This window comes from Syngnathoides biaculeatus, chromosome 11 (genome assembly GCF_019802595.1).
Source record: "Syngnathoides biaculeatus isolate LvHL_M chromosome 11, ASM1980259v1, whole genome shotgun sequence".
In the NCBI taxonomy this organism is placed as follows: Eukaryota; Metazoa; Chordata; class Actinopteri; order Syngnathiformes; family Syngnathidae; genus Syngnathoides; species Syngnathoides biaculeatus.
This window is the reverse complement of record NC_084650.1, coordinates 2,097,175-2,241,353: the sequence shown is the minus strand read 5'-3', so window position 1 is coordinate 2,241,353 and position 144,179 is coordinate 2,097,175. Positions and strand designations below refer to the sequence as shown.

General features: G+C 41.6%; 2 protein-coding genes and 1 long non-coding RNA gene across 8 annotated transcripts; 1 reads left to right on the top strand and 2 right to left on the bottom strand.

The window, feature by feature from the left end:
* Positions 1-63,500: 63,500 nt before the first annotated feature.
* LOC133508980 (uncharacterized) lies at positions 63,501-69,100 on the bottom strand. Of its 5 annotated transcripts, none has more exons than XR_009797203.1 (4): positions 68,961-69,100; positions 68,637-68,861; positions 63,720-64,160; positions 63,501-63,638 (listed from the first exon to the last, which is right to left on the bottom strand). It is a non-coding gene; the product is annotated as an uncharacterized LOC133508980 (long non-coding RNA). The 5 variants fall into 5 exon arrangements; XR_009797206.1 differs by lacking the exon at positions 68,961-69,100 and adding an exon at positions 67,025-67,312 and having other exon boundaries at positions 67,376-68,954; XR_009797204.1 differs by lacking the exon at positions 68,961-69,100 and having other exon boundaries at positions 67,025-68,954.
* Positions 63,737-67,018, bottom strand: LOC133508979 (uncharacterized). Its single transcript, XM_061835584.1, has 2 exons — positions 63,953-67,018; positions 63,737-63,820 (listed from the first exon to the last, which is right to left on the bottom strand). The coding sequence occupies exon 1, from the start codon at positions 65,441-65,443 to the stop codon at positions 64,367-64,369; it is 1,077 nt and encodes a 358-aa protein (XP_061691568.1). The 5' UTR covers positions 65,444-67,018; the 3' UTR covers positions 63,737-63,820; positions 63,953-64,366.
* Positions 69,101-74,808: 5,708 nt separating the features above from the next.
* Positions 74,809-112,923, top strand: tsc22d3 (TSC22 domain family, member 3). Of its 2 annotated transcripts, XM_061834806.1 has the most exons (4): positions 74,809-75,078; positions 75,203-75,546; positions 110,926-110,977; positions 111,294-112,923. In XM_061834806.1, the coding sequence occupies exons 2-4, from the start codon at positions 75,227-75,229 to the stop codon at positions 111,549-111,551; spliced, it is 630 nt and encodes a 209-aa protein (XP_061690790.1). In that variant the 5' UTR covers positions 74,809-75,078; positions 75,203-75,226; the 3' UTR covers positions 111,552-112,923. The 2 variants fall into 2 exon arrangements, with proteins under 2 accessions (XP_061690790.1, XP_061690789.1); XM_061834805.1 differs by lacking the exons at positions 74,809-75,078; positions 75,203-75,546 and adding an exon at positions 110,203-110,567.
* The last annotated feature ends 31,256 nt before the right edge of the window (positions 112,924-144,179 follow it).

The window sequence follows — 144,179 nt, the reverse complement described above, 5'->3', positions numbered from 1 at the left end:
CAAAACATCCAGCTTTGGCTTACCCTCTAATGAGCTCATTTCTAATCCTATCCAACCTGGTCACTCCGAGCGAGAAACTCAACATCTTCATTTCTGCCACCTCCAGTTCAGATTCCTGTTGTTTCTTCAGTGCCACCGTCTCTAATCCGTACATCATGGCCGGCCTCACCACTGTTTTGTAAACTTTGCCCTTCATCCTAGCAGACACTCTTCTGTCACATAACACACCAGACACCTTTCGCCAGCTGTTCCAACCTGCTTGGACCCGTTTCTTCACTTCCTGACCACACTCTCCATTGCTCTGTATTGTTGACCCCAAGTATTTGAAGTCGTCGACCCTCGCTATCTCTTCTCCCTGTAGCCTCACTCTTCCCCCTCCACTTTTCTCATTCACGCACATATATTCTGTTTTACTTCGGCTAATCTTCATTCTTCTCCTTTCCAGTGCATGTCTCCATCTTTCCAATTGTTCCTCTGCATGCTCCCTGCTTTCACTGCATATGACAATATCATCTGCGAACATCATGGTCCAAGGGGATTCCAGTCTAACCTCATCTGTCAGCCTATCCATTACCACTGCAAACAGGAAGGGGCTCAGAGCTGATCCCTGATGCAGTCCCACCTCCACCTTAAATTCCTCTGTCACACCTAAGGCACATCTCACCATTGTTCTGCTGCCATCATACATGTCCTGTACTATTTTAACATACTTCTCTGCCACACCAGACTTACGCATGCAGTACCACAGTTCCTCTCTTGGTACTCTGTCATAGGCTTTCTCTAGATCCACAAAGACGCAATGTAGCTCCTTCTGACCTTCTCTGTACTTTTCCACGAGCATCCTCAAGGCAAATAATGCATCTGTGGTACTCTTTCTAGGCATGAAACCATACTGTTGCTCGCAGATACTTACTTCTGTCCTGAGTCTAGCCTCCACTACTCTTTCCCATAACTTCATTGTGTGGCTCATCAACTTTATTCCTCTATAGTTCCCACAGCTCTGAACATCCCCTTTGTTCTTAAAAATGGGAACTAGAACACTTTTCCTCCATTCTTCAGGCATCTTTTCGCCCGCTAGTATTCTGTTGAATAAGTTGGTCAAAAACTCCACAGCCATCTCTCCAAATTGCTTCCATACCTCTACCGGTATGTCATCAGGACCAACTGCCTTTCCAGTTTTCATCCTTTGTAGTGCCTTTCTGACTTCCCCCTTAGTAATCATTTCCACTTCCTGGTCCTTCACTCTTGCCTCTTCAACTCTTCCTTCTCTCTCATTTTCTTCATTCATCAACTTCTCAAAGTATTCTTTCCATCTATTTAGTACACTACCGGCACCAGTGAACACATTTCCATCTCTATCCTTAATCACCCTGACCTGCTGCACATCCTTCCCATCTCTATCCCTCTGTCTGGCCAACCTGTAGAGATCCTTTTTCTCCTTCTTTCGTGTCCAACCTGGTGTACATGTCTTCATATGCCTCTTGTTTAGCCTTTGCCACCTCTACCTTTGTCCTACTTTGCATCTTGATGTACTTCTTTCGCCTCTCCTCAGTCTTCTCAGTGTCCCACTTCTTCTTTGCCAATGTCTTTCCTTGTATGACTCCCTGTATTTTGGGGTTCCACCACCAAGTCTCCTTCTCCCCTTTCCTACCAGATGACACACCAAGTACTCTCCTGCCTGTCTCTCTGATCACCTTGGCTGTCGTCGTCCAGTCTTCCGGGAGCTTCGGTTGTCCATCGAGAGCCTGTCTCACCTCTTTCCGGAAGGCTGCACAACATTCTTCCTTTTTCAGCTTCCACCACATGGTTCTCTGCTCTACCTTTGTCTTCTTAATCTTCCTACCCACCACCAGAATCATCCTACATACTACCATCCTATGCTGTCGAGCTACACTCTCCCCTACCACTACTTTACAGTCAGTAACCTCCTTCAGATTACATCGTCTGCACAAAATATAATCTACCTGCGTGGTTCTACCTCCGCTCTTGTAGGTCACTATATGTTCCTCCCTCTTCTGGAAATAAGTGTTCACTACAGCCATCTCCATCCTTTTTGCAAAGTCCACCACCATCTGTCCTTCAAAGTTCCTTTCCTGGATGCCGTACTTACCCATCACTTCTTCATCGCCCCTGTTTCCTTTACCAATATGTCCATTACAATCTGCACCAATCACAACTCTCTCGCTGTCTGGGATGCTCAGAACTACTTCATCTAGTTCCTTCCAGAATTTCTCTTTCAACTCTAGGTCACATCCTCCCTGTGGTGCATAGCCGCTAACCACATTATACATAACACCCTCAATTTCAAATTTTAGTCTCATCACTCGATCTGATACTCTTTTCACCTCCAAGACATTCTTAGCCAGCTCTTCCTTTAAAATAACCCCTACTCCATTTCTCTTCCCATCTACTCCGTGGTAGAATAATTTAAACCCTGCTCCCAAACTTCTAGCCTTATTACCTTTCCACCTGCTCTCTTGGATGCACAGAATATCAACCTTTCTCCTAATCATCATGTCAACCAACTCCTGTGCTTTTCCTGTCATAGTCCCAACATTCAAAGTCCCTACACTCAGTTGTAGGCTCTGTGCATTCCTCTTTTTCTTCTGACGCTGGATCCGGTTTCCTCCTCTTCTTTGTCTTCGACCCACAGTAGCTGAATTTCCACCGACGCCCTGCAGGTTAGCAGTGCCGGGGGCGGGTGTTGTTAACCCGGGCCACGACCGATCCGGTATGGGATTCTTTAGATGAACGCTCATATTTGTTTGGCAGTTTTTACGCCGGATGCCCTTCCTGACGCAACCCTCTGCATTTATCCGGGCTTGGGATCGGCCTACAGATTGCACTGGTTTGTGCCCCCAAAGGGCTGCATTAATGCTATTAATTGATAACGAATGCAAAAATAAAAAAAAGTTGAGGGATTCTGTGTATCCATTAACTTTTTTTGAAAACAAAAAAGCAATGTTTTCTAATGGCGTGTCACTAGGAAATTTCACATGTATCAATTTTATAGTACTAGAAACAAATTGGGAATTTTATCAGCGTTGATGTGTAAAGCCATTTTTGTGCCATTGTCACGGTGGTGCGGCAGTAACTGTCTTTTTGATTTTTTTACGCCGGATGCCTTTCCTGATGCAACCCTTCCTCATTTATTCGGGGAGAGAGCTGGAGCCAATCCTAGCTAACTTCGGGCAGTGGCAGACTACACCCCGAACTGGTCGCCAGCCAGTCGCAGTGCAGATGTTGACACCATCACTGAGCAGGAATTGATCCCATGCTGTCTTCACTCAAAATGTCCCTCTGAGGGAAACCCGAACTACAACGTGGCCCGCAAGAGAAATTAGTTCGACATCCCTGCACTACACCATCAGGAAAATTTTTTTTAACAAGTTATTGTGCTTTAATAACTTTATTACTGCCATTTGTCTATTCATCCCATGTCTGTTTATGAATTAAGATCTACTGTACATGCAGTTTTACCCGAACACTGGCATAGACTGAGCAAGAGCTGAATGACATGGACAAAATAGCAGAAAGAAACACGTGGATACACCTTACACACTCTAAAAGGTCAACTCAGCTGAGTCACCCAAGGGGAAAGAGCAAAGTCCAGCATACGGTGGGTGCAGATTTTTGTATCTGAAAATACCTGAAGGCTGGTGAAGATTTAAAAGACTCTTGACTCATTTAGGGATGACTTGGTTGACATGACTTCAAAATGGCTAAATAATATGATAGCATGTTGGGCTGCAACATTGACAGCCGTAATGATATTTTTGTTCATATGCTACTTTTGGACACCTGTAAAGCTGACAAAAATACATAACAACAGAACCAATAATTATACTCAGTCAACTATGCCTACCACACATAAGATAAAGAGGCACAACCTCATTTCAAATAACATTGGTAAACAACTATGTGGGAGTCACCGAGGCATGAGAGAAGGACTCCATGTGTGCCTCCCAGTGAATCAGTTCAGTACTTTTTCAATTCCTTGGCAGAGTCTAATTGCTGGGGATTCCATCTTTGGGCTTATGCTAAATGAAACCCCCACTTTCTTCTCACCATTTGCCAATTTAATGCTACCTTAAACCCGAATGCCATACAAAAGAGTACGTATACTATGGAGGGAGTATTTTAACTGAAAAAGCCTGAGGAACATTTTTTCATTATTATGATTATCTTTTTTACAAATAGGAAACAAAACTGGTTGTTATTAATGTAGAATGCAGCTAACAAGGTAAACTATAGTTACATCACATGCATGGGCCCTGGGCCACTAATGCATGTCATTCCAACAGAAATCCGAACACAATGTAACCTGGAGGTAATGACTAAAAGAACTCTTAACACCACTTATAAGAAATGGAAAAGTGTTTATCCAACAACTAAGGCAGTAAATGATAAACACATTTTATACTAATGCTGCATTGGCTAATTTCTCCTGTGTTACCTTTACAGGGGCAGATTTTAAGGTGGGAAGTCTGAACAAAACATGGTGTCACGATATCCATCTGCAAACTGCTCCACTGCTCCCAAGCAGCGATTTGTTGTGGTGGTGTGTTGGTCAAAAGTTGTATGACACACTGATAAATGCAGCAGGAATGTGTACACTGGTATCACTGCTCTTATCTGTGACTGTGTTTCCATCCAAAGCAGAAGATATACAATTGGCCGCTTCCATCTTTGGACCTCCCCTTGGGTTCTCCCGAAGGCGAAGGTCCTCTTGGAAAGATGGAGATCTGACATACATTGATGCAAATGGCATCCCAATGGCATACCAGATGAGTATAAGTTGGTTAACGAGATTGCTGCAGGATGGGAATCCATCTTGTTATGGATAACTCTGAATAAAAACGTTGACAGAATCAGGGGTATTTCAATGGTATTTACATGCATATCGACGGAGAAACCATTGATATTAGCGCGAGATCTTTCCGGAGTCAGAGGAAGACCGAGAAGACACATAATATAATATATTAAAACCCAAAGACGAATTCGTCATTGACAGTTTCCTATTTTCGTGTTACATATCAAACTTGTGTGCAGAATCTGTATGTGTATCTGTATACCTGTTTGTGAACCGCCGTATGAAGGAAAAGAAGGCGAGGCTTGATTTACGAGTTGTTTCTCTCGTTTTCTTTGTGTAACGTCACGCGCTCCCCTCAATAATTATTCTTGAATTAGTGCTGAACCTACATAAGTCCCGACCGAGTACGACAATCACTACTTTATAGTGTCCTCAAACATCTTTCCTTCAGTCTTGGTGTCTCGGTGCACTTCGAAGGCTTTTAGGACTCGCTAGTCCGGTTTAGCTTAGCTCGGGAGCCGCCGAACAAAGACACGTTTGTACAGTCAGATCATCGCAAAATATCGCTCAACACAGATCAAGTGTGTCAATCATTCACACGTAGCTATGTTATGCAAGCGAAAAACTGCTAATTCATTTATATGAGACATGTATTGAAAACAAATATAGGGCATACCTTCGTGCAAACAAAGTCCGGTTTATCTTAGCTCGGGAGCCCCCGAACAGAGACACGTTTGTGCAGTCAGATCATCGCTAAATATCACTCAACACAGTTCAAGTCTGTCAATCATTCACACGTAGCTATGTTATGCAAGCGAAGAACTGCTAATTCATTTATATGAGACATGGATTGAAAATTCAGTTGATCATACGATCTTCCAAAAAGTTTGATCCATCGAAGACATTTTTTGTACTTGGTCTTCTGTTCCGGTTGATATTAGATGGATTCAGTTGATGATGCGGTCTTCAACAAAGTTTGATCCATCAAAGACATTTTTCGTACTGGGTCTTCGGTTTTGGAAAGGGTACGAATTGAACTCCACCAACTAGCCTTTCAGGATACCTGTCGTCACTATTACAAAGTCCGTGACTACACCTCTTAACCATATCTATTGTTAAAGAACCCAAATACGCGATAAAACGCTAACAAAAGCTATACTGGACTATGCAATGTTGTCTGAGGGAACGGCGGGTGCAAAAAAAGGGGCGTGGTTTATGCAGATCTCTGGCCTCTGATTGGCCAGCGACGCGGATGACGCAATTTCTACAGAGACAATTAATAAATGCTTTGCTCTGCTCCAATTCAGTTACTGCTCTGCCTGCAATGAAGAATGCTTTGCTCTGCCTGCAATCAAGAATGCTTTGCTCTAACTGCAATGAAGAATGATTTGCTCTGCTCTAGAAAATGTGGTAGCAAATGTAGGATAAACAGGGGGAAAATGTAGGAATAATTGTGATCATAATTATCATACATCTGCTTCAAATAAAGAAATGCTTTGCTCTGCTCTAGATAACGTGGCAGCCTCCTAGCAGGAGATAGCAAGAACAAAAACATCTAATCATCAGAACTGTTAGAACTGTTGCCTGTTAAAGAAATGATGACCACACATGTATTCAGCAATCTTCCACACATGCACACGCACATGAACAAACATGTACACCTTGTTTCAAACTGTTTTGCTTGTCGTCTCCATTTTGTAACATCCATGTAAATAAGGGGCGTCTTAAAACTAAATAAATAGAGGTGCTGAGGAGAGGATAATCTGAGAGTGCAGTGGTGAATTGGACGAGACAGTTCCTCTCCTCTCTCCTCGCGAGATTTGAACTGGTGTCTTTGCTTCCTTTTTTGTCCTGTTTAATGAATGTCTGATTGGTGAACCTGACAGCGATTATGACTGTGAAACCATAAAAATCTTTAACCGCCTCATCATATTTACACATAAAATTTATGAACTAGTTTTGGAATCAGAAATCAAGGGAAATGGGTTTTTCAACTACATTGATATTTGTTAACACAAAACTGCATGCAATATCTCAACGTTCTCATTTATGACATGACAATTTGGCAATCATGGCACATATTTCAGCAAAAATCATAGAAGTTGATGCACATGATTTGCCTTCGCGAGCCACATAAAATTATGCGCCGGGCCAGATCTGGCCCCCAGGACTTGAGTTTGACACCTGTGGCTTAGAGGGTCTGCTGAGGACAGGGTTCAAATCAGGCCCTTGCCAGTATGGGCTTGCTCTGTGTACTCCGGTTTCGTCCAACATGCCAAAAACATTAATTGACCTAATACCTCTAAATTGCACATAAGATTTCAATGTGAGTGCGAATGGTTATTTCTATGTTCTCTGCAATTGGCTGGCAACTAGTTCAGGTTGTACCCTGCCCCCTCCCCCAACATAACTGGGATAGGATCCAACACACCCATGACCCTTGTGAGGATAAGTGGCTCAGATAATGGATGGATGGATTACAGTAGATTGATCTTTCTATGGTACTGGGAGATGTGGCTTTCTGTGAGTGTTTTTTAGAAAACAGAAAAAAGTGACCCAGCTCAGTTAATATACAATCCATTATGCAATACATGTTGAATTTGGGCAAAGAGTCAGAATTTCATCCACAGATATGAAGTTCTGTAGAATTTGTGGAAGGTGCAAGATGCTGTCAAATGAGACCTCAGCTTGACTTGGTACATCAAATGATGTGGCCTTTCAGAGTCTGTTTCAAGACACCTAGTAGCTTCTAATATGGATGTATAAAGTTGAAAGAAAAAGGAGGCATAAGCAAACTCTTTGGTCACTGAGAGAGCACACCCAGAGCAAGACAATGAAGACAATTCTGCAGTCTGTCATCACTGTTATTCTTTTCTCTTTGTCCTTCATTATCTACGTTATGTCACCCCATGTCATCACTGGCCTCCACTCATTCTCTCCTCTCCATCTGGCCTGCAGTGCCTGGAACGATCAGCTCAGGTATAGCAGAAGTTACTTTTAAACAAGCCTTTCATCTCCTTCTGTACGTGGCCAAAGGAGGCTGCAGGCGACCTTAGCTGTCAGGAGCAATGCACCACAATCAGGAGAGGGAGGAGACAGCAGGACACAAGGAAAGCAAAAGGAATGGAGTCCAATAAGTGTGACTGAGATTTTTCTTGGTCGTCAAAATGTTGATGAATACATCCCATCCTCTGACTTTGGCTGACTTTGGATCTGTGTGTATTTTTAATTCATTTATTATTTTTTTTCCTACGGGAAAATTTGGATTTTCTCCTATCTTCGTCCTTCTGGCTGTCTATTAAGTTTGAATAACATAAAGTCAGTGAGGAATAGTAAATACAAAGTAGTAGTGGATGTTTGACGTTTCCTTTGAAACTTCACTGACAGATACTGTAAGTACAATAATGGTGTTGATATGTAAACCCAGCTCCCTTAACTACGACTAATGACATATCTTTTAAAACGAATGTTTTTGTTTTTTTTAGGAAACAATGCTACTTTGTCTGTGTAGATGTTCAGTCATCCAGTTTATGTCACATAAGTAGAATTGAACCAACTAGAATTTGGATGGTTAGTTCACCCAAAAAGCGTCTCCAGAATTTTTGAAGTGGCTGCCGAAGCAGGATCTTGTCAAAATCAGACCTTGAATACATCTACAGATTTAGCACAGATTAGCATTCCCTAACACTGTAAATAGTAGTTCAGGCTTTGAAACTTAAGAGGCCTCTTGGGTTAAAGTTCAAAATGTTCGCATTTCATCCATCCATCCATCCATCCATCCATCCATCCATCCATCCAACCATCCTTCTTCTTACCCGCTTATCCTCACAAGGGTCGCGGGGAATGCTGGAGCCTATCCCAGCTGTCAACGGGCAGGAGGCGGGGTACACCCTGAACTGGTTGCCAGCCAATTACAGGGCACATTGAGACAAACAGCCGCACTCCCAATCACACCTAGGAGCAATTTAGTGTGTTCAATTAATGTTACATATATTTGGGATGTGAGAGGAAACCGGAGTGCCCGGAGAAAACCCACGCAGGGACGGGGAGAACATGCAAATTCCACACAGGCGGGTTGAACCCGGGACATAAAATCTGTGAGGCCAACACTTTCCATTTGAACCACCGTGCCATGTTCGCATTCAATTTTAGGATTTAAAAGTGTTCAATTGCCTTTATTCAGATTTGCAGAATTTTGGGTTTCTGTTACTTTTCATCAATAAAGTGACAAAAATATGAATAAATTTGACCATTGTCCCCTATTGCCCTGGGCGGTACCGGCTCCGACAGCTGTCCCACAGCTGGTCTGTATTGGACACTAATTAGACCAGGCATTTAAGCCTTATACGTGTCATCGGCTTTTGCCACTTCGTTGTGCTACTGTGTGATGGACGCTGTTTTATAGTGTGTGAGTCTAGGTTTTGTAGTCCTTCCCTTTGTTACAGCGTGTCTGTGTCATCATAGCCAAGTCTTGTTTTTGTTCTTGTTTTCAAGTTTTCCCTCATAGTCATCGGACCTCGTTTCATCTTTTTGGACCTTGCCTCTAGCCTCGTGTTTGTGTGCCTCTGCCTACTTTGGACTACTTACGTGTGTATTACCTTAGCCTGGAATTAAACCACCCTCAACACCATGTCTTTGCCTGGGAGTCCTGGATTTGGGTCCAGCCCCGTGCCTCGTGCCCATGGCACAACTTCCCTGTGGCAAATCTCATTTAGAATCAATAGAGAACATACCAATCAAATTTAAAATTGGATAAATAAAATATAAAGAGGAAGTGCTTATAGAGTACATGTGAGCAGGGGTGTCAAAGTGTGTGTCTGTGTGTCTAAGGGAGTGATAATTAAGAGAAAATGTAGTTCACTGTGAAAGTTCATTGATAAGGTTACTTTAATTAAATTAAGAGCATGTGAGACTACCTACTAGCTAACATAAGGCTCTACAAATTGTTATGCTCCTGTTTAATCTGTGTCTGTTTAATTCTGGTATGCTACAGCTTTATTTCTCTTCAATGTCATGTTGAATCAAGTCAATGACAATTTATTTACTGATCGTTTCACAGTGGTTACCTTCAACAGCACAAATAAAGTTCCCCACACACCTCAGGCGCAACTCAACCCAGCTGTTCCACCAGAAGCCTCTGAATATAAAACACTGGTGCTCCATTTAAAATACATCAGCAACATGTCTGGAAACCTTATGTTCACTGGTTTCAAAAACTGTATGTCACACAGAAAATGTGAACCAAGGGGCAGCTGCACTACTGGTGTTATTCGACATGCAATAAAATGTACTTGTATGAATAGTCTTTTAAAAAGCACGTACATCCTGGACATACATATAATCCATACCCTTCATCCATTTTCTGAGGCACTTATTCTCACAAGGGTTGCGTGAGTGTCTGTCTATCCTCGGGCAGGAGGCAGGGTACACCCCGAACTCGTTGCCAACCAATCGCCGGGCACATAGAAACAAACAAGCAGTCGCACTCACAATCGCACTTAGGGGCAATTTAGTTTGTTCAATTAATGCATGTTTTGGGGATGTGTTGAACCCTGGTCCTCCTCAGGCCAATGCTCTAAACCAGTTGTGACATCATGGCTATATTATATATATATATATCTATACTGTGTATAGATATATATATACTCCATGAAATGTCTGTAAGTGCATGAGGTCATCATTCAGTTTGATATTTACAGTGGGGAAAATAAGTATGTATTTGAACACCATGCGATTTTGCACGTTCTTCCACTTTAAAACCATTGAGTGGTCTGAAATGTTCATTTTCGATGCATGTCCACAGATGATCTAAAAAAATAAAAAATGAAAAAATCCAGAAATCGCAATGAATGATTTTTTAAAAAATTGGTATGTAAACCAATGTTAATATTTGATACAGCAGCCTTTGTTTACAATTACTGAGGTCAAATGTTTCCTGTAGTTTTTCCCCTGGTTTGCACAGACCGCAGTAGGGATTTTGGCCCATTCCCTCACACAGATTTTCTCTAGATGTAGAAAGGTTTCTATAAAACCTTGATGAGTTGTGCCCGCGCTGTGCTGCAGCTTTGAACTTGGTACTTTGGGTGGGGGATCGCGGTGGCACGCCGCTCCTGCAGCGGTCCCATAACCCCGCTGCCGGACAAGCACACCTGAGCGCAATGCAGTTTGCTGAAGTTCATTGGCCATGGTTATCAAGCGTTACTGTGTCCTTCTTCTCTTTCTCATCACTTGTGTCCACGTCTTCTTCAGCACAAAAGAGCTTATAGTCATGGATATCATACCATCGAGATCATCCCACTAGCAGTCAGTGTCTATTGCCATAAAGTTCTGCAAGTTTGACAAATGATCCGCCTCTCTCTCTTTCCCTATCCTACCTGTGTAAATGGTGCATGGGGGATTCATGGAGGAATGCTGCAAAGCAGGTCTGTCCTTAGTCGAAATCCCACTGCCGGCAACAGTATTGTGTCACACGTGTTGAAAGCTGGATAAAATGTTTTGTTTCCAGACAGGCATTTCAACAAGTTATAAAAATACAAACTGCACCTGAACCTACATTAAAATATTTTCGCTCACAAATTTTAAACAAACACAATCATGATTAACCTTGATTTCAAATAGGTGAAGTATTCCTTTGAAAGACCCACTTGATTTATACAAGAGCACTTTTTAAAATGATGATGGTAGCGATTCAAACCATCTGTGCCAATAATTCTGTTTTTACAAGTAATAAAGGCACAATCAGTTTTAAGGGGGATATATTTCTTATTTTCTGACCTGCTTATCCTCACGAGGGTCACGGGAGTGCTGGAGCCAATCCCAGCTGACATCGGGCAGGAGAAGGGGTACACCTTGAACTGGTTGCCAGCCAATCGCAGGGCACATGGAGACACATAACAGTCACACTCACAATCACACCTAGTGGCAATTTAAGGTGTCCAATTAATGTTGCATGTTTTGGGGATGTGGGAGGAAACCAGAGTGCCCAGAGAAAACCCAGGCAGGCACGGGGAAAAAATGCAAACGCCACACAGGTGGGGCATGGATTTGTACCCCAGTCCTCAGAACTGTGAGGCCAATGCTCTCGAGCTGCTGCACCATGCCACCGAAGGGGAATACAGTATTGACATCTTAATTTTCAATGGGTTGTATATAAAGTAAATATTTAATCAATTGTGAAGTTACATAAGTAAATCTCTTGCTTGGTTAAATTTGTCAGCGATTGATTTGGCACCCAAGCTGGGTGAGTTTGCAGAATGAAGGAACCAATATGAGGCAATACATCACGTTCAAGCCAAAAGGGAAGCAGAGCAGTCTTTACCAGTCAATCTACGTTCCTACCCTCAACTATGGGCACGAGCTGTGGGTTGTGACCAAAAGAAAAAGATCCCGGATACAAGCGCCGAAATGACTTTCCTCTACAGGGTGTCCGGGCTCTTCCTTAGAGATAGGATGAGAAACTCGGTCATCCAGGAGGGGCTCAGTGTCGAGCCGCTACTCCTCCGCATTGAGAGAAGCCAGATGAGGTGGCTGGGGCATCTGATTCAGATGCCCAATGGACGCCTCCCTGGTGAGGTGATCCGGGCCCAGGACAAGCTGGAGAGACTATGTCTGTTGGCTGGCTTGGGAACGCCTCGGGATCCCTCCGGAAGAGCTGGAAGAAATGGCTGGGGAAAGGGAAGTCTGGGTATCCCTGGTGAAGCTACATCCCCCGCGACCCGACACGGAAAAGCGGTAGAAAATGGATGGATGGGTGGATGGAGCATGATCTCTAAGAGGAGTTGGAGCTGCTTCTAACTGGAATCAAACACAAGTATGGTCTAATTATAAATATGCACTCCCCACACTGACTCTGCAAAGCATATGCAACACTGCTCACTCAGGAGGAAGCATTGGCATACATGATCAAACAGGTGCTGTTGTGAGTGCTAGGCAGTGACAGACTATGCGATAGAGACAGAAAGAGAAAATCTCGGGTAAAAAAAACATGGCAGTGTTGCTAAAAATAGAACATGAAGTGGATGGAGAAGAGAGAGGGGCCGTACATTACCTGTGGGCTTGGAGGCAGCCTAGTTCGCAATGAGCAATAGCAATGTAGACACAAAACACCTGAGCCTTATTATTAGGAATCAAGAACATCACAAATTTCTCATCTTCCATATTGTTGGACCTCCGATGTTAATATAATTTTATTGGAAAGATGTGGATTTAAATGGTGTTTCTGAATATCCCTATCGACCCACATTTATTGCCTTGTGAAAAGACAAAAATTGTACATGTAAAAAAGGCAAATAGGTTTATCCACCTCAAAAGAATTTAACCGTGACGATGATGAATATTTTTGGTTGAAAAATACACACATTTCAGGTAATGTATTGAAATATTAGCATGGTTAACCACTGGTTAGCCATGCTGCCAAACAATTCTGAGGACCGCAGGTTAAATCCCAGCCACCCCCAGTGTGGATTTTGCATGTTCTCCCCGTGCCTGCGTGGGTTTTCTCTGGGTACTCCGGTTTCTTCCTATACACATACATGGTAGGATGATTAAGGACTCTAAAGTGCCCCTAGGTGTGTGTGTGTGTGAGTGCAAACGTTTGTTTTGCATGTGCCTTGCGATTGTCTAGCGACCATTTCAGGGTGTATCTCGCCTAAGTGCCACAGAAAATGGATGAATTGAATATTATAGCAATGGTCCTGATTTCATAGATGTGCTTCTGAACAACTTAATGTATCCAAAGCAAAATACATATGAATTTACACTTAAAGAGATACTAAACAGGCACAAAAAATGTCATTGAAATTCAACACATTACAGAGAAGAGCAGTGTTAATAAGCCTGCCAAATTTGAATGAAAAAAAAAAATCACTAAGTATAGAAAATCAGGCTTCCAGACTTTAATAATAAGGGCCACATTTCAGCTCTCAGATGCTCTGGGCGTGTCAAATGGATGTGCCGAAAGGGAATTAACCATACTCAGGGCTGTGAAGTTTACACAATGTAAAATCATATGAGGAGGCTCAATTTCAAAATTGTATGGTTATTGTGGACTCTAATAATAAAAATAAGCACACGTCAAATTATGCTCGTTGTTTGTGACATAAATGTCAGACCTGAACACGACACCTGTCGAGAGCGGGTAGGTAAGAGAAAGCCCAGGGAGTTTGACAGTCTTCCCTGCCCCATTCACTAGTATCAAGTTGCCCATGAAGACATGTTGTCTCTGGCAAAAGTTTACATCACTATCTGTCGAAAAATGTGTACTGTGGTGTCGTCTGATGGTGTTGATGTTCAGCTTTCATCTGCATGTCCTCAAAAAGTGGCTTTTCTTAGTTCCTCAGTTTTCGGGAGCTTAAATAACGTCACCAAGCTCTTCTGTAAATTGAGGCATCCAGCGAAGACACGTTTTCAGGGTGTAGTCATTGCTAGCTTGCTAACTGCATGGTGGAGTGGTAATTAGGCCTTGTTATGGAAGCTAAGCACTGTTAACCTACAACTGAGAAGCAAAGTCAAATGAAGCGTTTGACCAAGTCATGCAGTTCAAAGGAAATGCTATCTGAGACTATGGAAATGTATGTAGAGTTTTAACCTTGAAGAATAAAATATCAAATTCTCTATGAAATTCTCTCATTATTGTGGGATTTAACAAAATTAAATAATTTTGGTGATACTGACTGACCTGAAACAGGAGAGGTTTGGTTTGATTTGACTTCAGACAATGAGACATACAGTAAAATTAAATGCGTTTTTACACAGTGTATGTAAACTTCAGGGTTCAACTGTATGAAAAACAAAACCGTTTATGGGTATTGGTTGTGTTTAATCATTAAATGAAGATAAACAAGAGGAGAGTTGGATTCATGAGATGCTGAAAACTACAGTAGTGTTCCATATAATAGCAGCCCAATGTGACTAACCAGATTGATCCACGTTTTTGGTATATTTTTTATTGCTACATGTCAAACAAGTTACCAGCAGGTTCAGTAGATTCTCAGAAAACCAACAAGACACAGCATTCATGATACTGTATACACACTCTTAAGGCTGTGCAATTGGGAGATTTGTTGAAAGGGGTGTGTTAAAAAAATACGTCTGCTGTTGAGTTTACAGAGTCAAAACTATTTTGCAAAAACGTTTTTATTTCTAGGATTTACCTGTGTGAAAAGAACAACAGTCTACCATTGACTTTACAAACTCAAAACTACTCGCTACACATTTTTTTGTTTCTCGGTTTCAATCGAAATCAATATTTAGTTGTATGGCCAAAGTTCTTTATAACTGCTTCACATCTGTGTAGCATGGAATCAACCAACTTGTGGCAGCTTTCAGCTGTTATTCCACTCCAAGATTCCTTAACCACATTCCACAATTCATTTACATTTCTTGCTTTTGTTTCAGAAATAGCATTTTCACCCCACAAGTTCTCGATTGGATTAAGGTCTGGGGATTGGGCAGGCCACTCCATGACATTAACTTTGTTGGTTAGGAATCAAGACTTAGCATCTTTACTAGTATATTTGGGGTCATTGTCTTGTTGAAACACTTTTCAATAGCATGTTGTCTTCAGCATAAGGCAACATGACCTCTTCAAGTACTTTGACATGACCACCATGCTTCACTGTCTTCACTGTGTACTGTGGCGTGAATTCAGAGTTTGGGGGTCATCTCACAAACTGTCTGCGGTCCCTGGACCCAACAAGTACAATTTTACTCTCATCTGTCCGCAAAATGTTCCTCCATTCTCTTTAGGCCCGATGATGTGTTCTTTGGCAAATTGTTAAGCCTCTTCTGCACATGCCTTTTTTTAACAGAGAAACTTAGTGGGGCATTCTTGTAAATAGATTAACTTTACACAGATGTCTTCTCATTGTCACAGTACTAACAGGTAACTCCAATCTGTCTTTAATCATCCTGGAGCTGATCATTAGCTGTGGCTTTGCCCTTCTGGTTATTCTGCGATCCATTTTGATGATTGTCTTCCATATGTTCTGTCACGTGTCTCTGGTTTTGTTCTTCATTTTAAGGCATCCGAGATCATTTTAGCTGAACAGACTATATATATATTTTTTTTTTTATCAGGTTTTCCCTGCCCAATCAAACTTTTAATCAAAGTACGCTGTTCTTCTGAACAAAGTGTTGAATGACCCATTTTCCTCAGGCTTTCAAGGAGAAATGCACATTCTAGAGGTCTTGGCTTCATCCTTAAATAGGGGCCACCTGATTCACACCTGTTTTTCACAAAAGTGATGACCTCACTGACTGAACGACACAATGCAATTTTTTTTTTTTTTTAACAAATAAAGAAATTGGCCAATTGCACAGCCTTAAGAGTGTGTATACAGTATCATGAATGCTTGCTCTTGTTGTTTTTTTTTAAGAATCTATTCCACCTACTAATTTGTATGACATATAGCAATAAAAATTATACTGAAAATGTGGATTAATCTGGTTAGTCACATATGACTGCTATTATTTTGAACACGATTGTACTGTTTGTGTCTTTTAGCTACAAACGGTAACTCAAGTCTTTTTTGGCTCCATGGCTCTATTGTGTTTTTTTAAAATGAATATATAAAATACGGCTCGACACCGCATTTGTTACATGACTAAGAGAATCGGAAGGTAAAGGCCAAAGCACAGTCTTATTAGTATGAAAAAAATGTGCAACCATGGCACATAACAATGAGAGTTATCCAGGCTTGTCCAATATGTCCAATATCATTATATACCATAAAAAGTGATTTATGGGCACAATAGTAAAAGAAAATCTGTTTTCCTTGTCATAAGCCAGTGTCAAGCTACATGATCTAATTTTGTGGCTGTTGTACAAAATAATATATCTATAATTGGTGTGATAAGTATTTTTTTTCACATTAAGTGCAAGTGAAGGGGGAAAAGAAGCCAGTGTTAACATATGTGGACAACTAACAAGCCATGGAAATGGATAAAAAGCCTCTTTGACCACAAACCAGCTTTTCGGCCCCTTTGTGATCAAGGTTCAAGACTGCTGGGAAATTCTTTGGCCCTGATCTGTGCAGCGTGTACCTTTATGTTTTTACCAATTTATATAAAGAGTACAACATGGAAGCTAATACTACTCAAAGGACTACACCCATAAATACCATCCAGGTTTTGGAGGACTAAATCCTAAATAAGCATGCCAAACAACTACATGACTCAGCCTACCCTTTATATTGTTTGACTGCCTATTTATAGTTCCAGCTTTATTTATCCATGAAAAATTAGTTGCATGCTCTCTTTACAGAACTCTAAACCACAGATTTCCTGACTGAAGCATCAGAAGTACGCCGAATACAACCACTACCTTTTATTAGCTTAATGAATCACAGTACAGTACAAATTGCCCCATGACAGTGGACACTCACTTAGCCAAACCACAGTCTTCTAGAAAACCCCATCTTAAGGAGATCATGACCACTATCTGTGCACTAATCTGTTTAACACTAAGTAACAATAATTATGGTTGCTTCCGACACCGCTTCCACCTTGACCGAATTGGAAAGCAGCCCATCAAAAACTATATACAGTACATGTCGGAATGAGATGATGTTGGCAGTGCAGTATACACAAGCTAATGAGTTTGGAACACAAAGGACAAGAGTTCAGACCGCTTTAACATATTTAATTATCTTCCTTGATCAGAGGTAACACTGAGGTTTGTCTGAGTTGAAATAAACTGTCAAAGCAAATCAGTCTCCATATAACTCAAGATACATCTTTATTTGCTTAGACAAAATAAGTCCAAGTCTTGACAGATTCAGTTTATGCTCACAGGATGTGGTCAGGTGAAAGCAAAGACCAGTTGTCAGGCCCAAATGAAAGAATGCATCTAACTTCAAAACAAGACAATTTTAGTGGAACGTCAATGTTTTGAATGGCATTCTCATCCTTCTATTCCCTTGTACACTTGTAATGCTGTAGGAACGTTGATTTAATTTTTGTTTTTAGTGTGACTTTTAAACATCTTTGTACCTGCAAAGGTAAAATTTGGTGAAAGAATATAGGTTCAATGTTTGCAAACAGTGTAGTAGAGTGGCTCTATTTCGTGATTGGGTGTTGGCTCGCTGTTCCAGAATTATCTCAGCATACACTTAACTACGCATATTATCAACAACACCACAACACAAAGGAGTGACTTTTGTATCACCAGGAAAGCTACCACACATCCCTTCTGCGCTTCCTGTTCTGGTGGGACCTCACATATGTCAGTTGTTCAAGTTTTTCCCACAATAATGCAGGATTCCAAAGGCCTTTCTCAAACACTGCATGAGAATCGTTTGTCCGATTTTAATTAAAGTTGGAGAAATGGACCAATATTTATTTGTTATGTTCACAAGAGCATTTTGAAGCTGGTGGGATAATTTAGTGGCAATATTTCCTTCATCAAATTAGATTTTAAGTGAAGAGGATACACACGCTGGACCAATTTGAACATAAAAGGCTTCAGTGCAATTTGATACAAATACAATCCAATTTTACAGAGTTAGCTAAAATCCGTCCTTGTAAAATGCAATTTTAATATTGAATAAATTTTCTGTTCTAATCTTTATTCTGAAAGTATAAGGCTGTTTTCGCTCCTGGTTTGACGGTTAGTGAGCTCAGCTGCCAACCATCCTTATTCGCCCACGTCCATCCAGCTCGGCTCTCGCCAGCCGGCGTGACTTTTCTGCATTCCAGTACACAGAATTGCTGACAGCAGCATTTGACACCCGGGCTTCCTGCTCACTCACCTGACTGTTATATTCATCTGATTAGTGGAAAGTATCTGAGCCTTTAGAAATGCAATATGTTTAATGTATTATTATTACGAAAAAAGGCTTTAATAATTGCTTTAGAGACACAGAGGGAATGATATGAGTACATGTATGAATTTATGATTAATTTACATTTATTTTCTAATGAGTAGGCTCACTGCGTAGTCTGTCGTCCCTCTGGCAAATGAATAATTCATTTTCAGAGTATATCGAGCCTGAGGAGATCACTCTTCAGTTCTTCAGTACACCAGTCCACTGAACAAATCACTCAGTTCACTTAAATCCTTTCTCTGCCTGCACGGCGCTGCCTAACTCTGGCTGCTCATTGGTCATTTACCGAAGCGAGCGAAATGGCTGGCAAGTTGCAAATCAGTCCCACGCCTGCCTGTAGGCTGGCTGTTCATTGGTCATTCAGCAAATATTCAGAAATGAGTGACAGAACACTTCAACAGTTCTGTTTCCACTCCGAGCTGACTCGCTCGGCTCACGGCGACGGACGGCATCCAAGCAAAAAGAAAAAATAATCTCATAAACAGATTTATTTCTGTTCGTTCACTAAAAAGAGTCATTCCCGTGAAGGACTGGTTCGCAAATAGGTCTGATCCATGATTCATCACCCACTACATTTCCATCCCTTCCAATCTTCCAATCCAATGTAGCTGTTCTAACCTGATGATTAAAATCGGCCGTAAACTGAGCGGCCACTTCCCTCTGAGAACATCGCTTGAAGCTGAGCGATGGAGTTGTGCTGTTGATCTCTAAGGTGTCTTTTAAGTTTTATGATGTCAAAATGTGATCTGCACAAGGAAGAGAATGGTTTTAATATTTGTAACTAAACAAGGAAATGTTCAAGACTACATCTGTTGGTCGCGTTCAGCTCTGTCCTGATGAACAGTAAGCTTTGCAAAAACTATGAAAACATTGAACAGGAAGCCACTGGCACAGAAGAAACATTTGCATTGGATTACCAAAAATTCAACACAGCGAAAATATTTTCAAGGAAATCTTTTTTAAAATGAGCAAAAAAGATGAGTGAGCATATGATGGAAATAGGCAAGACAAGACTTTAAGATGGAAAAAAAAATGTACTACATTAAATTGGTATTGAGATGGCAGTTGGTGAGTGGAAGTCTTCCAAGTCCTCAGCCTTCCTGCAACATTTCCTCAAGCTTTGCTCTGTTCTCATAGTACCGTATTCCTCTGCACCAACTAAATATTTCATATGATGCCTGATGTTGTTTTAGGGATTTGTCCCACTCTTTGATCACATTGGCTGTCAAGAATGTGTTGCTGGTGGAAAGTCAGTCATTGACAGGGGAAGAGGCAAAGAAGAAGACAGATTTCCCTGACTAAATGGCAAGTCATTAAACAATGAACAGCCAGCCTATTTTACTAAAAGCCAACAGCAAGTTTTACAATACAACAATTGGTGTTATGCACATTAGTACATGAAAGTTGCCTTTTGGTCACTGACCTCTAGCAGTGGGTGTTCCTTCTTCGCTGTGTCGTAGAAATCTGTTCATAATTGGCACATTAATCCACTAGTTTGGTTCTCTTGGTTGAAGTTTTTGATACTGAAACAATTTGATAGTCAAGGAATGATTAAGTATTCACAATTCACATCAGTAAAAATACATTACTGCATTCATTTGTTGTAATCAATGGCTTAAAATGTTATATTTTAATTTGGAAATCTTTGCTTGAAAATGTATTTTGATGCTCAAACTATTGTGCTGCTCGATCATAAAAAAATAAAATAAAAATAAAAATGTGGTCCTAAAAATCCGGGATTTTAGAGGAAGCCTTGCTGCCATAATCCTTGGGGTGATTGTTTACATTTGAAAACCATGCACGAATATAAATGCAGTTCGACATGTCCTTGAAACGTCCCCAGTCTTGCAGTTGTTTGTGCAGTGTAGAGGGACTGGCAGCTCATCTTCAAAGGAATTCGATGGCAACCAAACGTCAAATGATGTGGGGAGGAAGTAACGCACACGTAGCTCATGTTTGAGTTTTCACTCTGTGCTAGCAAAAAAAAAAAAAAAAAAAATGAAGAGGAAAATTACACGCCACTACTGTACAGAACAATGACAAGTAAAAAAATGACAGATTGTTTTCTCAGTGGGGATAGAAAAATCCTTTTTTCCTTTTTATTTGGGAGCACACTGGTGAAGATGATTGTGTTAGGAGAAAGGCTGAAGATGAAAAAGAATGAAAACGGCATCAAGCAGGTCAACTAACATTTGGAACAGAAAGAAATAGTTTATGTGTCATGTATATTTGACATTTTTCTTGATATTTTATGCATCTGGCAACATACTTTTGGAACTGGTCTGTATTCATCCATCTATTTTCTACCACTTATCCGAGGTCGGGTCGCGAGGGGAAGTAGATTTAGCAGGAACGCCCAAACTTCCCTCTCTACAGCCACTTTATCTAGCTCTTCCAGAGGGCTCCTGAGCCGAGAGACAAAGTCCCTCCAGCGTGGGCTGGATTGTCTCCTTCCAGTGAGACATGCCTGGAACATGTCACCAGGGAGGCGTCTGGGAGGAATCCAAATCACATGCCCCAGCCACCTCATCTGGCTCCCCTCAATGCAGAGGAGCGGTGGATCTATTCTGAGACCTCCCAAATGACTGAGTTCATCACCTTCTCTCTCAGGAAGAGCCTGGACACTCTGTGGAGGAAGCTCATTTCGGCCACTTGTATCCGGGATCTTGTTCTTTTGGTCATGACCCGAAGCTCGTGACCATAAGTGAGGGTAGGAAGGCCCATGGGTGCAGGCGCGGCCACCTACAGGCCTGGCTCCAGAGGGGGGCCCCGGTAACCCACATCGGGCAAAGGAAACCTTGATCCATTTTTGGTTTTCATTATAGGAGTCTTAGAGCCGTTCTTGGTCTGGTCCCTTACCAAGGACTTGTTTGTCATGGGTGACCCTAAGAGGGGGTGTGAAGCCCCTGACAACTTAGCCTCTAGGTCCCTTGGGACTCACAAAACCCTCCACCACAACAGGATGACTGCTTCCAGGAGGGAAACTGTGAAACACAATCTACAAATAGGATCTGCTTCACTGAAAATACTAGTAATTTACAATTAAGATAATGTAATTATTTTTCTCAATTCCAAAACAATTGGGGCCACATCCAACACATCGCCGGCAAATCCAATGTGGTCGCGGACTGCCTCTCAAGGGCGATCGTCGGCACTGTGCATCTGGGTCTCGACTACTCCCGCATGAGCGCAGACCAGGCCTCGGACCACGGGGTGCAGGCCCTCAAGACTTCTGACACGGGTTTGCGCCTGGAGGAAGTCGCGGTTGGTGATTCGGGCGTCAGGTTGCTGTGCGACCTCTCGGCTGACCAGCCTCGGCCGCTGGTCCCTGCAAACTGGCGAAGAGCTGTTTTCGAGGCGGTCCACAACCTCTCCCACCCCGGAAGGAAACCGTCCGTGAGGCTGGTGGCCCAGAAGTTCGTGTGGCGCGGTCTCAAGAAAGATGTGCAGGCCTGGGTCGACTCGTGCGTGGCCTGTCAGCGGGCTAAGGTGCATCGCCACACAAAAGCCCCCTTGGAGCCCTTTGCTGTCCCCGAGAGGAGGTTTGGCCACGTCAACGTTGACTTGGTAGGTCCACTTCCTCCCTCGCACGGATTCACCTACTTGCTCACCATGGTGGACAGGACGACCCACTGGCCCGAAGCCGTTCCCCTCTCCTCGACAACGTCGTCAGACGTGGCCCGGGCGTTCATCGGCACGTGGGTTGCACGCTTCGGGACACCGTGCGACCTTTCTTCAGATCGTGGCCCTCAGTTTACCTCTGAACTCTGGAACGCAGTCGCTGAGAGTTTGGGGGTCAAGCTGCACCGCACTACCGCCTATCACCCCCAGGCGAACGGTCTTTGCGAGCGGTTCCACCGCTCCATGAAAGCAGCCCTGCGTGCCGGCTTGACGGACGGCAACTGGTTGGATAATCTCCCGTGGGTCATGCTCGGCCTCAGGTGCGCCCCCAAGGAGGACCTGTTGTCCTCATCCGCCGAACTCGTCTACGGCCAGCCACTGCGGGTCCCCGGCGAATTCATCCCGGATGCCACAGCGCCCTGGTCCGCAGCCAGGCAACGGTCCTCCCTGCTGGAGGCCGCAAAAGGGTTTGCGCCGGTTCCCACGTCGCAACATGGCACCCCAGCTGCCCGGCTGCCCCGTCACCTCCGCTCTGCGGATTTTGTGTTTGTTCGTCATGACGCCCACCGTGGACCTCTCCGCCCCCCATACGACGGGCCGTTCAGGGTCCTGGAGCACGGGGATAAGAGCCTGCTCGTGGACATTGGCGGCAGACCCGAGACTGTTTCCGTGGACAGGGTCAAACCCGCGCACCTGGACATTGCCCAGCCTTTGGGGTTGGCCCTCCCCCCGCGCCGGGGTCGTCCCCCTTTGCCCTGTGCCCCTGCGCCCGCCGGGGTACCCTTGACCCCGCCTGAGCCCTTGTCCCGTGACTCAATGGACAGTGCGGCCCCGCCCCCATCGGCCCCTACAGTGCACACTCGCCGGGGTCGGGTCATCATCCCTCCACGGCACAAGGATTTTGACTATGGGTGAATTCTGGGGGGGCTTGTGTGGTGTTTACATAATTCACCCGCGGGACTTCGAGTTGGGGTGCGGGGTTCCGCACGGACTGTTTTTGTTGTTGCGCTTCCGGAGGAAAGGTTAACAGAGTTCCCGCCGTTATGCGAGTAGTTTGGTGATGTCGAACAATAAAGCAAGTTCTGTTTCTGTGTCCGACACTCCGCCTCCGACTCCTTTTCTCCGGCGCTACAGCGTCACTGTGTCGCCTTCAATGACTTAACTCATACCGTGTCAGTCATAATATGGGAAATTTACACTACGAAACAACAGAGAGCTAAAAGATGAACCTCACAAGGCCAAATTCTCATGAGTCAAACCAAAAATACAGACCCGACACCAATTGCTCACAATAAAGCCCATTACCCACACAGACCAGATGTGATCTACATGCTTCTAAACAGTTGAGCATCAAACAGAGCCTTTGTGGTTAAGTCTTACAGAGAACAGTGGCACAATACCACATTGGTATTTGTGCATTTTGCGTGTCAGATGCACATATGTGCAAAGACGGATCCAAAAAGACAAATAAGTGAATGAATTAATGCAGAGACTTTCTGCAGTGCCAAGTCCAAAGAACACAGACCCACTTTGACTTCTCATAATAGAAGACACCCTTCGAGTTCTTTTGGTTTGCTGAGTTCCGCAGATGGAAATGAACAACTGACGTCTTTTACTCCACAATGAGGCGAGCGGCTTAGTACCCGAAGAAGACCATCCAAGCATTAGTATGAAGGGGTCATTTAAAGAGACAAATTTCAGACATACAAAGAGGGATTTTCCCATTACCTTGATTTAAACAAAAGCCTAGATCTTGTAGCAAAGTAGTGACTCAAACCTGTCTTTTAAACTCAATATGACGTGTTGCTGACTATCACTACATATACATATAGTGATGTGATTATATGTGATTATGCGCTTTGAAAGACCCGAAAGTCATTTTCATGATTCGTTTCTAAATACATAAAATATGTTTGAGGATAAGTAAGCTAGAGTAAAGAAAATTCTCACCATGTCAGGTCGGGTTTTTTATTTCAGGGATAAAAAGCCCAAGTACACAATACAAGCTCACCCTCCCCCATCGTATCAATACTAAGTGCCTTCATTCCATCTGTGGTTATTTGGCACGATTGCCACATCTTTTGTAATAGTAACTTGACCCATGTCCATCAGTATAGAGAGGAGTTAACCATCAACCTATGCCTACAACGTGAAGAAAATAGATCTTCCTTTAAGTATCATGTATTTTGATTTATTTGGGCAAACAATGTGTCTGACATTTGCACCTGAACATGGCGCACAAAGTGAGGCAGCGGTGAAACAAACGACCCCAACATCCCGGCGGGTTGTTGGGAATGGGGCCTCAGAGTGCTTGCTGACCAGCCACAAAAAAAGAAAAATAACATCCAGGGGGACTAGTGGGTCCCCACCTCTGAGTGCACAACGTACGGCCACAATTCCGCCAATGGCCAACTGAATTTCAACAGTGGAAAAGGAGGGGGACATTGTCGACGCATGACATGTTGGTCATTTGTCAGAGGCTACTTGGCTACCATCAAGTGACTCTCTATGGCCTGTGGGAGCTTGCACAGCTCTTGAAAGGAGCCAGAAGAGTTCTAGATTTCTGGCATGGAGCCTCCTTATCAAAATTAGAATCAGAATCAGATTTAGCTTTATTGGCCAAGTATGTTCCTGGACATTCAAGGAATTTGTTTCTGGTAGTGGAAGCCTCTCTAGTATGGCAGCAAACAGCGACTTTGATGACATATATAGAACATTTAGGATATAAAAAACCCTCAGTGTGGAGCGTCATTGAGCAATAAAAGTGTACCACCAGTGTGGTGACACTGACATCATGGGAGTTGTGCAAATGAAGCAAAGCCCTCAAGCAAGTTAGAGCAGTTTAAAAAGATTCAAGACTCAATTCTGTTGCAACAATGAAATATGCAAATGCAATTGAAATTAAACAATAGGGTACATGTATACCTCAATCAATGACAATATGGTACAAAACTGCATTTATTTCAGGACTCATACATTATATAGATTAATTCAACAATTTGGTATATACTTTTTGAAGATGAGGAAACCGGATCCACCGTCAGAAGAAAAAGAGGAATGCACAGAGCCTACAACTGAGTGTAGGGACTTTGAATGTTGGGACTATGACAGGAAAAGCTCAGGAGTTGGTTGACATGATGATTAGGAGAAAGGTTGATATTCTGTGCATCCAAGAGAGCAGATGAAAAGGTCGTAAGGCTAGAAGTTTAGGAGCGGGGTTGAAATTATTCTACCACGGAGTAGATGGGAAGAGAAATGCAATAGGGGTTATTTTAAAGGAAGAGCTAGCTAAGAATGTCTTGGAGGTGAAAAGAGCATCAGATCGAGTGATGAGACTAAAATTTGAAAGTGATGGTGTTATGTATAATGTGGTTAGCGGCGATGCCCCACAGGTAGGATGTGACCGAGTGTTGAAAGAGAAATTCTGGAAGGAACTAGATGAAGTAGTTCTGATCATCCCAGACAGCGAGAGAGTTGTGATTGGTGCAGATTGTAATGGACATATTGGTAAAGGAAACAGGGGCGATGAAGAAGTGATGGAAAAGTACGACATCCAGGAAAGGAGAGGACTTGGTGTGTCTTTTGGTCAGAAAGGGGAGGAGACTTGGTGGTGGAACTGCACCAGGGATCCGCGCTGAGCCCCTTGCTGTTTGCGGTGGTAATGGATAGGCTGACAGATGAGGTTAGACTGGAATCCCCTTGGACCATGATGTTCGCAGATGATATTTTGATATGGAGTGAAAGCAGGGAGCATGCAGAGGAACAATTAGAAAGATGGAGACATGCACTGGAAAGGAGAGGAATGAAGATTAGCCGAAGTAAAACAGAATATATGTGCGTGAATGAGAAAAGTGGAGGGGGAAGAGTGAGGCTACAGGGAGAAGAGATAGCGAGGGTGGAGGACTTCAAATACTTGGGGTCAACAATACAGAGCAATGGAGAGTGTGGTCAGGAAGTGAAGAAACGGGTCCAAGCAGGTTGGAACAGCTGGCGAAAGGTGTCTGGTGTGTTATGTGACAGAAGAGTCTCTGCTAGGATGAAGGGCAAAGTTTACAAAACAGTGGTGAGGCCGGCCTTGATGTACGGATTAGAGACGGTGGCACTGAAGAAACAACACAAAGCAGAACTCAAGGTAGCAAAAATGAAGATGTTGAGGTTCTCACTCGGAGTGAGCAGGTTGGATAGGATTAGAAATGAGCTCATGATAGGGACAGCCAAAGTTGGATGTTTTGGTGACAAGATTCGAGAGAGCAGACTTCGATGGTTTGGACATGTTCAGAGGCGAGAGAGTGAGTATATTGGTGGAAAGGTGCTGAGGATGGAGCTGCCAGGCAAAAAGAGCGAGAGGAAGACCAAAGAGAAGGTTTATGGATGTGGTGAGGGAAGATATGAGGGCAGTTAGGGTTAGAGAAGAAGATGCAGAAGATATGCTAAGATGGCAAAAGATGACACGCTGTGGCGACCCCAAACGGGACAAGCTGAAAGGAAAAGAAAAAGAAGACTTTTTTGATTACAAATTCCTGCCAAAGTTCTCCAATAAAATCTTTTTCATTTTTTCTTGATTGTTATATAAAAATGATGTAGAGATGATGAATTTGGGGTTTTCATTTGATGCTAACTATAATCATAAATATTATACATATCCTTTATGTTATTATTATGAAATATTTCACTCAGACTGTGTGTAGTGCATAAATTGAACTGGGTAACTAAAGATATACTCGCAGTTTACGTCAATCATATAGAACAAGCCATCCCACCTGAACTCTTGCCAGAAACAATCCAAATGAGGTTTTACTGTTCTCTGAGAACCTTACAGAACTGGTGAATTGAACTGAACTAATGCGTGGGCCATAACATGGATCTCGGACTTTGGCAGCTTTTATGTAGTATGTTGCCACAACTGGCCACCACAGCAATTACTAGATTATCCATCCATTTTCCAAGCCGCTTATCCTCACGAGGGTCGCGGGAGTGCTGGCGCCTATCCCAGCTGTCATCGGGCAGGAGGTCAGGTTACACCCTGAACTAGTTGCCAGCCAATCGCAGCAATTACTAGATTATCCAATGGGAAAAAAAAAATTCACAGGTTTCATACAGTATGTTCCATGTGAAAGTGCTGCCATTGTAATTTTGCCGATGAGTATATTGTCCAATCTCAAAAACAACCTGTTCATCCTCCAAAGCCAGGATTTGTTCATTATCACACCTACAAGACCATCGAATTATGAAAGTGAAGTGACGTAGTTCCACTTGGTATTTAGCTTCCTGTATGTTTGAATTGAAGTTTTCAAGCACTTCATAGCTCATTCTTTATCCCTAAGAGAATGCCAAAGTGCTTCCATTGATCTCATTAAAGCTCAAGTTTTACAAGTGGGTGTATTGGCCAAGCCATTGCATTACTAATCAGTGTCAATTTAAGTGTTAATACTTACAAGAAAAGAGAAAGTGTCTTGTTATAGTTTTCCTTTACAGCCTTTTGAGGATAAAATATTGCTGCGCTCGCAAATATACACTTAAATGAAGTGTGCAGATACTTCCAACTCACTGATGATAGCCTTTTAAATTACATTATAGGAAACTATAAATCACTTAACCAACATACATTGCTTTTACTAATCCTGGTATGTAAAAGCTGCTTTAGTAAGCAATAGTTGCAGCAAAATAAAAATCAATTACTGATGTTTCCTTATTGAAGGGTTAGTGAAGCAGCTTTTCTTGTGTTGTCACATTAGTTTTAATAGGCTTAGTGTGGCCTTGCTGAGTAAGTCTCACTCTCTCATGCACATACACAAACACACATGGGCACACACAAACACACACAACTTCCTAGACAGCTCTCTTGACAATGAAGTGCCCTAATTAGTGTGGATAAATATTGGAGAGCACTTGTTTAAAGCAAAGAGAGCATCCTCTGTGATTGATTTGTTGGTTCTGTTGAAGTAAGGGTCACAGGGGGATGGGGATACACAACTGCTTTTGGTGAGTGTGTGTGGAGGGCCCATCTAATGAGATATAACTCATTCATTTATATACTGTCTGAAATATAAACTCCTGGAATGGAACGCAAAGTGCAGACGATTAAAGTGGTGGAAATGTAACACAGAAAGGAAAATGAAAAGGGAGGACTGGAAGAGGAGGATAAGTAAACCTGAGGAGAGAGCGTAGGGAAATAACCAGGATGGGAAAGAAATGGATGATAATGAAGCAAATCCCACACTCAGATAAAAAAAAACTCTGCAGTTTAAGACACAGCTGATCACAGAGAAATAATTTTTTAAATCTCTGTCTCTCTCTCTCTCTCTCTCTCACACACACACACACACACACACACACACACACACACACACACACACACACACCACACACACACACACACACATACAGATCATGCTGGCTGATGTGATGAGCACCAGATAAGTACAAAACATGACTTATGTCACCATTATTCTTCAGTGCATGCAATAAATTATTCAAAATGAAAATGTATGATCACTCAGACACACAATTAAAAACTCACAAATTCCACTTTGTCCACTTTGCTCATGAGCCTTCGAAATCTGACTTGAGACTGAAGGAGAGGAAATAACATGGATCTGTGTACGAACATATCCAGAGTGCCATCTAGTGTCTCTCAGTAAAACAGATACTCTAAATGTTCAGCTAAGTGGTTGGAGAAGATGTCCTTGGTTTTACAGATTTATATGATACTGACTCCATCATCTAAAAAGGTCATCGTTGTTTTGCCCACTCACTATTAAAGGTCTACACTGAAAAACATTTAATTATACCAAGGATAACATTTTCATACTACACTAGAAATCCATCCGTTTTTAACACTTATGTTACTTATATAGGATCACAGAGCACTGGAGCCTATCCCAGCAGACTTTGCATGAAGAGCGAACTACAGCCTGAACCGGTCATGAGTCATTTGCGGGGCACAGATACATAGACATGGATAACCACTCCTAATCATATTCACACTGTCACTCAGTGAACTAGGATTTCACGAGAAATATTTTTTTAATATCTTTTTTTTCTCACCCAAAATCATTTTACACATGAATTTGGGACAATGATATCCTTTGAAGTAGGAGTTCAATTTTGTGGGAAAACCAATTTTGTTTCAGTATGACTGTGCTCCTGAAGGCCTATAAATACAGTTGCTTGCTTGGATGAGAGTGGTGTGGGGGAATCTCATCTGCGTGAACACTTTTCGGATGAAGAAGAACTGAGATGGCAGCATAGTACCCTAGTGGTTATTATGTCTGCCTCACACTCCAGAGGTTGTGGGTTCAAATTACGGCTCAGGCCATTCTCTCTCTCTGCAATTGCATGTTCTCTCTGTGTTTTTGTGTGGGTTTTCAGTGAGTACTCCATACTACTTCCTCTGACAGTCCAAAAAACATACATGTTAGATTACAAAGCCCTATTCGAATGATTTTGGATGTTGTGTAAAATGTGGGAAAAAAACAGTGTATAATGATTTGCAAATCTTTATCAACCAATGTTGAAATGATTACACTACAGAGAAGACATACTGTTCAAACTGATAAACTGCACTTTTTTGTTCGCCGGGGGATGTCTACCACTCTATTACGTCACACTCCCTTGTAACAGCATTCAATAAATTTGAAAACGGGACACAAATTGTTGAAGATTTGTAAGTGGAATCCTTTTTTTTAATGCACAATTTCAGTTGCTTAACGGTCTGGGGTCTCCATTGTCGTATTTTGTACTTCATAATGCGCCGCACGTGGGGGACACGTCTGGACTGCTGGCACGCCAGTCTCGTACTTGCACTCTTTGACTACGAAGCCAGACTGTTGTAACCTGTCCTGATTATGGCTTGGCATTGTCTTGCAGAAATAAGAAGGGGTGTCCATGACTAAGATATTGCTTGGATGACAGCACATGTTGTCACAAAACCTACATATACGTTTCAGCATTAATGGTGCCTTCACAGATGAGGAAATTACCCATGCTTTGGGCAGTAACACATCCCAAACCCATCTGGTGGCTTCGAACTTTGTGCTGATAACAATCCTTTTTTCTCTCGGGCCCAGAGGACATGCTGTCCATTCATTCATTCTCCATACCGCTTATCCTCAACAAGGTCGTGAGCATGCTGTAGCCCAGGGTTCACCAACGCAGTGTCTGCGGGTGCATGGTTGCCCGTGGGCACATGCTTGCCTGCGAGAACCACTTGAGGCGCCCTCGAGGGATGTTTTAAAAATAGCACAGGTCACAAATTATTATTTGTGATTATATTTGTGTAACTTTTTATCTGACCTGCTTACATTAATGAAAATGTTAAACTAATGCATAGTATAAAGTATTTATATATTTGTAAAGTACAAGGAGTTTTATTATTTTGGACGTTTGCCACAAACAGTCATGTAGGCCTTCATACAATTGGTGCTCACAAAGTACTCCTCAGCCTCAAAAAGGTTGGTGACCCCTGCTGTAGCCTATCTTAGCTGTCTTTGGCCGAGAGGTGAAGTGGTCGCAAGCTCATCGCAGGACATACAATCATCAGCAAAACAAAACTAGCAGGCATTTTTTCCCTCTAGCAATGATGTAATTAAATTGTTCATCAGCAAAATACTATTTTCTGCCTTGCGCTGTTGTTGGGACACACCCTCATATCCTGCAGGTGAATCAGTATGAGTGTTCGTATTATATTTTGTGTATTTTGACTATCGCAGGAGTAGTCACTTTAAAGTGCTCCCTCTGCAAAATTGTCAATACAGTGGTCTATAACGGGAACTGCGAACGGTTAAGGGCACTCTGGATAAGCTTAACATTATGTGGGGTGTTGATGCACTCTTAGCTCTTCTAAATGAAGAAGACTGCATCTTGCACATCTGTAACTGAATGTCTCTTGTACTTATTCTTATGATTCTGATAAGCACTCACATTCACACCTACAGCCAATTCTTCAATCAACCTACTATGCATGTGGGAGGAAACTGGAGTACCCAGAGAAAACCCATGAAGACATGGTTAGAACATGCAAACGCCACACAGCCGAGGATGGATTTGAACCTGGGTCCTCAGAACTTTAAGGTGAATTTGCTAAACAGTCATTCACCGTGCCACCACACGCTGTCAATGATTTCTAAAACCAATTTGAAATGTGGAGCCATTAGAGCACAACATGCTTTTTTTCCTCTTTGCATCAGTCCAGAGGAGCTCAGGCCCAGAAATGTTGAGACTACTGTATAGCAGTAGACCAGTCCAAAGTGTACCTCACCTATCAGCCAAAGTTAGTTATATGGTAAAGGGACTACGCAGATATCGCGCAATGGCTACACCATCACAGAGCTCAAAGCACTTTACTAAGTCTCACATTGACCCACATATTCATATTCCAATGGTCGATTGCTCTCATGCTTGCGCTGACGCTGCCTGGTCCACTGGAGGCAAATTATTGTTCAGTGTCTTGCCCAAGGACACTTTGACATGTGGACAGTCTTTTGAACCAATGACCCTTCGGTCAACCAGTTCACCTACCCCAGTTGGGATATGTTCCAACAATTCACAACCCTATAGAGGACAAGGGCCATAGAAAGAAGATTTGGAAATAAGCGTGAGCCAGACCCTCCCTCAGATCAAACATCAGTGACCTGCAACCGCATAAATGTTGGACACCAAGCAATTCTTACAGACACACTCAAGTGATTGTATTGGCCAGGTGTAACAATATTTGTGCATATATTGTATCAGACATAAGAGAGCGCATAAACAAAGAAGAAGCAAGAGACATCTAATTGGTTGTGTTTAGTCTGCTGAAGTATTGAATGGCAGAGTCATGTGAGCTTTTGTTGCTCCTGAAATTCAATACAATGCAACTGGTGGGAGTCATCTGCTGTGAAATGGATAATGAAACAGGTAGAACGGTCAGGAAGACCACAGGTTTAAATGCCTGTGGGAGTGTGTTTCAAATAATTGCTCCTGGTGACTTGTGTACACGGCCCAGTTCTAGGTATGACTACATTAGGGCAGTGGTTTTCAAACTGAGGGGTGGGGTGGGGAATGGCATTATGACATTAACTACCCATTCTGTGTAGTTATTTGTTATATGTGTTTTGAGTTTCAGGGCCACTGTAAAATGGGCTTACAATGCTCAGTATCAGCTATTAATTTTCAATCAAGCGCAGCAAACAGCAATCCTTATTTTTTTCTGATCCCGTTTATGGCCCCTTAAGTTCATTTTGCCTTACACAGGCTATGGCAGCTGTGTCCCTAAAGGGCCACTTCCTCTATCAAGCCTGCCAGAAGGTGGAGTGATACCAGTGGCTGCTGATAACCCAAAGGGATTCGGGTCTCCTCCGCAAAGTCACGCAAAGGGTTGCCCTACTTGTGCACTTTTAAGGAGAAAATATTGAATCTCAGGAAGCAAGCAGGAGCAAACCACGCAAGGGACAGAATGGTTCGGAAATATATTGGATTTGGACGTTTGATGCCTTATCATTAGAAATGCAAGAAACTCATGGGGCAATGGAAGTAATATAAATGTTGCTTAAGAGTATAATGTACGATAGTTTTTTAAAAAGTAACAGAGATACAGCAACTTCATGCTCTGCTTCAGTATATCCATCAATCCTTTTTTTTAGCTGCTTATTCTCACATGTGTTGCGGGAGTGGTGGAGCCTGTCCTAGCTGTCAATGGGCAGGAGGCAAGGTATACCCTGAACTGGTTGCCACCCAATCGCATGGCACATAGAGACAGACAACCGGCACACTCACAATCACACCTTGGGGCAATTTAGAGTGTCCAATTACTGTTGCATGTTTTTGGGATGTGGGACGAAACTGGAGAAAACCCATGCAGGCATGGGGAGAACATGCAAACTCCACACAGGGAGGGCTGGGCTTGAACCCAGGTCCTCAGAACTGTGAGGCCAATGCTTTCCAGCTTTCCCACCGTACCGTCTCAATTTATTCTAATAAAAATTATAATTAACATTATGAGCTATACAAAGAATGCTGCGGACTTATTTTGTAGTAATTAGCAATTTTGCTATGGCCTTTGTCATTGGTAATGTTGCCCATTGGATTGTCTAACATCATCCATTTCTGTAGCTGCTCTACATAGTGGGGAATTTAGTAAGTTAGTTTCATCAACACTTAAAGCAGTGGTTCTGAACCTTAATTGAGCCAAGGCAACAGTTTTACATTACAAAAATATCTGATAGCATAGCAAATGTAAAAAAAAAAAAAAAAAGCATCAATACCCAAAGAATGATGAGATTGTCGCAATTTCCTCAATGTGAACTCGGGGCCTGTTTAATTGATCACAAAGCGTATGTAGATGCAGGAACCCATAGCTTATTTTGTTGTACAAAGGGCTTTGAGTGGATCCACTGATTTATTGTACCTTGTTCCAGAGTTGAAGTGAGTCAGACTCGAGTCACAAATTTGATTACTTCAGACTCGAGTTGACAAAATGTTACAAGACTCCCAAATCGACTTGGACTTCAACAGCAGTGACTTGTGATTTCACTTGGACTTGAATTTTATTGCAAAAAAATACATACATACATACATTGCATTGTGGAACTCGCATGGCTCGAACGTCACGCAGGCCAGTTTTTGTTACCATTAGCAGCTAGCTTTGTGAGCAATCACGCAAATTGTTACACAGTGGGCCAGCTGTGCGTTATCTGGGCTACAAGTTCATTATAAGTTTAACCAGTGTAGTGTTCTAAAGAATCAGCCTTGTATTTCTTTTTTGTATTTAAATCACTTTATTTACTGATCAGCACACACCTAGCATCTCATCCATCCATTTTCTTTTGCTGCTTATCCTCACGAGGGTAGCGGGGAGTGCTGGAGCCTATCCCAGCTGTTAACGGGCAGGAGGCGGGGTACATGGACTGGTTGCTAGCCAACCACAGGGCACATGGAGACAGACAACAGTCGCACTTACTTTAGAGTGCCCAATTAATGTTGCATGTTTTTGGAATGTGGGAGGAAACCGGAGAACCCAGAGAAAACGCATGCAGGCACGGGGAGAACATGCAAACACCACACAGGCAGGGCCGGGATTGAACCTGTGTCCTCAGAACTGCGAGGCCAACGCTTTACTAGCTGAGCTACCGTGCCGCCCACCTAGCATCTATTCAACATTATTCTTTGGGTCCTTTTTTTCTTATTCACCTCTTTTTAAAGGAATATTTTTTCAGTGACCCCTTGTGTTCTAACTATGATAAGTATTATGAATTTGTGTTCGAAACTGCTTCACTCAAAATGTTGCAAGACAAGAAATTGCAGTTTCCTGTTATATGCACAATGTGAGTTGAAGAAAAAATTGATTATCTCAAAGAGGAAACCAATTGGCCGTTCATTGTTAGTATGGAGTATTTAATTTATTTCTCACTTTAAGTCACTGGTGTAGATAGATGAACAAAAATGTAATTGTAATTATTAATTATTGAGTGAAATTGGATAACGTTTTGCAAGCACCACTGATGATCTCCCACTATAGCACCGAGGGTGGAAAACACTACACCAAAGCACTGGACAAAAAACATCCATAAGGTACCATGTTTGATTCTTGTTGCAATAGTACGGAAACAGATATATAATACAGTTGTTCTGTTCTAAACACACAGACAAATAAAGGTAGCATTTTGATTAAAAAAATACCAAATAATATGCCAAATATTTTTTGCATTATCGTTCATTCCGCTATCAAATTATCCACACTCTGTTGGAATCCTGTTTAACTGAATGGCCTCGCAGAATGGTGGATCTGTATGTCTTGTGTTGGAACAATTTTGCTATGCAACAGGGGAGTTTGAAACAGTCCCTCTGCTTATTTTTCATTTATTTTGTATTATTCTGGTGTTTATTGAAAATGCACCCAGACATAAAAGGGATTTAGGGAGAGACAGAGGGATAGAGTGGGCAAGGGAGACTTGGGGTGAGAATCACAGCAGAACAATAGTGAGAAAGTTTAGATTTTTGTACACAAGTAACATTAAAACATTTGTAGATTTTTTTTTTTTTTTCGAGGTGGGGGGGTCTGAACATGTAATCACTAATGCAGAAACATAAAAGAGGACAGAAAAGGGTGGGACAGGATGTGGGAAAATGAGGAAAGCATTGCTACAGATGTGTGGTGTGGTGGGATTCTTTTTTTTAGTGTCTAAATACGCACAAGAGTCTGTTAATTGAGTTGTTAGTGTAACCAGCGTTGTTGATAGTCATCACAGTACATGAAATTAAACCCTGGAGTGTGTCAATTGAATTGATTAGTGAATGAACCGCATATCACATGCGTGCTAGTCAGCTGGTGTACGGAGTTGTTGAGCTCGCACATCGAGGAAAGGTGAGCCGAGTCAGAGAGCACGTTCAGCAGGGAACCCAATCAGTGGGACGGCACCGACCCTCCCAGGTTCCCGAGAGTTCCTGTGGCCAACCAGAGCATCACGACGTGTCCCAAAGGAAGGGGCACAGGTACTGAACGACCACAATCCTGAGGAACCCCCTTCTAACGCCATCGCTCCCTACTACCTCATAGAGAATATGCACCCCCTACCAATAGGGCCAAGCGCAGGAGCCAGGAGCAACCCAAAAATGGTCATAGGCCAAAAAAGCAAGCCCCATGTTAAACATCCATCATGAGCAAGGACGAAAGAGCCAGTTAAGAGATGAGAGAGGAAGGCAAAGGAGGTAGTGGGGCGTGGTGGGGGGGTTGACCCCCACCCCTCTGCAGCCTGACAATTGGAGGAGGGGCAGGTCCCAGGAGTCACGCTAAAAGGAAAGTGAAAACCCACATCCCACCCAATTACGATGGTTACCAGGTACCCGGCTGGCAACGATTATCCCTGTGCTGTGATTGTGTGCAATGCGGTGCAGTGCATTAAAATTGGGGAAACTGGTGGGAGTGAGGCGAGATGGTCACAGGGCAATACTGCTCTGTAACCATCACCCCCAACCAGGCCAGCCAGCACCCCTAGGATGTGTGAATGTATATAGTGCCTTAAAACTCCGGAGGAGAAAGATATGGCGTGCCAGAGAGCAGGCCAGAGTGCTGGGACACCGATTTGAGACTGAAAAAATGATCTTGTCTCAATTTAATCACACATATACTTTACTCAATGTGAAATGTAGGTTTCTTTCATTGAACAAAAAGATTACATATTTACAGGAAGCCATGAAAAAATATCAAAGACAAAAAAGTGCAGCACCCTGACAAGAACCCTGTCAATGGCATCTACCTGGTATCATGAAAACATTTTTTTCTCAAATGTTTCATCTTTTTAACACAGCTGCAAGAATGAAGAGAATGTGGGATTTTTTTTTCATTTCTTATTCAAACAAATTTTCCCAGCATGGTAATGATGCGGCATGTGAGTATGCTTTTACAGTTTTTTTTGTGGTGGGAGAGTGAAATTGAAGTGGGAAAGAAGAACAGGAACACGGTGATACAGTGCAAGCTTTTATTTTGAGTGTGAAAAGTCCAGCGGTGGAAGAGAACGCATGCAAATGTTCACACGCGATGCTGCAGTATACTGTAATGTATCATAATACAAAAAAGAGGCTAAATTTAAATTAAATGATTTTTTTTTTGTTTTTTCCAGGAATGGAATTTTTTTTTTTATAGTGGATGACCATGGTTGTGGAGGACTTTCTATTTACAATATCCATCCATCCATCCATCCATCCATCCATCCATCCATCCATCCATCCATCCATCCATCCATCCATCCATCCATCCATTTTTTTAACTGCTTATCCTCACAAGGGTCACAGAAGTGGTGGAGTCTATCCTAGCTGTCAACAGGCAGGACACAGGGTACACCCTGAACAGGTTGCCAGCCAATCGCAGGGCACATGGAGACAGACAACAGTCGGACTCACAATCACACCTTGGGGCAATTTAGAGTGTCCAATTAATGTTGCACGTTTTTGGGATGTGGGAGGAAACCAGAGTGCCCGGAGAAAGCCCACGCAGGCACGGGGAGAACATGCAAACTCCACAGAGGGAGGGCTGTGATTGAACCCAGGTCCTCAGCACTGTGAGGCCAACGCTTTCCAGCTGAACGACTGTGCCGCTAATTTAAATGTATTTATTTATTCATTTTAAAGAAAAAATCTGCATTTTACTTTTGGCTGTCCCTTGAATTATGAAAGGACATACATGTATGTTCGTGGATGCAAGAGGATTTCTCAAAAATAAAAATGGATGTTATGAAGTCATTTGGCATTCATTTGTGATGTCTAAAAATCAGTTAATCTTTTTAGTTGATATTTTGTGACATCATGAAAGTAGGGAGGCTCTTTGTTGGATTATAACCCGAAAGAGATTGAGAGACTTCCTGGCTTCTTGACAACATAAATAGTTTCCAGATTGCGGCTTGGAATTGTTCGACATGTGGCAGCATGAGAGGGGAGTTAATCACAGTATTCACAAGAATCCACCAAAAAGCTGCACATACATTGGCTCACTCGTAACCGTGATTTGTAAGACGACTTGATGCTTCTGCCAAAGATACAGTAAAGCCTCAGTTAAGGGTCCTTCGAATTGTTGATGGAAGATTTTATGACTCTCCGTGATTCTCATAATTAACATTCCAATCAAGTCACTAAAGGACATGAGTGAAGTAATCCGGATAGTAAGTAGCAGGCCAGAACCTCGTTTCCCTCACAGATATGAGGACTGTATGGAATTAGAATGAGTATTGCACATCATATGCTCAGATACTGTATAAGTAGGACGTCATATCACATGATGTTTCCGTGTTAATATGCTAATCACCTTGTACCGTTCATCAAATGAGGAATTTAATGGAGCCAAGCCTCCACTGACCCAATTTGATCTTTCAATCTTTGGTAGGGCTTTCACATGAATGTCTTGATTTGTGTGCATGCTCAGTATGTGAGGATTTGTAACTTCTTCTGGCGGCCTTTCCCGGCGTATACAACAGTCATCCCACCGTTGGCTCCAGCTCTAATCTGACCGACAGCTTTGTTGCGCGTTCAGCCAAGAAAAAGCCCACTAGTAAGACTGAAAAATGCCCGACAGCTGAAGAATTGTATCCACTACGAGGTGGCAGGGAGGGGAGGTGGTTTTGGCACCTAGGCAAATCCAGAACCACCTGTCTCACTCTTTGCCTCTTTATCTGGCTACTGACTGTTTGTCAACATGACACAGTGATAAAGGTCTCCAAGATCCCAGGGATGTGACAGTTTGATAGACTGTCAATGCCATATTGAGGTTCTGCAGGCCTTAGGATAAAAACACCGTTTAGCTTCAACCCGACTGTCGTGTTTTCTTTGACAAACAGGTCATGCATTTCTAGTCAAACTTGAACAGAGTGTAATTGTGGGCACCTATGATGGGACAAATTTAAAACGGAACTCCTGCCACATCAGCGCACCACCTCCATAATTCGTGTGGCTTTCTGCCGAAATAAACTACAACCTAAGATGCCCACTTATCAGTCAGGACTTGAGGATCCTCATAATTGAAGCATAAACAGCTGATGAGTAAGTGAGGCACACCAGTGCTTTACAGATGACAAGTGGTACTGCTGAAAGCAGCAGTTAGCGTGTCACATTGTGCCTCCCCTGAGGTTGTTTTCATGTCTGTCTTACTGATAGTAAGCAATGCTGCACACAAACAGGGGGCCAAAAAAAGCAAGCAAATCTGCTACACTCATAAACCAAGAAAGACTAGTTGTAGACAAGCACAATATATCTCAACAAACAGTTTCTCGAGTTTCTCATGCATGATTAATGCAAAACAATTATTGTGAGTGTGTGGATTGATGAATTGTGCATGGCAACCAGCAGAGCCAACAATGATTCTGTCTTGACTATGTTGCTTTCTCAAGAAGAAAATATTAAATCAGCTTTGGGAATATGAGTTATGTCCATGCAAACCTCTTGTATAGTAAGTAAATACTCTTGTAACGCTTCTGTTCTGCGTCAATACAACATGAGCAAATAAAAGATGAAAAAAATTCAGATGATGGACAGTAACAAACTATTTCTTTTCCCGCTGGATAATTTCATAAAATGAGAGCACTATTAACTTTGGAAAATCCCATATACAGTGTCCTGAATAAATTAAGTGATGATATACAGAATTTGCACATTACAGCACAAGTGGGCTTTATATTTACAAGGTGACACAACAGGAAGGATGCAGAAAGATTTCAGTTTAATTAATAGAAAAAAGGTTTTGGATCTACCAGTTTAGCAATGCCTCCACAACATGAAAAGGATGATAACAGAGGAAAACTGAGGATAATATTCATTTCTCATGGACCAAAGGACTTGCCACAAGAAGACACAGAAAACAATGATGAAAGAATGCACCAAGTATTGGATTGGATGCAAAGGGTTTGCCAGTTGTAGTAGGAAACATTGTGGTGTAGTAGGAGACATGGTCGCTGAAAACATATCAGTTGAGCCCTTCAGCTGAAGAACCAGTCCCAAAATGATCCGTCACAGTTGTTTAAGGATTTCACAGAACTGCACACTGAAACATTAGCTATGCTCTAATTATAACCCAGCGCAGTCCAAATACATTACATAATATAATCCTGCAGATGATAAGTGTCATCACATGTGTTTCTCTCCACAAGAAGTTGGACTTTCGATTCATCGGAAGAAGACCTGCTTTTTAAAGAAGTTGTGTGTGAAAGCACAACAGAAGATGTTGTCATGATCCTGCCGGTCCAGCCCTGGCTGTGCGTGTGCCCACACGGCTGCGCTGATTGGGAGGTGCACACCTGCGCCTCATGCTGGCTGATTGGTCCCGGTGTATATAGGAGCCCGGGGACGACTGGTCCTTCTCCAGATCGTTGGAACTCATGCCCCGTTCCTGCACTCCCGTATCCCTGATCGTCAACCCGTGTGTACCGACTCCTGCCTGCCTGCGGACCTGCTCTCCACGCCCGACGTCCTGACTACCGCTGCTGCACCTGACTGCCTGCCCGATCCCCGACCTTGGAACAATAAACATTTTTCCCGAATTACCTCTGCATCTCCCGACTCCTGCATTGGGGTCCTACCTCCGTATTGATGGGTCGTGACAGATGAAACACTTGAATAGCCCATTGATACACAAAGTAAAATCAGCTATGATGATTGACCCACATTTGAAAATATAAGAACAAGTATTACGCTATTTCCTGTTTCATCTGAGAGGGAATTGTTAAAGAGGAAGTATCACAATATGATAAAATACCGGTACATACTGTACATTATAATATACAGTATAGAAATAATAATATAAAGGTCATTTGTCAAAGTGCTGACAAGAAGAATGAACAGAATTAGAACTGTGAAAGGAGATACTTTGTAACCATTGGAATTGCTCAATCTCAACGAATGGTAAAGACCTATGGGGTCCCTCTAGGGTCAATTCTTTGACCCCTCCGGTTCAGCCTGTATATGCTACCATTGGGTCAAATTTTTCAGAACTTTACCTTGGACTATCATAGCTATGTAGATGATACATTATACTGCATGTAGCAGTGTCTCCAAATGACTACAGTTTAATTGAGGTGTTGTGCCACTGTCTAGAGCAGATAAATATCTGGATGAGCCAAAATGTTCTTCAACTAAACCCTGACAAAACTGAGACAATTCTTTTTGGCAATAAAGAAAAGAGAATTGGTTTTAGTAAATACCTGTCATGATCCTGCCGCTCCAGCACGAGTTGTGCGGGTGGGCTGATTGGGAGGTGCACACCTGCGCCTCATGCAGCCTGATTATGCTGTGGATTTATATGACCGCGATGACAACTGGCCGGCGCCAGTTCGTTGATCTTCATGTACCGTTCGTGTGCTCCGGTATCCCTGATCGAACCTGTGTGTACCGACCTTCGCCCGTTCTCCGACCAACCTTGTAAGCCTGACTCCTTCGTTACTTCTGCCTGCTTTGGTTTTTGGAACGATCTACTAAGAAAACCCAAGTCCCCTCTCGCGGGCAGCGTCCCATTTTTGGGACGAGATTATAAATTAGTAACGTTATCATATAACTTAACCATAAACCAAAAAGAAGTGTTATTTACTTGATCAATAAGGCAAAAAAAATTGCCACCCTGCCCATGAATGGGTTAAGCAGTGTCAGCTCATTCAGAAAGCTGCAGCTCGGGTTCTGACCAGAACAAAGAGCTCAGACCATATAACTCCAATTCTAAAGTCTTTACACTGGCTTCCAGTCAGCTTTAGAATAGAATTTAAAGTTCTGCAACTGGTCTATAACTCACAAAATAGCTTAGGTCCTGAATACATGAAATAAATGCTACAGAATACAAACCTAGTAGAGCTCTGACATTGACTGAGTCAGGTCTAATAACGGAGTGTGTTCGTATTTATTTGTATTTGAATGCTTTTAATCATGTAAAGCACATTGTGTATGAAATACGCTATACAATTAAATTGGCTTTGCGTTAAAGAAATTTGTTCGGGGACGTTAACATCTGATTTATTCCCATGGGAAAAAAGTATGCCGTCATGCATCCCAGGGTCAAAACTGTGACCATAATTATGTACAGGCAGTGTTTTAAGTGACATTTTAACATTCTCAAAATGTTATAATTAGATAACACGATGATGCTGGAGTATTACTAAATTCTATATTACAATGCACACAAGTTCTTCTCAACCCATATTCACATAATATGCCACACAAATCCAAAGAAGGGGAAAAGCCTTTTAAGCTCACTGAACTCAAGTCTTGTGACATACTTGCACTATATGCTGATCTATGGCATGATGTCAAACACAGATGTTAAAAGTTTGGGGGGTTTTATGCTCAAATTGAAATTGAAAATTTCATCTCCAAAAAAGTGAACCACTGCCCTATAGCAAAGTCCAATTAGACAGCGAACTGTGTGAGAAGATGCATGAAACTGTAAATATTAAGTGTTCGTTACAGTAGATGCATCTAACATGAGTCAAATAGGAAGAAGGGGGAGGGATGGGTGTCTTTTCGGTTTGACTAACATTTGCAAATACTTGACCATGCGCCCCAATGTGTGGGTACCATTCATTAATCATGTAGTGATGACATTTCACACACTAGTGCCTCAACTCTCCTCCATTACCAGAACCTACAGCATCCAAGCAGTGGCGTCAAACTCATCCATCACTAGCCACAATGCCATTCTAACTGTGAAATTGAGAGAGAGAGAGAGAGAGAGAGAATGCTGCGCTGGGCAACAGCCCATTTTGCTCAGAAACTGCCCCTGATGATTCCCTCCCACCCCCTAAAGATACAGTATGGTGGGCCTGATCTTGTCCCTGAGTCATGACTTTGACATATAGGTGGTTCGATCATGAGTCTACTTTGTGGGGTACAATGGCTTCAGGTTATTTGTGACTTGAGAAGGTGCAGTTCTGAATCCTTACAACTTGTGATTGTGCTCTCATAATGGACAGGATGAGAACAACAACAAGTAGCCATGTGGTGTTCAGAAGTGCTTTGATGCGCCACCAGTGTGTTGCAGCACAAGAGGGCAGGCAATACAATTTGAGCTGTGCTGTGGGAAGTTAGACAATTGCACTTAAGTGGTCCAAAAATCATCTATTTAACAAATCGTATATTATTTTTCATCTGTCTGTGCTAGCGACATATAATGGTAGGTTTAAAAATTAAATGCTGTTTTAGTCGATGGCAGAAGGTATATAATTGTTTTGTGGATCCAATTTTTGTGACATACAGTATTTGTTTGGTTGTGAGCCTGGAGATTTTTATGTTTTTTGGTAACATAAAAATGTAGCTTGGGTCAATAAAAGATGGGGAATAAACAAAGATTACTGTCCATTGCGTTGTGTAAAACTTTAAAGACAAAAATGGATTTGTGATGCAGCACAGTTCTACTCAAGCTTAGTTCTAAATATATTTTAGAACTAATACTTAAAGGGTGATAAAGGTATTGTGCTTGTTTCCTCTAATTTTTACGTAGCTCTACTTAATGATATGATGAGAGAGTGCCCCTATTTAAAATAATAGTTTTAAGTTTTACTTTTAATACATGAGTAATATCTCATGACTGGCAACAGACAACTCTTTCTTGGAAAATTACATATGCAATTTCTCATCAACCCATCATAATGCAGTGCTACACCAAAGAGTCATTGAACATGCATAAAGCACATATTGATACAAATTGTAGTGGATACACAGCACTATAATTGTTAAAACGCTAATATTGCAACGTCACTCGGACCACATACGTTGCTTTCGTTTTTTTCAACGTCGTCAGCTCTAAAGTCAAAAAGCAAGTCATTCGCACATGCACAACAATATGGCGTGTACTCACCGTGTTCTTGTAATAAAATAAAATAAAAAAAAACAAGCACGGCGAAGCTTCGCTGTGACAGCTGCAGTCTTGTTCTGTGACACTTGACAGGAGGATCAATGCTGTTTAAGATGACAGAAGTTTGGAGCGGGTGGAATGACGGAGCACATGGTCCATGTGGGCTGTGTGGACGTCGCCGCCCCCCAAAAACCAGAGTTCATTAGGACTAGATCTGGTGCGTTTTCCTTCCTCATACAACGCGATGCGGTCAACGAACTGCAACTGAACGCTCCCTCTGCGCGGTCACGTGACCAGCCCACTGGGGAACCCCACTTCCTTGCGCCAGCATCAGCCCAGCCGCACTTCGTCTCCGTTTTTGGAAATGTCACTCGATTCCTCCATCTTAATTATAGTTTTAACAAACACCTTCACAGTATATGTTTTTTTTTTTTCATTTTATTTTTGATAGTTTTTTTTTTTTCAAACGAAAACATTTAGAGGCTATCAAGTGCATGCTTAGGCAATAGGTGACGCTCTAACTACTAACAAGGTCATTTTTATTAAGCGCTCAAAAGTATTATGAAATTAGAGGCCATTTCATGTCTGTGAACAATAGGCGCCAGCAGTGCCAATCTGAGCTCACCAATGATAGCCTGTTGGATGGATGGATGGATGGATGGATGGATAGATGGGTGGATGGATGGATGGATGGATGGAAATCATGAGGAAATTTGTTTTTTATGTCTATGCTCTGCTAATTTTGGGTTTAACCTAACTAGTGATCTTCAATCGAGACATAAAATGGACCAAGCCTCAAAATGAAAATTGGAGTCTGTGTTTCTCTTCCACCTGTACAAGGGGAGCTGTCGATCCACCTATTAACTTGGAAAACATACCTTCTGAATACCATAATTTGTGCTTGGTATTTAGTAAATATCGTGCTCAGTCTCTTCCTCCTCACCTGCCGTATGATTGTGCGATTGATCTATTTTTTAACGCGCCAATACGAAATGTTGAATGGTCTCAGATTTTGAAGCTGGAGAACCAATGGACTATATCTTGACATCTTTCACAGCAGTCTCATGTGTCCTATGGGCTATTTTGAATATCTACTGTAGTCACACAGTTTGGTCTTTCTAGCACAACCACAACATTTCAAAATTTGCTAAACAATATTCTGCAAGACATGATAAATCAATTTTATTTCGTGTATCTTGAGAATATTCGGATTTTCTCTAGAAATCTTCAAGAACACTATGTCCCGCTTATGTTATGCCATCTTTATATGAACGCAGACAATGTGAATTTCACTCCACTTCTGTAAAATTCTTGGGGTTCATCTTAGAGGAGGGTCAACAGAGAGCTTATTCAGTTAGAATACAGGCCAGGGTCTGAATTTCCATCACATTTATCTGTCAAATTATGTAACTTTCCACCATGTCTGATTCCTTTTTGAACATTAAACATTTTAAGTGAATAAAATGCATCGCATATGACATCACGGTCTTGTTCTATTGGTTAACAACAGGTGGACAAAATGTAACCCGGAAGAAAGTTTGCTCTATGGACCGTGGGCTGGCAACTAGTTCAGGGTGAACCCTACCTTTCGCGCAGAGTCACCGACGATAGACTCCATCACCCCTGCGGCCCAAGTGAAGTGAGGATAGGCGGTCTGGAAAATGTAAAATTACACCTCTGGCTTTTTTAATTCTTTTTACTTTCATTTAAATATTGAACTGTCTACGGTTGACTGCTCACTGCCTCACAATGTATATGCATGGATTCCAAATATTAACATGACAGTATTAATATACCGAGGTTTTCTGGGTGAAAGGAGACCAGGCAGTAATGTTGCATGTCCCAGGAGTCTTATTAGTTTTGTCCCACAGGGAAAAAAAAAAAAAAAGAAAAAAAGCGTAGCTGGCTGGCGTGAGTGTGCTTCTGATAAATAGGCTGCTTGCTCAGGTGCAAACAGAAATTATACTATGTTTCCACGAATGGGATCAGATATAAAAACTGTATTACTGTATCATTTTCAAAATTCTATCCGCTGACGGAGTGAGAAACACTCTTATTTTGAATGAATGGATTAATCTATTTCAGGATCAGTCAAGCACCCGGAGGCTAAGGTCATAGGATTCATTTTACCTGTTGGTTTTCAATTTAAAAAATGATTTTTTTCGTCAGGAATCCACACTGTCGGGTACAATTGGTATTAGTTTTACGCGAAAGATATTTAGCATGTTGTAGGGACTGGAAACACACAATGCACTTGAGATATCTAAACTCCACATCGCCTCCAGTGTGTCCAGGAGATTCACACATCACTAGTCTGAATATGAAATGCTTTCGTAGTGACACGAAGCGGCTCAACTGTGAATCCATCTTAATCCTAGTCATCTGCTGTCAGTTTAAATGTATGTGGTGATGGATGATGAGAAAAAACAGGGCAACTAAATTGTCTAATAGTCTAATCTTATTCCTTACGTATCCAGGTTTACTGAGCACTACATTAATTTCACTTACGCTGTATGTTAAAGTCTGATTAAATACAGGTCCATTCACTTTCCTAGGTAAACTGGATTACTGCAATGGTCATAATGCAGCAGTTGAAAGACGTATTTAACACGTCGATTCGATAGAATTATCAGTAGGATACTCAAATTGTAATTGCTGCACTACTGGATGCAAGTTCTCATCTGTGATAGGTCTGTTTAATGTCACTTCAGAAATGAAGTGAAAAAAATTAAGTCATAGCATGTTGTATAAATTTTCATGGAATAACTGAAAACGTACTATGATTTGTTTTTGAAGGGGCAGAGACTAAATATTAACGCAAAATAAATGTGGAATGCAATACCTTGTTTCTATCCCGTGATTTTTAACACAGGTAACTATGTTAAAAACTTTGTGGGACACAAGACATTCAATTTACTCTGTGCTTCACCCGAATTTTAGCCTTTTTGCAGCCGGCCCTGCCATTGCTAACATCTGTAACGTGGGTCTTTGGCAATCTGGGTGGGACAGCGATGTCAGAGGTGTGAAGATTGTGGGTGGGATCTGTTGCTCAAGTACCGTTCAGCGAGTGCAGATGAACCCTATTGGAAGTAATGACGTAGCCTTTGGACTTAGCAGCCTTAAACTGCTGCTGGGTGGACCGCTTTGTTGTGTATTTTCAGGCCGAGTAGAGAGCTTTGAAAGCCTAGAGCAGTGACATATCGGTATATATTTTTAACTGTCCCAGAGTTTAGGATCGTGGGAAAATGCAAATATTATGCCTCCTCCAATTCGTCCTTACTGTTTATAGTCGGGCTAAAAAAAAAAAGAAAAAGCACTTGAGACTCAGTCCAACAGCCCCTCTCCTGAGGCAGCTTCTTACGTCACAGCAACACCGCTTCAGAATAGCACAAATTTCTATTTGAGGTTACGATGGTGTCTCAGCAGACGCCCTGCACTTGCTGCACTATGACACGGCATTCTGTGTCACCGCGCCATCAGTGCAATGAACGGGGAAGTTGGCGGTGGCTTGCACATTGCCAAGTATGACGTGATAAGTCTACTCATCAACCACCATACCAGTGTTTATGACACCATATCGAGGGTTGCCGACCCCTCTGAAAGAATTACATGCAAATAAACAAGGATTCAGAATACAAATTGAAGTGGGAAGAAACTTTAAAGTATTTTATTTATCTTGACTTGGTCCCTAGCAATGCATACAGTGCCGGGAAAAATATTTTCCTCCTTCCCGATTTCTGTTTTTTTTTCACATCTATCACACACAAAGATTTCAAATCAGTTTCTTCTTCTTCTTTTCCTTTCGGCTTGTCCCGTTAGGGGTCGCCACAGTGTGGCGTTTTTTTCCATCTTAGCCTATCTCCTGCATCTTCTTCTCTAACCCTAACTGCCCTCATGTCTTCCCTCACCACATCCATAAACCTTCTCTTTGGTCTTCCTCTCGCTCTTTTGCCTGGCAGCGCCATCCTCAGCACCCAGAACTGATCCCTGATGCAGTCCCACCTCCACCTTAAATTCTTCTGTCACACCTAAGGCACACCTCACCATTGTTCTGCTGCCATCATACATGTCTTGTACTATTTTAACACACTTCTCTGCCACATCAGACTTACGCATGCAGTACCACAGTTCCTCTCTTGGTACTCTCATAGGCTTTCTCTAGATCCACAAAGACACAATGTAGCTCCTTCTGACCTTCTCTGTAGTTTTCCACTAGCATCCTCAAGGCAAATAATGCATCTGTGGTACTCTTTCTAGGCATAAAACCATACTGTTGCTCGCAGATACTTACTTCGGTCCTGCTTTACCTTTGTCTTCATAATCTTCCTACCCACCACCAGAGTCATCCTACACACCACCATCCTATGCTGTTGAGCTACACTCTCCCCTACCACTACTTTACAGTCAGTAATCTTCAGATTACATCGTCTGCACAAAATATAATCCACCTGCGTGCTACTACCTCCGGTCTTTACGTCACTATATGTTCCTCCCTCTTCTTGAAATAAGTGTTCACGACTGTCACAAACGAGGCTCGAGGGCGGACCCAAATGCACGACTCCAGAGGCAAGCAGGTAGTGTACAGAAAGCCTTTATTCGGTCCGTGGTCAATAATCAGCGAGTCAGTCAGGAAAAGCAGCAGTATCAGAAGAGGCAGGCTTACAAGGATTGTCAGGGAACAGGCGAGGGTCGGTACACGGTAGGTCAGGTATACGGGATTGCGGGAACGAAGCATGGGAATCAATGATCTGGCGGAGGACTAGTTGTCCCCTGTGTCCTATAAGTACTGGGTGTAATCAGCTGAAACAGGGTGCAGGTGTGTGTCGACTAATTGGCTGACCACACCCAGCCTGGGGAGGATGCCAGGAGCATGACAACTACAGCCATCTCCATCCTTTTTGCAAAGTCCACCACCATCTGTTCCTCAAAGTTCCTTTACTGGATGCCGTACTTTCCCATCACTTCTTCATCGCCCCTGTTTCCTTTACCAATATGTCCATTACAATCTGCACCAATCACAACTCTCTCGCTGTCTGGGATGATCAGAACTACTTCATCTAGTTCCTTCCAGAATTTCTCTTTCAACTTTAGGTCACATCCTACCTGTGGGGCATCGCCGCTAACCACATTATACATAACACCATCACTTTAAAATTTTAGTCTCATCACTCGATCTGATACTCTTTTCCCCTCCAAGATATTCTTAGCCAGCTCTTTCTTTAAAATAACCTCTACTCCATTTCTCTTCCCATCTACTCCGTGGTAGAATAATTTGAACCCTGCTCCTAAACTTCAAGCCTTTTTACCTTTCCACCTACTCTCTTGTATGCACAGTATATCAACCTTTCTCGTAATCATCATGTCAACCAAGTCCTGAGCTTTTCCTGTTATAGTCCCAACATTCGAAGTCCCTACACTCAGTTGTAGGCTCTGTGCATTCCTCTTTTTCAAGATTTCAAATCAGCAAACCAATTTTAATCGCTCGGACAACGCAAGGAAATACAAAATGCACTTTTTAAATGACAATTCAATCTATTTAGGCACAAAAAAATTCAACCTTTTTTGACCCTGATAATGTGTTGTGCCACCCTTGGCAGCAATAACTGAAATCTAGGATTTGCGATAATTACATAATAATGTGACCTACATTAAGACAAAAAAGAGGAGGAAAGTGGCTTGGTTGGAAGAAGAAGAAGAAAAAAAATGCACAAACCCTACAGCTGTGTGTAGGGACTTTGAATGTTGGGACTATGACAAGAATTAGTTGACATGATGATTAGGTGAGAAAGTGGAAAGGGAGTAAGGCTAGAAGTTTAGGTGCAGGGTTTAAATTATTTTATCATGGAGTAAATGGGAAGATAAATGGAGTCGGTGTTATTTTTAAAGAAGAGCTGGCTAAGAATATCTTGGAGGTGAAAAGACTATCAGATCGCGTGATGATGATGAAACTTGAAATTGAGGGTGTTATGTATAATGTGGTTAGCGGATATGCCCCACAGGTCGGATGTGACCTCGAGTTGAAAGAGAAATTCTGGAAGGAATTAGATGAAGTAGTCTTGAGAATCCCGGACAGATAGAGAGTTGTGACTGGTGCAGATTTCAATGGACATGTTGGGTAAGGAAACAGGGCGATGAAGAAGTTCCAGGAGAGAGGAACATAGAGTGACCAACAAGAGCGGAGGTAGAATCATGCAGGTGGATTATATTTTGTGCTGGCAGTGTAATCTGAAGGAGGTGACCGACTGTAAAGTAGTGGTGGGGGAGAGTGTAGCTCGACAGCATATGATGGTGGTGGGTAGGATGACTGGTGATGGGTAAGAAGACTAAGAAGACAAAGGTAGAACAGAGAATCAGGAGGTGGAAGTTGAGAAAGGAAGAATGTTGTGAGGCCTTTCGGAAAGAGGTGAGACAGACTGAAGATGGACAGGAAGAGCTCCCAGCAGACTGGAATACTACTCCCACGGTGTTCAGAGAGGCAGGCAGGAGAGTACGTGGGGTGTCTTCTGGTAGGAAAGAGGAGAGGGAGACTTGGTGGTAGAACCCCAAAATTCAGGAAATCATCCAAGGAAAGAGATTAGCGAAGAAGAAGTGGGACTTGAAGAGGAGGGAGGAGGGCGAAAGGAATACATTGATATGCGTCGGAGGACAAAGGTAGAGGTGGCGAAGGCTAAACAAGAGGCATATGAAGGCATGTACACCAGGTTAGATACAAAAGAAGGAGAAAAGGACTACTATAGGTTGGCCAGACAGAGGGATAGAGATGGGAAGGATGTGCAGCAAGTAAAGGTGATTAAGGATAGCGATGGGAATATGCTGATTAGTGCTAGTAGTGTGCTGATTAGATGGAAAGAGTACTTTGAGAAGTTAATGAATGAAGAAAATGGGAGAGAAGGGAGAGTAAAGAGGCAAGCGTGAATAAACGGGAAGTTGCAATGATTAGTAAGGGGCAAGTTAGAAAGGCACTGAACAGAATGAAAAATGGAAAGACAGTTGGTTCCATTGACATACCAGTGGAGGTATGGAAGAAATTTGGTGAGGTGGCTGTGGAATTTTTGACCAACATATTCAATATAATACTAGGGGGAGAGAAAATGCCAGAAGAATGGAGGAAAAGTGTTCGAGTTCCCATTTTTAAGAACAGAGGCGATGTTCAGAGCTATGGAAACTACAGAGGAATAAAGATGATGAGCCACAGAATGACATTATGGGAAAGAGTAGTGGAGGGTAGACTCAGGACAGAAGTAAGTATCTGCGAGCAACAGTATGGTTTCATGCCTAGAAAGAGTACCACAGATGCATTATTTGGCTTTCAGGATGCTCGTGGAAAAGTACAGAGAAGGTCGGAAGGAGCTACATTGTGTTTTCGTAGACCTAGAAAAGGCCTATGACAGAGTACCAAAGGAGGAATTGTGATACTGCATGCGCAAGTCTGGTGTGGCAGAGAAATAGGTAAAAATACTACAGGGCATGTATGAGGGCAGCAGAACAGCAGAATTTATGATGGAGGTGGGACTGCACCAGGGATCCGCGCTGAGCCCCTTGCTGCTTTCAGTGGTAATGGATAGGCTGACAGACGAGGTTAGACTGGAATCCCCGTGGACCATGATGTTCGCAGATGATATTGTGATCTGCAGTGAAAGCAGGGAGCAGGTGGAGGAACAATTAGAAAGATGGAGGGATGCACTGGAAAGGAGAGGAAGGAAGATTAGCTGAAGTAAAAGAATACATGTGTGTGAATGAGAGGGGCGGAGTAGGAAGAGTGAAGCTCCAGGGAGAAGAGATAGCAATGGTGGATGACTTCAAATATTTAGGGTCAACAATCCAGAGCAATGGTGAGTGTGTTAAGGAAGTGAAGAAATGGGTACAAGCAGGATGGAACAGTTGGCGAAACATGTCTGGTGTTCTATGTGACAGAAGAGTCTCCGCTAGGATCAAGGGCAAAGTTTATAAAACAGTGGTGAGGCCGGGCATGATTTATGAATTAGAGACTGTGGCTCTGAAGAAACAACAAGAAGCAGAACTGGAGGTAGCAGAAATGAAGATGCTGAGGTTCTCGCTCGGAGTGAGCAAGTTGGATAGGATTAGAAATGAGCTCATTAGAGGGACAGCCAAAGTTGAATGTTTTGGAGACAATATTAGAGAGAGCAGACTTAGATGGTTTGGACATGTTCAGAGGGGACAGAGTGAGTTTATTGGTAGAGGGTGCTGAGGATGGCGCTGCCAGGCAAAAGAGCGAGAGGAAGACCAAAGAAAAGGTTGATGGATCTTGTGAGGGAGGACAATGAGGACAGTGGGTGTTCGAGAGGAGGATGCATGTGATAGGCTTAGATGGAAAAAGATGACACACTGCAGCGACCCCTAACGGGACAAGCTGAAAGAAAAAGAAGTCTTTCACATTGCTCTGGAGGAATTTGGTCCCACTCTTCTTTTTCTCTTCTTTTTTCTCAACTCCGCCATATTGGAGGGTTTTCTAGCATGAAGTACCTCATTGTCCTGCTGCATGATCCAAGAGCACTTGTGTTTAACGGCACAAACTGAAGGCCAGACATTCTCCTTCAGGATTTTCTGTTACCCAGCAGAATCCATTGTGCCATCAATCACAAGAAGTTGTCCTACTTCTGAAGAAGGAAAGCAGCCCCAATCCATTACACTGCCACCGCCATGCTTCACTTTTGGCACAATGTTCTTTTTATCAAATACTATGCCATTTTTACACCAGATGTAACGGGCCTTTCACCTTCTGAAAAGGTAAATTTTTGACGTGTCTGTCTACAGAATCTTTCCCCAAAAGTCTTGAGGATCATCATGATGTTGTTTTGGCAAATGTGAAATGAGCCTTTGTGTTCCTTGTTTACAGCAAGGGTTTTCACCTGGGAGCTCTAACAGGGATGCAATTTTAGGTCAGTGTCTTTCTTATGGTAGAGTCATGAACACTGACCTTAACTGAAGTTGGTGAAGCCTGCAGGTCTTTAGATGTTGTTTGAGGTTCTGTTGTGACATCCTGAATGAGCTGTTGTTGCACTCTTGGACTAATTTTAGTTGGTTATCCACTCCAAGTAAGGTTTGCCACTGTTCCCAGTTTTCTCCATTTCTGGATAATGGCTCTGACAATAGTTCGCTGAAGACCCAAAACCTTGGAAATGGCTTTGTAACCTTTTCAAGGCTGCGGGATTCCAATCACTTTTTTTCTCATTTCTTCTTGAATTTCTTTAGATTATGGCAAGAGGCATTGGTTTTTGAGATCTTGTAGCCTACTTCATCTTCCTTAACAGATTGTATTTAAGTGATTTCTTGATTCAACAATTATGGTGCTAATCAGGTTTGGGTCTGGCTTGTGAAATTGAACTCACCTTTCCCAAATTTGTGGTTAGTCACAGTGACTTTGTGATTTAACATGGAGCACGGGTGCAATTCGTTTTTTACAGAGCATCTGAAGGTTTGGATTTTTTTGTGCCTTAATAAGTTGAATGATCATTTGAAAACTGAATTTTGTATTTCCTGGGTTATCTCTGAGTGACATTAAACTATATTTATTTGATTACTTCAAACCTTTGTGTGTGATAGATATGGAAAAATAAATGCAGAAATCTGGATGGGGGAAATATATTTTCACTGGATGGTCCTTTTGCAGTGAAAAACAGACTTTTTGAGATTATTTTCAATCCTGTAATGTATGATATGGAACAGTATTTCCAATTTATCTCAGTAAAACTCCCCATGGTGTACATTGCTTTTCATACACGTGCCAGTTTTCCTTGACGAGTGTGATATCTTTTTAGCCTTAAAACAAACTGAACAGCATTGATGTTGTTGACCTTTCTTTCTTGCTTTCAGTCTGAAGCAACCATTTCATGACCATCATTTTGAATTGGGAAAAGCAAATGAGTGCAGCGTTAATAATAGGTTTAAAAAAAAAGCTCTATTTCATTGAATGCCCCAGATTTTAGTGTAGATTCATCTTAACCATAAGCACTGCCCCCATTTCTTGTTCAACCATGGATTGATTCCTTCCATCCAGATGTGAGATGCAGTCTCGCTAGAGAAAAATGGATTGAGAAATGTGACAATGCATGACTGATGTACTTGGCCAGTATTATGGAGGCCTATTTTTCAGCGTGCCCACTTTGATTATCCTTGAGAAAATTGTAATACCAGCATCGAACCAATGAGTCAAGATTGTATGTTCTATCCATCCATTTTCTGCACTGCTTATTTTCATTCACCCCATATTTTCAGGCTTCTTTCTTGATGGATAAAATAATGAGCCTTTATGCTTCAAATTTCATTTTGGATCAGCTGTACGTCAACACATTGCTTCGCCAGCCGCTTCCTTATTAGAGTGCATCACTGACTGGAGTGCGCACAGGCCCCTTTCACGTGGTCATTTCCCGGTCAGGGCAAAACATTGCTTCAGGTACTATTTCATGTGAAAGTTGACGTCCTTTGACATCATTACAACTGTACATTGTGAAACAGAATAACATTGAATTTAATTGGAATACGTTAGGATTAGGTTTTTTGTTCTGCTGATGGCTGTCAAAACCGTGCAGGCGGTGGCAAAGAAATAACTTTTCTCTGGTAAGTGTGTTTCAGCTTAACCTTCACAACTAATTATTATCGATTCATCACTTGATTTTCCATGACAATGTGTTTTTTTTTTTTACCATACTTTTTGCCCTGACCAGAAGTCAGAGCCTGTTGACCATGGCAGACCCAATGATGGATGCAGCGTGCACAGTGCAGTTTTTATTCTACGTTATTGGAGTACATACACACCTGATTGGATGTGTAACCCATATAACCATCTAACCACCTCATAAGAAATACACTGATTGGCTGACTGGCCCACGTGACTGAAATGCTGAGATTGTATGCAGAAGTAATGCTGACAAAATGTACTCTCTTGAATATCACAGGCTTATGCAAGGGCCGACACTAATCGCTTGACAACCAAAATAACAGAGAGAGAACTTAATGTGAACTGCAGGCAATCTTGATCAAAGGCACTTTGAGTGCCCCACCTACCCTGATCCCCCAATTCCAACTCCCCATTACATTTGGCCTCATCACAATATATATGCCGTATTCATCCTTTCCATTATTATGGTCCCAAAAATGAAACAATAAAATAAGATCCACTCAAATACAGACAATGCAAAAAAAAAAAAATCTTGAATACTTCGCTCTCTTCAAAGATTTCAAATGAAAACATATTATAGAGCCTAATCAGAAAATAAATCTTCTTCCTATATCCCTTGATATGAATCGCATCAGCTGCAAGCTTGAAACCACTGATTGATTGGTCCATGAAGAAAAAAAGAAAAAAAAACAAGTGGATTCAATGAGGACTTTGCAGAAATAACATCCTGCAAAGCCTCTAGATCCAAATTCCATGGGTTCATAGAAAAGTCATCCAGCAAGTTTCCTGTCATTGGCTTCCTTGATCCTGTCTTCCTAGGCCTCTAAATTCTACCATGATCAAGTGCATTGAAGCCTCAGAGGTGATAATAATGCCTGGTAAGAAAGAAGATGTAGCTTCTCCTGTACAAGTCCCAGGACCAAACCACGAGTCCTGCCTCAAGCCAAAAAATTAAGGAGGAGAGAGCTCCCAGGGATCTGGATGTTGGCCATCACCTCAGGATTTAAACGGACCTGTTGTCCTCCAAACAAAGAATTATGGTAAAGATTTTTTTTTTCTTGAACATCAGAACATTTCATATGGTGTATTGTATTCAAAACATTCTTGCCTTTGTGTTAAGTGGTAATGGCAATCTTGCTCTCCCCACATTCCGTTGGTAAGGTTCAAGTCCTTACTATAAACTTCAGTCAGCAGTTCGAGTCCCCAAGACCTGACAGCGAGAGGTTAGAGTCCCCGAATTTATGTTCAATGATGGGTTTAAGACCCCAAGATCTGACAGTGAATGGTTTGTTGATTCCCCAGGTTTAAGTTCTGTAAAGAGTTTGAGATCCCAACAACTGACAGCGAGGGGTGTGAGTCCCCAGGTTTAAGTTCAGTGAGGGATTTGAGTCCCCAAACCTCTGCTGTTTTCCCAGGTCAACGTGCAGCTGCCAGTCACGGGCTCTACGGAGGAGATTGTTTTTGTCTCTGGACATGTCTGCTGGTTCTCTCCAGCTTTAACGAAGATGATTACTTTCTTTGGAGCGTGATGGTGTTTCCACATGCTGATGGCTGAGGCTCTGGTCTCAGCAACAGCTTAGATTACTTGGACACGGTGCCAGCAGTAGTGACGACAAGCCAGGGCCATTTGGCAGCTCCTAAGATGTTTTCAGGAGCCTCTTCAGGAGCAAAGGGGACAGGAAGGTGTCTCACTTTTCCCCCCAACATGGAGGTTTGCTGGGATAACAAGGGCATCACAGACTGCCTGCACAAGGAACTGGATGCAATGGAAGTCTGTCTGCATGATGTTTCACCAGTCAAGATTGCTCAGCAAGATGCTCTCCCACCTTGTCAATCGTTGCTGCTGCCTGAGTCCGACTGCACTGCTCACTTGCTCTTCCTCCAGGCCTGCTTGGACCTTGTTCCTGAGTAACTGGTGTCTCTCCTTGCCCCAGACCTAGGTAATTGGAATCTTTGGGAAGAGGCCTAAACCTGCCCTTCCTGTTGCAAAGGGCCCAAACAGTGGGTTTTCCCTTAGGCATGACTGACATTACGCCTTCTTTGTCTTTTATTTCTTTCCTGTCCTCCCTTCAACTCCGGTGACAAATATCTACTGAAGGGTGGCTGTAGGGTGTTACTTGTCCCCAACAGGACAGTGTTGGTGAGGCTGTGAGGGAGGACCAGGCACCTCCAAAGAAAGCAGCTCATCTATATTTTGAGGGATTCCACAGTTGTTATTAGGACTGAGTAAATGAATAGAGGCCACAAGGGCAGAATTTGGGTTTTGTTAGACCCAGGCTTTAAATCTAGAAGACCGGACTTCTCGATTTTGGTAAGCCAAGCCCTACATCCTTCACAAGACTTCTGGAGTTCAGTCTTTCAGGTCCAATTCAAAGAGCTTCCCAAGCTCTTGACTGGTTGCTCCGTGATGAAGAGGACTGCAGTTCCCGAGATTGACGACCAGAATTCTTCAAGCCAGCCACCAAAAACTATGGACATACTGAAGAAGGAAGGATGAGTGGGTGGCATAAATTTAATCCAACTTGAATACACGCAGTTTGAACATACTAAAAAGCATGGCGTACTTATCTAAATTTTGCTTTCCAACAACACCAGATACAGCTAAAATTAAGATATTTTCTTTCCATATTTTGATGGACGGGCTTAACCCTTGACAATTCGGCAACAAAAAGTAAGATGACATGCATAATTGTTCTCAATGAATGAACTGGCATTGAGAATGAAACACAATGGCAGGACTCACTCGCCACAACCACAGGGTAACATCTTTCTGAGGAGCACCTTGTTTGTTGGACACACACCACAAGCAAATAACTTAAACACAGTGTTATGCAGTGAGACATAACAGTGTTTGAGTGTATTCTTCCGAAAACTGGTATACAGACAACAAAGAAAAAAAAAAACACTGAGGTACTTTTATAGGCACCAAAATATCCACACCTGAGCTATTTTTATACTCTCTGTGCCATTTTTAGATTCCTTAATACCAACCCAGCATTAAGGTTGTGAAGGGATCAAAGAGTTTCAGTAAATTTCCTTCTGATGTTGAACTTACAATGTGTTTACTATTGATTATGGTCATCATGTGCAGTGGTGTAGAACTGTACTGTATCATAGTAAGATCATAATAAGAACAGTGTCCTATATTCCAGTGACATCAGTTAGAAGAACTGACATTGCAGTGGGGACTTACCTGACTTAATTCACCTCTTAATGCCACTACTCACATTACAAATATAAAAACGCTCAATGCAATATAAAGTCACACAACTAGGCCATAAATATCATCTGGAGCAGTTCATTCAGAATTAATATTTATATAACAGAATGACTACAACAAAAAATGTCAATTTTACGCAGATTACTTGACAGAGATGCTGAATATTTAATCTATGAGGATGACTCGAGGCATATTTTTTCAACTTGCTCTGACCAACCAATCAGAGGACAGAAAAATGCTGATGTTATTGTGAGCCAGTTTAGTGGCATCCTGAGGAAAAAAACAATCTGGTTGCTTAAAGAAACATCCACATTGCTCTTAAGCTCTTACATAGGCCTACGCTACTAATTCTGAAGGCCCTGAGGGGATCTGATTGACATGACAACACATGGATGGTGAAAACTTATTGGACAAAAAAACCTCTAAAATCCACATACATGTACTGGAAGCAGTGCAGCCAAGAAAAATGCTATGAAATGAAGACAATTGACTTTTGGGAATGAATGAAAATAATTTTATGGGGAAAATATTGGAATTTTGGTTATTGAGGTAAATCTGTGTTTCTAATTGCATTAAGACCAGCAGAAAAGGCCTTCCTGGCCTTAACAGTCCACCAGAGGATTCTGTCCATTTAAAATTAATGAATAAACTAAAATAAATAAATAACTTTAAACTTCAAATTATTATCAGGCCAATTTTAATCTAAAATTAAAATTGCAGACATGCATGCACCGTTAATATGAAGAAATAATGATAACAAAATTCTTCTTAATTCCAATTAAAAGAAACCCATCTCTGATAAACAAATTTTCCTTTTAGGACCTGTTTCAGACATTGCTTGTCCCCCCCAAAATGTTGCACTGAGACGCACATCCTCCCAGACTGGCTGCACAAATGCAGCTGCAGGAAAAAACATAACAAAACATGCATTTAGCAGCAGCTGTCAATCAATTCCCAAACAATCTAAACATTGGAGCTTTCAAGGGCGTGAATAACAAATTTAATTTGCTTGTGTTGGTTTTCCACTCTATTTTTACACACCCCGGTCATCACTAAAACAGGAAAGCTTTAAATAGACAGATTTGTTTTTCAACTGATGAGCTTCGGGAAGTAACGTAATTAACTCAAAATAGGTGGGTTTTTAAAGCAAAGTTTTTATGCAGTTGGACAATTCTCAGCCTGCTGATATTTCAACTGATATTTCTCTTTCAATCTTCTCCAAGGTAACAGGACCCAATTCAACTCATGAATACAATGATTATTAGTTATAAAACTGGAGAGGCTAGAGGTTTAAAATTTGCAACAACTGCATGATAGCAGGCTAACGTAGAGTGCTCTAAAACAGTGCTTTTCAAATATTGTTACCCTGGGACCTGTATTCTCCTTATTCTCGAATGTTGGGCGGGGATTCAAAAGCCCAATCCTCAAAACTGTGAGGGAGACACATTAACCTGTCATTCATCATTATGCCAGTTAAGGTCCAAATGAGTTACACATACCGCCAAAAGCAGTCACAGTGGACGACTGGTTAGCACATCTGGCTCACAGTTCTGAGGGCCTGGCCTGTAGGTACGAATGTGACCGCAAACGGTTGTTTGTACGTGCCCTGCGATTGGCTGGTGACCAGTTCACGATGTACCCCCCTCTTGCCCAGAGTCAGTTGTGATTGGCTCCAGCACCTCTTGCAACCCTAGTGCGTATGAGTGGTATGGAGGTTGAATGAATGAATGAATACCGCCGAAAGCCTATTGTGGGTTATGATGCCCGCTAGATAGCGGCTGAGCTGCATTGCATTTATTTACAGAGCGAACTCGTGACGAGAGCACAGGTGAGTATTAATTCCCATCATTTATCAAATATCTTCCATTTGGGAACTTGTTAGGCCTCTGTATTGCATTGACAAAAAATCTGAGTACAAATACTGTATTATAGTAACTTAGCTGCCCTCACAAGTTTTGCAGGTGTGTTGACAGCCAATCTCACCTGACTGGACGAGAGGTCGATTGTCATACACACTGAACTGTTTCGCCAGCTAATCGCTGCAGTTGAGATTCACCGCTTTAAAAATAAGCTTGGACAAACAGTGTCAGATCTTTTATGGCACGCTTTTATATGGGGAGGAGGGAGGCTGTTTCACTATTTCATTTATTTTTGCCCGCTTTAAAGAAAATCAATAACTTATTGATTACTATTTGTGTTCAGGTCCATTTTGTGAGAAGTCGCCATGCACTGCCTTGCCCACTGGCATTTGTCTCAGGAACCAATTGGATTTATGTTTGTTTTTTATTTTCCAAATAAATAAATCAATTCTCAAAAATAATTTGAGAATGAAGAAACTAACGTATCGCAACAAGAACCCAAAACAGCCTACAGTATTTCATATTCCTCCTAAAAAGCAAGAGCGACAGGTTTGAGTTTTTGAGTAGCACGAAAAAGAAAATAATGAGTTTTTGTTCTTTAAAGTGCACAGTGAGAGGAATGAGCAAATTTAAATGTTGAAAAGTCAACTTCATAGCTGTGGGGGGGCAGACAAGCCGTTTCTCACAGTGACTTAAAGCATACATTGTGGAGGATAGCGCAGAAAAGAAGTCTGCAATGTTTAATGTACTGCTGAGGGGAAACAAGACACACGTCAAGTAAAGCTGGTAGAAAGCGGAATGAGGCCAAATAGCGGCAGATGTGACGTTAAAGTCAATAAAGAACATTGAGACTGAGTGGGAGATGAGACAAAGTGGGAATTAGAAGAAAGAGATACTGAAAGAGCCTGCGAGATTTGACCTTGACAGTTGGGGTTGAGAAAACCGGTCGAGTTTTGTGAAAATATTAATTAGTTCCAAGGCTTGAGCCATGGCCTGAATCTGCTTCACAGAGAACCATTGTCTGCGATTTGAATCCAAGGCTATATGTTCCCTGTGATGAAAGACTTGAAGAGCTGCCTGGCCTGACCTGCTGTATGGCCCACTGTCCAAAGACGAGTGGGTCGCAAAGACAAGTTTAAGGATTAAACACCATTTCTCACCAAGCTTGGATGAATTTGTTGCTGTCTGACTGCTCAAGGCCTCAAGAGGAGGATGAACTTCCAGGAAATTTTTGACAACTCTCTGTTGCCCTCTAGCGTCAACGTACTGGTCGTACAAACACTCTGGTAAAAGGCAATTTTTAAGTGGCACTAAGAAAATGGTATTTTTAATTCGACAGGCTACAAAGAAAAGTAATGTTAAAACCCTGCCAAAAATGAATAAATAAAATAAATCAGGTTTCAAAACTTGAATAATCAGGGCCACCTCTCAGCTTTCAGATTTTGTGAGCTTGTCAAACGGATGTGCCAAAAGGGAATAAAAAATACTGAGGGAGTGATAGCGTCTATGGTCGGTGAAAGCCCACGTCGTTAACAGTCTTACCTGTCACATTCACTGGTTTCAGATGACCTTACGTTGTCTCTTATGAAAGTTTACAAAATTACATGTATCTGTCATTACATGCATACTACAGAGCCACAGTGATGATCAGCTAGTCATCAGCAATCCATTGCATTTTCATTTACTTTTTTTTTTCTTTAGGATCTTAAAAACATGTCACCGAGCACATTAGTCTACAGTAAATGTTAAAACGTGTAACATTGAACTATTCCGGACTGTCTCTTCATTGTAAAAAATTCCCATATAATTTGGCATTTTAAATTATTTTGAATGTGTTATATTTCTTGTAACAGTGGCATGGTTGGACAACTGGTGAGCACGTCTCCCTCACAGTTTTAACAACCTCAAATTTGGCCTTGTTTGTGTTTTTCCCCGTACCTGCATGGGTTTTCTCTGAGTAGTCCGGTTTCCTCCAACGTTCTAAAAACATGCCTGGTGGTTTAATTGAAAACTCAAATTTGCCATCCATCCATTTTTTTCCACCGCTTATCCTCATGAGAGTCGCAGGGAGTGCTGGAGCCTATCCCAGCTGTCAATGGGCAGGAGGCGGGGTACACCCTGAAGTGGTTGCCAGACAATCGCAGGACACATAGAGACAAACAGCTGCACTAACAATCACACCTAGGGGCAATTTAGAGTGTCCATGTTGCATGTTTTTGGAATGTAGAGGAAACCGGGGTGCTCAGAGGAAACCCACGCAGGCACGGGGAGAACATGCAGACTCCACACAGGCGGTTCTGGGATTGAACCTGGGACCACAGAACTGTGAGGCCAACGCTTTACCAGCTGATCCACCGTGGCGCCCCTCAAAATTCCCAGTGGATGCGAATTATTGTTTCCTTATACAGTAAGTGCCTTGCAATTGGCTGGCACCTATCCATCCATCCATTTTCTTGGCCGCTTATCCTCACAAGAGGTTGTTTGGAGTGCTGGAGCCAATCCCAGCTGTCTGTCCATTATCTAAATGTCACTTGTTCTTCATTCTTTTTTAGTTTGTTTTTTCTTTGTTCTGAATGTTGTACCAGGGCAGTACCAACTAATGAGACAAATTCCTTGTGTGTTGTTACACATTTGGGCAAAAAAGTCAATTTTGATTCTGAATAACTACTTTGCTGTTAATGCAGATGAAGTGATGGGAGAAATTGGCAGTTCTTTGCAGGTAGAGGAAAGGGGTTAATTGATGACTGCTTGGATCTTTGTCAGGTCTTGTAAACGTAATTGATGCTGGAAGACTTGGCGAACATGATTGCAATGTTCTTGGGGAGAGTGGGAGAAAATGACGATGTCTTCTAGATCAAATAAAAACAAACTCGTTAAGTACATCATCGGTCAGGATTATCCTGGAGGATATCAGATAGAAAAGCTTTGCAACGTGGCTGGCACAGAAGAAGCATTGAGGACAAAGAGGATTGCAGAGTTAAAGTGTATGGAATGTCATCAGTGCACCTTTTTGCTAATATTATACATTTTTTTTTCAGAATTCGACTCTAAATTCTGTTATGAAGGAAAAGTTTTTATTTTTCGATCATTGGCAAAAAATTATTGCACATTACTGGATTCCCCCAAAAAAGCTGAAAACAAAGCGGAAACAGCCGAGGAGGAACGTGACGTCATAGACGTCATGTCAACAATGGCGAGCATTGGAATACATTGCAAGGACGACGATTAATTTTCCGATATTTCGAGCGATGAACTGAAGGGTCCCATGAATACAGTGAAGAATACGAGCTTTATAAAGGCGTTAAAGGTTATCAATTTGAGGCAGTTGAACACCACACACGTTTGAATGCAGACAAAATGACTGGCCATAAAGAAAGTGTTGAGCAAGTCAGGAAGTCAGATGCATGGAGCAGGATATCCCTCGTGTTGGAAACAAAGACTGGTAAGCATTTGTGAAGTTCTTCTTGAGTTTAGTTTGGCATAATCTTATAAATAGTAAAGGCTTCGATATCGTGAATGTATATACGAAATTTTCGGTTTTGTTTTAAAATGATGCAAATGCCATGTATTTAATAGGTACGCGATGTTGGAGGACGCTTTTTTCCTCCGTGTGTTCGTTTAATTTTGGGTAGTGAGAATGTTGGTTATCCAAATAAAGGCTGGAGATGATGAACAGTTTCTTCAAAGTTTTTTACTTACAGAATATTCCGGGCACTTATGAGTTACAGACAATGACTGAAGAGAGCAGACCAGAAGTGCGAAGATACAGAGAAAGTACACATACTTTATCTTGTCAGAAAGGCGGACTAAGAACGGTATCAAATCTGTGGCGTATGATCGGGGTTTCCACTTAGACAAAGGGTTTCTGTCTCAACTGGTTGTAGCTGGCAATGGATGATTACAAAGTGTCCGGTATGCAGTTCAACAAGGTTAGCTTACGTGCAGAGAAGCGATCAAGGACACATCTGGCTGCAGAACAAAGCTCCACTGAGGACATGAGGAAATTATGGAGTCATGACTAAATATGGGCATAAGACATACTTCAATCTGCCTTTCACACTTGAAATGAACAAAATTAAAGAAAGGTGCCACCGGAATCCTCGTCCGGAGTGGGTGGGGCATCGGGCATAGGACCTTTTCCTCTGGGATGAGTCGAGCTGGGGCACAGTCAGCTTCCTTGTGGAATGATGTCATCAACGGGTGCCAGCCGGCACTGGAGAAACGTGGTTTTCCGGTTGTCGTCAGGTGGAGGGATCGCTGAACCCGAGGTGGATCTGGCAGGTCGTGTTGACGAGATGTAGAACCACGTGCCCCCCTTTCCTGGAGGACGTACTGCTGTGATCGTCTGCTCCGTGACCTGAAAGGGACCTGTAATCCAAGGTTCAGACTATTTACGTTTAGTAACCTGACACTGTTTTAATCATGTCAGTGAAATCCGATTGAACTCACCTGATCAGGGGCGTCCACGTCCGGATCCTGGACTCCCTGTGGTGATTTCGTTGTAAGCATACTGTTATACCTACCGCAAACGCTGTAGTCCTGCAGTTCACCTATTAAAAAAATTGTCTCATGAAAGGATTTCAATAGGTGTGGTGTCGTCTCAATATTTGATCCACACCTACATGTTCCATGGGCTTCAAAAATCAGATTTTTCAATTGTGTCCGAGATGGAATCCACTTACCCTCTTTTCGCCATATGCCATCCTCATCTTTGACACCCCCTTTCGACTTCCACACACTTTTCTTCTGGACTTGCTTTTTCCTGCCACATCTTAACTGTTTCTACTGTCACCTCCTGTTGATTGTCACATTCAGACTCACTTACAGTAAGCTGTAGTGTTGGTCGGTACCCCTCAACCTTTTTTGCTGCTTGATCTGCTGATTCATTTCCTGCTGATACAAAAACATTAGTTCGAGAGTGACCTTTCCATTTAAGGACTGCAACTGCGGTCGGGAGCATTAAAGCATCTCGCAATTTGAGAATGTCATCCTGATGTTTAATGGGTGTAGCGGTTGGAGTTTGGAAATCGTTTCGCTGCCATTCTTTTAATGAAACATGAACTGTCATGTGTGCATACGCCGAATCTGTGTAAATGTTAATTGACTGATTTTTTTGCCAACTTGAGAGCTGCTGTTACCGCAAAAATTTCTGCTCTTTGTGCTGACTGGGAGACTGGAATTCTTTTTGCTTGCTCTTCTTCAGAACCTGTTTCTGTGGGTTGGGTTACTGCAAATCCAGATTCTAGGCCATCGTTGCCTTTGAAGCAATATCCGTCTGTGAAAAGAATCAAGTCCGGGTTGTCAAGAGGTGTCTCATAGAGTCCAGTGTGGAGTGAGTTTCCTCCCGTCGTTTTTTGTACACAACAATGCGGTTCTCCTCCGAGCAGACCTTCAGCCATGTTTACCCCTTCATGAGTAAAGAGAATATGTGGTTGTGTTAAAATTGCTTCAATTTTCCTCTGTCTTCCTCCGGTCATGGTGAAAGATGGACTCATGACGTACTGGACGGTACTGTGTGATATTCGCACAGTCAGCGGATGATGAAGAACAATGTGAGAAGTCTTCTGAATCACTCTGGCTAGAGCAGATGTGAAAGAAGCGCAAATTGAGTGTCTTCGCTCGTATTTTTCCAATGGAGTTGATGCATATAGACAAACGTGTCGACTTCCTCCCTCCCCTTTCTGATATAGAGCAGCAGAAACACTGCTGATCTTTTCAGACACATCAAGATAGAACATGCGACTGTAATTAGGAATCGCAAGAGCTGCGGCACTGGAAAGGTGTTGTTTCAAAGAGATGAAGGAAGTGTCTGCTTCCGGTCCAACAAAGACTGTTAGAAAGATTGCACATACCTTGTTCATTGACCATCCATCTGAGTGGGTGAGTGAGTTCAGCAAAGTTTGGAACATGATGCCTGGAGTAGTTGCAATCTGGATTTTGGACTTGGAACACTTCAGTCCAACAGAGGCCAAATGAGAAAGCATAGACCTAGTGGCTTCGAGACAAGAAGTTTCAGATGGAGCCGCCGGCAAGAGGTCATCCACATACTGCACCAGGACAACCCCGTGAATCAATTCAAACGGAGACAGGAACTGACAAAGACAGTCATTGAAGAGTACCGGTGAAAGAACAAAGCCTTGAGGCAGGTGAGGAGTAGGAGTAGCAAACACCATTCCAAGTGAAAGCAAAAATTTGTTTCATTGAAGGGTGAAGCAAAAGAAAGCATTAGCCAAGTCAATGCAAGTGAAATGAGTGTGGGCTGATGTAATTTGGGACAATGCCGAGTGCGGCATTAATTGCTCGCAGGTCATGGATCATGCGAAACTTTCCAGTGTTTTTCTTCAACAGGCAAGATGGGGGTGTTAAAATCAGAGCCAGGAATTTCACACAACACTCCGTCAATTGTTTCCGAAATGCCAATCATCCCAACCTCTTAGTGAAATTAATTTTGCCAATCAGTGGCCTGTGTGCATGCCAGGACAAATGGACCGAGATCCTTCGCTGTGTGCTGAGGCGAGACCATCAAGGAGACATGTGGGTCACAAGGAGGCATAGGAGGATCCGGGGGATCCGCCATCGTGTACTATTTGAGTTGTTCAGGAGTCAGGAACACTGAAAAAGTGACAACTCGTTTGGCTGCAAACAAATCACCCATGTTTAATTCCCATATGTTGTTTTCAATTTCCTGAAATGCCTCACTATACATCTCATCCCCTGATCTGTTATAATACAGAGAACAATGCATACAATCAGTTACCATATCATAAAATCTGAGGTTGCGAACCCAAGGTGACCAGAGAGTCCAAAATTGTTCAGCTTTGAGCCAACCACAGGAGTCAATATCCATTCATTCCCAGTAGATGTCAGCAGTGGCGCATGCCACAGGGCGTTGTTCAACAAGCGGGAACTGGGAGGTGGCACCGGAGGCAGAGCAGCAGTAGGTGTTACCATCTGGAAATTCCAGGATGAGTCCATCAAGGCTGCATTTGATGAGAGGGTACGTGGCGATAAGAGATCTCTGCCCAAAAGATTGACTGGACAGTTAGATGCAAACACAAAAGAAGCCAAAAGAGTCTGTGACTGTTGGTTTGACTCTCTTGGGGTTGGGTGTAACCTCCTTGATCTTAGCCACATGCTCCGTTCAGACGCTTGAGGTCGCTGTCTGCACTTGTGGCCGGAATGACCAGGCTGTCCACAATTGAAGCACATGTTACAGCCACCAGGGGCGCACCTCGACCCATGAATGAACCTGCTTGATACGTCATGCACTCAGAACCGACAGAGGGAGATGAGATCAGAGCAAGAGCGGCTTCTTCCTGATTTTTCAGACTTTTGTCAACCTTAAACTCTTTTTCTATAGCATGTCTCCTCAAATGATGTTTACCACCGGTCAACCTCAGCACCAGGAAGGACCGAATTGGCCTCCATGGCTTGCACCACAGACTTGGGAACGCCCTTCGGAATGGCTGCTCGGACACTTGTGAATGCAAAGCGCAGCCTGTAGGGGGATGTTCAGTTTTCAGTGTGATCAGTGAGGGCTTGGTCAAGAAAAGTTGCGGCCTCCTCATCTGCTTTGGGAGCAACCATATCTGGAATGACACACTCAGGGAGCAGGAATATTGTATCTAACGCTGTAGACAAGGTCAAATAATTTTCTCGTGTAAGAGCCTGATGATCCAGAAAACCAGAATTTTGCATCAGAGTATTCAACTGTGAAAGCGGAAAAGGTTTTATAAGGAGAAAACAAAAGTCACCTGCGGTTAACATTAGTCCCGTAACCGTTCTCTCCACTGCTTGAAGCCAATGGGCACCACCAGATTGCATGGATGGAAGTTTCTGCACCAACACACTCACATCAGTGGGAGAGAAAGATTTGTAAAACATAGAGTTGCTAGTAGCTCAGTCAACTTTGGCTAACATGGGTGCCTGCAAGATTTGGGAACGAGTCACACGGTGATGAGGAGGAAAAGCTGGACCTTTGAAAGATTCCTCTGGGTCTTCATGACCTTAGGTTCGATCCAAAATGGAGTCAGGGTGGACACCTGAAAGATTCTGGACATGAGACTTTAATTCTGCTAGTTGATTGTAACTGAGCAACATACAACCTGTTTTCTGCTTCCCCATTTGAAGAGCCTCTAGCTGCGTGTTCCGCAGCATAGACAGCAACTCCCTGTTACTTCTTTCAGTCGGGCTGCTTGTTGTTTAGCGCGAAGGGCACGGTCTTGCTTTTCCGCTTCAGCGTTCGTGCTGTCTTCATGTTTAGTAGCGGTTCTCTTAAATTGATTTCTGATATTTTATGGAACCTCCTGGTGTCTATTTAATTCTGTCTTGTACAGTCATAGCTGAGTCAAAAGTGTGAATGGTCTCAAGTTGGCCACTTTTTCCAATCTGCCTTCTAATTCTCTAATAGCGGCGGTTACTCCAGCAGCCAAAGTTTAGGCGCCACGGAGGGCAATTTGGGTGTTGACGGTAACTTCCTTGACAGCCAAACACGACAACTTTAACGCACATCCCATTGCCATCATTCTCGCTTTCACTTTCATTTCCACAACTTTGTTAATATTCTCTCTCACGTTTCTACCATTTGAAGATAACCTGTTAATTATTTTTTTTTACACTTCCAAGTTTAAAGCCGCCACTCTTTTAATGCAAGCTTATTCCGTTTCTTTTATTAATGTCACCAAACACGCAGTCAAAGACAATGGAGGGAACCATTCTCACAACATTTCCTCCAATCTTTCAACTGTTCTTTCTCACTATCTCGTTCTTTTTCAGGCAACCTTCCAACACACAAATCAGATGCATTTCTCATTTGTATATTTAGCAACAATTGTTCAGAATGCTTTGGCAATTGCCGCAAATCGAACCATTCACTTTCCCTGCAAACTGTCAAACTGTCTCTGCATTATGTTTTAAATCGAACCCCCCTCTGCCCCTCGAACCCAGGACTTATCGCTCTTTGTCCTTTGATTTTGAATGAGGAATTCTAGTCTCTAGGATTCTCCGAAAAGAACTAGAAAACCTCGTGGTCCAGAAAATTTCGGGCTGGCCTCAACCTTATCGGTGTGTTCTGCCAACCCGGTATTTAAAACCTTTTTGTTTCGGCACAACTTCCGAACACAGGGCACTTTTAAACAATTTTTAGAGTGGTACGCCCAGACACTCTATGGCTTTTCAACCATTTAGGTGGCACGCGACAATTACCCACCAGGGCCTCAAACCCAGGACTTATTAATGTTCAATTTCCCCTACTGTTCATCCAGCCAAAAATTATAATTTCACAATGTAACAAATTCAAACGTGCCATGGACCTCAACCCCAGTTAACAGACAGTCGATCATTTTTGGAGGATAAATGTGCTCTTACCTTCTCAATTGTTCGCCGGCCGATGTTCTGTCTGTCAACCAACACCTAAGTCCGAAATCACGTCGGTGTCATCAGTTGTTGGAGGACACTTTTTCCTCCGCGTGTTCGTTTAATTTCGGGTAGTGAGAATGTTGGTTATCCAAATAAAGGCTGTAGATGATGAACGTTTTCTTTGAAGAATTTACTCACAGAATATTCCGGGCACTTATGAGTTACAGACAATGGCTGTAGAGAGCAGATCAGAAGTGTGAAGATACAGAGAAAGTACACATCCTTTATCTTTTCAGAAGGGCGGACTAGTATCAAAGTGTAGTGGTATCAAACCTGTGGTGTGTGATCGGGGCTTTCCACTTGGACAAAGGGTTTCTGTCTCAATTGGTTCTAGCTGGCAATGGATTATTACAAAGTGTCCAGTATGCAGTTCATCAAGGTTAGTTTACGTGCAGAGAAGCGATCAAGGACACATCTGGCTACAGAACAAAGCTCCACTGAGGACATGAGGAAATTATGGAGTCATGACTAAATATGGGCATAAGACATACTTCAGTGCCCGTTCATTGTACAGCGCGATAGATCTGCGTGTGCTTGTATAAGATACTATCTGCTGTATGATGTCCGTCACTAATTTGCATGTACAAGGTTTGTTTATTATTGCAGTAAAACAAACAGAACATGATAATGTAGTCCTCAGTCTAGGCTGGTACAATTTCACAAATAAGGAATTTAATGAACAAAATCTGTTTAAAATGTCGCCACGTTAATTTGAGAGCAATAGCTGGTGATATCTTGCTTCACCATAAATATAATTTCACGTTGTAAGCTGATGCCAGACAGTACCAGTCACACAATAGCAGGTCCACCTGTAGTGATGTACGAGGCTCCGCCCCCAAAATTAGTCATTTTCAGACACAAGAAACTAGGTCAAAGTTCGCGCACTCTAATTCATAAAGACTTATATTTTCGTCTAGATAAGCTAATTTGCGTTTGGAATCAGACATTACAAACACAAAGTGCGATTGCAGGGGAGTTGCGTAGTTCAGTGTGAGGAGAAAGCTGGTGTACAACCAATAAATGTTAATACTCTGGCGGTGGAATTAAATCAGGAATGCTGATTGATAACAGGTATGTGGCAGAGGTGGTCCTGATTACTTGGAAGAGCGAGAGAGAGAGAGAGAGCAAGAGAGACTGAATGTTTTTCCTTTCGTGGACAATCTGCTAAAATTGGGCTGCACTTGATGTATTCTGAATTTCAAACTACAGAAAAGCACATGGCCCGAGAAAGTTCCCCGTATTCCATGTGGATTTACAAAATGTAATTGTTCTTTGTCTTTGTGTTTTGGCAGGTGAAGATATGTTATGTCTAACAAGTTTATAGTTCTACCTAAAGAGTGATCAATTCCATAAGTGGCATCAGGGCACTGACAATTTGGTTGAAACAACGGGGTTTTCTGTTTTAGCAATTGAGGAAATGCAAAAGTTAAATCCTAAAGTTGCCCATATTTTTTAAATACAGTACAGAATTGTTCTTCGTCTTATACTGCTTTTCTCTCCTTTTCGCCCTTCGACCACCTCTTACTCTATCTCTGCCTCTGACACTGACGGCCTCTATGTTTGAAGTGACACCCATGCTCACTGAACTGGCTAATATTTGTTTCTGCACATCATTAGTCATAAGTTTTTGCGACAGTTTTAAGTTGCTGGTTGATGTTGAGTAATCTATGCATGAATTATGTTTCACTTCTCAGTTTACTGTTCAACTGAGGCGTTTTGTTTAAAACATAAATAACTGGAGGAGCTAATAAAAATCCTTCAACCAAACATCAGTAAAACTGAGATAAATTTTTGGTAATAAAGAAAAATAGGTTTACTGTTCGTAAATACCAGCAGTCACTCTTTAAAAACTAAAGACCAAGTCCAAAACCTTAGTGTACTGACAGATTCCAACCTGACTTTCAATAGTCATGTCACATCAAATACTAAAACTGCCTTCTACCACCTGAAGAACATATCCAGAGTAAAGGCTTCTATGTGCCAAGCAGACCAGGAGAAGTTCATTCATGCTTTTATCTTCAGTAGACTTGACGACTGTAATAGTCTTTTGACTGGACTCCCCAAAAAGAGCATAAAGCAGTGTCAGCTCATTCAAAATGCTGCAGCTCTGTTTCTGACCAGAACAAATAGGTCAGACCAGAGAACTCCAATTCTAAAGTCCTTGCAATGGCTTCCAGTCAGCTTTAAAATAGATCATATTGATTAGAATAGATTAGATTAAAAATGTTTTGTTTTTAATCTAATCTCATCTTTTAATGCTTTTCAGAGCACCTTGACTTTTAAAGAATATTTTTCACACTATATGCTGTTTTACTTGTACCGTACTTTTTCAAAAACGTTTTTGTTTGCTTTTTTGTTTACAAGCAGTTTTCCTTTTTTTTCCTTTTTTAAATGTAAAACACCTTGAGCGTATGAAATGCGCTATATACAATGAATAAATTTGCTTTGCTTTGCTTTACCATTGTTCCACACAAGAGAATCAAAGTGCAAAATGTGATTTAGTTGATGGAAATATGTTTGCAAGTTGTGTCTAAAGTACTTAAGCTTCAACTAGAATTGTGGGAGGTGCAGTAAGTGGATTCAAACAACAGGGATTTGTGTTTCAACAAGTGGGAAATTCTGCAATTGGCTGACAACCAGTTGAAGGTTGTCAATGATAGCTGGGAATGGCTCCAGCACCCCTGCAATCCTTGTGAGGATAAGCGGCTCAGAAAATGGATGGATGGAATTAAAAAAATCTGGAATAGGACCTCAAAAAACTTTCATTTTTCTGTGAGATTTTCACGATGCCTGAATGATTTTGATGAGGACACCAGAAGCACCTTACAATGACATTGACTTCATTACATGGTACGTGCTTTATGTAAGTAAACTTTGTCAGACATTGAGGGCATCAGATAACATTTTATTGATGTAGTGTTCCAGTAGTTTTGGAAAGATTAGACTAAGCTGCAAACATCTGACTGCTGTGAGCACACACACTAAACCATAAATCTCAAGATAAGATGAGGTCAGAGCATGCAATGCAAATGTTCCCTGTTTAGTGTTCAGAAAGTCACTCTTGAAACGTGCCCCACATGCCACTTATCATTGTACAGTATGTGAATTGCATGAGGACATACCGCACCAACCAGCTTTAACTAATCCCATGATTTTTTTTATTATTTTTTTTTAGCTCCTGCTACATTAGTTTCCTCAACCTACTTTTAGCAACTGGTGGACCAGATTAATGTTCATCAAATGAATCATTGATAGAAAGTGCTGGGATCAGTCCAAAATTCAATTGTAAAGACATTTCCAGCCAAAATATATTAACAGAGAGCCAAGACCGTCTCAATTGGAGAATCGCCACTAACACATTTCCTGTAATCTGGAAGGAAGAAGATTCAGCACTCTCAAAAGGAATACACACCAAGTCCCAACATTAGGTACATCTGCACAATTGTTTCATGTTTACAATTGTTTTTTTAATTAGTGGTACTGCGTTGCAAAACTATGAGAAATTTTGAACATTTTGTCCCTGTCATCAGATCAAAACACATCACTGTGATTGTGTATCCTTCTTCACTCAAAAAAATGTTAGATTAATTCAACTACGTTAAACCGGTCTGAATTGGGTCTCATTTGACAGTTTGATACGTCCTGCTTTTGAGCATGCTGCTTACAAAAGGAAAATAAATGCTCTTTGACAAAATATCTCAGTCACATATTTTGGAGAAGGGTCTTTTATTTTATGCAGCATGCTTCAAGAATAAATGGTAGCTTCTAAGCACACCTTTCACGTAATTCTAATAAATAGAATAGAATTTATAGTTATCATGTGATCGACTAGGTGGAACGGTAGATCAGCTGGAAAGCGTTGGCCTCACAGTTCTGAGGTCCCGGGTTCAATCCTGGACCCGCCTGTGTGGTGTTTTCGTGTACTCCCGTGCCTGGTTGTGTTTCCTCCAGGCACTCTGGTTTCCTACCACATCCCAAACACATGCAACGTTAATTGGACACTGAATTGCCACAAGGTGTGACTGTGAGTGTGGCTGTTTGTCTCTATGTGCCCTGCGATTGGGTGGCAACCAGTTCAGGGTGTACCCCGCCTCCTGCCCTTTGACAGCTGGGATAGGCTCCAACACTCCCACGACCCTTGTGAGGATAAGTGGCTAAGAAAATCGATGGATGTATGCGATGGACTATCAACAATCTGGTTATTTATTGCTCCTTAACTGAAAGCTTTGAGTAGCCGTTTGAGAAATTGCTGAAGTGGTTGCAACTTTGCCGATTTACCACAAGAGGGAAGTGTCCGCTCGAATCTGTCCATCTCATGCACAGCCAGAGGACATCATCACACACTCAATGAAGCAATATTCTCGTCATTTTCTCTGCTTAATTGATCCCACTGCTACCCAACTCTCCATTGTGAGACGTTGTCACTGCAGCATGGCTTGAAGAAACTCATAAAATTGCCAATTATCTGGTTGTTATGCTCTTCCATGAGCAACCATCTGCAGACGGGTCTGCTGTATAATGATTTTGTGCGCTATTTACAAGGCCTTTGAAATATTCGTCTGCAAGAGCATGACTCTCTCTTCCCCAATGTAGAACAGTTTGACAAGCGATAAAGAAAATTGACCAATTTGTACATAAACAGATTGGAGGCCAGATAAGATAGAGGTATAGTTTATGATAAAAAAACACTCACTATTTACATGTGATATGACGAGAACATTTGCCAGGGTTAGAAAAACAACCACAGTCCCTTCATTACCCTCATGAACCATTCTCTGTGGATTTAGGTTCATGTGGCCAGTTTTATTCAACAGCTCGTTAGTTTTAAACTTGTAGTCTTGAATTCACCCCACTGAAGAAGCTAAATTTGCTTTCGTTATAAAGCTCCTGCACTGCTCAATAGGCAACTGCATTGTGCATAATTCCTCACTGGTGTTAGCCTCCTTCGGAGTATTAGAATTAGCCCATGTTAAGGCCAGGGAGACCTCATGGGGGCTCTTGGCCCTTATGCAGGGCTCAAAATCTGCCATTGATCTGAAAAATGTGGTATCAAACATTTCTATTTTTCTAGCAAAATGATAGGGTAAGGGTTAGTAAACAAATAGATGAGGATTCACGATATTCTTATTTAAACCAATAACATTCAATTTCCTTCCAATGTATATGTCTTAAGTGGCTTTTTATTGTCTTTATTTAATGGAGAATTGATAGCGCTTCATATTACGATATCTCAAATAAAAAGAAACAATATGGACATTTTCAAGTTTCCTCATAATTTATAATTGTGTCTAGGGAGAACATTTGAGCAATTTTTGTTCAAAAAGTGACATAAAATGCTTAATCCTTATCTTATTGTGACAAACTGGGGTTCATTTTATTCATCTATGAATATTTAGTGACATATCTACACCTTGTACTTTAAGGAAATAGTTTAGTTTCACCCACTCTTTTTCTATTGAAACAGCATATTCCAAATACAAACTGCTCTAATTGTCACCTAGAACAAAAATGTTTTTCCACAGTTGATGTCACATGCGTAGTCACTACATCGTAATTACAAGACTGTCAATGTGTGTACGCGCACACTCGTGTGAAGTACAATGTGTCCTCTTTTTTGCATTTCATTCATAAAACAAGCACCAAGTCGTGGAAAGGTTTTTCAAACTTTTTTTTTTTTTAGAGCTCCAGCAATGAAGGGAGATTACTACAAACACTTTGAATTTGAAGCGCTTACAGCATGTCCTTTCTTTGTTTTTGTTTATTTTCACGACTCAGCAATGAATTCCTGTTTGCATGGCTTTGGGTGTATTCCTTGAAGCCACTCCTTATTTATGCTGTCAGCATGGCAGGGTTTAGCAGCACGTTTCCAGCATGCTGTAAAAGGTTCCCTCCCTTGCTGTCTCTCTTCCCCCTAATGTTTGCAGAGCTTGGCTAAAATCTAAGAGAGGAGGTCCCTGGTGCATGTTACCAGTAGCCTTTTTACCAATCACAGTGGTTTCCCCGCCCTCTTCGTCACCATGCCTGCCTTTGCTCCTGCCCTCTGTGTCCTCAAGCACAACTCAATAAAAAAAAGTGCAAGGAAAAAAAAGTGATAAGCAGCAAGCAGCTTCTGGTTGTTGCTTTCAAGTGTACTCCTGCTGTATGTGTGAGTGAGCATGTTTTTGTGTTAAGCAAGGAGGGGGGGGGGGGGGGTGTTTACTCTTTCTCCAGCAACAGTAGGAAGGGTGCTGCAGCGGTGTTGGCCCGAGACAAAAGGCTAAACACAGCCGAGCCACAGGAGGGGTGATACGAGGATAGGAACAGCCAAAGTGGCCCAGTGGGACTGCACTTCTCAGGGAAGAATTTAACCTGTCGTAGTTCCTTTTTTGGGTTCTGGACCGCAGACGTGACGGTAAGGCAGGTTATTTCCTTTTCTGGATCTCTGTTAGAAATGAAGAATTCAAGCACGATACTGACTTTCTTCGTGACTTTGCATTTAATTTTCATAACATTATCTGGGGCTCCTTTACTGGCAGCTCCTCATCCACCTGTCTTCCAAGATGTCGGACGATGAGTGTCGTTCACCCATCGGCCTGGACTGCTGTAGCTGCTGCCTGGACCTGGCCAACGGTTGTGACGACTCTGTGCCTCAGGGCCTTACCACGACGCCGGTGAGCCCCACCAGTCCCAGTGTCAGTCACTTCCGTCAGCTCCGCAACCAGCTGATATACCAAAACCTCAACACGGACAAGCTGAATAACATCATGCGGCAGGACTCCCTGGAGTCAGTAGTGAGGGACCCCTGCTTCCTGTTCAATGAGGGAATCTGCAACAGCAACATAGACCAGACAATGCTGTCTATCTTGCTCTTCTTTCACAGGTTTGTTTCTCCCCTCGCCTTTGCATGTCTCAATTGTGCAGATTAAATGGGACTTACAGCATGTGATAGGTTTGGTTTTTACATGAAAAAGGTGGGCAGATGGAATAATGAGGGTACTTCTGATTCAACACTTTTACTTCAAAAGGCTGACATATGTGTTAATAGTCTCGGATTAAGAATACAGCTCATTGTGATTTGGAAAAAGTTTCTATTGGAATATAGGTCCAAAACTAAGCACATAAAGCAGTGTATCAATTGCAAAAAGTTTTCTATTTGTATCGCTGTGTCTATCGGATACGTTGCAAAAACAAAGCAATCACTTGTTAACCCCAGCAACCTGGTTGACTGGGTGAATTGTTAATGGATTTCTACACTGTCAAACATGTTTCCAGTAGCTGCTCCAACGTTCACACCCAAAGTGGAAAACAATAAAAGCATTTTGTTGGTGAGCAAATCCAAGAAAGGGAGGTCATCACAACCCAACCTACAGAGAACAAACGCGCAATTATTGTAAAGCTTGAACTTGTCATCATATGGAATCAATTTAAGTGATATTTTATGACGAAGGGTCAATTAAAACTCCTACGAAGGTCTTCCTGTCATTGCCAAATGGTGTTTATAAAACAGTTTGCACGGAAAATATAGATCCGGGCCAGATGGATTATTCATTTGTTTGGCAGGTACTGTCAAATAACTTCAGTCTTACATCAGCAGTTATTCTATCGTTCTACTGCAGCTACTGTACAATGGTCGCTTGGGACACCTTTACTCTTTACAAACACTAAACAGATAGAACATATCAAGTCTCTTTTATTTGTATAGTGCCAATTCCAAACAAAAGCTTGCTTCAGGCAATGCTCATTGAGCAGATGAAGAACAACACTCATACTCTGTAAAATGTGGGTCTGACGGTCACCCTGCACATCTGCAAAAAGATCCTTTAACTTTTGCTTCAGTCATTACGAGAGAACAGGCGAGTCATCAAAATCGCCCTGCCGGAGCAACCTCCCCACTCAACCTATATGGCGCCGAGTGATTCTTTTCCTCTTTCCCAAGCTCAAGCTTTTGAAAATGTGGACAAAATCAAGAGTGCATGAGTGCAATCCAGGAGTGCATGAAGGTGTGGCAGAGAAGGCTAGAACAGTGTGTTATGGCAGTTGTGACACCATTTCTGGAGCTTTTGTACCACTCCCTGTATGTATATAGAGTAAGAAAAAGACCTGAACCTCACATCATCAAGCACTTGGTAACATAGGTAATGAAAAACTCCCAACTCCCAACAGTAGCTCTACTCTGACTCCCTCTCGGGATGACTTAGCTTCTTGCCCTATCTCTAAGGGGAGAACCTGGACACCCTGCGGAGGAAAAAATTTCGTCTGCTTGTATCCGGGGTTTTGTTCTTTCGGTCCTGACCCAGAGCTCGTGACCAAAGGAGAGGGTAGTAATGTAGATCAGCCAGTAACTAGAGAGCTTCGACTTTTGGCTTAGCTCCTTTTTTTTTTTTTTTTTTTTAACCACAACAGATGATATAAAGTCTGCATAATTTTCATCCCAGCCGCTTCACACTTAGCTGTGAACCACTCCAGTTAGAGTTAGGGATCACGCCTTGATTACCTCAACAGAACCACATCATCTGCAAAAAAGCTGAGACACAATACCGAGGCCACCAAACTGGAGCCCCTCTATGGTCGGCTGCACCAATATATTCTGTCTATCGATGTTATGAACAGAATTGGTGACAAAGGGCAGCCTTGGCGGAGCCCAACCCTCACTGGAAACGAGCCCGACATACTGCTGGCAATTTGGACAAAACTCTGACACCGGTCGTACACGGATTGATCGCCCCACATCAGGGGGTTAAGTACTCCATAGTCCCAAAGCACCCCACACAGGACTCCTGAGGAAAACAGTCGCACGCCTTCTCCAAGTCAACAAAACACACGTGGACTGGTTGGGGAACTCCCATGCACCCTTGAGGACCCTGGGGAGGGTGAAGAGCTAGTCCACTGTTCGACAGCCAGGAGGAAAATCACATTGCTCCTCCTGAATATGAGATTCAATTTGTCGATGGACCCTCCTTTCTAGCAGCCCTAAATAGACCTTACCAGGGGGGCTGAGGACTAAGATCCACCAGTAGTTGGAACACACTCTCCGGTCTCCCTTCTTAAAAGGGACCACCACCCTAGTTCACCAACCACCTCACACTGCACCCAAAACCGATGGCCACTCCCACAGGTGGTGAGCCTGTGGAAAGAGGGACCCATGTTACCGTTTCAGGCTGTTCCTGGTTGAGCTCCATGGGAGCAGGCGCGGCCACAAGGCACTCACTTCAAGCCACACCTCCAGGGCTTCCTCCAGGGTGGGAGGGGCAGCTGGCAAGGGAAACCTATATCCAATGTTTTTACTCATCGTAGGGGTTTATGGAACCATGCTTTGTCTGTTCCCTCAGCTAGAACCTGTTTGACATGAGTGACCTTACCTGGGGTGGTAAAGCCCCAGACAATTTAGCTCCTAGGATCATTGGGATACACAAACCCCTCCACCATGATAACATGATGGCTCATACACATACACATAAGCAATGCAGCAATTAATAAACTTTTTGTGACATTTTTGTTAGTTGGAGTGTTATGAGGTTTTCAACTGTAAGGTATGTGCCTTGACTCCAAAAAGGTTGGAATTCACTTATCTTGTCAATATCATATTTTCAACAGAACAGCAGCATGTTTACACACAGCCAGGAGCGTTAGCATTAGCTTGCCAGGCTACTTAATATTTTGTTGCCTGCTTGTGAGCCGTATCGTATTAAAAAAACGTGAACATACCTCAAATAGTTGAGGTGCGATGGCGGCGCGGAGTAAATAACACTTGCAGAGCCGTTCAATGATGCCATTGAGTGACGCCAATGATGCTGATGAAGGATGTTATTGATCGGCTGGGAAAATTATGAAAACAAAGCCGATCAACCCATCAGCATAAAATGCTCGTTACGATACTGATCTCACCAATCAATTCGGCAAAACGTCTCGTAGTATTGCACCATTCCACTACCAGTGCAATCATAATAGATTGTGTTTATAAAGTGAACATATTTTTGGGTTGCTCGACAAGAATGCAATTTTCACAAGCTTAAATACTCAAAAACTAATTGATGAACAAAACAAACAAAATAATGGTAAAATATGACATTTTTGTGACAAAGTAGAACATATTAAACATGGCGTGCCTTCTATATCTGCCATTTGTGTAGCACATGGTATAGAGGTCTATTTTTGCATTGGAGTGCGAAATGTTCCCGGAACATAGTACATTTTTAACGTTTGACAGTTTTGTATTTTGGTGGTGCTTGGCATGAACCACTGAGGCACAGCATTATGGTAAATGCTATTTTGAGCATAAAGGATATAATGGGATGATAATGAGCAGCTAATCGTTTTCTCTTGTTATACTGGTGACTTAAATGTATGCTTGAGCTAAACATACCCTAATATTATTTACTACAACTTGTACTATCTGAGTTAGCACAATATGACGGGCTTCCTTACGTAAGCAGAGAGCCTCAAAATCAAAATATGTTTATGGGCCTATTAAAGATACAGTTTTAGTCTAAAAAATTCAAATGTCACCTTGAATTACATTTGAGAATCTATCAAACCAGATTTGGTCTAGACTAGCAATGTCTGGGGTACTTGTTATCGTTGGAAAGCAGGATAATCAGTATCAAGCATTTAACAAGGTAACAAATAAAACGAACTCGGTTAATTTTTACCTCTGTTAATCTCTGAGCTGTTAACAGATAGCATATGCAAAGCACACACTACAGACGTAAACAGTTAATAATAAACAAAAACCTTTTACGTACACTGCAGCTGACAGACTGATAGCAGACATGATCAGAACGCCACTGCTTTATTTGGGAAAATATCTTTTGTTGCAGGTCGCTTTCCTAATCTCACGTCTTGATTGTATTTCAAGATGCAGACTTGTATCGATTTTCACTGTTTAGGTTACCTAACTCTTGGTAACTCCAATGTGTAGTTTGATGCTACATTAAATAGGCTATTTAGTGCAAACTTGATGTGCCCAAACACTACTTAATTATGTTATAATCGCACAATTGTTACATTTCACGAAGTGGAATGCATAAAATACCATCCTAATGTGTGGTTATTATTGCTACTGTCCTGTCTTGTTTATTTTTCTCTCCCCTCTGTTCATATATTTCTATATATATCAAAAACTCAACTGCTGCAGAATAACATAAAATGGATATAAATCATCCATTCTGCTTGACGTAACAACTGAACAGGACAGGATAAAAAAAAAAAAACAACAACAAAATGCTACTTTAAAAATGTATTCCGATACAGTTACACGTTCCCAGTAAATCGTTTGTAGTTAGTAACATATTCCTATTACCATCATATGAATGTAATGTAACTTCATTACTTTCAATACATTCACTATCAAATACAATGGAACCTCTATTTAACGGACTGAAGCTCCAAGCCCACCAGACACCTTTTGGGCATTTCATGCATCATAATTTTAGAGAAAGTCTATGCCGCTTGAACGTACCAATGCAAATCCGTGTGGGGTGGTGCGAATAACGCGGTCACGCAAATTTGCTTCCTTTGCCCGAACACTTGAAGCTGGGACGAGTGGAACTTATTATGGAAGTAACGTCGACGCCTTGCAGAGGTGAAGCTCCACCCCTTGCTGAATTTACAGCGCTGATGAAGCAGGCGTACTTTCAACCTGTTCAAATGTGTCACACACGTAAACTCAAGCAAACGACGAGAGGCGAAGCGATCTTTAAGAATAAGGAATAGGGTTCTTCTGTTAAATTAGATTGTCTGTCAAATGGAAGCAAATTATTTTTCGTGGCCCCAAAATACCAGTACAAAACAGTATGATTATTTTGTAATTTCTGCAGTCCAAAAGTATCCATAACAGTACAAGATTGTAGTACTTTTTTTTTTTTTAAAAGCTTTCAAATCTTTTCAGTTGATCCAAATTGAACTCACTCAAATGCAAATTGAACACTATTTTCTGTCTTGTAAATCCAAAGTCCTTTAAATCGGGTCCGTTAAATCGAGATTCCACTGTCTGCTAAAAAAGACAAAAGATATTAAATCTAGCATTTGCATCACACACTGTCGCAAACATAAGAGTCAGTGAACTATATTATTGTATGTTTTGTCAAACAAGTTGAAACGTTTATATTGATTTATCTGGTCTTTTCTGTCTTGTTTAATCTGTACACAGTTTTGGAATGTGAGAGGAAGCGCTGCCATCCAGAATCCAAAACCTCAGAACTCTGAGGCAGACATGCAAACCACTTGTTTATTGTGCCGCCGATAGGCAAACAGACTGACAGACTGACAGACAGACAGATTCTTTCGCCACCCTGTACCATACAATGTTCGAGTTCTGTGGTTTCTGATTGTCTGGGGGTTTGCTTGAAGATAACAGTATGTATGCATGTGAGAAAGGCGCAGATGGGCGTTAGGGCAAAGGCAGAACCTATAGAAGGGGTCTCTGTGTTTTGGCGTGATTGTGACCAACAGGACCCATTTTGGTGGCATTAAAGAGTTAAAGAGTTGGTCCTGATTCCTTCTGCAATGCCGGAGTACTTTAATTATTTTGTGAGAAAAATTAAATTGATACACTTATCACAAACACACATCCACACCTACACACACACAGACTAAATATTCTAAATATTGAGTTTATTTCCATATTAATAATGTGTGACCGACATGTCTGGTGAGTAAGATAAAACAGGTTCTTCATTCATGGTACTGTGTGCTTCACGAATAGTGGGACAAAAAAAAAAATAAAAAAAAACTTCAAATTGATAAAAATGAGCTTCAGGTACAAAGAACTTGAAATGTCTCAGTAGGCAGAAACTACAGGAAAAACATGACAACATTGACAAAAAGGACAAATCTGTCACATTGCCTAAAACTATATAATACATACAGTACATGCTGTACAGTATAGGTCGACATGAACGAGTATTAAATACCGTTGTTAAATAAAAATCCAGGCTACTTGTTTTAAGTCGCCGCAAACAGTATTTTTGGAACTCTCATCTTGTTTGGATGAGGTATGATGTCATAGTATTCCGTTTTGTGTCACCTACAGCTTGGAGGTTTTCTCACACTCTGCAAATGCATTTCAATGGAGACAACAAAAATGTATGTATATATTTGTTTCGGCTTGTCCCGTTAAGGGTCTTCACAGCGTGTCATCTCAGATGAATGCTCATATTTGTTTGGCACAGTTTTTACGCCGTATACCCTTCCTGACGCAACTGACGTGTCAATAAAAAATCTAAAATAAATTGGGCATGTGTTAAAACATTAGTTTTAGGTGTATAGGCAACTGCAAGAAGACATAGGGAGGTATAAAGTTGGTTGGGCGAAGCCAATGAGAGACAACCAGGAAAGACAGAAACATGAAAAAGTTTTGAAAAGTATGTCAATAAAAGGCTGATATGGACAGTAGATGTCAAATTAAGATTTGAAGAGGAGTCTGATGGACAGCGGAAAATTGTGATGAGATTAAAACAAAAAATACACTTTTGACATTTGTTCATTAGAGACAACGTGCCAGAATGATGATGGGAGTGTTTGCCAGACAAACAGTGTCTGCATGCAGCCAGGACACTTTCTTCCTAAAACTGTGTTCCTCAAGAGTGTCCCGGATCACGTGGCTGTCACGGCGAGACTCGACTGTCGGGATTAGAAAACACAAGTGGTGACACAAATGCGCTCATCCATTCTCACATGCATTCACATTTTTAATCCCATCAATTGAAAACAAGAGGGAGGAACCTGACAAGTTACATTCAGGTTTGCGAGAGTTGAGACATTTTTCAAGTGCTTGAGAGTGAGGGCCTGGATTGAGCAGTTGTATGCTTTGACTTTACTATGGGTGTTAAATTTTTACAGTACATGCGCGTGTTAAGAAACAACATTTAGCAATCGGGAGCTTCAGGTCACATTTTGAGTTCTACTTGACTATTAATCCAGGAAGCCTGAAGTGGGTTTGGCTTTTTGATTTCCTGCTATTAAAACTAGAAGGAAATGTGAGGCCAGGAAAGCAACATTTTGCTTGGATGAAAGCCCCACCCTTGCAAACCTGTATTTACCTCTGTCATGGAGAAATTGATCGATAGAGTTTTGGTCATACACGCAATTTTGTCAGACAATAAACACCCCAGTGCACCGTGTTGAAGAGAGGCAATGAGCCTGCGGCTCTGACACAAGCCCTGACCACTCAGTCTGTTCCAATGAAAAAAAAAAAAAAAAAATCATTTCAACAGCTCATGTGCTTGTAATTAAGACAAAAATGGCCCATCTAATCAGTCTTCTAAATGAGAACATTAACTAAAATAAGACTTGCAAAAAAGACTGCTATCCACAAATATCAAAGTTAAAAGGTTGAAATAAAGATTGCAAGTAACAATAATTTGCATCAAAGTAAGGAAGCTGAAAAAAGGGTAGTTGAGCTGTTTTCAACTGGAGAAACACCTTTTAGGCATAATCCTTTCCCCACATATGTTACATAGTTCTCAAGATGACTTTGCTGATTTGATATTTTTGTCCCGCGGTAACTAATGCCGTAAAATTTCCCTTATGCTGGCCCCAGATCACCAAAGAGTGCTGGCCATGGTCCAGTGGACTACTGAACAGCGAGCTGTCCAACAATACAGTGGAGACAGTATCCAGCTGTGTCGCAGAGTCCATGGAGGATAAAAACGCCACTCTGTAATGCTAATACATATCAGAAAAATAGCTTCACTGCAAGAAGCCTTTATATGATCGGCGGCCACAAGGTTATGCAATCCAGCAAGGACACACAGTGTATACAACTCTCCCACATGTGATGTGTGAAATCTTTGGACATAATTATTGTTGCCCAGAGACCCACAGGCGACATCTGATAATACAGGAATATTTATGCAGTAAGAGAATTCTCTGAATGGACGAATTCCATCAATACATACAGTGAGCGATCACAGTGCACGTAATGGTGCAGTGCAATGAGTTAGCTCTGAATCTTGGCCTCCTTTCTGGTTGACGCATTTAAATACATAGTAGGAAAAAGTGAGGAATGACATTGTGGAAGTGGTACAAAAGTGAGGAAGGTACAGTAAGTACTGCTGTAGAACTCACAGTCCCACAGGATACAATTGCATGGATGCCAGCGAAAGCACAGGAATACGATACATCGCATCTGAGATTGCATTTAAATATAAAGTCACACGTCATGCAAAACAGACGCACAAATGTCAGTATTAACAATAACAAAAACTATATAATGAATGACGACTTATCTTCTCTGCGGACTGTAAATGTCGCCATGACTATTTATCCATTGAATCACTACACCTCATTTTATAAAGGAATGCTGAATGTAAAATGCTAAATATTTAAGAGTAGTATATAGAATACATAAAACAAACAGTACAAAAATATATTTCAACAAAAAGTGTAGCTGCACAGTTAATGGAACAACCAAACAACAATGAGAAGTAATTAATTGCAGGCTTTGAGTTCTGTTCTGGGCCGACCAGATTCCTTTTTCTTTGTTCTGAATGTCGTACCAGGACAGCACCGACTGCCGGAGAAAAATTCCTTGTGTATTTTTACACACTTGAACATTGAAGTTAAACCTGATTCTGAAAAATATGATAGATATATTGAAACTTATTACTGTTGCTACTGTGTAAATTGCTGCAAAATTGGTGATTTTTGTGTGAGGACTCTTGTAGCTACCTTACACTTAGCACCGAAACAGGCTCAGAAAATGTACTGAACAATATTCATGAGCAAAATGCAAGACACACCCTAACCATTCTGGTTTATCCAACTTAACACTGGGATGCCTGTACATAATTTCAATGGCAGGTTAACTCTTTGGTTCACATTAATAGAACGGGAATTGTCATTATACAGCTATAGCCTATCTTAAGAAGAAAGTAGAAGCATTTTTATTTTAAACTACTTATCAGGTCGAACGTAACGCGAAATAATTTTTAAACATGATTGGCAATCATTTCAGGGTGTAGCCTGCCTCCTGCCCAAAGTCAGCTGGAATAAACTCCAGCACTCCTGCACCCTTGTGAGGATAAGTGGCAAAGAAAAGTGATGGATGGATGACTAGATTAACACTGCTAACAGTGACATCAATGAACAGACACAGATTGAAAGAAACCAAAGAACTAAATACAAACAAATTGACGAGACAACGCGGGGTTTCTGGAGTAGACGCAAGTGTCTGGAGCAAGTTGATTGCTTCACACAATGAACTTCACCAGTTTGTGGAATCTTTTATGTTCTATAGAACTTAAAATGGTCAGTTATCTGTTTTATGTTAATGATGTTATGAAGGAATATACACTTATATCATTACATATCATCTATAAACCCATACTGTTGTTGATGCATAGTACTTAGAGTACAGATAAGCTTATATGAACACACATGGTTCACACAGGGTGACCCACACTCTAATGCTGTTGTTGCTACATCACAAATGATCCGCTTAAGCTCTTCTGTCCTGCACAACAAACAACTGAGACAGCACCCGACATGTTCCACAGGTGGATTATAAATCTGTACTAGATGGTCAAATCCTCCACATCACAGTTTTCAGATTATCATTGTCAGCATGTCTCACAGCAGCAACTCCACCTTCATAAAACAATGCAGGCTCCTGAACCAACTGCTAAATGTAGTCATCGTTGCCACTTCTGTTGCTTAAAAATAAATATATTGGAAATCAAACTAAAGAGTCAAATTTAAACTCTCAACTCTCAAAACAAAATAGATGTGGGTTTTTTTTTTCATCGCGACTGGTTCATAAATCAAAACATTCCGATATCCCTGTGTTATGGAATGTGCTGGAGCAAAGCTTCCAGGTATGTTGTGGTGTCTGGCTGTTCGCACTGAATTGAATGTCTTTGTTGCACAGACACCTTTAATTGGAAACTGAACAGCAACTGAAATGATTTCAGTGAAAAGTGGGTCAACGCAAAATGAAATAAAGTGGCTTCACAAAGATCTAATGGGACGCTATGTTGGTGTAAAGAAAACAAGCCTGCATTCTTCAATGCTTTGCCGCCCTTCAGTTAAAAGAATCGCGAACGTCCTCCTTTTCCTATCTTAAAGCTTCCCATTCACTTCGCCTCAGTCTACATCATATTTGTGTTGTTTGGCAGCCGCTGGTCTTATATAATGCAGAGGGTGGGGAGTAGTGGAGGACATTGAGGGTGGGGATTTTGGAGATGTGCGCTGTGCTTATCTTTTTGGACCTTGGAAATGGCAACCATTCAGACAGTCAAGAAGTCTGTCAACACACACAATCCTAATACAGACACACACACAATCCTTTCCGTGACTTGAGATCAGACAGTGGTGAGTAATAGTTTCACAAATAGTCAATATGATACAATTACAGCCTTTAAATAGATGTTAACACACCTTCCATGACCCGAGCCATGAGTGAACGAGTGCACATTTCTATTTATTAGCCTGCAAGCTGGCATGTATGAACCTGCAGAATTGGACACAAAACACATCTACAGTGTATTTTCTTTAGACTCGCATTTCAACTCCATGGCTAAGGAGCAAAGTAATATTTGTTCTGTCCCAGTTTCATTGGCATGAAATTCAGAATTTGTTGAGTTGCTGGGCAGGAGCAGTGAGAATGCGATATCCCGCTCTGCTTCTGGGATCCCTGTGAAAAATGGTGGGGAAAGCCAGATTAAAGAAACTGCTTTTTTCCACCACAGGGAAGGGGCTGTTTACTGCGTAACTGTTTAAAAAAGCCCTCCCGGATAAGAAAAAAAAAATCTGGAACATGTCACTTTTTTGAAATGCTGTTACTATCCCTGGGCACACATAAAAACCAACACCATAAAAAAAATTGACAACAATACTGATGCTCATCAACGTGGGGCCAGATTCAAAGTACTCTATGTCATGAGACACTTTCTGCATGCATTTTTAAAAATGTTCTTCCTTTATGCTCATGTCTGAAATACTTGAGCAACCATGTTGCCAAAAGCTTGTTACTGCTAATTGCTCCGGATTCAGAAGGCCACAATTTCTAGAGCACAATATGGGTTGCAGCAAGCAGTCCAAAAAACAAACAAAACACTTCTCATAAACAGTTTGGAACTCTTGGTCTGTATTTGCAGTTATCAGTTTCCCTGAAAATGAATCACCACACACTTAGTGACCAATAAGGAAATGAGCTTGTAGAAACAAAAATCAATTTCATTCAAGGAGTACATGTCAGACTCAGCTAGGTTATTTTGGTCTGTTAGTTATAAATGAAATGCGGCTCTTCACTAGAAAACATGACTCCCAGTCACTGAAAGCATCTCTGATTTGATGTGCCATTTAAGGACGCTTCAAGTATTCGCTTATATTAAGAAACGAGTCATTCGCAAAACACTGCGGCGTTGAGAGGCAAAACTAGTTGAACTGAAGACAAGTCGTGAAGCTGTTGGGACACGAACTCCTCACTGCAATGCGAGTAGTGCATTTGCTACAGTAAATGGCTTGGCAGAATAGTCTAACCTCCCGTTCTGAATTACACAAGGTATTATGAGATAAAACTCACTCAATATTTCTTCCTGTTCCTTCCACTGGTGACAAACAAAAATTGTTTTCAGTAATATTTATAGATTTTTGAGAAAGGGACATGCTTGACAAAATGTCCCGTCTTGTAAACGTCACAGGACACAACTCGCAGGATTCCCTGGTTCCCCTTGACTCTTAATTCTCACAAAGATAATTTTGAAAATAGGATGCTTACAGCTTTGTGTAAACAGTTTTGGGAAGAGCCTTTTTCCTTTTCAACTGGAGAACAAAGCAATGTTGGATGAATCTGGTTTGGAAGAACTTGAGAGTCCAGTCTCAATCTCATGAAACACTTTTGTGATAAACGATTGAGAGATTGTAAGTGACAAGTGTAAACATCAATAACCTCAAATATTCTTTTGTTAAAATGGATAGAAATTCCCACAAACACACTCCACCATATTTTAGAAAATCTTCCAAGAAGAGTGAAGGGGGGGTGGGTGGCAAGTCTCCATTTTCTTTCAATTTGCCTTCCTGACCGTTAAGCGGGCAAATATACAACCTGGGAATGGGCTATAATGACAATACAGATAACAACATTGTGGAGCATTATAAGTTATTAGTCTCACGAAGTCCAACTTAGTCTTACAGGCAGAGACAATGTAGATCTGGTCTATAAGGTTACATTATTACATCATTTTCTCTTCCTGGCACTTTTCCTGGTAGACAAAAGCCTGTGGGAGAGAAATTCGAAACGCCAACACATATGCCAAGTTTCAGTGAATCTGTGATTGCTTTTGGATGTTTCCCCAGCTCAAAGATGGGGAGTGAGGTGGGGGGGGGGGGGCTGAGAATGTAGAGTCAAATGAGTGCAAATAACAAGACGTATCCTGTCCAAGATTTCATTTCTGTCTTTGTGTCCCTGTGTCTAAAAGCAACAGCTGCACCATGGCACTGACCCGGTTCTGCATCAAATGGGCCAGCTTAGCTCAGTTGGACTTATTGCATTGTACCATCAAGCTTGGAACATCAAATTACCTCATTCTGCGTTTCTCGTACTGTGGCATGATGGGAAAGACTGACTCACAAACCAGCATTGAAATGATAGGACTTCTCTATCTGCTGTGTTTGGATAGTTTTGGAAGGAGTTGAATAACAAAGTAAATGTCACTTCTGCAGAAGAGAGTCTGAAAACTGATGCTGGAATCGCATGAGGGACGCTGCCAACAAAATGTGGACTCAGGGAGGAATGTTGATGATACTTTCATGGTCCCCTTTTTGATCTGCTGGCAGGACCTTCTTCTAAAATTCCGTTTTGCAAAACAACAACGATTGAAGACTAGATTTTGTCCCATGCTTCCTTGGTCATCTTGTGTGAGATAAGTTTAGAAAAATAGGATTGTTCCTCTGATACCTTCTTAAAGTTTGGGGTGACTCAGGAGGAAATTCATTACTTGTTTTCAATATGATGACAAAGAAACTAGTTTTAAGGTTATAAAGCTGTTTTGGGGAGGCAAGATACACTGAGCCTGGATAGAGAAATCCTTATTTTTTTGCAAGTGGATTGGTTCCTTGCAAACGCCCCAGTATTGGAATCTACTGTGCTGGGCTGGGTTTGTCTTGCACAAAGTCCACACTCGTTTATGCAAATTCCACTCAGGCGACCATCCACATCCCACTCAAGTGCCTGCACATAAAGCCCCATTTATTCCACAAAGCTCTTGCTCTTAACTCTTGTAGCATATAAAAGGGAAGCAGCGGCTGTAGCTGCTCTGGCAGGGTATGACAAAAGAGTCGAATTTATGTAATACAAGGTCACATGTTTCAGTGCCTCACAGTGCTTTGGTGTGGAGGTTAGCTGGGACTGAGGGGATTTTCTTATGACAACAGGGCTGGCTTTTTTTTCTTTCACTTTAGTGACCAGAAAGACTGTTGCCCTTCTCCTCACTTACAAAAACCACAGTTCAGTGATTAAGTCAATCAGGAGAAGACTTTTGGTGCATAGCTATAACTAAATGTTTAATTTCTCAAGCCGTCTGTCGTTTAAAAAAAAAAATGTAATCCTACACTTTTACATGACAGTTCATACAAAATCACTCTTGCCTGCATTTGTGACTAACTCGACTCTGCCTTGTTCAAGGCTGCTGTCATATTCTGTAGCAAAATTGTTGTATGGCACTAACAGTATATGTCGAAACTTCACACTAAATAGCATTAAGAACTGTGTCCAAACTATAGACTGGCACAGGTGTCAAACTTGTGGCCTGCGGGCCAGAACTGGCCTGCCACATCATTTCATGTGGCCGTTGAAAGGATGTGCACTGATTTAATCTTTCTTGCTGAAATACAAACATTGAAATTGAATTCACTTTAGCATTTTTTTTTTGCCACCAATCATCCTTTTAAAATAAATAAAATAAATCTTAAACAAGCGGCATGGTGGAACAGCTGTAGATCACTGGTCTCACAGTTCTAAGGACTGGGGTTCAAATCCCGGCCCACCTGTGTGGGGTTTGCATGTTCTCCCTGTGCCTGTGTGGGTTTTCTCCAGGTCGTCCTTTCCCTTCTACACCCCCAAAACATGCATTAATTGGAGGCTCTGAATTGCCCCTAGGTGTAATTGTGAATGTGACTGCTGTTTGTATCTATGTGCTCTGTGATTAGCTGGTAACCAGTTCAGGATGAACCCTGCCTCCTGGTCTTTGATAGCTGGGATAGGCTCCAGCAGTCCAGCAACCCTTGTGAGGATAAGCGGCTCAGAAAATGGATGGTAAAAAAACAACACATGCTGGTATTAGGTGCTTGCCTGCAGTGTTGACAATGTGGGGATGATTCGACAAATCCAAATCTTTTTAAAGGGAAATGAGTTCACCAAAATGTCATTGTATCTCAGTTAAGTAAAATAATTGTTGGATTACAAGAAATGTTGACACACTATCTTCATGTTGAGATATGTGTGTAATTGAATGCCAAGTCCTATAAATGATGTTGAATGTAGGTTGTCTTATACCTGCAAATGTTATGACACTCAAAATACCAACATTATTTTGGTGTCTGACGGAGACAGTTCTTGCCGTGTTACATAACAAACAGGCAGACCAAAGATTTTGCCATAATTGGCAAAACACAGGTAATCCTTCCATAACACTGAACATTTTGTCATTGAAATAATTCGTTGGATGTGATTCGACGTCCTTTTTTATTAAAAATAAAATAAAATACCAATGCACATTGACTGGCTTCTCCTCAAATATTCGGCACATGAAGAATTGATCTGATTGTTTGACCATAAAATAAAGAATTAACATTTGAACAAATATACAACTCGTCATTATCATTGTTGGATAGTTGTTGGACTAAAAGTCCTTAGGTGTGTCGCAGTAATGTTGTTTCCTTGGAAGGGAGCCATCATTCTATATATATACATACACATATGTAAATCATTCACAGGGACAATAATAATAATAATGCCTGTATCATACTGTATGTACATAAACATGAAACTATAACAAATAAAACATGAGGACAATGAATAGTTTGAGTTCTGTATATTTCTGGCACTAATGGTCAGATCAACAATGTAAAAAATATATACAAATAAAAATGAGTTGGCCCACAGTGATACTTCAAGTGGCACATGGCAAATATAAACACAAATAGACGTGCCACAGGACAGATTATAGACTTAGATGCTGCTTAACACCTTCATCCCAGGCTAATACTATTTTTTGCAGATGTCTGCAATGCTATGAAATGTCAGCAACTTTGGCATAACCAGATGTCTCATGGCATTTCAAGATATTTTCATAGTTGCCAAATCCATCAACCAATCAATCAGTCAATATAATCATCACGTGAAACACGTCAACCTAGTTTTAAATGACAAATGGTTTCCTGCTTAAAAGAAAGCTTGGCATCATACATATGCTCGGGTGCATTTAGGTCTTTAATGTTGAAATGTTGACTTGAAGAACTGGGAGTTCAGCCAAAGCCTCCAATCAGAGGAAGCGCCACCTAACAACAGCTGCGAAAGCCTTCTTTGCCTCTGTCGCTTTTCTCCTTCCTTTCTCTCTTCCTCATTTTTGTATTTTCCTGTTATGTTGTTTGCTCGCCTGCTTTGTCTCTGCCACCAACCATCTAACCGGTTGACCATCTGATGAAAGGCAATACAATGAAATCTTGTTTTGCTATTATTTGCGTGTCTTCCTCATAAATAAGCTTTTGCCATTGTAATATTCTTTTGTATTGTATGACCAGCTTGATAACAATGCATACAGGCAACAGATACAAAACACAAAAACATTAAAACAGGAGAGTGATGGTATATTTGTGAATGTCAACGCTCGCCTTTCTATTTGTGCGATTGGACCTCATTTTCTAGGTGATCAGAGGGGGTTTTAATAGTTGTTTAATTAATCAACTATTCAAATTTTGAGGATCCATTGCATAAGTTGTACTGATAAGCAGAATTATTATGTTTCGATAATACACTGTTGCTGTATGTTTTTTAAACAATTGATGAAGTCAAGCATTTTCTGAAAAGGTTTGGGAAAGATGGTTATAGTAAATTATGTGACTGACGGTCACCACCGAAACATTTTGCAGAGCTTACCTCATGATTTTTAAATGATGGGGCTTGAGTGATAATTTTCCTTTGTAACATAAAGCTATGCAGTCAAATATAGGAACCATTACATCAAAATATGGTTGCATTATCTCTGTTTGAGGAAACGTGCATATCTTGCGGCACGTCCTGAGCCCTCATTGGGCGTGTCTGAAAATATTTCTTTTCGGCTTGTCTCACAGCTGAAATGAGGAAACGTTCTTTCGAACAATATAATGTTCAGTCCTTTCATGCAGAGTGGATGACCAAGTTATGACAGCTATGCAATACCTTAATCCTACGAGTACAGCAGGATTTCACATAACGTACATTCTCTCGCAGGTTGCATGACACAATGGATTGTGTACCTTTACCTGAAATAGTTGCAAATGTACCAGACAGCAGGGAATACTGTGACAAGACAAGTCCGAGACAGGATAATTACATAGAAACAGAGTGAGGGGTTAGGCCGTGCTCAAGCATGTCAGATGGGATTTATTGCTCAGAGACTGTGTGGAAGGACAGGAATAACAATAGATTTGGCTGAGATGGCAGAGGAGGAGGATGAGGGTAGCCCCACTGGCTGTTGCAGGGATGGACTGATGAAGACATAGGGAGGAGGGGGGGCGGGGTAGGAGTAGGACTAATGACTGTGCACAAGGTGGCAGACAAGACACACAAGTTAACATCGACAATAATGCAGTCATGATAAAAGCCAACTGGTTACATTCCTTTCAATTAACAACTACCTCGCAGGAGCTCCTTGTTTTTCACCTACTGTAAAAAATGAATAAAGTTAGAAGTTCATTACATCAAGGAGACAATGACAAATTGGCTGGAACAAAGACTTCTGCATTGCACACATGCACGTAAGTGTAAACTGCTGAGCGATCACGAGGGTGTGGGAAAAAGAACATGTCTGATTTTGTTTCTGTTCTGCAAATCCTGCAGTAGTTCCCTAAAATAGTTTCTTCCTTCTCAGACTGTAACACCGTCTCCGGACGATAGTGTAAGCACAACAGGTAAAAAAAAAGACTAGATCAAATCTAGTCCATGTTGTATTGTATTGTTGTATCATTATTATATTAATTGTTTACTCAATATTTACTGTACATCTTATTTATTGTTGCACGTAAAACAATACAGTGTGTTAAAAACGTCCAATGCTTGCTTGAATGGATCACCCTTGTGTTTCACCCCCATGACCTTTGCCAATGGCTGCTTTCTTATGTCTGAAGAGTCAATTTATTTCAATTTTTGAAACAAATTTTTCAGAAATTATACAGAATACTGGATAAAAGGCTCAGATTAAAATGTAGTAGGAATTCATTCTCCGTCACATTCCACTCCTGCTACACGGGCGGAAAGCTGATTGATCATTGCGTGAGTGAGTGCTGCAGTTGGGCATAAAGATAAGGTGTCTGCTTACGTGGGCACCTTCTGAACAACAAAGGCCTCTTCTGCACTTCTTGCACAAAGGACAAAAAGCCAATGACAGATTTTGCGACTGAAATCTTTCCTGGACATATTGAACATGTGAAATAACCAACTTTGTCGGCATGTGTAATATCACAGTAAACTCCATTACATTACGTTACATGAAATCAGTGGACATACTTTATTTGTTCACAATACGCAGAATACTCACAGTTCTCAGGTTTGCTGTTTGAATTGGGCTCTGGGGTTCCTGTGTGAAGATTTCTGTTCTTCCCTTGCTTGCGGGGGGTTTTCCTCCGACATTACAAAAACATATTAAGCATATTAGCTTCATCTAAGGGTCTAATTTGTCCATTTTATGAATGTGTGTGTGAATTCTTATTTGTCTTTATGCTTCACGATTAACTGGCAACCAGTCCAGGGCGTACCCTGTCTCTTGCCCAAAGTCAATTGGGATAGTTCCAATTCAGCCCTGATAAGGACAAGCAGTAGACAATGGATATGTGGATGGCAACTCGTCACAACCCATCACAGTTGTTGATCATATTGTACAACTTTCTATTCATTCACATACATACTATTTTATCAGTATTGACCTTCTGGCCTCTTGCTCAAAATATATCGCGAGTTGTCTTCGTAACCTTGTTATGATCAGCCGTTTTCATACTTCTTACGTGCCTGACATGCACATCCAGAATATTTACTTGAGTGTGTGTCTACATGTTATTTTTGCCTGCACGCATGGACATGAATTGTTGTGTTGTAGGCAGCCGCGCTTGAGCGCACAACTTTGGAAGTACAGCTGCGTGTCCCTGTTCTTGTTCTTTGCGTGTCTGCTGAATCCGATATGGGAATGGTGTCTCGACCTTTGGACCTCTCATGTACACGCTGACAGTGTTTACTTGAACCTTTAGACAATGACTGCAACGGATAGTTGTGTTTACTTGCTCATCTGTGCAACTTTGAAACCAGGAAAATCAAAGGTAATTCTTGTGCACTGTGGCCACCTCCAAGTTCAACAGTCACAAGTGGAAGTGTTTCCTGTTTGTTGCTTTGGAGGGAGCAGAAACACTCACGTAACGATTGACTGTACTGTACAATAATTTCTAGTTCAAGGTCATGTTATAGATATACATTCCTCCATGAAACGATATCTGGTGACATTTATAAGACTGCTCATGGCCCCAAAAATCTATTCTTTTTCTGAGTCGCTTATCCTCACGAGGGTCGCGGGAGTACTGGAGCCAATCACAGCTGTCACCAGGCAGGAGGCAGGGTACACTCTGAACTGGTTGCCAGCCAATCGCAGGGAACATGGAGATACACACTTTCACACCTTCGGGCAATTTATAGTTTCCAATTAATGCATGGTTTTGGGATGTGGGAGGAAGCCAGAGTTCCCCAGAGAAAACACACACAGGCAAGGGGAGAACATGCAAACTCCACACACACACACACACACACGCACACACATATATACATATACTGTGCCTTGTGAAAGTATTAGGCCCCCTTGAACTTTTCCAACTTTCGCCACATTTCAGACTTCAAACATAAAGATATAAAATTGTCATTTTTTTGTCAAGAATGAACAACAAGTGGGACACAATCATTGAATGGAACAATTTTTTTGGGATATTTTATACTTTTTTAACAAATAAAAAAAAAAATAGTGGGGCGTGCAATGTTATTCGGCCCCTTTACTTTCAGTGCAGCAAACTCACTCCAGAACTTCAGTGACGATCCCTGAATAATTCAGAGCTGAGTGATGATGATAATTAGAATCACCCTGTTGTATACATCTCATGGTGGCTCACCTGGTAAAGCCTTGGCCTCACAGTTCTGAGGTCCCGGGTTCAATCCCAGATCCGCCTGTGTGAAGTTTGCATGTTCTCCTCGTGCCTGCCAGGGTTTCCTCTGGGTACTCCGGTTTCCTCCTACATCCCAAAAACATGCAACATTAATTGGACACTCTAAATTGCCCCTAGGTGTGACTGTGAGTGCGGCTGTTTGTCTCCATGTGCCCTGCGATTGGCTAGCAACCAGTTCAGGGTGTATCCCGCTTCCTGCCCTTTGATAGGTGGGATCGGCTCCAACACTCCCCGTGACCCTCGTGAGAATAAACGGCTGGATGGATAAATATATAAATAGATGCACGATTGGATGGTAACTAGTTCAGGGTGTACCCTGCCTGTCTGGACTTTGACTTGGCTACCTGGATACGTTTGTCAACCATTACATTGTAGATTTGGCTTCATGCTTTGGATCATTGTCCTGCTGGAAGATGAATCTCTGTCCCAGTCTCGGGTCTTTTGCAGACTTCAACAGGTTTTCTTCTAGAATGGTCCTGTATTTGGCTCCATTCATCTTCCCATCAATTTGAACCATCTTCCATGTCCCTGCTGAAGAAAAGCAGGCCCAAACCATGAGGCTGACACCACCATGTTTGACAGTGGGGATGGTGTGTTCAGGGTTATGAGCTGTGTTGCTTTTACACCAAACATATCGTTTTGCATTATGACCAAAAAGTTCGGTTTTGGTTTCATCTAAACAGAGCACCTTCTTCCACATGTTTGGTGTGTCTCTAGGTGGCTTGTGGAAAACTTTAAAGAAGACTTTTTATGGATATCTTTGAAAAATGGCTTTCTTCTAGCCATTCTTCCATAAAAGCCAGATTTGTGCAGTGTACAACTGATTGTTTTCCTATAGACCGACTCTCCCACCTCAGCTGCAGATCTCTGCAGTTCATCCAGAGCGATCATGGGCCTCTTGGCTGCATCTCTGATCAGTCTTCTCCTTGTTCGAGGTGAAAGTTTAGAGGGACAGCTGGGTCTTGGTAGATTCGGAGTGGTCTGATACTCCTTCCATTTCAATATGATTGCTTGCAGAGTGCGCCTCGACCTTGGGAAATCTTTTTGTATCCAAATCTGGCTTTAAACCTTTCCACAACACTATCTCAGACCTGCCTGGTGTGTTCCTTGGTCTTCACGATGTTCTCTGCACTTTAAACAGAACCCAGAGACTATCGCAGAGCAGGTGCATTTATACGGAGACACAGATGGATTCTATTTATCATCATCAGTCAACTTTGGATCATTCAGAGATCCTCACTGAACTTTTGGAGTGAATTTGCTGCACTGAAACTAAAGGGGCTGAATAATACTTTCAGGTTTTTATTTGTTAAAAAAGTTGAAAATATCCAATAAATTTCGTTCCACTTCATGATTGTGTCCCACTTGTTGTTGATTCTTGACAAAAAAATGTATGTTAAAACATTATGTTAGAAGCCTGAAATGTGGCGAAAGGTTTAAAAAAGGAGGCCAAATACTTTCACAATATACACACACACACACACATGCACAAACATATTAATTGAACACTCTAATGTAGATAAAAAATCAACAGAAACAATAAAAATGGATAAATCTCCTTTTGCGTCTGAACTCTTCATATATATATATATATATATATATATATATATATATATATATATATATATATATATATATTTAAAGGGGAAATCCAGTGTTTGCATTAAAAGTGTATCCAATAGGTCATGTAATATGTACCCTATTTTGACAATGTGATGTTGAATCCTCTCTCATTTAATAGTGTTTTGAGAAGATTTTCATCATTAATTACAGCCAAAGGTTCAAATCTGTATGAAAGTATTCTTCGTCTTCTCGATCAACCGATACTGCTGAAATCAGCACTGGGCATATTTGTGTTCCATGTAATCGAGCATTTGGAATGGCATCGGTACACGTCACATACGCCCACATACATCATGTGAGTCGCGAAAATGGAAGCGCTCCTGAAAATTCGTAGTTGTCGGCAAATATTTTCTCAAAACACTATTAAATGAGAGAGGATTTAGCATCACAATGTCAAAATAGGGTACATATTACATGACCTATTGGATACACTGTTCATGTAAAGCACTGGATTTCTCCTTTAATGTTTAAATATAGAAAACAAAGCAATGAACATTTATTTATATCAAGCACTTCATACACAAAGTTACTCAATGTGCTTTCCATGATTCAAAGCATTGGAATCCAAAGAAATAAAACATTTAAGACAGTATATAGAGCAGCGGTCACCAACATGGTACCCACGGGCCCATGGTTGCCCACGAGGACCACTTAAGGTGCCCACGAAGCATGTTCTAAAAATAGCAAAGGTCACAAAATGTTATTCTAATTAATATTCGTGTTTCAAATTTTGTATCTGACTTGCTTACATTAATGAAAAATTTAAAGTATAAAGAATTTATACATTTCTTACGAATAAGGACTTTTGTTATTTTGGAAATTTTCTGCAAACAGGTCATGTAGCCCTTCATGTGATCGGTGTTCAGGAAGTAGCCCTCAGCCTCAAAAAGGTTGGTGACCCCTGATATAGAGCATTTAGATGCTAGCTATAGGTTTAACATTCAATATTTGGATTTAACTATGAAGTTGACAAAATTGTTTAAAATATACAGAAAATGGACTTGAAAAGTCATATTATTTTTTTAAAACATTATTTGAAGCTCAATGTGACAAAATGTCATTTTTAGTGCCAGGCTTTTTACAAATGGCACCCAAAACATACATTCATACAGGAACAGCTCAGTAAATTACATGACTGTCAAAAGATTGCTTTCATTAGAATGTTAAATAATCACTACACTCAGAGTGAACTATATTTTGGGATTTTTTTCAAGTAAATGTCATATGTCAAACTAGAATATTACATAAAAGCAAAATTAAGTAACAATGACAATGAATGAAATGAACAGTTCAAAATTTCAAACTCAGTTCACCTTCCAAATATTAATGATATGGCATTTAGGGTTTGACCACAAGTCTACTCACATCTGATTCATGTGTGAACTGCATAATCCTCATCCTGCTCTTATTCCAATTCACACAGAAGCTCCCCATTCAGATGAAGTGCAGGGCGCTTATGCTTGTCAAACATTGCATTGATTCTGATGGCCCCTGCGGTGGATACAGCAACTACATTCAGGATGCAAGTACGACTTCACCAACCGCCATAAAATCTTTGCACCCTGGCCTTTACTCGAAAAATCAGCAGGAATTAGCGCTTTGAAAACTATTTTCCCAAGTATCACTAAATTTAAGAATAGTAAATGTAAATGAATAATAAATCTGCCACATAATGTAAGACTACTAAAATAAATTTACTTTTCTCCCATATTCTAATTTCAGATGTAACTATACCTGAATAACTGAATGGACATGTTCAAGTAGCAAATGTAATAATTGCGTTCCTAATGTAACGTTGCATTGCGTTGTTGAGTCAAACTATGACATAATTTTGATAAGAATATGTTTATCCATGATTGCTATAACCTTTTTTTTTTTTTTTTGAACAAAGAAACAAGTCAGTGCGTTAACAATGCACAATTCTTGGTTGAATGCATCACCCTTGTGTTTCACCCCCATGATCTCTGTCCATGGCTTCTTATGTTTTAAGAGACTTGGCTGTCAATCATTGAAAATCATTACACAGAAATTATACAGAATACAGGTGGAACAGTGGGGCAACGGTAAATCGTTGGCCTGATAGTTCTGTGGTCCAGGGTTCAATCCTGGGCCCGCCTGTGTGGAGTTAGCATGTTCTCCCCATGCCCGCGTGGGTTTTCTCTGGGCATTCCAGTTTCCTCCCACATCCCAAAAAACATGCAACATTAATTGGATACTCTAAATTTCCCATAGGTGTGACTGTGTGTGCATCTCTATGTGCCCTGCGATTGGCTGGCAACCAGTTCAGGGTGTACCCCGCCTCCTGCCCATTGACAGCTGGGATAGGCTCCAGCACTCCTGTGACCCTTGTCCCCACAGCAGCAGGTAAGCAGGTAAGAAAATTGATGGATGGATATACAGAATACCTGATAAAATGCCCTGCTACACTGTTGGAAAGCAAATTTTTCATTGCATGAGTGAGTGAGTGAGTGAGTGAGTGAGTGAGTGAGTGAGTGAGTGAGTGAGTGCTGCAGCTGATCATAAAGACAAGGTGTCTACTTACGTGGGCACCTTCTGAAAAACAAAGCCCTCTTCCGCACTTCGTACACAAAGGACAAAAGGCCAATGACAGATTTTGCAAATGGAATCATTCCTGGAGTTATTCAATCTTAGAAATAACCAACTTTGTCAGCATGTTTAATTTCAGCGTAAACTAAAACTTTTACATAAAATCAGCAGAAATACTATATTTGATCACAATACACAGAATACTGAGAGTTCTAAGGTCCGCTGTTTGAATTTGGCTCTGGGGTTCCCGTGTGAAGTTTTCTGTTCTTCCCTTGCTTGCGGGGGGTTTTCCTCCGACATTACAAAAACATATTAAGCATATTAGCTTCATCTAAGGGTCTAATTTGTCCATTTTATGAATGTGTGTGTGAATTCTTATTTGTCTTTATGCTTCACGATTAACTGGCAACCAGTCCAGGGTGTACCCTGCCTCTTGCCCAAAGTCAATTGGGATAGTTCCAATTCAGCCCTGATAAGGACAAGCAGTAGACAATGGATATGTGGATGGCAACTCGTCACAACCCATCACAGTTGTTGATCATATTGTACAACTTTCTATTCATTCACATACATACTATTTTATCAGTATTGACCTTCTGGCCTCTTGCTCAAAATATATCGCGAGTTGTCTTCGTAACCTTGTTATGATCAGCCGTTTTCATACTTCTTACGTGCCTGACATGCACATCCAGTATATTTACTTGAGTGTGTGTCTACATGTTATTTTTGCCTGCACGCATGGACATGAATTGTTCTGTTGTAGGCAGCCGCGCTTGAGCGAACACCTTTGCAAGTACAACTATGTGTCCCTGTTCGTGTTCTTTATGTGCCCGCTGAATCTGATACGAGAATGTTGTCTAGACCTTTGGGCCTTTCTGAGGTACATCCTTTTCCGAGCTGCTCTTGAATGCATCACCTATGGCAGATACCAGCTCATGTTTCAACGTTGTGTATACAATGGTGCCGGTCATAGTGACAGAGCTGATTCAGTCTTCAACAAACAAGTTATGTAAGTTGAGCCAAAGTATCTTATGCTGATAATATTGACAATAGCAAGTTGAAATCTTATATACTTTGATTCAGGCTCCAACTGTGTCCACCATAAAAACATTGCATGAACAAATATTGCAGCCATAATTTATTAACATTCACAGAGTAATGATTATGTTGTGCAATTGAACAGTTCGCACAATTATTGTTATCTTCTTATATAGTATAATACAATAACTGGTGTGTGGTAATGTTCTTGAAAATAAAGTTAAAAACATGGAAAATCTGGAAATTTTGCACAAATTTTTCTGGTAGTGAATTTCTATAAATTGTAAGTTCAGCATTAATGTGAAAAACAACCCAAGTGGGAGGTGTCTGACTCTGTGGTATACATACTGGTACAGACCTGTCAGGTCAAAAATTAAAAGCATTTTGACACACTGTGTTTCTTAAAGGCAGACCTAACATCAAGCTATTTTTTAAGATACATATTATACTAGCAATTTTAATGCAGAAACAAAGAATACAATGACAATATTTGTCACTGCTTTGCACATACTTCTTGAACATGGTTATAGAAACTGCACAGTATTTGGGAATGAATGATCCCAATCTCTTTTTTTTTATATATATATTAGAGTTGTGTTTCAAAGTTGTTAGTGGGCCTCAGAGGATTTCAAATTAGGTCACAGCCCTTTCGAGTTTGGGAATGACTAAGTCCATACCGTTAGATATGAAACGTGTCAGAAAATAGAAAATCACATCACGTTATGGAGGTGTAAGGAAATCACCATTCAGGACGCTGCTAGTTCGTGATTATGTAAATTACTCTTCAATATTGCATGCAATTCTTGTACAAACAGCACAAAACAAAAAAGCAGATCACTATCCTTTTGCATCCTGCGTTGAATGGTGGCACACTGGATGAAAATCTGTCATCTTTTCAGATATCTTGAGACATGTTGCATTAATGTACAAATATATTTGAGCTGCAACAACAAAAAAAGGCAATTATGATAACAAAGCTATTGTTTGGCAAAGACATCAAATGTTCCGTAGATGCATCCGATACTGTATATCATCACACATATCCATCATCCGGAATCCTTCAAAGTTTCCTGTAACAATCCCAACACGGGCCGCACATCTGGAGTAATGTGGATAAATCCTTATCTTCTCTACGCTGGTTGGGGATCTTCACCACTGAGACAGCCTGCGGAAACATTGTGTCCACAACGTGCTGTCCAACTCCTTGTCAGGCACTTCTCTCACATCATCAGTGCATCAGTTTCTCACGTCAACCCCTCTGCAGAAGTATAAACCTTATGGTGTCTGCTGATTGAATCGAGGCATACAAAGTGGCAAATATACAAAAAGTCTTATGACACAAAGGATACGGATCCCCCAATTGAATGCTATTTTGGTGAAAGGAGCTCAGTGAATGGTTGTAATGCAACAGCAGGGATTGTCTGAATTAATGTGAATATCCATCCATCCATTTTGTGCTATAACTGCTCCACCTTGCCACTTCAATGTAAAAAACATGTAACAACATGTAAAAAAATTGCTTGATTTTCTTAGCAGTCAGTCAGGCTCTCAGTTCTGTTGTTTTACAACCTGGTGACAGTCTGCCCCAAAGGCGGGGGTCAGATGCCATGCAAGTGCAGATCGAGAATCCACTGCAGCAAGTGCTTTTTCTTGCATTCGACAATGAAAAATTCAGTGCAGCAACTTAATGATCCTGTGAGATAGTGGGATCCTTCTCTCTATCATTTTGTAGTTGAAAGCCTGGTAGTTTACAAAGAGTCCTCGGGTTAAGATGGTCTCGACCTAAGACGTTTTGACTTTACAACACCCGGCTGCCATTTTGTCTGGGTAATGCTCGTCTGTGTTTGTGCGCCGGGAGTATCTTTGCATTTTTTTGCCCTCCTTTTTAGACATTATCGCCCCAAAGAAGAAACCTGTGTCTTTTAGCAATGCTTCTGCATCCAAAAGAAAATAATAAGTCCAAATTTGAGTTAAGTCGCTACTGTTGGAACGGATCTCAGTCGTAGACCGAGGACTCCCTGTACTTATACTGTACAGATACACGAGATAAACACTCTCTGCTTTTGAGGGCACATTTTAATATACAGTGTTAAAATTTACTTGGCTCAAAATAGGCAAGTCTTGTATTTTTTCACATTTAATTATAATGATACACTGTATAATATCACTCTGTATATTTCTTTATTGATCAGACATTTCATTGTGTTCAGCATGATTCGTTGCAGTTTTGTCCTCGTCTGCGCAGCACACCTGTTATCAAGTATAAGTGACTGTAGAGTGTGCCGTGTAGGAAAAAGAAAAACAATTGAATTATGATCTGAGTCCTACTTATGTTTTTGTTGAAAGAGCACAACATTGTTTGTTTGACTTGTAAAGATCAGTGGAAGCCCGGCAAACAGAAACAATGCTTTCTGGGATGTAGAGGTTATTGTGTTACTGTTGAAAGTACCAACAATTAGTTGAACCAAAAATAACAAAGTCCGTCTTTTACAAAACACACAGCCAGCTCCTCTAGCAGAAAACTTAATTACATAGCGCTAGTTTGACAAGCAGAGAGTATCTTTGGCTGATGTCGGTCAGAATCAGAAAGCAGTGCCCCTCTGACAAAAATATATTTTCATTGCTGTTCTTTGCTTTTTTTAAGTAAAATGTAAACGGCATTGAAAATAATATAGATCCAAAAATGAACCTTTTTTTAACATGACCAAAAATTGCCGTTATTACTGTATTTGATTAGTTTAAAGGCACTTTCAAGATGGAAAACAAAATGTCATTACTGTAATACATTTGAACAGTAGAACCATCCCTCCATCCATTTTCTTAGCTGCTTATCCTCACAAGGATCGCGGGAGTGCTGAAGCCTATCCCAGCTGTCAACAGGCAGGAGGCAAGGTACACCTTAAATTGGTTGCCAGCCAATCGCAGGGCGCATGGAGACAAACAGCTGCCCTCTCAATCACACCTAGGGACAATTTAGAGTGTCCAATTAATGTTGCGTGTTTTTGGGATGTGGGAGGAAACGGGAGTGCCTGGAGAAAACCCACGCAGGCATGGGGAGAACAGTCATACCCATGATACCAATTTTCACAATATCAAGAACTATTAAAATAAAATCACAATCTATCAATACTACTTTGATATCTGGAACCTTGATCAACAAAGAAGAAGACACGGCTTTTGGACTGGAGCATTATGAAATGCTACGATGCATGAAGAGTAGAAACAAAAATGGTAGCCATATACTGTATGTAGATTTGCATTGTAGAAATTGTAAAAAACAACAAAGTCAAACAGTAGACAAAAGAAAAAAAGGTTGTAGACATTAGTCCTTTTCTTCCAATACACAACATTAATTGACCTTTATATCATATCTTAAGTTGTTTTCTGACTCCCACCTTTATCTAAAATTGAGTACTTTTGTAAAACTGGCTTCCCAAAAATGCAAGCTCATTTTGCCAGCTGTCAACACATTCAGTCCCCTAAGAAGTAACCGCAGATGACTTGTCGCCATTCACCCATTGGAACGTAGCCATTGCTTCATCCTTCATGCCCCAGGTGACAACCAGTCAGGTCCATAGCTCTGCAGGAAAATCTGCTGGAGTCTGTGGGAATGGAATTAGCGCTTGCAAGAGTTAGCGGGGCAGTAAACATTCCCATCTGAAAGACTCACACATGCTGGGGTGTGCTCGAATGGGAATGTGTGGCCGTCTGCACGCAAACAAACACAAGCCCACAAACTCATATGCACACACTGAGGACCCGGCTCCCTCCTTGGTTTGTCCCATTTGTTTGTGACTTGGGTCACACAGCTGCATGCCCGGCTGGAACATGACAAAAAAAAAAAAAAGGGGGGGGGGGATTGAGGGAATGTGGGACATGAGCTGGAGGGATAGCAAGATAGGCCACATCTAATCAACTGATGCCATATAATTAGGTTCCATTTTGTCACAAGAAAATACAATATTTTCAATTACATTCCAAAGTATCCAAATATTGTATCCTTTTATAATTAACCCCCATTAATTATGATATGATTGTGATAAGAATTACCCCTCTATGTATTTCCTTTTTACAGCAATAGATGCGACTGATGTGTATTACATTTAAAACAAAATTCACAACTTTGGAATGCAAATCGGCTGTTGGTTAACAGCTTTAGTTGCTGAAGCCTTGTTAACCAAAGCCACAATGTTTGCCTTGCTGAGGGATTTCTTTGCATAAATCCAACCAGGAATCACCCGAGTGGCTCAAAGACTGCAAATTACATCGTTATGAGAAACGTTGCCAATGTACGCCTGTCATCTACAATACGTGCGAGGATATGCTAATGCTTAAATGCAATCAGTTGGCATTGCAGAGTGATATGAACTGGACATGTGCTTTGTGTCTAAATCATTCTTTTCTGGTATGCACCACTTCTATTTTTTAGTATCCCAAGCGATACATGATGGGGTTCAGTACATTATGCACCCCTCAGTGTCATGTCGACATTTTAAAGCTGGGAGAAACTCTAGTGAGACATATGCAAGCAACCTCACCGACTTCTGACAGCGGAGGTCTTGTACTACAGTACACTGAAGGAAAAGAGGATAAATGGCGCCATGTGGTTGTGACCCAGCAAACCTTTTGTTCTGGGACTTGATCCAGCAGTGATTTTTAAGTGTTATCCTCTCAAGCACTGCATCAATTAAATCCAGTTTTGTTGTCATCAGTAGCTTGTTCACTTTGTTTGGAATTCATTTGTAGCAACGTCGTGGCATCGGCCTGAGACCATCTGCCTCACAGTTTTGAGGTTTGGAATTCTAATCTTGACTCGGGTCCTCCTGTGTGGAGTTTTCGTGATCTCATCCTCTCACAAATCCTCAAAACATGTACGTTAGGTCCACATGACTCTTACCAATTTGTTGTGGTCTAAGACCCCACTGCCCGTTGAACCAATGGCACTTGACATTTTGCAATGCACCCATTGGATCCATACTTAAATCGATTAAATGGTTCCAAACCCTGTGTGAAAGAATAATTGCTCCTGAATGTAATAACTGGTTGGGCCAACCTGAGCAGCAACAACTGAAATCTAGCATTTTCTGTAACTGGCAATTTGGCTTCAACATTTTTGGTCCACTCTTTCTTGTACAATTGTTTCAGTTACAATGGAGAGTTTTCAAACATGCATGGCCCACACCATTTCAAGATTGTCAACTCTGGATTCAAGTTGAGACTTTGACTAGGCCACTCCAAACCCTTCAGTTTGTTTTTTTAAGCTGTACAGAAGTTGACTTGTTGGTGTGTTTTTGATCAATGTCCTGCTACAGAATGCAAGTACGCTTCAGCTTGAGGTCACAAACTGATGGCTGGACATTCTCCTTCATGATTTTCTGGTAATGAGCGGAATTCATGGTTCCATCAAACATAGGAAGTTCTCCAAATCCTGAAGGAGCAAAATAGTCCCAGACTATTACACTGGCACAGGCATGTTTGACTTTTGGTATACCTTTTTACTGAAATGCTGTGTTAGTGTTACACCACATTTAACGAAAAACACACCTTTCAAAAAGTTCAACTTTTTTCTCATCTGTCCACAGAATATTCTACTAAAGTCTTGGGACTCTTCAGAGGGTTTTATTAATTTTACTTAATCATTAGTATCCATCCATCCATTTTCTGAGACCCTTATCCTCACGTGGGTCACAGGAGTGCTGAAGCCTAATTTAATTCTTCCAACATTTGTGCTTCTTTGAGTGAAGAGTATTCGCATGACATGTAAGGGTTGCTTTTGGTAGTTTGCAACACATGAATCAATTGACCGGCCAGCAGTGCACTGCAGCCAATGAATGAGAACAGATCAAAATACAACAAATCAAACTTTTGGTTAAAAGGACCATAAGCTGTTATTTAAAAAAAAAAAAAGAAATAACAAGGGAACTGTTTGGATGACTCCAATATATTATCAAAATACACAGACATAACCTATTATTTGCTGGCCACGTCATACGAGTGCCAGTCTGAGCATGGTACGCACAATTACAGCATGACGGCATGCTTGCACTCGATTGTCTCATTGTGCCATTGTGGGCGCAAACAGGAATCAAAGTCGTATTACTTCACTTGGAGGCCAACATGGGACAGCGTCATACGTGTCTCTCGGGGGCTAATTTATCTCAACGTTCGTCAGTATGTGCCCTCCATCTGGCTGAAGCACCCCTTAGATTTGGCTGTCACTTTCAGCACTTTGCTGGTCATGAGAGACCATTCAACTACTCTCCTCCTTACTCACCAAGTCTGTTCAAGAGGCTAGATCGGCGGTAAGTAGTGTGGTAGAGCGTTGATGCAAGTGTGTGAGCATTTCTCGAATGAAAATGGATTTTTAAGATGTGAGTTAGAATTTGATGAGACTTTAGACTCGACTTGACAAAATGTGAAAAGACTTGCAACTCCTCTTAGGACAGCAATATTTGTTACTCGTTACTTTGACCAATGCAGGGAGGAACCAATATTTTGTAACTTTCACTTGCTAAAGATGTATGTGCAACCTAAAGATGATTTTGATTCTGATTATTATCTTAGTACAGGATAATATGATAAGCAACCATAGAGTGCTGAAAGTCTTATTGACTGTTTATTAGCTCAAAGTATCTCACAATGTTAAAGCTAATATGATGTAAGTTCTTGTGATTTTAAGACAGTTAAGACCCTGTTATGCACTCTCTGGCAGAGACACAAACATTTAACATAACAATAAGGATGTTGATTACTGCAATGACAAAAAAAAAAAAAATCAACATTGCATTGTGGGAATGGTGGGACTGGTGTCATCTTTGCTTGTTTTCGTTAGCTTTAGCAGCTAGCTTTATTAGCGATCAAGGAAATAATACATGGCAGACAGTCATGCGCTGTCTTGGCTTTCTGTACATGACAGTCTTGTTTTAGTTCGTATAGTGTTCTTACGAATCGGTCTTGTAACTGTATTTCTTTTTTATTCACTTTATTTACCAATTGATCCGCACATAGCAAGAATCCCTTCGACATGGAATTCTCCATCCTGCCTTTTTCTTCACTGCTTTTTGAAATAATATTATAATGTAGTGCTCACAAGTGTTCTACCTGAGTTACCACAGTTGGATAAAATTCTCCCATTATGACATGACGGCAAACTCGTGTTCCTGTTTTCTTTACGTAATGCCTTAGGTTTCGGATAAATGAAATGCCAAGTTTAAACTAAAATCACTGGAACTGTTCGTAGACAAGAAAATGCAGTGAATTTCAGAAAAATACTGTTAATTATGTCAACGTTGAGAGAAATTTGTCATTCAGTACTAAGTGAAATGTCTCATTTCCTCTTTTATTTTCATAACTTTTCTTTAACCTAGAAAAAATATATATTTTATCCTTCTACTTGTAATACTCTTACAAATTGCAGCACTACTGGGTGCACATAATTATTACCTGTGTGCTTAATGTAGCATAACTCTTTCGATTTTCATAGAATAGCTAAAAACATACTATTAATCAGTTTTGAGGGGACAAAAATTGAAGCACCCTCCACCCCTATCTTGACAATTGTTTTTGACCCCTAGTTGTCTTTTAACGGTTCACTGCACTTGTTTTTCAAATGTGCTATGATAAATAATTGTGCATTTCAAAATATAAGAAATATATAAAGTAAAAGTAGTATATAAGCTACACATTGAATTCATTACATTACATTTTACTTAACATTATTTTGCTAGAACTTGGCAGGCTTCAAGGCTCTCTGTGCTCAAAAACAATATGCATTGCTATCTGTACTCATAGCGGGGGAAATAAAAAGACGTTTTTTGGTTAACAAATCAGCTCAGACAGCCTTCTACCACGAATGTTGATGAGTTGTTTTGTCCACTGTGCATTGGTGCTCTACGTACTTTTTTCACTGGCTAAAAAGAGCATCTTGAAGCAGGAAACTGGTGTCATGGTTCTGCCCCAGTCATCTTCAGCTATTGGTGAAGATGAATCACAGTCTTATACAACCTAGTTGGCTGTAGCACAGGAACATTTGATGGAAAGTGCGGCGCAGCATTCCGTGCTTTTGAAGACATTTGCACACGCCAAACATACAGCAGCTGTGGAGTTTTCCACAGAACTATGAGGGAATTTAAGTTCATAAAAATAATTATTCAATTGAAGCATCTCTTACCTTGTATGTTTTTGTTTTGAGACAGCAGCATCTGGCACACTGAGAATAACTTAACAGTGCTCAGATGTTTCCTGGAGTCTAAAGCTTTTTATACGTGCTTAACTCAAGTAGAACTAGAGAAAATTGATGTGACAACATCCCCTCTTCCAAATAGGACTACTGCAGCAGGGCCGAGATAAGCCCTTCATCCCAAAAACAGCGCTTGATATTAAAGCTGACAGCTGAACTGCCACAGTCATCGGCCATTGTGGGCCCCATAACCCAGCAAGTGGGCTCTCTCTTTAACCTCACATGCAGGTCCATCAAGAGTCAGCCCTCACATGCTAATTGTTTGTTCTGAAGTCCTTTTTCTGCTTCTAACATGGCATGGCAAATCCATGCATTGAGAAATGTAATTCATTTTGCAGAACGCAGACAAATAATCTGCATGAATTATTTTTCCTCACAGTGCGAATCGACTATTGTGGACTGCATGCTCACTCTGTAAAACAATATATTACGACAATCTGTCCTGTATGAGTATACAGTAAAACTAGCGGGGAAATGAACCAAATGATTTCTGACAATATTTGGTGTTTCGAGAATAGGCATTATACAAAAACATCCTAAACGAAAATGAACAATATATTTATCACATGCAGTATATTGGATGACAAATTGGGAACACAATGCAACATCTTAAGAAAGACATTAAAGGGTGTTTGTAAGCGTGAAAACAAGTTGTATTGCACAATAATTGGGAGTGCACAGTGTGAGTGTGTGAGTGTATGTGTGGCGGGGGGGCAACAGGTGTTTTTTTCTCGCTCTGTGTACTCTGTGGGGAAACGTGCACCACATGAGAGGTACAAATTACATGATGTCACATGGTCACATGATGCACAGATTCCTCGATTGAGACTTAACATGTTACTCGTAAACAAAAAGTACCTGTTGCTGTGGCTGTTCTGCTCATTTTTATCCTTTAAAGAGAACCTATGGAAACGCACTGCCCGGAAAAGTTTTTAATTTTGGATTTAGAAAATGTCGATAGGAAAATTCCCATGGACATGAAGCTCCCCATATCATTCACTGCACGTTCTGTGCGGGCTGTTTTAATATACCATTTCGCCACCAGAGGCCCATAAAGTGCAGACTCGCGGAGGGAAATTTACAGACAGAACAGAGCGGAAAAGTACCTTCACGTTTTCTTATGTGGTGCAGTACTGTACATTCTGTTGGGAACAAGTCGTGTGGTGAACTGTAGGTGTGACTTTGGGAGTTATTTATCGCTTCCGTGTGTACCCTCACGTTTGAAACAATTGTGTAATTCTATGTCAACTACAACAACAAGTGGCATTAAAGTTCAGTTTAGGCTGATCCATTCATTTAAACTTCATGAATATCAATATTCAGTTGCAAGGTACGTGCATACAAATGAGCAACATCAAAGTGCATTTGATGATTTCAAAGATCAATTTATATCATTGTAGAACATTGACAATGTCATACCTCCCACTTTTTTTCTACTAGTTTTATAATATTACTGTAGCATAATTAGATCATACTTATCACATAAAGTGAAAGCAATAATTCTAAGTTTTGCATTTGCACTTAACCACTATAGCATGTGGTCGCTGTAGCGTAGCTATTCCAAAACTATTTTACAGCTCAATTGCATTTCAATTTAGCACAAGACATTTGTATTTATTTAAAAAAAAAAACGAAAGAAAGAAAGAGAGCTCCCCCCCGTCCCCAAAAATGGAGCCATCAACTAATTTGACTAAGATATGCACGCGTCATATGACGTTACTAGGAGGGACTTTATATAGTGGCGTGTGGCAGAAAATAGCACAACAGACAGTCGCTCAGTTTGGGAAGCGAAGCTTTAGCAATCTCGACACCGCACTTTGCCCCTGGCAGATAGTGCCTCGACGGAACCAAAGCGTTGTTTGCGTTATTTTCAGTAGGCGGAACCGACTCGCAAAGGTGGCGAGAAGTGTTTTCCAAACGAATGTGCTACTGACCATGAGCACGGAGATGTTCGCTAAAACGTCAATGGAGGTGGCCGTCTACCAGCTGCACAACTTCTCCATCTCCTTCTTCTCCTCGCTACTTGGAGGAGACGTCGTGTCGGTTAAGCTTGACAACAGGTAAACATCATCCCGACGTTATTATATTGCCAAACAGAGTCCGACATAAAAGCGCTGACGTCACGGCCTTCAAAGGCAGGGTTCTTGCGGAAAAAAAACGACTGGAACATGGTTCCCACATATCGTCGGAATTCCCAGCAATGCTTGTGTCTACTGGTTCTTATTTTTATTTTTTTTATGGAGATTTGCTCCTAAGTGGGCTGTACGGTCGACCGTCGTGTTCTTACCGTCATGAAATAAAGACTCAAAGGAGCCGAAAGGCTTGCTCCGTTTCGGGCTTCAAATCGGTGGCTTTGAGAGCGTATTAACGGTTTCTCTTTTTGTTTTGTTCCCTCCACCCCACCCCCTTCCCTTGTAGTGCCTCTGGTGCTAGCGTGGTGGCCATTGACAACAAGATCGAGCAGGCAATGGTGAGCTTGCAGCCAACACACACTAGCAAGTCCTTCATGTGATGTAATGCTGCAGTTTGGTTACCCAGACCTAGTACCTGTACTCCAACTGACAAAATTTTTCGTTTTGTTGTATTATCAGTAAGTTGAACATGCATGCATTTTGTGTAAACGCTCAGAGCTATTTTTTATGACATATGAGCATATGAGTGGAGGAAATTGTCAACTAAAGTGACCTTTGTACTAATCATTCCCATGCCTGATTAGTGTACATGACTGACCTGAAACTGTTCAAATCAATGTGAACTGATTGTTTGCTCTCCCCTGGACATTGCAGGACCTGGTCAAGAACCACCTCATGTATGCTGTGCGAGAGGAAGTGGAGATCCTCAAAGAGCAGATCAAGGAGCTGGCAGAAAAGAACAACCAGCTGGAGAGGGAAAACTATCTGCTGAAGAACCTGGCCAGTCCGGAGCAGCTGGAGAAGTTCCAGTCTCGAATCCCCACAGATGTTTTGCTCCCATTGGACAATCAGAGCGTCCAGGCGATGTCCGAGCAGCAGACCTGCAGCCGCAACACCGGCTCTGCTGTGTAAGTGGCTCTGCCTTGGGGCGGGCAGAGCCACTGTCCTTATTCAGCAATGGACCTCCATGTTTTTTTGCGCTACACAACTGCTGCCTCTGAAAGACCATGATGGCAATGAGGGTGTGGCATTGTGGCTGCAAATGTCCGATTGGACAAACACTTGACTCTGATAAGCACAAAATTCCAGTCCGGCGCTGTGCCAGTACTGTCCTCTGATCCCGTCCAAATCTGCGTTGTGGTCTCGTCCACAATGAGCGCCGAGAATCAAGAGAAGGCTGGCCCACTGGACACCACTGAGCGCTTGCTTCCTGAGGGAGGGTTGTCATCGAATGTCCTTTTGCTCCTGACTGGGCTGGTCCTGCCGGTGCTAACTTGGAACGTGTGAGCCCGCAAGTTAGGCTAATTCCCGTCGGCCCACGTAAGATATTTACCTGGGTGTTGACGAACATTACCCCCCCCCACCACCACCCCCCCAGTTTGTTCTACGTTCGTGAGTTCAATGATCATATGAACATTTCAAGGATTCCCAGCGCCAGATTAACAAGGATTTATTCTCCGTGCAGTAGGCTTCATTCACACTGCAGGGATGCCCAAATAAGATTTTTTTTCTTTTTTTTTTGGGGGGGGGTGGTGAAATCCAATCTTTTAAGATAGCCTTTCACATTACAATAACAAATGACTTGTATTGCGGATGTAATTTGTCCATAAAGTGACATGCACGTGTGCAAAACAGAATGGAAGTGTCTTGATGCATTTCTGGAACAATATTGATGGAAAGGGGTGGCAATTAATTTGCACTTTGTGTAAAGTATTTAAAAACAAACATTTAAAACCAAAGTACAGAAAAATAAGAAGTTTTAAAATATTCAAAAACAATCTTTACGAAAGAGGCTTGGGTTGTATTTGGGAGAGGAGGGGGTGGCTAAATTGTACTTATACATGTTACACTGGGGCAAAACAAATTGGAATTTACCTACAGTGTGAACATATCCTGATGTGTTGACAGAGATTTAAAAAAATAATCAACAGGATGAGCATAGGTCATGTTTAGAGTAATATCGAGCTGGCTGGCTGACTGATTCATACTGTACTGATTCAAAATCTGTTTTGTTGTATTGTCTGCAACTGAGGCTTGCTGCTGTTGTGTGGAATTCATCCTGCCATTTTCCTTTTTTTTTTTTTTTGTTTGTTGTTTGGGTTTAGACAAAATCAGTTTTGTGAAATAAATGCTCTTCAGAGATTGTTTTCCCAACACTGAACGCACACAGAACATCTTCCTAGGATAAAACCGTAAGCATTGGATGTTATTTCAGATATTTTGAATCTGCATCTGCCATTTTGTTACCCTGATGCCAATTAAAAAAAAATAATAAAAAAAAAAACAGTGGCATTGCAACAGTGCCTGTGTGTAGTACGAGAGGACTATGTGTCTACTTTGAGCTCTGCGAATGCTGTTGTTTTTGAGCTGCCAAAGACAGTTTTTTTTTTTTTTTTTTACAATAGAAAGAAGGACCATGTGCTTAAAATTTCACAGGGATAAGTCTCGCATCTGAGTTAGTTCTAAAATTTGCTTTGTAAAGGTAATGGTATTGTTGCCCTACAGTATCCAGAAAACATTTGTTTGCTACCCTCTTTGGATACAACTGCACATTTGCAATAAACCTTTATGTTTACATAATGCAAACAGTCTTTTTGTCTTAATTTGACACACCTTAGTGTTGGAAATTTCCTGGATGGTCTTCGGGTGTAAATAAAATATATGTTCAGGGATATAATGTTCAAAATTATGTTTGATTGAAAGAATATGTGCTCACTGGCTACAACGTTAGGTACACAAAGTAATGACATTCTATACCAGTTTAATTACAAATGATTGTCAAAGAGTTACGGTTGTTTTGTCTTTAGAGCTACAAATATACTCAGAGTTCTTGTTTTAATACTATATTTGGGTGGCCCTTCATAGGAACTAAAAATTAGTAACTAGTTTGATAGCAATAGTGTAGAGATCCACTCTTTGACTAGCCATCCATTTTCTGAGCAGCTTATCCTCACAAGGGTCATGGGACTAGCCAAGAATGATGGTATTGCAACCACTGGCAGTGAATTATTAAACCATTATATATGCATCTATATTATAATTATTAACATTTTAGAATCAGTTAATCTGCACAACTGCGCAGTGACGGACAAAATGTTCATCAAGGCAAAACATCTTGCATTCCCGCAACTAGGAGTTCCATTGTGCCAGCATTGGGAAAATGATGCCAATTTGTTAACAGCTTTTTGGCCACCAGTGTGACTCAATAAAACGCATGTGATGTAAAATGCAGGCTGCTGATGTAATAGACAATGAGGCGCCTGCTTGAGAAATGTGCTTTCATCAAAACAATGATTGTCTGGCAAACAATTCAGAGTGTACCCCGCCACTTAACCAATGACAGCAGGGATTGAGTCCAGCACTCCCGCAACACTTGTGAGGATAAGCAGCTCAGAAAATTAATAGATGAAACATACAACATATTGTTCCTTGAATGTTTTGGGATTTTTCAGCCGAGGGATGGTGTACTAGCGCGGAGCCTTGCCTGCATTTTAATATTGATTTCATACACTGCATGAAAAATACTTTGTAATTCCTTCTTTGATTAGATGCTTCTCATCTTCCAGTTTCCACAATTTAAATGCATGATAACATATTTGTGTTATCCAACATTTAGGTCTTTCCAGGATAAGTTATATAATTTGGGTCAACGTGGATGACTATTGTAAGAAACAAACGCTCGATTGAAGTTTGTACACAATCAGGCCGCAAAGGAAAGAGTTTGTTTTGGACTTCAAGTCTTATGCAATATGCCCCAAAACAGGCTACCAATGATTATACTTGCATCTGTTTCAGATGGAAATTCTAGCCTTGTGCTGGGACACATTTGCTTTTCCTGAGTGTGGTTAAGTTTGCATGCAGAGGGACAATTTAGTCTTTTGCATAAACCAACACAACGTCTCTATCCCCTGAAACATCACTGTTAGCAAAAAAAAAAAAAACATCAGACGCTTGGTGACATTTTGTAAAAATTGATCGAGATCGCATTTCTTGTAATATGAACAAGCACTTGGCCCAGGTTCTAAGTAAAGAGGTTCAAAAGCATTGCAAATGATTGCTGACAGCTGGTTACATAATACGAAAATGTGCCACAATTGCTCTCTCCTGCTTACAAGATGAAGGCTCAAACTGCTTTTAACTTGGCAAATGTCTTGATTAAGTGTGCCCTGCAAAATGTGTGTCTGTTGACAGGCCTGTTGTGTGATTTGAGGGTCAATCTTGGGCCTTGGATGAAAACTGGCAAGGGAAACACACAATAAGAAGGCATAATACCTGTAACTTCGTGTCCCATATTTTGGGTGACTTTAAGGGATAAATAAAATTTAAATTATACTGGATAGGTTCCAGCACTCCCAAGACCCCTGTGAGGATAAGCAGCTTGGAAAAAGGATGTCTGTATGAATGAAGGAAAGGTGTTTATTTGTTATAGAATTTGAACACATTCTTTTCCACATGAGTGCAGCAACACTTATCAACATTTTGTGAAATGAATACCTCTGTCAGACATGGGGAACATTTAGTCATAGCATTACATTTTCAACTACCATAGATCTTCATAAGTTTCAACATTTGAAAGGGGGCGTTTCCTGCTCGTCTTCAGATCATGAGACATGCACACTATTACTGCAGCAAAACTGAAGATTTATGACTTACAACTTTGCATGAGCATCTGTCACTCATACATTTTTCTCCAGTGGGAGTTCTAAACCCACACAATCTTTGCAATCACAATGAAATGAGGAGTACAGTGGATACAGTAAATGCATGTGGTATGTATACCAAAACCTCGACTTGTGCGTGTTTTGAGAAAGTTTGGGAAATGTGGAGTCTGACTAATGCTACTGGTGATGGTTAAAGTGAATGGGTCATGGACTTGATGAACCGAAGCGACCATATATCTGAAGAGAAGCCTGTTGGCAGCAACACAAAATTCTGCCTTTGAGAGGCAATAAAAGACTGGAATAATCAACTTGTAGATTACAAAGTTTTACACGAGAAAAAAAAATAATACAATTAAGTGTATACAAGGAACAATATTGCAAGGACTGTATATATGTAATTTGATTGTTGTCATGATCCTGGATTCCAGCCAGGGCTGGGCGTGGCCGTCTAATCGGAAGGGTCACACCTGCGCCTCATGACCTCCGATTAGACCCAGTACATATAGGACCCGGGGAACGACAGAGACTCTGCTAGATCGTTGCCTCTCATGCCTCATTCCCGCACTACCGTACTCCTGACGTCTACCTCCCGTGTACCGACCAACGCCTGTCTCCCGACCTACCCCGTAAGCCTGCCGTTACTGATCTTGCTTCTTGTTTGGACTGACTCCCAGGTAACCGACATTGGAACGAATAAAGGCTTATTCCGCACTGCTTACCTCTCACCTGAGTCGTGCATTTGGGTCCACCCCCGAGTCCCGTCCGTGACAGAACGATCTAGCCAAGAACATGGACCCAGCCGACTCTGAAGCCATTCGCCGTGCGCTGCAAGTGCAGGGCAAACGCCTGGGTGAGCAAGAGGCTGCTCTCCAGGGTATGACTCACCAGATCCAGGAGCTCTGCACCCAGCTGCAACCGTGGCTAGCCTCCCAAGCTAGCGCGGCCGCTCCTGTGCCTCCCCGTGCCACGATCACTCCGCTCTCTCGACCAGAGCGCTTCTCAGGCGACTCCGGTAACGTCAAGCCCTTCCTGGCGCAGTGCGATCTCCACTTTGAGCTGCAAGCTTCCGCTTTTCCCACGGACCGCTCCCGGATCGCCTTCGTCATTTCCCACATGACAGGGAGGGCGGAGGCATGGGCCACCGCCGAGTGGAGCCCTAACTCGGAGACCTGCCGCTCATGGGCGAGCTTCGTCTGCGCGCTCACCCAGGTGTTCCAGTATGCGGCTCCGGAACGCCAGGCGGCGTCCTCACTCATGACAATTCGCCAGGGGCGTCGCCGCGTGTCCGACTACGCCATCGAGTTCCGGATTCGGGCTGCCGAGAGCCGCTGGAATGAGGAAGCCCTCCATGACGCGTTTTACGAGGGACTGTCCCCACAGATCCGTGGTCACCTCGTGGCCATGGATCTTCCGCCTTCGCTTAACTCCCTCATCGCATTGGCCCTCAAGGTGGACCAGCGCCTCACCGTGCAGAGACAGATGGAGGGCCTGAGGGAGGAGGAGAGGGAGAGTCGCAGTCCGGTTGTTTCCGCTTCCCGGCCACCCGTGTTGTCAGCTTCACCGGAAGCCATGCAAGTGGAGGGGCTTGGCAGCTCAGCGGAGGAGCGCTTACGTCGGCGACGAGAGGGACGCTGTTTTTACTGCGGGCGTTTGGGACACTTGATCGCCCGTTGCCCGACTCGACCGGGGCATTCTGACATCAGGATCGCTACTCCGGTGAGTGTGCGGTACACCGCGACGGGGTCAGGGAGGTCCCTTCTTCACCTCACCTTGGGAACGGACTACCGTTCATGCTCTGTGACGGCTTTCATAGATTCTGGGTCGGAAGCAAACCTGATAAATCCCCGCGTGGTCGAGGAGCTGGGGGCGGCAACCTTCCCCACGCAACGGTTTCGTCACGCCTATGCTGCCAACGGCAAGTTCCTTTGTCTGGTTACACATCGTACTCAGACGCTACGTATGAGCTTTCCGGACACTCACTCGGAGCGAGTTAGCTTTCATGTCTTCGACGCACGTAGTAGCGACATCATCTTGGGCAGTCCGTGGCTCAAAGAACATAATCCGCACATAGATTGGACCACGGGTCAGATCAAGACTTGGGGTGAGGACTGTCTCAGTTGTTGTTTCGCTGTCCGGAGAGACAGGGGTATTCAAGTCGCGCCGGTTCGGCTAACAGAACCTGGTACCGCCCTGGACCTGACCGCAGTGCCCTCCTGCTATCATGACCTACGGGAGGTCTTCTCTGAATCTAAGGCAAAATCTCTACCGCCACATCGGTCATACGACTGCGCAATTGAACTCCTGCCAGGCACCTTTCCTACCAGAGGGAAACTGTTCTCTTTAACGGGACCAGAGCATCAAGCCATGAGGGACTACATCGAGGACTCGCTGGCAGCCGGACTCATTCGCCCCTCATCTTCACCACCCGGTGCAGGGTTTTTTTTTTTGTCAAGAAGAAGGACTCCACGCTGCGACCCTGCATCGACTACCGAGGACTGAACGACATCACAGTCAAGAACAGGTACCCTTTGCCGCTTATCTCTACAGCATTCGAACTCCTCCAGGGAGCCCGGATCTTCACCAAGCTCGACTTGCACAGCGCTTACCATTTGGTGCGGATTCGGGAAGGGGATGAGTGGAAAACAGCGTTCAACACCCCCACAGGGCACTATGAGTATCTTGTGATGCCCTTTGGACTGACAAACGCTCCGGCCGTCTTTCAGAACTTCATTAACGACGTGCTCCGGGAGTTCCTGAACAGATCTGTCTTTGTTTACCTGGATGACATTCTCATCTTTTCAGCAGACCTGACCTCTCACATTCAACAAGTCCGAGAGGTGCTCCGACGTCTGCAGCAGCACCAATTATACGTGAATATGGATAAGTGTGAGTTCCATCAGGCATCCGTGTCCTTCCTGGGCTTCGTCCTGGCTGAGGGAGAGATATGGATGGATCCCGGGAAGGTCAACGCGGTGCTGCGGTGGCCTACCCCCACCAACAGGGGGGACGTGCAGAGGTTCTTGGGATTTGCCAATTTCTATAGGAAATTCATAAGGAACTTCAGTTCCGTGGCCGCTCCTCTGCATTCGCTCACTTCGCCAAATACCACCTTCGACTGGTCCGGGACCTGCCAGGAGGCCTTCGGCAGGCTCAAGGCAAGTTTCACTACTGCGCCCGTTCTCATTATTCCGGATCCCGATAACCAGTTTGTGGTGGAGGTGGATGCATCGAATTCAGGAATCGGAGCAGTCTTGTCGCAGAGGAGTCCCAGGGATGGAAGGATTCACCCGTGTGCGTTCCTGTCTAGAAAGTTGACCCCGGCAGAGAGGAACTATGACGTGGGAGATAAGGAACTGCTGGCGGTCAAGAGCGCGTTGGAGGAGTGGCGGCACTGGCTGGAGGGCTCGCAAGTACCGTTCGTTGTCTTCACGGACCATAAGAACCTTGAATACCTGAAGTCCGCGAAGAGGTTGAACGACCGTCAGGCCAGGTGGGCTCTATTTTTCACCCGCTTCCACTTTAAGGTGTTTTACCGCCCAGGCTCCAAAAACGGCAAGCCGGATGCACTCTCGCGGATCCACGAGGGAGGGCGCACTGATTCAGACGCCGCTACTATCCTGCCAGCGGGGTGCTTCGTGTCCAGGTTCACCTGGTCGATCGAGTCGCGGGTGAAGGAGGCCCTGGAAGAGACACCGCCACCCCCGGATTGTCCGTCGGGCCGTCTTTTCGTCATCCCATCTCTGCGGGGAGACGTCATCAACTGGGCCCATACCAACAAGACGGTCTGCCACCCGGGTATGGCGAAGACACGGTCAGTGGTCGAACAAAGGTTCTGGTGGCCTAACCTCAGCAAGGATGTAAGGGAGTTCGTCAACGCCTGCCCGGTGTGTGCTGCCAATAAAACTTCCCGCCTCCGGCCCGTTGGTGAGTTGCAACCCCTGTCCATCCCCTTTCGTCCGTGGTCACACATCGCGATGGACTTCGTTACCGGCCTGCCGCCTTCACAAGGGAACACAGTGGTGCTGTCCATAGTGGACCGTTTCTCCAAGATGGTCCACTTCGTGCCGCTCCCGAAGATCCCGTCGGCCAAGCAGACAGCCCAGTTGGTATTAGACGAGGTCGTCCGTTACCACGGTCTACCCCAGGACATCGTTTCGGACAGGGGTCCGCAATTCAGCGCCCGTTTCTGGAAGGAGTTCTGCAACCTCATCGGCGCTTCAGCAAGTCTGACATCGGGTCATCACCCAGAGTCTAATGGCCAGACTGAGAGGATTAACCAGGAATTAGAGACCGGTCTTCGATGTCTGGTATCCAGGGACCAGAGCACGTGGAGCCAGCACATCAAGTGGGTGGAGTATGCCCACAATTCCCTACCCTCCGCTTCAACAGGTATGGCTACCCTTTCCTCCACTGGTCACAGAATCCACAGTTCCGTCGGCCCTGGCCGTGGTGCGACGCTGCAAACGGACCTGGGAAGCAGCTCGGAGGACACTGCTGCGCATGAGCAGCGCCTACAAGGCCGCAGCAGACCGCAAGAGGAGGGCCGCACCAGAGCTCAGAGTGGGACAGCGAGTGTGGCTCTCCACCAAAGATCTCCCGCTGCGGACAGAATCCCGCAAACTTGCTCCCAGGTTCGTTGGCCCGTTCCCTGTTTCCAAGGTTATTAACCCGGTCGCCGTCTCGTTGAAACTGCCAGGGTCGATGAGGGTGCACCCTACGTTCCACGTCAGCAGACTTCGCACGTCGTCGCTAGCTCCTCCGCTCAAGTCCCCCCCGCATGGTCGACTGTGGGTTGGTGTACCGCCGCAGAGGGAGGGGGGTCCAGTACCTGGTGGACTGGGAGGGATATGGCCCGGAGGAGCGCTCTTGGATCCCCTCCCGCTTCATCGTGGACCGCTCCCTCATCAGGGACTTTCACGCGGCTCACCCTGATGCGCCTGGGCCGTCCAGAGCCGGCCGTTGAGGGGGGGGGGGGGGTACTGTCATGATCCTGGATTCCAGCCAGGGCTGGGCGTGGCCATCTAATCGGAAGGGTCACACCTGCGCCTCATGACCTCCGATTAGACCCAGTACATATAGGACCCGGGGGACGACAGAGACTCTGCTAGATCGTTGCCTCGTTCCCGCACTACCGTACTCCTGACGTCTACCTCCCGTGTACCGACCAACGCCTGTCTCCCGACCTACCCCGTAAGCCTGCCGTTACTGATCTTGCTGCTTGTTTGGACTGACTCCCTGGTAACCGACATTGGAACGAATAAAGGCTTTTTCCGCACTGCTTACCTCTCACCTGAGTCGTGCATTTGGGTCCACCCCCGAGTCTCGTCCGTGACAATTGTCAGGAGGCACAACTCCACAACAAAACCTATTGCAGTCTCTTAGATAAACAACATAATTACTGAATCTATATTCTCATTGTACAGTTATATAAGTACAGCAAAACAATTTTCTTTCAGAATGTTGTGTTAAATTGTCTTTTTTTTGGCCTACAGTCAGTTAGGATATACTACGGCACACTCACCAGCATAATGGGACCAAGGGAATATAAAGTGGATGATGGATCATTTTATTGCATTTTAATGCATCTCTATTGGCACTGGGATTTTTGTGTGACTTTAGGTTGGGGAGCATTTATTTCCCTAAAGGATTTACATTTTGGAAGTTCTCCCACTTAGAAATCATGGAGGGGTTCATCGTAGGTGCTTGTCCACTGTGAGAGAGATAATCTCAAAAGAAAAATCCAGACATCACAATGTATGCTTTTTTAACAATTTTATTTGTGTGATACACGTGCAAATAAGCATTTGAACACCTGAGAAAACCAATGTTAATATTTGGTACAGTTGCCTTTGTTTGCAATTACAGAGGTCAAACGTTTCCCGTAGTTGTTCACCAGATATGCACACACTGCGGGAGGGATTTTGGCCCACTCTTCCACAAAGATCTTCTCTAGATCTGACAGGTTTCTGGGCTGGAGACTGGCTAGGCCACGCCAGAACCTTGACATGCTTCTTACGGAGCCACTCCTTGTTTTTCCTGGCTGTGTGCTTCAAATCATTGTCATGTTGAAAGACCCAGCCACGACCCATCTTCAATGTTCTGACTGAGGAAATAAGGATGTTCCCCAAAATCTCACAGTACATGGCCGCGGTCATCCTCTCCTTCATATAGTGCAGTCGTCCTGTCCCATGTGCAGAAAAACATCCCCAAAGCATGATGCTACCACCCCCATGCTTCACAGTAGGGATGGTGTTCTTGGAACGGAACTCATCATTTGTCTTCCTCCAAATAAGGTTAGTGGAATTATACCAAAAAGTTCCATTTTAATCTCATCTGACCACAAAACCTTTTCCTATGACTCCTCTGTATCATCCAAATGGTCATTGGCAAACTAAAGATGGACCTTGACATGTGCTGGTTTAACAAGGGTAACCTTCCGTGCCATGCATGATTACAAACCATGATGTCTTAGGGTATTACCAAGAGTCACCTTGGAAATATGGTCCCAGCTCTTTTCAGGTCATTGACCAAGTCCTGTCGTGTAGTCCTGGGCGGATTTCTCACCTTTCTAAGGAGGTGATGTCTTGCATGGTGCTCCACTCCAATTGAGACTGACCATCATGTTTAGCTTCTTCCATTTTGTAATGATTGATCCACCAGTGGACCATTTTTCACCAAGCTGCAATTTCTCCCAAGCCTTTTCCAGTCATGTGGAGTTGTACAATTTTGTCTCTGGTGTCTTTGGACAGCTCTTTGGTGCTGGCCATGTTACAAGTTTGAGTCTTACTGATTGTATGGGGTGGACAGCTGTCTTTATGCAGCTAACGAACTCACACAGGTGCATCTGATTCAGGAGAATACATGGAGTGGAGGTGGACTTTTAAAGGCAGACTAACAGGTCTTTGAGGGTCAGAATTCTAGCTGATAGACAGGTGTTAAAATTCTTATTTAATGCTGTATCACACAAATTGTTAAAAAATCAGGACTGATGATGATGAATAGAATCCACCTGTTTGTAATCAAGTCTCCATATAAATGCAGCTGCTCCGTGATAGTCTCAGGGTTCTTTTTAAACTGCAGAGAGCATCAAGAAGACCAAGGAACACCTCAGGCAGGTCCAAGACACTGTTGTGGAGAGGTTTAAAGCCGGATTTCCCAAGCTTTAAACAGCTCAAGAAACACTGTGCAAGCAATCATATTGCAGTTGAAGGAGTATTAGACAACTGCAAATCTGCCATCCCTCTAAACTTTCACCTCGAACAAGAAGAAGACTGATCAGGGATGCAGCCAAGAGGCCCATGATCACTCTGGATGAACTTCAGATATCTACAGCTGAGTTGGGAGAGTCCATAGGACAACAATCAGTTGTACACTGCACAAATCTGGCCTTTATGGAAGAGTTGAAAGAAGAAAGCCATTTCTCAAAGATATCCATAAGAGGTTTCATTTAGAGTTTGCCACAAGCCACCTGGGAGATACACCAAACATGTAGAAGAAGGTGCTCTGGTCAGATGAAACCAAAATCGAACTTTTTGGCCACAATGCAAAACGATATGTTTGGCGTAAAAGCAACACAGCTCATCACCCTGAACACACCATCCCCACTGTCAAAGATGGTGGTGGCAGCCTCATGGTTTGGCCTGCTTTTCTTCAGCAGGAACAGGTAAGATGATTCAAATTGATGGGAAGATGAATGGAAACAAGTACAGGACCATTCTGGAAAAAAAAACTGTTGGAGTCTCCAAAAGACCTGACACTGGGATGGAGATTTATCTTCCAACAGGACAAGGATCCAAAACATAAAGCCATCTACAATGGAATGGTTCACAAATAAATGTATCCAGGTGTAAGAACGGCGAAGTCAAAGTCCAGACCTGAATCCAATCGAGAATCTGTGTGCAGAGCTGAAGACTGCTGTTCACAAAGACTCTTCATCCAACCCCACTTAACTTGAGCAGTTTTGCAACGAAGAATGGGCAAGAATTTCAGTCTCTTGATGTGCAAAATTGATAGAGACATACCCCAAGCAACTTGCAGCTGTAATTCGAGCAAAAGGTGGCGCTACAAAGTATTAATGCAAGGGGGCCGAATAATATTGCACGGCCCACTTTTCAGGTTTTCATTTGTTAAAAAAGTTTAAAATATCCAATAAATTTCATTTCACTTCACGATTGTGTCCAACCTTATTGTTGGTTCTTGAAAAAAAATTACTTTTATTTCTTTATGTTGAAAAGTTTAAGGTGGCCAAATACTTTCACACGGTACTGTATATATATATATATATATATATATATATATATATGGTTACCAGTTCATTGGCTTGGAAGTCACGTTTGGCTTTGGTTGTATTCAAAGTGATCAAAGTCCCAAGAGGAATGCAGACGTCATATTCATGAGGACAAAAGGCCAAACGCAAGTAGTTTTGGATTTACGGTGATACTCCCATCTGTTGCACGGTTGCACAGAGAGCGCCTGCATCATAAATTAAATCCTCGTAGGCTGCTATCAAACATGTCACACATTGCGGGGCAAAGGGCAGGTGGTTGCATCAGCAGTAGCTGTACATACAAAAGAAAAAAAAAAGGAAATCAAAACATGCCCATGGCCACAATCACAACACGTCTTTTCCTTTTTAACAATGGACTATATAAATTTACAACAATCATATCATTTGACAGCATGACTGATGTTTGTTTTGTATGAACAATATATGTAAGTATACAAAAATCTGATGTGTTAATGCAGGTTTTTTAAAATACACAAAAGACTCCCACTGTTGAGCCTTGCTTGCAAATCTTAAAAGTTGAGGAAAGTTGCTCAGAACGTTGTTTCAGGCAGTCTTCCACGCGCTTATGAGTTTGTTTTTTAGAGTGCCGAATTTATAGAACACTTTATAGAAACTTTACTGGGCAGTCATTTTACTTTCTGGGGCTTAATAGTTATTTGGCAGTCAATTTGTGAGGTATTGTGCAACTATTGTGGTATATTTGTGGGACTGTGCCCTTTTTAGCGATAAACATGTCAAAATTTCCGTCCCAGTTTTCGACCATTCCGTGAGTGACTCCGTCCAGGAAGTCAAAGATGGAGAGAGCAGGAAATGAACTACAAACAACCTTTTGAGGGTCAGATTTGTTTGTTGAGGATTTTCTCTCTTCAGGCCCAAAAAAAGAGAAGGACCGCATTAACACATATAGTAATGCAAGCATACATTAGAGTTTCAAATGGCAGCATCAGTGGATATTATGATACATTTTCATGATAAGGCTTATGTTCTGTCCTCATTTAAATTATTATATCTGCTGGACACTGCACATTCAGTCTCTGCATGTCAGCAGTGAAAAGGTTGAAGTGTATATCCATTAAACAGCAAATCCTGTGGGAAAGGACATGTTCCTATCATTGGGCAGGAGGCAGGGGACACAGCCAATTACAGGGCACAAGAAGACACAACAGTCACACTCAAAATCACACTTAGGGGCAATTTAGAGTCTCCAATGAATGCATATTTTGGGCATGTGGGAGGAAACTGGAATGCCTGAAGAAAACCCACGGAGGCACTGGGAGAACATGCAAACTCCAGACAGGAGGGGCCAGGATTTGAATTCGAGTCCTCAAAATTGTGAGACATACGCTTTAACCAGTTGTCCACTCTGCCACCTGGTAGAATATCTTTCTAAAATAAAAGAATCTGAATCATATTTATTTGTGAAGTACATCAAATTACAAGGAATTTGTCCCAGCATAATTGGAGCCGCTTTGGTAAGACAAGATGCAGCCATTTTGACCCCTCGAAAATCTTTTCAGAATCAGAATCAACATTTATTGGCCCAGTGTGTAACAACAAAGAATTTGTTTCTGGCAGTCCTTGGCGCCCTGGTACGACATTCAGAACAAAGAAGAAACGAACTAAAAACAAAGAACAAAGGATATTTAGTTAATACGAACGACAGTATTCCTTATAAGAGTCACAGATGTGCAAGATGCACTGTCTTCTTCATTTAGAGCAGTTAAGAGTGCGTCAACGCCACCCCACATTATGTTAAGCTTATACAGAGTGCGTTCACGGTTCCCGTTATAGACCAGTGCAATGATAATTGTGCAAACTGTGCAGGTTAAAGTGACGAATCTTCTGATAGGCTACAGTATATATATATATCTAAAACTGATTGGACCAGCAGGATGTTAGGGTGTGTCCCAACAAGAGCGCAAGACAGAAACTAGTAGCATAGCTGATCAAGAATTCAATGACTGAATTGCTAGAGGGAAAAACATTTTGAATGCCTGCTAGTATTGACTTGCATTGATCGGTAGCGCCTACCCAACAGAAGGAGCTGGAAGAATTGGTGGCCAGGATGTGGAGGGTCTGAAAGGATCCTGCCTTATCTGGACATAGTTGGAGTGGTGTGCAAGTCTTCAATAGTGGGTAGAGTGGTACTCACAATCCGTTCAGCGGTTTTGATTGTCTGTTGCAATTGCAGTTTGTCCTTTTTTTTTGTAGCAGCCCCAAACCAGACTGTAGGTACATGGTATTGATTGGATGATCACTGTGTAGAACTGTCTCAGCAGCTCTTGTGACAGGCCGTGCTTTCTCAGAGGCCACAAGAAATATATTCTTTGCTGTTTTTTTTTTTTTGAGGATAGAGGTGATTTTCGTCTCTCACTTCAGGTCCTGTGACACTGTAATTGACCCCTCCGTGGATATTGCGCAATCCGCGTCACTGACCAATCAGAGGCCAGAGATCTGCATAAACCAAAGCCTGTTTTTGCTCCCGCCATTTTCTCAGACAACATTGCATGGTCCAGTATAGGTTTTGTTAGCGTTTTATCGCGTATTTGGGTTATTTAACAAAAAATATGGTTAAGAGGTGTAGTCACGGACTTTGTAATAGTGACGACAGGTATCCTGAAAGGCTAGTTGGTGGAGTTCGATTCGTACCCTTTCCAAAACCGAAGACCCAGTACGAAAAATACCTTCGATGGATCAAACTTTGTGGAAGACCGCATCATCAACTAAATCCATCTAATATCAACCAGAACAGATATGTTTGCACGAAGGTATGCCCTATATTTGATTTTCAATACATATATACACTCGTATAAATGAATTCGAAGTTCTTCGCTAGCATAACATTGCTGCGTGTGAACGATTGACACACTTATTCTTTGTTGAGCGATATTTAGCGATGATCGGACTGCACAAACGTATTGATTTCTTGCTGGCTCACGGCCGAAAGTTAACCAGACTGTGTTTGCACGAAGATATGCCCTAAATTTGATTTTTAATACACGTCTCGTACAAATGAATTCGAAGTTCTTCGCTAGCATAACACTGCTGCGTGTGAACAATTGACACACTTATTCTTTGTTGAGCGATATTTAGCGATGATCGGACTGCACAAACGTATTGATTTCTTGCTGGCTCGCGGCCTAAGCATAACCAGACTGTGTTTGCACGAAGATATGCCCTAAATTTGATTTTTAATACACATCTCGTATTAATGAATGAGACGTTCTCCGCTGGCATAACATTGCTACGTGTGAATGATTGAATGAAATCAGAAGCATGGCGTCTCTCTCAGGTAAGAATGTATTGTATTTAGAATCTATAATATATCGTTGATTTGAGTGAAATCAGAAGCATGGAGTCTGTCTCAGTTCAGAATGTATTGTATTGTATTTGCCATTTTTACCGTTTGTCTTACGTCAGCGCACGTGGTGTGACGTCACTTCAGGAGGCGTGGTTGAGTGCCCTGTACAGAGGGGTCAATTCCCAAGAACTTGAAGGTCTCGACGGTTGGCACAAGACAGTTGGACAGCGTGAGGGGCAGATGTGGTGAAGGATCCCTTCTGAAGTCCAGAATCATCTCTACAGTGTTTTGAATGTTCAACGCCATGTTATGTTTGAGACGTAAAAACCTAAAAACACACTATGGAGAGTCACTGAACAATGAAAGTTTCCCAGTAAGGCAGTAATGTTGAAACAATGACAATTGTGCAACGGATGCAGAGACCTCTAGCGATTGAGAGCGGTTTCAAATGACAAATAGAGCAATAATCTAGGACAGTGACATTTGTGCAAGGGAATTGTTCTCAGTAATTACAGCCCTATCAGACCTGCGTCTAAAGTGCAATTTCATCCATCTTAAACGAAGTTTACAACATTTATCAATAAGGCAGTGTCTGCCACAGTCTGAAGATGGTGTCAAGTATACAGGACACTGAAAAAAAAAATGTATTTCTTCTCCCTCTATTACAGGTGTGAATGGACTCCCATCAACAAGCATTACATTGAAGTTAATGATAAATAAGTCAAGTTTATTAAGTACACTAATTGGGTCATGATCTTTTGTTAGATGCGCATGTCTGAGTGAGACTTACAAGAAATACTCCAAAATAGACAAAAGACTGCTGTCCAACAATAAGAGAACATCTTCTAGGATTTCTTTCTTTGGTTTTTGTAGTGCAGCTGTCAGCTTGACATTGCTGAAGGGAACAGTCCATGAGATTTTTTCATGCAATGATCAAATTCAGGCAGCACGGTGGAGCAGCTGTAGCATGTTAACCTCACAATTCTGAGAACTTGGGTTCAAATCCCAGCTCTGGCTGTGTGGCGTTTGAATTTTCTCCGTATGCCTCCGTGAGTTTTCTCCACCATGCATGTTTGGTTAATTTTCAAAATTGCAAATAGGTTTGAATGTTTGTCTGCATGTTTGTGTTCTCTGAGAGTGGCTATCAACCAAGTGTGCATTGCCTCTAGCCAGAGATAGTTCATATGAGCTCCAGTTCATCCACAACCGTAGTACTACTTTTACAAATGAAAATGGCTTGCAATTAAAAAACAACTGCATAAAATGTGTAATTTACTCATGCAGTTTACTGCATGGAGACCCATAGTGTGACCTCACAAAATGGCAGATTGGCTCTAGTTTTAAGAGTGTCAGTCACAGGATAAAGCTGCTTGAGAGGTCATAAACTGCTATTCTTCTCTGTACGGTTGTTCTGTATTTCTCACTCAGTGTACAGTCATATATATTTCACACTCAACATAGGAAACTTCCAAGATGGTGGACAGTCAGGCTATGAAATTTATTTTTCTGCCTTTAATCCACTTTTGTTCCTCCAAATAGACACGTTCCTTACTATGCACTATTAAATTCACTCTTGCAAAATCATTTAGACAGGGGCAAAATAAACATTTCAACATTGCAATATGTATTAAACTTTGGCTTCATGACGGAACACATTTTTACTATCATGCTGCTACACAAATTAACTCATATTCTGCATGCCAAATCCCAAACACATACATTATTCCACTCCAAGGCTATGTGTTTTCATCTGATCGCCACCATTCACTTAAAACTGAATAATTGGTGTTTCCACTTTGTCTGAGTATGGTATTTGAAAAACCAATGTCATTATTTGAGATTGTTCGAGCAACACGTCTGTCAAAATACCTGCATGAAATTTTCATGGATGCCCTGATGAGAATTTAGATGGACACATCCATTTTCTGAGATGGTTGAAAAAACATACACGCATAAGGACAACATGCAGACTTCACACAGGAAGTCCCTAAACAAAATTCGTATACAGTACATACAGTATACATGCTGTATATATACATGCTACTACTTCTGTACCAGCAGGTTTACAATATCTGCATGTTGTTGTCAAGTAGTTAATACCACACAAATTCAGTTTTTAAACATTTAATAGGCCAACAGCAATGAACACAATAATCCAATTAAAACAGTCTACTGGGAGTTGAGTTCTTTGACTACTATCCCATGGCCATAAAGCTATGTTGTCCCATGACGTCTTTGCTCAGTAAATCATTTGTCATTATGTCTGTTAGTCAGCTCTGTGGTGTCAATTTGTTGGGGAACACATTAGCAATACAGCATTCCAAAATGTTTGGTTTTGGGCTGACAGATTGCCTGATTGCAGGAGTCAGGTAGCAGTGTTTGGGAGGGTCTTCAAGTAATGATGCCTTAAACAAATTGCATGCTTATGCTCACTTCACAGTGTACACTCTCGTAGTGATGAACTACAAATTAACGCGATGCAATTTGTCACTGGGTGAAAGAGCGGTTGAATTCAAAAATCTCAAGTCACAATTTTCCTTTCTAAAGCATGAACAGACATCCTGGTCCAAAGTTCTGAGTTAGATCCATGATGATGTCTACTTTTCCAAGGACAGTAATGTTTATTTAAATTTTGCAATTTTTTTTAGCAGATTGGGGAAAACCCACAATTGCTCAATCAGACTTTAGATTTATCTGTCCTATGACTTTTGAAATATAAGGAAAAAGAGCTTCTGTGTCAGAAGGGGCGTCGGAAAAATCATAAAATCTCTGTTGTTCCTTTCCCATAACACGTGTCACTACACGTTTTCAATGGCGAATGTCCCAGTGTCACGTCTGCTGATGACGTAGCAGGCAATATGGCTACCACTTCGATGTTGAGTGAGACTTCTGCAACTTTGCGCATGGATGACACGCTCTCCGTTCATATTTATTTTTTTCTATAGACATTGAAGTGAATAATGTTATATGTATTTTTCATTACAATATCTATTATAGAATGTTTATAGGCATGTCAATGGGACTTTCAAGATTGCAGGCATGCTACGCCCTAAATTGGTCATCAGCCAGTTGCAGGGTTCATAGAAAGAAACAACCAATCACACTCATATTCACACTGACTGTTAGAATCTTCAATTAACCTACCATGCATGTTTTGGGGATGTGGGAGGAAACCAGAGGGCCCGGAGAAAGCCCAGGCAGGCATGGGGAGAACATGCAAATTCCACACAGATGAGGCCAGATTTTAACACAAGTCCTCAGAACTGGGAGGCAGATGTGCTAACCAGTCGCCATCTGTGCTGCCAAATGAGACTTTAATATTGTAAATCAAAGGTAGGAAACATTGTGATGTTGTTTGTACAATTTGAGCCTGATAGACATCCAGTACTATTTTTGTGTCCAATGTAAACCATATGCCCAACTTGGCTGAGATTTAGTTGGAGCGCTTCAAATGGATGGATAGGAAGGAAGGAAAAGGAGAACATAGCGGTTATATTAAAAATAACCAAGTGCTGTTGTGGTAAAAAATCCGTCTCGCCAGGATCACATGGAAGAAAAAAAAAAAACGGCTGCCAAATACAAGTCCATATGCACCAGTGGTCTCCCACTGTGAGGCTTATGTAATGAATGACACACTTGCTGTTTGTTGTGATATGTGACTTGACCTCTTTGAAATGCTGTATAGTGATTTTACGGAAGGGTCTGACTACTTTATGTGAACAGAATTGGAGGTGGAAAGTTATGTTGTTTATGACCGACTAGTCCTGCTTGGCGTGTGCTGTGGTGTCGGCATAAGAGGGAAGTAATTAGTCTATCAGTAGACAGACAGTTATATAAAAGTGTGCCAGTTCCCCTCCCAGCACATTCTTCACACCTTTTGATCCCCCCTCTCCTCCCTCCAACCACTAATGTATGTCACAGTGTCTGCCACAACAAGTGGTACAAAAACTGGTTCTGAGTGTTTTGTAAGATGACATCTCAATGACTGCTATTAAGCACAACACAAGCCCTTGCAAGAAAGACATACTTTTAGCACATTGTTGTCTGTGCTTGCAATATCCATGATGTAATTGATTGACCATCGTTTTAATCTTCTGCTACGGTAAACCTCTAGATTCAGTCACAGTAAATAAAATAGGTTAAATTCATTTATTTTAGATCTTGAATCTTGAACATTTTCTTTATTCAATCTTGAAAATGGTGTACTTGGGTAAAATCCCAGCAAGCATGTCAGCTGAACATGTATCATATGTCTGACTTCTACAATGGCCGGTTAGTTATTCCAAACAATCTTTTTGGGCACCATTTTTAACCTCTCTGTTGAAAATGGACACAATAACCAATGTTATAATGATACTCTTGGATATGAGTCATTGTGGAAAAATAAAAGAGTTAATTGCTCCAAATCCTATAATTACTTGAATTATCATTTTTGGAATGATACACACCCACTTAACTCTGCAATGTCTTTCGTGTTATTCATGACTCATTACTGAATAGGCATTATTACACATTATTGCAATGTGAGTGGGTTGCATAACCTTGTGCAAAAAAAACAAAAAACAAAAAAACAGACACATGCACAGATTTGACAGAGTGCTTCACAAACAAATTTAAACATTTCTGCCACTGACAAAACAACTGACAGGTGAGTAAGGGAATGTTTCACCATTCACTCTACAGTTATGTTGATTTGTCTTTCCAGCATTTATTATGCAAAAGGAGGTTTCACAAGAATTTCATGGTATTATATGCAAAATTAATACACCAAGTAGTATATGTATCTTTTTTTTGGGGGGGTAATTTAAAAAGCTGTTTGTGGCTCATCCAAAGAGGATATATTTTGAATTACATTTGTTTGTTTGAAAGTTATCAGAAATACTACAAATATTTATTAAAAAAAAACATTTTAGGCAGTGTCAAATGATAATATGGATACAGCTCAAAGTTTAAATAAGGTAGAAAAGTCCATTTATTTTACTACTCATAGTATATTATATCAATTTATTAAAAACTTTCAATAAATTTATCCCTATTTTTTTTACATTAAAATCATTTTCATTGTTTCTTGATTGCTTGTTACATAATATAATAATTTGGTTCAGAGTTAATTTGGGGTTGCTGTTTGCTGTAAACTATAATCATCCAAATTATACAAATGTATTTAAAAATCATTCAATATTTTGCTCTGAGTGTCTGAACTGCATCTCTATAATATGAGGTTCCCTTTTTGGATTGAACTACCTAACTAAATAAGACTTAAACGATTGTAATTTATTGAAATGTTCCTGCAAAGTTTTCTATGGGGCGTAGAAGTGTGTGGGAACAGCTCTCAGAAAAAAAGTAGTGTCAGGGCTTGAACCAAAGAAGAACTGATTAAATTTTCATGGGGATAAATTTTCAGATTTTTTTCATTTTTACAATAGCAATTCCAACATATTCAGGTGAGTTTTCCACAAAAGTTAGAATACGGTGCTGGTCTTTCCTGGTTTGAAAGTACTGCACAAAACATTTTTAGGGCATGGTTCTGGATTTTGTCATGCAGATCCTATTGCTTTGGAATTTGTCCCTGCGAGGGTTTGAAGAACTAAAGAGCTATTATCGCGGTCGACATTAATGGGATGATAGTTGTCTATGCATTTTTGGAGATTTCGGCTGCGAAGATGGAGCTTCACTTCATTTCATTCCCCTCGTTCCTCGCTGCTTGTCCTGTGGACCCACTACTATGACTCTAGTATTATGTAGGTCAAGGTAAGTTTTCATACTCCAGATTGATAATACAAAGTTAGCTTCTATTTGTACATGTATATTTGGGTTGGCATCGGAAAAAATCAATAAATACATTTCCCTCCTGTTATCAAGCAGTACTTCAACCAATGTAGGAAGGCCCACAGTGTTTGTGTAAAGCCTGAGGATTTGAATGTCGAGACCAAAATGAGCACGTCCTTGTTCACCTCAGACGAGTATGCATAGGTGGCAAAGTGCAAGCTAAAACAAATACTTCTTGACGCCTCTGTCAATGAATAGCTTATCCAAGTTTATTGCAACATTGAAGTGAGATTAAAAAAAATGGAGTTGATCCACACATTCCTTTGCAAATTAGAATAAAAGCATGCTTTTTCTGTAATAGGAATGCAAATCATTTGCGGTGATTGCAATCTGTTCAAGGACTCAGGTATCTGAATCATCGAGGGTGGCACAGTGCCCGACTGATTAAGCACATCTGCCTCACAGTTCTGAGGAACAGGGTTTAAATCCCTGTCCTGCCTGTGTGGAGTTTGCATTTTTGCCCCGTGCCTGCGTGGGTTTTCTACAGGTATGCCGGTTTCCTCCCAGATCCCCAAAAATATGCTTCGTAGGCTAATTGAATACTCTAAATTGCTCATAGGTGTGAATGTGAGTGCGAATGGTTGTTTGTTTCCATCTAGATAGCTGAAATAGGCTCCAGCACAACCATGACCTGTATGAAGATAAGCGGTACTGACAATGAATGAATGAATGATACTGATGCTGTTACAATGTCACTTTACAGCATGCAAAAGACAAAGTGGGATTCCTGTCATCGTAGCTGGTCAATACTATTTAGAAATTGTTAGAAAGATGAGATTAAATATTCAGTGGCGGCTCAGTATTGGCACAAATATTTTAGTCTAACCTAAGGAGGTCAAACAGCATCATAGCTTCCCGTGTGATTCATAGCAGCCACATGTGGAATTTAGATTATTATGTATGTGGAAACCTAGTCCACTTATATTTTTTTTCAGTTGTGAAAAAAATAACTAGTTTTGTTTTTCTTCTACCTCTTCTTATTTCACTTTTCGTAGTTTATATCTTTCAGGGTAACTATTTTCGAATTAACATGTCTACTACGTGCCTCAGCTAATTGTAAAAATGAGGCTTTCCTGCCACGGTAAAACATGCAATGAAATCTAAACAACATTATTTTTAAATGCAGCCAGAAAAGTTTCCAGTGAGCAAGCATGCAAAGGATTGGATTCTATTAAGCTAATCAGACGGTAGCGTTTGGTGTAGCCCAGCCTCGTGTTGCATAACCTTGTGAAGCCGCAGACTCAATACTCTTCACACGCAATATTCCCCAGCCAGAGGGAATACGTGCACATGTGTGATCTTCACTATGTATCTATGTATCTCTGCTTTGTTTATCTGGAGTGTACCATATCAAACTGCACAACACACTCAAGTATGTACATACAATACGCACTGCAATGTATTGGACAGAGGATCAAGACAACTTTTTTTGTCCCGTTGGGGACATAGGTCAAGCTGGGAGGAAAATCTGTTCCTTGTTATGATGAAACAGTTTGACTGTGTCAGAGTGGACTTTTTAAGATGCCACTGTTTTTTTTTTTCGTATTCTGATGGATATTTATTGAGAATTACAGATGTTCAGTTGAACAGAACAGAGTTTATAAAGGGCAGTGACAGAAAAAAACAAAGGAAAGACAGTGAAAGGAAACTAAATAATACAGCCAAAAAACAAGCAGTAGTTGTAAACAAGATGAGGAAAGTGAAGCATTATATAACTATACTTCATGTTGTACACCACATGCAGAAACAGATCACAAACATGGAAGCATGCCAGGAGCGATTAGGCCGCTATTTTTGTGACTCGTGTAAATCAGGCATAGCGAGGCAGGTTAGACTAGTGTTGTTAATTTCATTGAACAAGACTGAGCAGTGGATCCAAGAATGGGGAGGCGGTGCCACTGTGAGTTTATATTTTATTTATCTATATTTTCCCTTTCCCTAAATGTGCAGAACATATCTGTGCAGAAATGATAATAATCTCAGTGGTCCGTGCATTAGTGGAGCATCGTCAACTGCTCTAGGTTGGTGTGACAACACACAATGGGCTTTATTTACTAACTCAGCGTACGCACAAATACCATGTGTATACAAGTTTGATCCACGAATCTATGATTAATCAATAGATCTTACTTGAATTTGTGCATACTCTGGAAGTAAGTTTAGACCCTCCTCAGACCAAGCATACACGTAATGAAGGATCAACTTGTGAAAAAAATGTCAAACACCTTTTTACCCAAAATCCACAATGACCCTACAATCGTTCATTAAAATAATAATGATTTTAATGACCTACATCATGAATTTCCCAATTTGAATAATGTCCAAAATAACAGTGAAAAGGACACACCTTACCACTTTTACCCTTGTTCGATTCAAGTGCTTGTAAATCCTGTATGCAGGTATGTATCTATTGCTGTCTGTGGATTGCATTGTCATCCAACGGTCAGATCTGAATCACGTGTAAATTGTGGATAGATTTGTGGATCTGAAAAACATGTCAATTTCTGGTATATTTGTGTAAATCATTGAGACAAATGTATCCCCCGAGACGAATCTCAAATGTCCACTGCAACTGAGCTGCACTCTAATTTGACAAGGAAAGTGCAGCCTCCACAAAGTGAATCCAGAGAAACACGGAGCAGTTTCTTCACCTAACCACAGATTGTGACCACGGAATGATTACCTCCTGCAATGGTTGTAGATAGAATGAACTTTCAAAAGTCAAAGCAACCTGCAATAGGGAAACTGATTAATTTTTGCAAAAGTCTAAGTAAAGGGTGAAACGTCGAATAATTCTTGATTCTTATGTTATTTTGGTGATGCTCAAACCTCTCAGATAATGTACATTAGCAAAAATCTGAGAATTGTTTTAAATAGTGGAGAACATGCATGTCTCCTTGATTTATTCCTCAATTTATTAATTCAGCTTCCATTCCACTTATCTTCTCTTGGGTCATGGGCGTGCTGGAGCCTATCCCAGCAATCTTCGGACGATAGGCGGGATACACCCTGAACTGGTCGGAAGCCAATTGCAGATGTTTCCTTTAATTAAATAGAATAATTCAGCAAGTGGAAACATATTAGTCATTAGGTGAATAATAGTTTTTAACAATGCTAACAACAAACACCCGGCAGGAAGGCTGGTGCAGGTCTGTACCTGTTTTTTCACCTAGCTAGCAAGCATGCCCTAAAGATGGGCTTGTAATCACTATCTTAATTTTCAAAATGGACATTACTTTTGATTAAAAATGTTCAAAAAGAATATCAGGGAAAATAGTGGGACTGCCACTGGATGATTTAACAAGTGGAGGTGTGAAAAGTCTGGCTGGCACGTCACATGATTTTACAATTTACAGTCACCTAATCCGTTGATACGAATATCTTTTGTTCAAGACAATACTACTATATTATTTCAATATATATGGTGATTTCTATTATGTTTATTTTTGAAAATCGGGATTCATTATTGTTGCATTCTCATGACTTGCAGCAACTAAAGAACATAATGCATGTTCATGGATTGTCGTTATGAAAACCAGATTATTGTAAGAAACATACAACTGAAGGGATGCATTCTTCATTGTTTTCGAATGGTTAGTATACTAAACTTGGGAAAACCTTGAATTTCTTCTGTCCTCATGCTTCCTCATGCATACTCAAAAAGCTTTACGTCTGACTGGGCATTTCCAAGGAGTTTCCTGAGCTATTCCATCTCCTCTGCAGAACCAACATACTGTATTCCTCTATGCCCACTGTAACTCACCAGCGTGTTGGCTTGGACAGGAAAAATCAGTGACTGGCTTTAGTGTCTTTTCCTCTCAGCTGTCAAAGCAATGGCCACACGCCCAAGGGCGGCTGTGAGACACTTAAGGTTAGTGTTGACAGAAAAGGCAAGATTAATGGCTACGTCTCGTCAACATGCTGAACCTTCCAACTATTCTTAACAATTACCCTGAAATAAGAGCACATTGATAAAGACCTATACATAGCCTTTTCATTTAATATCCCATTTTCCAAATGAATGTTTTATTTATTGATTTATGTATTTATTTAGTATGGTGACATATATGCTATTCAAATAGCTAAACTTTTCCCCTTGGTCTTCATATTACAATATTTTGTTTAGGGGAGCTAATGCCCTCCTAAAATAATCTCAGGAGCCCCACAATAGTTTTCTGGATGCATGCATACACGCAAGCATGATAATTTTTTTTCAGAATGAGGTGACCGATTAACAGTTGCATGTGGGCTGACTGAAAACATGGAGCTATTGCATGAAGTTCAGGTAATTCTTGTAAACCACATCAACATTTGCGTCACAAATTTTGGAATCATTCTGAAGTTCTTATCCGTTCATGTTCCAATAGTATTAAAACGTTGCAGTTTTGCCCAATTGTCCAGATTTAAGGGACAGACTTGTTTTAAATTAATTGATGTCATTATTTTAGTCCATTTGTACAAGTACTAGACCCCAACACAACCCCTATGAACATCTCCTATTACACTTAAAGTTATGGTATGTGACATTCTATGGCAGTGAATCAAGTGACCCACATGGGTTCACACATTAACCTCACGCTAATCTCAGGGGCTGTCACTTACTTTTTAGGTCATGTGTATCATAGAGAGGAGAGAACATTCCTTCTGACCAAAGTTATCTTAAATGTCTTTGAAGGACACCTAAGTGCATACAGTTAGGTGTTAGGTTACAGGTAGTGCAGAATCTGTGTGGGTATGTCTGTTCTGCATGATCAAAACAAAGGACAAATTAGGGCCATGGTTTCATAATTTGCTCTGTCTGTTCCTCCATTTCTAAAAGGGTAATTAAACCCAAGCTCTCAAAACCTTGATATATTTTGTACATAGATATCTTTATCTACTTTTGATTTAAATCTACAAAGTCTTTATATTTAAAAATACATTTGGAATTATAATGTACTGAAATTTTTTTTGGGGGGGGTGGCACAATTTTTAACAGTCACGAAAGTAGAAATTTAAAGGGCCACTGTCTTGAAATGCATGATTTTGACGTACACAACTTTTTGTAACTCTCGCTATGAAAATCCTCTTGAGGGATTTGTTTTCGCCAAGAAGCAGGAAGTGATGTACATGGCAGGACCGCCCTCAAGTGGACTCTTTTGTTTCTATTAGTTTTACCTGTGGGAAGCTAGCTCGTTGTTCCTTCGTGTTAGCCAAAATGCCGACTCGTTGCATTGGTGGACATTGCTTGAAGACTCGGGAGGATGGATTTACTCTTCATAAGTTTGCAAAAGACCCTGTTCGTCATGAAAAATGGATTGCACGGGTGCAATGGACGAGAGCTTTGTGGGTTCCTAATGACACGTAGGTGTGTATACAGCTACTAGAAAAAATAAGAGTTTGGCCCGGACCACGTAATCAGTCTCTCATAACGTAACAAAAGAACCGCGTACGTATGACAGGCGTGCTAAATGTGTCGCCGCTGAAGGCTGCTGCGTTGCCTCGTGCAGCCTTCGGACTCGCGGACGGCGGTGGCTCTGAAGAACGCTGCCGACAACAGCGCACTCGGCTGCATTCGACGACAACGCCGTAAAGTGCCCCGGCTCGATGGTGTTGTTCATCGCAGACGGCGGCGGCTCTGAACAACGCCGTAAAGCAGCCCGACTGGGCTCTGTGATAAGCCACCTCGGCGCCAAAAATGACCCACCCTGACAGAGGCGCTGCGTACACCATTCACGGCTTCAGTGAAGGCTGCGCTCGCAGACTGCAGCGGCTCTGAACAACGCCGCCGACATTGCCACACTTAGCCGTGTGCGACAACAACGCCGTAAAGCCCCCCTGTTCGACGGTGTTGCTCATCGCGGACGGTGATATCTATTAACAACGCCGTAAAGTGCGGAAGTGGATCGGATGGGGGGGGGAGGGGTTTGGCCGTGACTGCATATTATCTGATTATGGCTCGAAACCATAGCGTAATGTTGTCCCGGTAACTTCACTCACTTGTGTGATGTTCTCTTCGAAGAGAGCTTCCGTGTCAGAAGGGGCGTGTTCGTCTCCCATAGTAGAGTCCACAGCGTGTTTTCAATCGTTAATGTCCGGGGTGACGTCACGGATAGGGGATGCAGCCAGTATGGCGACCAATTGGATGTCGTCGAAAGACATTTCCATAACTTTGGGCATGGATGACGTGCTCTCCGCTCATATTTATTTTTTCGTATAGACATTGTGAACAATGTTATATGTGTTTTTCATTACAATATCTATTTTAGAATGTTTATAGGGATGACACTTGACCATTAAAAGAATGTGACATACGTTTGCCATTTCCTGCTTATAATGTGGCTTTATTTATTAAGAAAACATATAGATTTAATAAATGGCATTTTCAGCAATAACGGGCTGCATATCATCGATGTCAGGTGGAATCCTGTCATCAGAAAATTTACCAAATTTAAGGAAATTTAATGCCATCTTGCTTGAGTTATGAAACACTGCATCATTCTATTTGGTCATATATTTTTACACCCCAGTTCAGTATTAACATAACATCACTCCTAAATCATGTCAAGTAGGTTATTTATTTCATCAGAAATTTTGCAATTTAATACCCCCCAAAAATAATTTCGTTTAATAATTAAGTATTTAAATGTAAGCTCAGCATTACCTTTAGCTTTCATGTTAACTTTAGTGGCTAGTGGCTTGGCACCCAGCCTCTCACCTCTTGCCTCTCATAGCGGCAAATGACTCCTTTACAAAGGTCTAAGAAAGATTCATGGGTGATGTCATAAATAGAAGAATAAATAGATTAATAGGTGAATACAGTACTAAGATGCACAATTACCTTTGATGCCTCCACAGTTTCATTTCCTACTGAACTGGAACAGGGATCAATCTTTAACAAAACAGGCTTACTAAAATGTATGTTGTATGTAAATGTGTGTAAAAATTGTTATTTTCCCCTCAAAAATGGAAACTCAATTTTTGAGGGGAAAATAACATATGAAACTAATTAGTTAATTAGTATCTGTTTAATTATTCCACAAGCACCATATTGAGAAGACTACAGTGAAGCCCTGCATCCTCAAGCTTGAGCGCATGTGGCTTCACCTTCAGTATTTTTAGGTTTTTGTACCCCATTTTTTTCTTTTTTTTCTTTGTTTTTTTTCTTTTTTTTTTTTTTTTAGGGGGAAACAACCCTGAAAATGCTGTGTGGTGTTTTATCCCTAAGATTTTTTTTCATCCTTATTCTTGAATTTTTCCCATTCACAGTGCAGGCAAGTACTTATTCCTTGCAAATAGTGGGGCTCTACCGTACTTGTTTGGACTAGTCCTGGCACGTACAACGTATTCTTGCTTTAAAATTGTGAGGATTTTTTTCCCCTTTATGCATTTAATCAGTCAACGGATTTAATCTGCAACTTTTTTAATATTGCACCAAAGTCTCAAATGAATACATTTACATGACCATAGTCCATTTAGTTTCTGGAAACATTTGCAGGGATAATCAGGGCTTTCATTACCCTCTGCTAACTAATGGACAAATTTGATTATCTTAAACAATGATTCTTAGCCTTGGTTCAGTCCAAGCCTAGGAGTTCGGAGAGTCAGTCTCAGGTGTTCAGCGGATGTCAAGATACATTCAGTGTGTGTACATGCGTGCATTGGTAAAAGCCATTTCAATCTGGATTGAGCCGACAACAAACAGATTCATTGTGTATTACTGCAAAATCTTTGATAACAGAACACCATGAAGCATGGAGTAGCAATGGCTGAATTTGCCATTTGCCAGTACAGCACCATGCCTAAAGTTGAAAAGTATTTAACTCGGTAGCGGCGTGAATGTGACATCAATTGACGCCAGCTGAGAGAGGTTGGCGGTGCGGTACAGAAATGGACTAAACAGTGGTGAAAGCATCCTGGTAAGCCACAAATAATAACTTCATAATCAGAGCCCATTTCTTTTATAGTTAGCTAACTGGACATGATGACTCTTAAATTACTATTTTATATAAAAATGGGCGGCACGGTGGATCAGCTGGTAAACCGTTGGCCTCACAGTTCTGAGGTCCCGGGTTCAATCCCGGACATGCCTGTGTGGGGTTTGCATGTTCTCCCCATCCTGCGTGGGTTTCTCCGGGCACTCTGGTTTCCTCCCACATCCCAAAAACATGCAACATTAATTGGAGACTCTAAATTGCCCCAAGGTGTGATTGTCCGTGCGGCTGTTTGTCTTGATGTGCCCTGCGATTGGCTGGCAACCAGTTCAGGGTGTACCCTGCCTCCTGCCCGTTGACAGCTGAGATAGGCTCCAGCACTCCCCGCGACAAAATGAGGATAAGCGGTTCAGAAAAGGGATGGAAGGATGGATGGATGGATGGATGGCTGGATGGATGGATAAAAATGGGCCAATTGTGAACCCAGTCCGCCAAGCATTCCTTGTGGATTGGAGGCAACCACAGCAAGTAGGAATCCTGGTAGCAAGCAGCTATGAAAAAAGTGGAAAATCTGCAAGTCAGACATTCTCGTTCCATGTTGGTTCGTGACCATGCAAAATAACACCTCACAGCTGCCAAAAGTCTGGCGCGACTCTCATGACTCACTTTGATTTGTGTGACTTTTATGTTTCGTTTGATTAGTGAACTTGAGTCAAACATAACTGTAGTAACTATGAAACAAAGTCGAAAACGAAAGTCAGAGCTAATTATGTTGCATAGTAAGATTAATGTCAAGATGGATGACAATTTGCGCCTGCACATGTCACTGTCCAAACTTTTTCTATGGACTTTGTCAAAAGGCTCTAAGACTGCACAACAACAATGCCTGCAAATGTTTGGTGTCACCAAATCAGTGGTGTCCCTGACACTTAAAAAGGCCTTGAGATACCGTAATTTCCAGCCTACAAGCTGCGACGGTCAATCTGTGATGCGGCTAATTTGTGCATTTTTTCTAACGAATGCAAGGGGGCACTCGAGTGGAATTGGTAAGAATGAGACTGGTGGAATTTATGTGTCGTGGAAGTCACTTTTACTGGCACTGGCCACTGTGCTAGCCTGTCGCTGTTGTGTTACTGGCATATGTCAGTAATATTTACCAGTAAGTTTTACTTTAACCAACCCTGTTAGCGTTAGCGCGGCATGAGCATTAGGACTAGCGTTAGTGCTAGCGTTAGTGCCACGTTAGCATTAATCTTTTTCTGTGTACTGTCTTTCTTTGTAAATGTCTCATGTTTCAATATGGTAAAGAAAGCAGACATTGCTGGTCAAAGGCAACAGCAAAAGTCACATTCATCTACCGAAATTTTTCATTGAGTTAAATTCATGTTGACTTTGTTCTCTGAGTGCAGTGATTTGTGTGGAAAATATGCACTTGTTTAGACTTTGGAAAGAAAAAAAAAATAACATTTTATTTTTCCAATTACAATGTATTTGGTGAATGCACACAAAACTTGCAGGGTTCACTATTAACAACAAGGTTAAGAATCACAAACCCAATATATTAATTTCTATTAGACTGTGGTGCTTTACATAATTCACCTTCGGGACCTCGAGTTAGGTTACGAGGTTCCGCACGGATGTGATTGGTGGTTACACTTCCGGTGTTAGTGTGTTAGAGAGTTCTCGCCGTAATGGGTTCACTCTGTTGATGTTGGCATTAAAGCGAATTTTGCTCCTGTGTTCAACACTCCGCCTCTGATTCCTTTTCTTTGGCGCTACAAGACCATTCCATTCTAATTTCTGTTGACATGCTACACAAAATGGAAAAGAACAAGAATCCGCACGTAACCAAACATCAGCTCAGCCCTTTTTTTAAATTCAGAATTACACAACCAGTGTAATCAAGTTAATTTTATAACTTGACAAAGAAAATATTTTGACTGCCTCTAAAGATGTTAAGTCACTAAAATGGATTTGAGCTTCACTACAACTTGGGAGCCAGCTACTTTATGCTGGTACTTTTCAAATCACTCCTAATATTCTTTTGAGTCTGTGACTAATCTGTTGTTAAATACAAAATCTGATCAGAGTTTAGTGTTTTCCAAGGTCAAGCATAATATGATCAAAAGTGGTTAGAACTGTTCGTGTGACACTTTCCCATGTAGCTTTAAGAGCTAATTAATTGAAAATGTTTTTTTTTGTTATGTTATCCTTTTTTTGTAATTATGCTATACACCGTACTTTGTTTTGTATCAACCTTGACACACCTAATAAATACCTTCGAAATCTGAGTTCCACTCATATGGAAAGGTGCATAATCATTGATGAAACTATCAGTTAAATCTACATATTAAATACCTGAATTATGTGAGAGTAAATAAACAATAAAACTCACAGTATCATGCAAAAGTACCCAGACAACATAAGGTTTGAAAACCCACTATGGAAATATTGCATGGATGATGTACAGCTGGTTCAAACGTGTCAGATTAAAACGTTTTTATATGAATTACACAGGAGATATGTGTTATTAAATGACGAGTCTTCATAGATCAACAAAATACGAATGTGTAGCAGTTCCCCGATGATCATCGTGATGAATTTTATCTACTTGTTTCTTCTATGTGTCTAAGTTTTATTTTAGTGAGTGTAATCCACATAGACAAAAATCCTGTGAAATATCTTCACACAATTTGAAAGTCTGTACTAAGGGAGCCTTTAGTGTTGTGCTAAATTGTGTTGACTAGGTTAACTCGTAGCATGCTAACAAGCTTGCCATTACTATTAAGAGCAACTCAGTGTGTGAAAAGTTTCCTCTTTACTAGACATTGAACAATACATTCAGAAGAAGTTATGCGGTTGATATAGACTAAATGTTAGTGTCATTCATTTTAGAGACTACATTTCTTCACATTCTCTTAGTACAGAATTTTAACTCAGCAAACAAGTTCTATTGATTCAAAGGCATTGTTACCAATCTTTTAGGGAGCTCTTCTGTAGAATAAACAATTTATGTAGATCGTGATATTTGGTTTGCAAGTTATATTAAAATAAGTAATTGAAGATTTTGAAAGTGGAGAAAGACTACCAAAGTAAGAATTTCATTACTGAGTGCAACTGCTGTATTTTGTTTTTAGTGTGCAAACGTCCACAATATCGTGAAAAAATTATGGAATGAATATTATTTGATGAGAAATGAATTCTGCATACAATTTCGATTGCAGAGCATTGTTTATTGTCTGTGGTAATTTGGTTTGCAGGTGTCAGTCAAAGAAACTAACTCCACCCACATTTTGCTCAAATCCTCCACCCGGTCTTTTAAAACATACAGTATTTTGTAGAGCAACACAACAGAAGTTAAAAAATGAGGTCATGCCGACAAAGTCGGAGGTGCACTGCCACACCCTCATTCACCAATGAAAGTGAAACAGGTATAACTGCTGCTGAACAAGTGGATACACAGTAGCATTTAGGCCCTTCGATATAAAATGAGCACAGTAAAAGGGTTTGGGCACAACCTAAAGTTATGCCTTAATTAAGCTGTCATTT

Coding starts and splice junctions, on each gene's coding strand:
- tsc22d3 (XM_061834805.1), top strand. CDS start 110,218: ATGACGTTACTAGGAGGGACTTTATATAGTGGCGTGTGGCAGAAAATA. Junction 110,568..110,925: donor TCGGTTAAGCTTGACAACAG/GTAAACATCATC, acceptor CTTCCCTTGTAG/TGCCTCTGGTGCTAGCGTGG. Junction 110,978..111,293: donor ACAAGATCGAGCAGGCAATG/GTGAGCTTGCAG, acceptor TGGACATTGCAG/GACCTGGTCAAGAACCACCT.
- LOC133508979 (XM_061835584.1), bottom strand. CDS start 65,443: ATGGTGTTTGCTACTCCTACTCCTCACCTGCCTCAAGGCTTTGTTCTT.